General features: G+C 37.3%; 3 protein-coding genes and 1 long non-coding RNA gene across 5 annotated transcripts in view; 2 read left to right on the top strand and 2 right to left on the bottom strand.

Moving 5' to 3' along the window:
• Positions 1–717: 717 nt before the first annotated feature.
• LOC131429122 (uncharacterized) lies at positions 718–59063 on the top strand. The gene is made up of 13 exons (XM_058593169.1): positions 718–1075; positions 1174–1406; positions 1515–1645; positions 1759–2093; positions 21430–21644; positions 21715–21903; positions 21971–22204; positions 26620–26752; positions 49177–49409; positions 57600–58074; positions 58137–58552; positions 58617–58682; positions 58743–59063. Exons 1-13 carry the CDS (start codon positions 1012–1014, stop codon positions 58896–58898), a joined length of 2880 nt encoding a protein of 959 aa, XP_058449152.1. The 5' UTR covers positions 718–1011; the 3' UTR covers positions 58899–59063.
• On the bottom strand, positions 11450–11975 carry LOC131427490 (uncharacterized). The gene is made up of 3 exons (XR_009229276.1): positions 11872–11975; positions 11637–11763; positions 11450–11581 (listed from the first exon to the last, which is right to left on the bottom strand). It is a non-coding gene; the product is annotated as an uncharacterized LOC131427490 (long non-coding RNA).
• Positions 25046–42606, bottom strand: LOC131427489 (facilitated trehalose transporter Tret1-like). Of its 2 annotated transcripts, none has more exons than XM_058590723.1 (7): positions 42358–42606; positions 26553–26785; positions 26365–26495; positions 25973–26310; positions 25493–25908; positions 25365–25430; positions 25046–25304 (listed from the first exon to the last, which is right to left on the bottom strand). In XM_058590723.1, the coding sequence occupies exons 1-7, from the start codon at positions 42407–42409 to the stop codon at positions 25161–25163; spliced, it is 1380 nt and encodes a 459-aa protein (XP_058446706.1). In that variant the 5' UTR covers positions 42410–42606; the 3' UTR covers positions 25046–25160. The 2 variants fall into 2 exon arrangements, with proteins under 2 accessions (XP_058446706.1, XP_058446704.1); XM_058590721.1 differs by having other exon boundaries at positions 42494–42581.
• Positions 59064–108964: 49901 nt separating the features above from the next.
• Positions 108965–144179, top strand: part of LOC131427488 (facilitated trehalose transporter Tret1-like) — a 48464-nt gene continuing 13249 nt past the window's right edge. The window contains exon 1 of the mRNA XM_058590720.1: positions 108965–109723. Within this exon, the coding sequence (XP_058446703.1) occupies positions 109648–109723 (76 nt within the window). The 5' untranslated portion in view covers positions 108965–109647. The remainder of the gene's footprint in view (positions 109724–144179) is intronic.

The raw sequence follows: 144179 nt of genomic DNA on the forward strand, positions 1-144179 counted from the left end.
AAAGCGAAACACCGTAAAAAGTATTCTAAATCGACCTCAAATCTTCTCCAATTGATAGTTTTTATCAGTAGACGGTCAAACAAGCCAATTTCGGATATTCTTTCAAGAATTGAAGAAAATTATTTTGAAGAATATCACAGTATTATATATGATAGTATGATTGATATGAGACAGGCATCATTACACCACTAAGTGGATTAAAACAGGTTTTTTTCTGTTTGGCGGCAGTTTTGAAAGTATTAAAACCCGGTTACACCCTTTAAAGAAAACTTCCAAATGTTGTTAGGAATTATATGAGAGTTATCTGAGAAAATATAAGTAAATATAGCTGCGCTCTTATCGTGACTACAAAGTATAATAAAAGAGATAAAAAGAATTATTCTATATTAATGAGAAAAATATATTTGTCAGCTAGATTGACTCCCTTCCTTTACCCACACGAGAAAAAAAACTCTTGGGGAAAACTGATGATGAGGTGGTTGCCCTAGTCGCAATATAACATTATAAAAGAAGTAATAAATCAAGTTCATTCATACTGTGCTTCTAGAATTATCATCAACTGTCAGTCGTGAGGAGAAATGATGCTGTTATTATCAAGTCATTTTAACACATCATATCATACATTAATTATCCGAACACACAAGAAAGTCATCATTACGTTGATTATTGCATTTTATTAAAATCTAGGGAAAGGCTTTAGACTAATAGCGTAATGACTAAACATTTTCTTGCTAGAAAAACTATCGAATAGCTTACTGCCCCGCTGAAATAGCGTGCGATCTTGTGTGCAATTTCAATATTATTGATTAATGCATGCGCGAGTCGTTCATAGTTGGACAATCTTCGAGCGAGTATGCATCGGCACTAGCTGTAAAGTGTTAGATAACTGTTCTGTTCTTCCCGTAGATGTTGGTGAAAATTAAATACTTTATACCAGCAGGAGAAATACGATATTTTCCGAAGTGAAAACGTGAATTTAGTGCAACAGCAATCAAAACATCACATCTGTTGATGGCAAACGATGCCAAATTTTTCTCCCAAGAGTACCGTCATCAACTCAAGGCAATGCTTTCGGGTATAAAAATAACAAAGAAACAACAACCGCCTTGCAAATTTAGCCCAGACCGGAAAATATCTCTGATGAACTATTGACTTACTATTTCCTTCCATCAGTTCATCTAATAAGTATCGGGTACGGTGTCACGGTGGGATGGACGGCCCCAATTATCCCGCTCCTGCAGTCAACCGATACACCCCTCGCGAGCGGCTCCATCACAGTGGAACAGGCGTCGTGGGTGGGATCCTGTCTGTGCATCGGTGGAATGACGGGGACTATCCTATTCGCTCTGATTCATACGTATTTTGGCAAAAAAGTGGGACTACTATTGCTTGCCGTTCCTCATCTGGTACGTATTTTGTTGTGGTAGCAAAAAAAAAAAAAGACACGGAAATGAACCTCAATAACCTAATTGAATTGCTCATAGGATTTTAACCGTTTGTTGTTATTCCAACAGATTCTGTGGACTCTTCTGCTGGTGGGCGACAACGTGTACTACATTTACGTTGCGCGGGTCATGTCCGGACTTACCGGGGGTGGAATCTGTAGCATCCTACCGCTATTTGTGGCGGATATTGCCGATAGAAAGTACGTTGTCGGTCGCAGCTGCTCTCAGTAGTGGGCAATGTGAGCCAATTTCGTTTTTGATTTATCGCGTTTTTAAATTTTGCTTATTTCTGGTATTGCCTTTTCTTCCTCAGGATTCGAGGAACGCTCGGTTCGTTAACGATCCTGCACATAAACTTTGGCATTCTGGCCTCGTACACCACTGGAAACTACCTAGCGTACTACACGATACCGAAAGTTATGATCTGTCTGCCGGTCGCCTTCCTCGGACTAGTTGCTTTACTGCCGGAGACGCCATATTGTTTACTGCGGAAAGGAAAAATAGACGAAGCGGAAAAATCGCTTATGTTTTATCGGAACATTCCGGACAGGACGAGCAAGACGTTGGATTTCGAACATGAGTTCGAAAGTTTGAAAGCATTCACCAAGACTGAACAGGGCAAGCAGAGTTTGACATTCGCCGATTTTAGTAAGTATGCATTTTTACTGGTCATCAATTGTTGAAGAGTTTTGGAAAATATTCTAATGTACTTAAACTGGCGAAACAAAACACGTAAAAAAAAATTCTAAACTGTATATAAAATCGTTATTATCAATCTAAGTGTTAAATGAAAGGTCTTTTGGACCTATCAAAAATTACTGCATATTTTCGGATACAACAAAAATTTAAATAGTCGTTTAGAGTACGATGGTAAAATTGTATAAAATCTTCAAAATATGAATAAAAACTAGTAGAGTTTGTACGTCATGTTAGTTGGTACGTACGAATCGACATCGATTATGCCGGTTCTTGGATTCCGGTGCCGGAAGTGCAAATAATAGTGAACTCACTTCGTTTCCTTAAGGATGGCCTAAGCGAGCAAAGTACTGTTTCATTCTGTATGTTGTAATAGTTAATGCACAAACAATCCCTTGTGTGAATTGCTAAAACGGCCATTAGGAAATCACCCATCGCTGGCACTGCTTGTGAGTCGGATACGTCTTACCTGTTAAACACTCGGTTGGGTAATGATGGCGCTTCGTTGGCTTGCGCCCTGTACGAAGCTGTTAAGTCGACGATGAGAGTGTTCCCAGAAGTGTGGCGAATAGAATGTCGATTCGACCCACACATCCTCCTTCTTCTCCACAAAAAACAAAAAGAATGTTGGCATATAAGCTTGTAATGGGTACACAAGTAGTATAACAACATTATATCGCTATGAAAAAAAAAACAGGATGTCATGATCTTATCGTTTGACATACTATCCCAAACCGCGAGTAACAAATCATTTTCCATGTATAGCTCGAAGCAGGAAGGTGTATTTTCGATCAAGAAGTTCAACAAGAATTGAAAGAATTGTTATTCAGCAATAATTCAAGATCTGTTCTATTTCAAGTAAGCGACTTTGCTGTAGCCAACGATTTCCTCACAACTTTTGCGATAAACTAAGATTTTCTAACAAAATTCCTACGATTTTCTTATAAAATTTCCCGGCAGATTGTTCGAAGCTTGCTCGGTTACATGCACATATTCCGACAAATAGGATGGAGTTCTTTTTCTTCTCGTTGAGCGTTGGAGATTCTCACCATCGGGGGAAGAGTTCATATGTGACCTAGATTCCTGTTTGCTAGCCGATTCCTGCTTACTAGCTGACTCAAGCGGCCGCCATTCGTGGACCTTTTTTATCTGGGAAACGTGACGACGAAGTTGCTGCCCGTTGGAACCGCAAAGGACCAAACTCCCGTTCCTTTCTTCGGATACGACATATCGTTCAATGCCAAATCTACTGTCACCCTTGGCTCTCGATTGACGTTCGACGATCACCGTATCACCAGGTTTTATTTTGCAGACTTTAGCGCCACGCCGAATATCTTCTCGTTGCTTTGACTGTAATTTTGCTTCTCGATCTCGAGCTTCTAGATTTTTTTCGTTGTGATCAGACTTTCCCCGTTCTAGAAGTGGCAATCCACGCTTGATTTTCCGGCCTGTCATGGCTTCCTCGGGGGGCACCTTTGTTATAGTGTGATCTGCAGCGTTATAAGCTTGAACTGCAGCTTGCAATTCTTTCTGGTAGTTAGTGCCAGTAGATACTGCGGCACACATGGCCTTGTTTACGACTTTCATAAACCCTTCTACTAAGCCGTTTTGCTGTGGAAAAAATGGCGTAGAAACTAAAACTTGAATGCCTCGTTCAGAGCAACAGCGTGCGTAATCTTCGCCATTGAATGGAGGTCCATTGTCAGACTTTATAGCTCTTGGGAAACCTTCCCTTTCGAAAATTGTTTCAAGAACCGCTCTAGTGTGTTCAAATTTAATTGACTTTACAGGACGTGCTATAGCAAATCTAGATCTCAAGTCTATCAGCACTAGTATTGAAATGCTACCAAATTTTAAATAAGGCCCATTGAAATCAATTGCGACCGTATCCCAAACAGCTTTGGGCGCGAATGATCTATGCATAGGAGTTGGTCGTTCTGGCTTCCCGGTAATCGCACAAGCAGCGCATGATTTCACCCAATTCTCCGCATCTTTTGCCATTCCTGGCCACCATACTCGTCTTCTTAAAATGCTTTTAAGTTTGGCTTCCAATGGATGTCCAGAGTGAGCTATTTTTAGTGCCTTTTCTCGAAGCTCATGAGGTATCACTGCGCATCCATTTTTAATTAAAATTCCATCTTCATAACATAGATCATGTGCTATAGATTTAAACCTAAGGACAGCTTTCGGCCACTTCTTCATGTCAAGTGAGCAAATTACCAACTGGAGAATGTCGTCTTTCTTTGTTGACTCTCGTATTTCTTCTTCGGTTAGGAACTCGAAGAGCTGTGACTCCGATTGTCGTATTTCCCAAGGGCTTTCTTCTTCATTAAAAGCTTCGTCTTCTCCATCGTACAGCCGCGATGAAGGGTCCGCAATATTCTCATGACCTCTAATATATTCTATGTCATAATCATACGGACTTAGACGTAAAGCCCAACCATCTGCTCGTGTCAAAGCTCTTTTCGATTCCTCGCGTGCCCTTCTAAGAATGAACGCCATCCCTTGAGCGTCTGTGCGTAGTACGAAATGTCTCCCGAGCAGGAAGTAGGAGAAATGCTCAACTGCCCACACGGCACTCAATGCTTCTCGCTGGTTTTGAGCATATTTCCTCTCCGTAGTGGTCAGTGACTTTGAAGCGAAGCTGATTATACGATATGCACCATCTTTGTTCTGTTGAACCAACACGGCTCCTAAAGCACGCGGAGAAGCATCTGAATACAGATAGGTTCGGTCAAACTCTGAAAAATAGCCAAGAGACACCGTAGAGTGAATGATGCGATCTTTGATAAGCTCGAAGGCTCTTTCTTGTTCCTTTCCCCAATTCCACTTTTGTGTTGACGCTACAGCCCACAGTGGACTGGATATATCTGCGAAATTTTTTATGTAAGGACTTACAAACGAAGCAAGGCCTAAGAAACTTCTCAACTCAGATGCAGTGTTTGGTTGTCTGAATTTCCGAATATCTCCTATTTTCGATTCTTCAATATGAAAACCATGTTCATTCAACTTATGACCTAAAAATTTAATACTGGTTTGATCAAATTCGCATTTGGCACTATTTAATGAAAGATTATTTGTTCTTAGAATTTGCAACACTTGTGAAACTGTTTTCCTTAGGTCATCAATGTTATCAGAGAAAATCAACACGTCATCTATGTAGACTATTTTGTTTTTGATGTCTTTGAGAATGCGTGTCATCTCCCTCTGAAACACTTCTGGTACGCAATTCACTCCAAACATCAAGCGAGTGAAGCGGTACATTCCGTTTTCCGAAAGAAAGGTCGTTAGATCACGCGATTCCTCGCCTAGCTCGAGGTGATAGTATGCATTTGAGAGGTCCAGCTTGGAGAAAAACTTGGCACCGTGTAACTTGATTCTCATTTCGTCAATTGTTGGCATCCTAAAATATTCCCGTTTAATGGCTTTGTTTGGAGCCCTCATATTAACCACTAAACGGAAATCATTTTTTCCTTTTGGAACTGCGGACATACCACTAATCCATTGGGGTGCGGTTGTAACTTTTTCAATTATTCCTCGTATCTCCATCTCCTCAAGTCTTTGACGTGCGCCGTCACGATATGCAGCTGGAATATTATAATAGGCATTGCGCACTGGGGAGATTGAGTGGTCGATGCTGAACCTAACTTTGACACCGGGCATTTTAGGGAATATTGTTGATTCAAATGTATTGACTGTATCTCCTATCTTCAGAAGCTTCATGTCACTGGCAGTACTCCTTCCAAGCAAGGATCGTTTACCTGCTCTTACTACGAGAAAATCAGCAATGACTTTTGGTTTTGAGCAGTCAACTACTTCAATTGCTGCCGTAAAAGCATATTCGACACGCATTGGTTCATTCGATGCATAAGCTTGTAGATTCCGATTCATGGTTCCCACTAGAGGACCAAGTTCAACTTTCCCTTCTTGAAATTGTGCTTTCAAAATATCCCAGTCTGCGCCTCCCAATACATTTGCATCTGCTCCAGAATCTATTAAAAATTGTATCGGGGTAGACGAGTCAACTCTACAGTCAATTAAAACGTCTTGAAGCGAAAGAGCATTGATTTGCTATAAGGGACAGTTCGAAAAAGAAAAAAAGTCATGTATGTATGCATATATAATATCTTTCGTTATATTACATATTTATTTGTAGGTTAGTCTTTTACCTGTTCATGGTCGTTCTTTATGGGTATGTCACGTGGAGGACCATCGTCTTTTACGACGTTCACACGACGCTCGCGACAAGCTGCCGCGAAGTGACCCATTAACCCACACAAGTTGCAAGTCTTATGCTTTGCCGGACATTCAGTACCTCTATGTAATGCGCGAAAACATCTAGAACATCTATTGCGGCGACTTGTTTGATCTCGTCGTAGGATTCTGTTACCATAGAATGTCGTTCTGTCTGAATTGAACTTCTTAGCTGAGATTGCAAACCTTCGTTGGTCTTCCGCTTTACGATTGAATTGATTTCGTGTATTGTTATACCGACTATTGCTGGCAGATAACACATTGGACTCAATCACAGACGATGCCAACTCCGCTTGAAACGCTTCGGCCCGAGTTGCCGATTGCACGATGAAATTCGTGTCATGGCCATATGTTCGAGCAGTTTTCCTGATGTCTTGATTCCGCAGTCCTCTTAAAAGTTGAGTACGAACAAAGCGGTCCTGATCATCGGGACTATAGCCACACAGTTGAACCTTTCTTGTCAATCGAGCATGGAAATTAACAGCAGACTCTCCGTCTTCTTGATGCATGATTGAGAAACTTTCGTGTTCGGCTGCCGGATCAGTCATGGACTTTAGATACTGATCAATATTCCTGATGAAATTTTCATAAAAACATTCATCTTCTAGATGCGGTCGCAGTTTTGCAGCACGGACTATGCTTTTAAGCTCTTCACCCATGGATAACAACAATAAATCTACCCGACGCTTCGGGTTCTTGATGTTCGACAATGATGCTGCTATCTCGAAATCCTCGATGAAACAAGTCCACGTCTCCCACATCTTGGTGGCTGGGACGTTTTTCGGAAACGGTGTAATGCTATCCCAACGGATGGCACTTTCCGCATTAGCATCAGAAATGGTACGTGAAGAGACGACTTGAACGGGAGGTGAATTTGATACTCTCTGTGTGTTGTTGCATTTTGAGATTTCTCTGATTATATTCTCCAATTCCTTTACTCGATCTTCTAATACCAGTTGACAGTCAGGAGCAATGACCGAATAGTGTGCGAATTGGTGTTCAACATCGCCAAACTGCTCTTCTTCGACTTGATGAACGGAAGGAGCACGTACGTACGTTCCTTCATGGATAAGCTTATCCGAATCAACACCTGGAGTAGCAGATGGAGCACGCACATATCTTCCTGGAGATGACATTCTACCTTTTTCTGTATTTTTGAGACTGTTACATTAGTTATTAGTCGGGTTCTCACACACGCTAAATTTGTTCTCACCTATATTCAATACAATATTTCTCCCTCTCCAGTCAGTTGAATAAAGTCACTTGTATCGAACAGACACACTAGTCTTTTGCTCTGTACCATATCCGTAACATGGTGTCAGAAGCACTCGCGACATAAAGTTCGAAAAGTAAAACGTTCGTAATCGTCGGTCATTAAACATCCGAGATCGCGTTGTACGTAATAAAGAAAGCGATTTAAACTTTCTTCGCGAATCATCCAAAATGGAGGAGCTAGCAAAGCTGTTGGAACACCAAAATAAGCTATTCGAGAAGCTGATTCGCCAGCAGGGAGAGCCCCCGGCGGTAGCACCTGGGCCCCAAAATGTGCCGCTTCCTCCGCCATTGTGCCTTGAAGGTGACATGGATGAAAATTTTTCATTCTTCGAGGACAACTGGAAAAATTTTGCCACAGCAGTGGGCATGGACGCGTGGCCTCCGGCAGACAATGCGAAAAAGGTTAGCTTCTTATTGTCAGTCGTCGGCACGGAAGCACTGAAAAAGTTCTGCAATTTCGACCTTACCGAAGCGGACAGAAGAACACCGGAGGATGTGCTGGCAGCTATCAAGGCCAAAGTGACGCGTACCAGAAACATTATCGTAGATCGACTGGATTTCTTCACGGCCAGCCAAGCAGCTACGGAGAGCATTGACGATTACACGGCCCGTTTGAAGTCGTTGGCAAAGCCGGCGAAGTTTGGAGCACTACTAGCGGAGATGATCACCTACAAGCTGGCCACATCCAACAAATGGCCACATCTTCGTTCAAAAATGCTCACGATGGCCGATCTGACGTCACCGAAGGCGATAGATCTGTGCCGTGTGGAGGAGATTACGGCGAAGCACGTCCAGTCTCTCTCTCATCTGACAAAGTACCGGAAGTGAACAAGCTAAAAGCTTCATCCTCGAAGGCTCGTCTGTGCAAGTTCTGTGGGGAATGGCATTCGTTCATTAAAGGTTCTTGCCCAGCTTTCGGAAAAAAATGTAAGCTGTGCTCTGGGAAGAACCACTTCGAAAAAGTTTGCCGAAAGAATCCAGCGAATTCGTCGAAACGCAACCGTACGCGCCGAGTGAAGAAAGTAAATGACGACACATCCGAGGACAGCGACTCGAGCGATGAGGATAGTGACCAGTCGGAAGACTCGGAAGTCGGTGAAATTGGCAAAATTTTCGACAACTCGAAGAAAGGAGGAAACGTCCTGGCGGAAATATCTCTGAAGGTGAATAGCAAGTGGAGAAGAGTGAAATGCGAGCTGGACACAGGTGCCAATACCAGCTTGATCGGCTACGACTGGTTGTGCAAACTAACCGGAGAATCAGATCCAGAGTTGCTCCCGTCACCGTACAAACTCCAAGCATTCGGTGGGGGAACAATCACTGTCCTTGGCCAAGTTAAACTTCCCTGTAAACGCCAGAAGAAGAAGTACTTGCTGGTTTTGCAGGTCGTCGACGTCAACCACAGACCACTACTATCTCTGAAGGTTTGCACAACGTTTGGCCTGGTTAAGTTCTGCAACTCCGTCAACGTGGTACCAGCTCATCCGGCACTAGAAGACCCAAATGTGCTGCAGATATATCGCATCGAAGCCGAAAAAATCGTCGATAAGTTCAGTGACGTTTTCCGTGGCTATGGGATAATGAACGGAGAAGTCACTTTGGAAATCGACGAGAGTATTACGCCGGTGATACAGCAGCCCCGCCGAGTGCCGATTGCTCTGCGACCGAAGCTGAAAGCCGAACTTGACCAACTGCAGAAAGACGGAATCATTACGAGGGAATATCATCACACCGACTGGGTGAGTAATATTCTCCTTGTGAAACGTGGTATTCCAGGCTCCGAGTCGATTCGGATTTGCTTGGATCCTATTCCGTTAAATAAGGCGTTAAAAAGACCCAATCTACAATTCGTAACGCTGGATGAAATTCTGCCTGAGTTGGGCCAGGCGAAGGTATTCTCGACGGTGGATGCACGGAAAGGTTTCTGGCACGTAGTACTGGATGAACCAAGCAGCAAGCTGACGTCATTCTGGACCCCATTCGGCCGCTACAGGTGGCTGAGACTTCCATTTGGCATATCTTCAGCCCCCGAAATATTTCAATCCAAATTGCAAGAGATCATCCAGGGGTTGAATGGTGTGGAGTGCCTGGCCGACGATGTCCTGGTGTACGGTCGGGGCACAACTATTGAGGAAGCACTTCGGGACCACAACGTCAACCTCGAAAAGCTGCTCGAACGTCTAAAACAAAGCAATGTCAAATTAAACAAATCTAAGCTCAAACTTTGTAAGCCTTCCGTTAAATTTTACGGACATATTCTCTCGAACGAAGGATTGCAGCCAGACGTCACAAAGATTTCGACCATTAAGAACTACCCGGTCCCAGCGAATCGAACGGAACTGCATCGATTCATTGGGATGGTCACGTATCTCAGCCGGTTCATTCCAAACCTGAGTGCCACATTCTCGAAACTCCGTCGTTTGATCTCCGAAAAGGTGCCATGGCAATGGACTAAAGCTGAGGATGAAGAGTTCTCTATTGTAAAATCCCTAGTGTCCGATATCACGACCCTGCGGTATTACGATGTGCGTGAGCCGCTGACAATCGAGTGCGACGCAAGCTGCTTCGGACTCGGAGTGGCCATCTTCCAAAAGGATGGTATCGTCGGCTATGCATCGAGGACGCTGACAAACACGGAGAAGAATTACGCCCAAATAGAGAAGGAGTTACTGGCAATTCTTTTCGCGTGCGTGCGCTTCGATCAACTGATCGTGGGAAATCCCTGCACTACGGTAAAGACCGATCACAAGCCTCTGATCAACATATTCAACAAGCCACTGTTAACAGCTCCGAAGAGGTTGCAGCATATGCTCCTGAACTTGCAGCGCTACCAGTTAAAACTGAAGTTCGTCACCGGAAAAGAAAACATCGTGGCAGACGCGATCTCTCGCGCCCCTTATGATGACCCAGCTGCACGCAACGAATATCAAAAGTTGAACATCTACAAAGTCTTTCAGCAGCTGGAAGATTACAACGTGAGTGGCTACTTGAGTATCTCCGACAGCTGTTTGAGTGGTATCATGGAGGCCACCAAGCAAGATGCAGCTCTGCAAGCAGTGATGGATTACATCCGAAATGGTTGGCCCAATACCATTGACCGGGTGCCGACTGCCGTCAAAGTTTACTTCAAGTATCGGAGCGAGCTGTCTACACAAGATGGACTGGTGTTCAGGAACGATCGGATTCTGATCCCGTCAGTCCTGCAGCGGTCTATGATCGACAAAGTACACGTGAGCCACAACGGCATCGAAGCAACCCTAAAGCTCGCACGAGAAAACATTTTCTGTCCGGGAATGAGTGCGCAGATTACGGATGTGGTAAAGGAATGTACTATCTGCGCCAAATTTTCGCCAAGTCAGCAGAAACCATCGATGCAGAGTCACCCTGTTCCAGTCTACCCGTGGCAAATCGTTTCCATGGATGTGTTTTTCGCCTCCTACCGTGGCAAGAAACACCAGTTCCTTGTAACAGTGGATCATTACTCTGATTACATTGAGCTGGACATTCTCAAAGACATGTCCGCCAGAAGTCTAGTTGAAACCTGTAAAAAGAACTTTTCTCGACACGGAATTCCGCAGATCGTCGTCACGGACAATGGGACCAACTTCGTGAACGAGGAAATGAAGCAGATGGCGACCAAATGGGACTTCAAGCACTCGACTTCTTCCCCACACCATCAACAAGGGAACGGGAAAGCGGAAGCAGCCGTCAAAATCGCGAAGCGGTTGCTACAAAAGGCAGAAGAAACCAATCAAGACATTTGGTATGTTTTACTTCACTGGAGGAACATCCCGAACAAGATAGGCAGCAGCCCGGTGAGCAGATTGTTTTCACGCAACACAAGAAGCGGAGTTCCAGCCTCGATGAAAAAATACGGTCCTCGAATTGTGCAAAATGTCCCGGAAACAATCCTGGAAAACAAGAGGAAGGTGAAGTACTACTACGATCGAAAGTCTCGCAACCTACCTGCACTGCAAACTGGAACGCCTGTTTACGTACAAGCACATCCGGAAAGCAACAAGTTCTGGACACCAGGAACGATTAACGAGAAGCTGAGCGACCGATCGTATGTGGTGGACGTTGACGGTTCTTGCTACCGGAGAGATCTGGTGAACATCAAGCCGCGTAATGAACCAGAATCAAGCCCTCTCGTCTCGATTCCAGCTAGTTCACCACAAAACAGTGACAGCACAACACCTACCATTGACGCAACACCTGGACTGCAATTGATTCCGCCGCCGTCTACTGCGATTGAACCAAACGAGAAAACAACACCAGTGGCAACTCCCGTTGTCAACAAATCAGCTGATGCACCCGAGATGACACACGGCAGGGGCAGCAAGGGTGCTGCGGTCACCACCAACAAATCGAACAAGCAGACCACAGATGCGACGTACAGACCGAAACGTGAGAGAAAACTTCCGAGCAAGTATGAAGACTATGTTATAGATGATTAATTTTTATTTTTAAAATGAGAAGAGGATGTTACATTAGTTATTAGTCGGGTTCTCACACACGCTAAATTTGTTCTCACCTATATTCAATACAATATTTCTCCCTCTCCAGTCAGTTGAATAAAGTCACTTGTATCGAACAGACACACTAGTCTTTTGCTCTGTACCATATCCGTAACAGAGACCAATAATACAAAGACGCAATTTAGCTTAATAGAACTGTGGCAACAATCTGAAACATTAGAATCAAGCATTATGTATTGTGGATACGTTTTTTAAGTCGTTTCTCAGGACTGAGCATAATTGGTCTCTTTGGTCTACCGAACGAAAAATTTCCTATTTATCCTGATAATCGAAAATCATCTGCGAGATTGGACTGCGCATATCATTTAATCGCGGTCATCTCGACATGCATTTTATTCGCGGTCCTCTCAACACGCATTCTATTCGCGGTCCTCTCAACACGCATTTTATTCGCAGTCCTCTCAACACGCATTTTATTCGCGGTTCTCTCAACACGCATTTTATTCGCGGTCCTCTCAACACGCATTTTATTTGCGGTCCTCTCAACTCGCTTTGCACAAACGGTCCTCTCGACACATCCTTTCAAATTGCACATTCAATTTGCACTACAAAACTAACTGCGCAATTCCTTTCGTTCGGTAGCCATTTTGTATTAATCTTTAAATTGTGGAAATTTCTATATGATGGGTGATTTCCCAATGGTTCGTATTCAAATAAAATTCAATGATGACAGTGTATCATTATTATTTAGCAATTCTTGGAAAACTGCAAAAAGGCCTGTCACTGTCGCCAATGTGAATTGCTAAAACGGCCATTAGGAAATCACCCATCGCTGGCACTGCTTGTGAGTCGGATACGTCTTACCTGTTAAACACTCGGTTGGGTAATGATGGCGCTTCGTTGGCTTGCGCCCTGTACGAAGCTGTTAAGTCGACGATGGGAGTGTTCCCAGAAGTGTGGCGAATAGAATGTCGATTCGACCCACACACCTTGGTTTCTCTAAAAAATCGAACAGAAAAATTTTGAATAGAATACCACAATATTATATATGAGAAAGGCATCATTACTTCACTAAAGACTGTCCCAGAAAGTATGGACGCACTTTGATTTCGCTGTAAATAACTCACAAGTGTTAGATATTCAAATTTTATTCGATATACTGATAATATTAGACTACAACAACAGAATATTATTCTCAACATTTGCTACTTAGCCATAGTAGACTAGCTGGCGCACCTTCTTGCGAACGTTCCTCATTAAATTCCGTACAGACTTCTTGGTGACAAGTTTTGACACTTTTTTCCAATCTTTTTCGAACTGTTGAATGGTTTCTGCTGCCGAGACATGTTTCCTAAGATGTGCCTTCGTTAATGCCCAAAATTTCTAAATTGGTCCAAGTTGTGGGCAATTTGGTGATTTCATGTCTTTTGGGACGAAAGTGACATTTTTGGTAGTATACCATTCTACCGTTGATTTCGAGTAGTGGCAAGAAGCAAGATCGGGCCAGAAGTCAACAGGATCCTTCTGGCTTCGAATCATGGGTAGAAGTCGTTTTTGTAAACATTCCTTGATGTATATTTCGCTGTTCATTGAAGCAGTGGTGATGAAGGGTTTCGAAATCTTACCGCAGCTACAAATTGCTTGCCAGACCATAGCTTTCTTACCAAATTTTTCGACTTCAAACGATGTCTTGGACTGGTTTAACACTTGCCCTTCTCGTACCGTATAATATTGTGGTCCCGGCAAGGATTTGTAATCGAGTTTCACGTAGGTTTCGTCGTCCATGATTATGCAGTTCAAATTTCCAGCAAGAATCGTATTGTACAGCTTCCGAACCCTCGGCCTGATCGATGCTTCTTGTTTAGGACTACGTTTTGGTTGTTTCTGCTTCTTATAGGTTTGAAGATTCAAACGTTCTATAGCACGAAGAACATTTGACTTCGAAGTGCCCACTTTTTTTGGCCACATCTCTCCTTCTTTTGCTGAAACCTCCTTCTTTTGCTGAAACCTTCTTCTTTTGCTCGAACGCCTTCAGTATACGTTTATCCAACTGAAGGTTAGCAGGACCTTTTTTTTCGACCCGTTTTCTGTTTATCCCCACCGAACTTCCTGATTGCATTTTGCACGACTTTTTCACTTACTCCTTCCTTTGCAATCTTTCTCGGTGACAGTCCGCGTTCTGTGCACCATTTGTACACAATTTTTCGACGTTGTTCTGCTGAAAATTCACGCATTTTGAAACAAACTAATGAAAACGAATAAACAACTGTTCAAATGGTTAGAGAAAAGTGTAAACAACAGAACTCAGCCATAAAAATTGACAGATTCTGAACCATTGCGAAATGGCAGCAGTTTTTGGTTGCGTTCATACATTCTGGGACAGTCTTTAGGTGGATTAAAACAGTCGTTTCTGATTGGTCGTAGTATGATAGCTAAAATTGGGGACCTCACCTTTCCGAGTAAACTCCGGGGTAGCTCAAGGTACTCATCTCGGATCCTTCTAATTATTACTCTATTTAAACGTTTTAAACCTTTTGATACATTGCCTGGATGACACCAGATTCCTGCAAAAATGTTTTCTTTAAATGGTGCGACCTCAATAAAATATTAAACCCATGTATTGGACCCATAAAAAATTCCATAATTTCTTTTACTCGCAAACGCACAACCGTTGTAACATTGTAACTACGCTGTCTTCCAAACTGTCCTAAAGCGAGAATCGACCGTCAACAGTTTATAAGTCCAGATCGATTCTAAACTTAATTTCAAAGATCATGCCGAATACAAAATCTCTACGACTTTTAAGTCATTTCCTCCCATTTTCGTGTAACAAAGAACTTTAAAACATATATTACCTATAGGCACTAGATTGCGCACTTGTACGTTCTATTCTTGAAAACGTTTTTAACGTCTAGGCCCCCTTCTATCAACTCGACATTCAACGCATCGAAACTATAAAGCATAAATTTCTTCGCTTCGCTATTCTTGGAGCTATCCTTACAACCTCCCATGCTATACGGAACGCTTTTATTTTATCGATCTCGACTTGTTATTCGATCGCCGATTTTTCTCCCGTTCAAATTTGAGCCAAATCAAAAAAGTCTCGCTTTTTGTACCGCTGGGTCAGAATTCGGAAAATAACTACATTTATTGTTTGTTCAAATGTTGACATTTTGGTTCTATTTAATCATTAAAATAAAGTCACGGAGGAATGTGAATGTGTATTGCTTAGGAATTTCGGACCAAAATTTACATTGCTTTCATAATCGGGTTCCAGGGACCTACAAATTGGAAGTTTTGGCCCAAGTTAGTAGAATGTTTCCTTTTTTGTATCGTCTCTCACCCTTTAATTCCAATACTGGAATCCAGATCCGGATCAAATTCAGAAATTCTTTAAATGACCATAAGGGCTTTCATTTTAATCTAAGTTTGAAAAATTCGGTTGAGACGTTGCGGAGAAAAATTCCATTTTGGAATTTTCGAATATTATTTCCGATACTTTCGGAGCCAGATTCCGGGGACTGATAAAGCCGAAATCGATGGAGCTCCTTCCTACACCTACGTTAGTTTTAGGAGACTTCAACTCTCATGGTACGGGATGGGGCTGTCTTCAGGATGACAACAGATCAACTCTGATCTATGACCTTTGCGATAACTTCAATATGACAATTTTAAATACGGGAGAAATGACACGGAATCCACCAGCAAGACAAAGTGCGCTGGATCTTTCCATTTGCTCGACATCGCTACGGTTGGATTGCACGTGGAAGGTAATCCCTGATCCCCACGGTAGCGATCATTTGCCTATCGTCATCTCAATCGCCAGCGGATTAAGACCATCGAAGACAATCAATGTTTTGTATGACCTCACACGAAATATTGATTGGAAAAGCTATGCAAACTCTATATCTGAGAAATAGAATCAACACAAGAACTTCCTCCGGAGGAAGAGTACACGTTTTTGGCTGGCTTGATTCTCGGAACCGCGATTCAAGTTCAGACGAAACGTGTACCGGGCGCGAAAACTAACATCCGTCCTCCCAACCCGTGGTGGGACAAAGAGTGCTCAGAGTTAAACGCTAAAAAATCTGCAGCGTATATCATTTTCAGAAAAAACGGAACACCTGATAATTATCGGAATTACGCGGCGTTAGACATGCAAATGAAGAACCTAATTAAAGCAAAGAAATGCGGATACTGGCGCCGTTTCGTTGACGGATTAACAAAAGAAACATCGATGAGCACTCTTTGGAACACAGCCCGACGAATGCGCAATCGAAACACCACGAACGAAAGCGAGGAATATTCTAACCGCTGGATATTCGATTTCGCTAAAAAAGTGTGTCCCGACTCTGTTCCGGACCAGAAGATCTCCCGTGTCGCGACAGCGAATACAAACGAAACACTGTTTTCGATGGTAGAGTTTTCTCTTGCACTCTTCTCGTGTAACAATAAAGCCCCGGGGCTAGACAGAATCAAATTCAACTTGTTGAAAAATCTGCCTGACCCTGCCAAAAGGCGCTTGTTGAATCTATTCTACAAGTTTCTTGAGGGTAATATTGTCCCACATGACTGGAGACAAGTGAGGGTTATCGCCATTAAAAAACCAGAGAAACCAGCTTCCGACCACAATTCGTATCGGCCGATTGCTATGCTTTCCTGTATCCGGAAATTGTTTGAAAAAATGATTCTCTTCCGCCTAGACAATTGGGTCGAGACCAATGGCTTGCTTTCAGATACACAATTTGGTTTTCGCCGGGGCAAAGGAACGAACGATTGTCTTGCGTTGCTCTCAACCGAAATTCAAATGACATTTGCCCGTAAAGAACAAATGGCATCAGTCTTCCTAGATATCAAGGGGGCTTTCGACTCAGTTTCAATACATATCCTATCTGAGAAGTTGCATATGCATGGTCTTTCACCAGTTTTGAATAACTTTTTGTATAATCTATTGTCCGAGAAACATATGCATTTTGCGCAGGAGGATTTGTCGACAATACGATTCAGTTACATGGGTCTTCCTCAGGGCTCATGTTTAAGCCCCCTTTTATACAATTTTTACGTAAGCAATATTGATGAATGTATCAACACATCTTGCACGCTAAGACAACTTGCCGACGACAGCGTTGTGTCTATTATAGGACCCAAAGCTGCCGATCTCCAAGGACCATTGCAAGATACCCTCGACAACTTGTCGACATGGGCTTTTCAAATGGGTATCGAGTTCTCTACGGAGAAAACTGAGCTGGTTGTATTTTCAAGGAAGCGAGAACCAGCACAATTACAGCTTCAACTAAGGGGTGAAACCATAGCTCAGGCCTTCACATTTAAATATCTCGGGGTCTGGTTCGACTCCAAAGGCACGTGGGGATGTCACATTAGGTATCTGAAACAAAAATGCCAGCAGAGAATTAATTTTCTTCGCACAATAACCGGAACTTGGTGGGGTGCTCACCCAGGAGACTTGATCAGGCTTTACCAAACAACGATATTGTCCGTGATGGAATACGGATGATTTTGCTTCCGATCCGCGGCGAACACCCATTTCATCAAGCTGGAAAGAATTCAGTATCGTTGCTTGCGCATAGCCTTGGGTTGCATGCAGTCGACTCATACGATGAGTCTCGAAGTGCTGGCGGGCGTTATACCACTTAAAAACCGATTCTGGGATCTCTCATATCGATTGCTGATTCGATGCAATGTCTTGAATCCGACGGTGATTGAAAACTTCGAAAGGCTTGTCGAGCTCAATTCTCAGACCCGTTTTATGTCCTTGTATTTTGATTACATGGCTCAGAATATTAATCCTTCTTCGTTTGTTTCCAACCGTGCTCATTTCTTGGATACTTCTGATTCTACTGTGTTTTTCGACACATCCATGAGAGAAGAGATTCGTGGGATTCAGGATCACGTACGCCCTCAAGTGATCCCTAATATTTTTTATTATAAATTCAGAGCAGTTGACTGTGAAAGGATGTTTTACTCTGATGGGTCAAATCTCAACGGATCCACAGGCTTTGGTATCTTCGATAAAAACATCACCGCTTCGTACAAACTCAGTGATCCGGCTTCAGTCTACGTCGCAGAATTAGCTGCTATTCAGTATACTCTTGAGATCATTGAAAATTTACCCAAAGACCATTACTTCATTGTCACGGATAGTTTAAGTTCAATAGAAGCTCTCCGTTCAATGAAGCGAGGAAAGTCTCCCCCATATTATCTGGGGAAAATATGGGAACACTTGAGAACTTTATCTGGTCGGTCTTATTTAATATCCTTCAGAACAAATTGGCTCAAATGGCACGTTCCCAATCTGCTTCAATGAATTTTTTAGCATTTCTCGTCAGAGGACACTCGAAAGTTGGCAAACATCATGGAGCAATGACGAACTGGGACGATGGCTATACTCCATTGTTCCCAAAATATCGACGAAACCTTGGTTCAGGGGGATGAACGTGAGTCGCGATTTCATTCGTGTGATGTCTCGACTCATGTCAAGCCACTACACATTCAACGCACATCTCCGGCGTATTGGACTCACGGAGAGCGGTCTCTGCACCTGTGGCGAGGGTTATCAGGACATCGAGCATGTCGTGTGGTCGTGCGTAGAGTATCGCGACGCCAGGTCGAAGCTACTGGAATCCCTTAGGGCCCGAGGTAGACCACCTGAGGTTCCGGTCCGAGATGTGATGGCGAGTCGGGATAGTTCATATATGTTTCTCATATATCAGTACCTTAAACACATTAATATCCAAGTGTAATCTGATATACCTCGCTCTGAAAGTATAATCTTCACCTACAGGTTCGACACTAACATCCGCCCGATTCTCTCGATCCCCGTCCCTGTCTTCATTGGAACTAACAAGATCTTTTTTTTTGTCACTAACTATTCGTTCCCCCTTTCTCCGTCTCTTCTCCATCTCGATGGCAACTAATTAGACCTTTGTAGTTTTCAGACATTGTGTTTCCATACCCCCTTTTTACCTCGGTTTCCACAATATTTACTTCTTTTTTTTCATTCTCTTCCGTAACATCACCATCACCGCCTACGGTTCTACGCTCCAGTCGATGACCAGAATGCGGGCCACCCGCCGGGCCTTCGTAGCCTGGGGGTGTTTCCCGCGGACCCACACGAACCGAAAGGAAACGGCCATAGATAGCGCCATCTGGAAGACCCATGCAACATACAATGGATTCTAGAAAATCAAAGACGACATAATCTAATGATACTATTCTAGTTTTAAGTTAGTCGTTAATTAAGATTATAAAATACCCTTGGCATCTTAGAGCTTAAGCAGTGTGCCTAAAAATATATTATATTATTGAATAAAAAAAAGCCGAAATCGGTTCGTATGGTCAGTAACTTACTAGGCTTACAAATTGTAACAGTTTTAAGTCCAATTTGGAAGAATTTTTCCCTCTTTTGTCTCGTCGCACTATACGACGGCTTGAAATTTCGAACACTCATCACCCTCTAATTTCTGAACTAGAAGTTTGGTCCATAGCTAATTTAAAAAGATTCTATGGGACAGCAGTATCTTTCATTTGAGTCTAATTTTGTGAATATCGGTTCAGCCATCTCGGATCTCTCTCTCTCTCTCTCTCTCTCTCTCTCTCACACACACACACACACATATACAACGACGAACTGATCCGAATGGTATATGACAATCAGATTTCCGGACCTCGGTTCAAAAGTTGATTTTCACAGTGGTTACATATCCTTTCTATATGATTCTGGAAGTTATTTTAAAATGAAATTTTACGTCACTTTCACGACAAAACTAATCATTCTTTAATAAATAAACAGATTTGACTGAAACTATACAGAATATAGAAAATACAATATAATTAAACTTATTGTATGAAAATAACGAAAAAAAATATAAATTTACATGGTAATCCTTTGCAAAGTTTCGCTATTCAAATTATTATTATCCATCATTATCCACAACTTTTTGCCACCTGAAGAAGCAAAACTTGGTAAAGTCCTTTTTCTTTAGACTCGATTAATAATTCGATCAAATTTTCGAGTCATTCTGGAGATTTCGAAGTGCTGCTCGGATCAAATGGTAATCAGATGGAGCAATTTCCCGTAAACATGGCGGGTGGTGCCGAATTTCTAATTTCCGTGTTTATAAATATCCCGGGTTGGCAGTTCAATGCATAGGGCACTGGTTCAACAAACCAGTAGTTGTATGTTTGAGCCCTGACCTGTAAGGATTTTTAGTGTCAGTAGGATCGTAGCAACAGCCATGCAATGGTTCTGTATACTGTGAATCGGCTGCAAAGTCTGTTGCAACAGAAGGTCAAATTCCACTACTCGAGTATAATACCAAGACTTTACTTTGTGTTTTCAAATAAGTTCTTTCGACTTTCTCTTCAATGTTTCTTAACTTCAGCTCATGTGGTAACCCGTTTTTTGACAGTCTATAATTAAATATCACTATCAGAAGAACGTGCATAGCATAATGGGTAATGCTCAAGAGTACCTCCAATGGCTCATTTCTTACCAATTATTTCCAAATCTCTAGCGCTTATATTCAGCTAATTTATGGGGTCATTGCACACACCTGAATATCATTCCAATAGGCGGTTTTTAATATATAACACATAATTTGAATAGAAAGATTCTTTATAACCAGACTGATACATCCGATCCACGATTCTGAAGAGATTTTAGATGTTAAATCCTTTGAGGATGAGATAAAAATAATACCTGCTGGCACTCACTCTTATCTTCAATGAATAATATCAGTAATGTTATGGACACTTCTAATAAAAAATCAACTTAAACGCGAATAATCTGAATAAATGTGAACCAATTTGAAAGAAAAGCAGTTGTTTAATTCATAAAAATACGATACGAAAAAATCTCTTTGATCATAAAAAGAAACAAATTTCTTTATCAAGAATCTAAGTAACCGAATTGGTTAATGGTATCATTTTCAAAATTTAGGATGAGTTCATTAATCTACCTTGATATCTCCCCTATATAGCTGCATTGTTAGCCATTCAATTAGAATGTCAACTACAACTATCAGCTACTAGTAAAAAAGGATTAAATACTATGAAAGAAGCTTATGAAAAAAAAACATGTAACATTCCATGAACTTTAACCATTCTCACCGGTAAAATAGACACAATAATCCAACACTAACTCGATGCAAATTTTAATTAGAATTGGAAGTGAGATATGATTTCTCCAGAGAAATCAGTTAGTGAATGAATAAATAATCTACTATACATTGTAAAATCATGACGCATAAATCTATCTCCAGCAACACCAGCCGCAATTCGTGGTCTTTCCATTGGCATATTTGTGATGGCACTGAACCAATTCAGCGGCATTTTTGCCATACTAACCTACGCCGGAACCATCCTGCAGGCGTCAGGATCGTCCATGGAACCGAAGTACGTGCTAATTCTGCTTGCGTTGATAAACATCTGTGGCAACCTGACCTCATTTGCAATCATCGATAAGGCCGGTCGGAAAGTATTAACTGCAGATCAAAGCCAAATGTTAATCCGGTAAATGTACCGTGCTGTGTTTGCCTTATTTGCAGATCTTCCTGTTGATTTCGACTATCGGCGTCGGAGTATCTCTCGGCATTCTTGGACTGCACTCGTACTTTTCCGCCTCCAGTGACTGGGCCTGGGTACCGGTGCTATGTCTAACAACTACCATCTACACCGCCGCACTCGGCATCACGAATGTACCATTTTTCATTCTACCGGAAATCTTACCCCCCAAGGTGTGTGGCGCATCAGATAGAATAATTGGGCATCATTTGCACTCACGTTTCGGACTTGATTTTACAGCTGCGTAGCATCGGCAGTACCGTCAGTATGGTGTTGTTGTGCTTTTTTGCTTTCATAATGGTGAAAGCTTTTCCCATTCTACTGGAAAATGTACAAATCCATGGTACGGTTTGGATCTCGGCCGCCGTGTGTGGGATTGCTGTCCTGATAATAGTGTTCCTGGTTCCGGAGACGAAAGGCAAGAATTTGGTTGTGGTAGAAGATAAACAGACCGACAGTAAGCCCAGGGTGAATGTTTATTAGAAGTCACGTCACAATTTGAAACTGTACTAATAAATTCATTCTCATAATGAAGTGGTTTCTTCGGAAAATGTAGTTTTTTTTATAGATTGGTTATTCTGTATGATGACCTGCCTCATATGACCCCGACAATCTTAACAAGAATATCGAAGAATCCTTTCTCTCTGATCAGTTAGAATTTTTTTACCATGGGGAATTTCGAACCATTAGTCTTATCTGTCATCAAAAATCGATCTGTACTTCTGTCATCGTTCTTTATTTCAGTTTTATCTCATTCTTTCATTAACAGTCGAACCGATCAGACACATTTTTTGCAATAAAACCAAGCAGTTAAAGATCTTAAAAATCATCATTGTGATTTATGAGACTAAATTTTGTGCCATTTGTCAAGTAGATAATCTATTTTCATGCTCCTGAATGATTTTTCATGTGAAATAATTAATTTTCAACTAAAAACCGAGTATAAAGACTGTCCCAGAAAGTATGGACGCACTTTGATTTCGCTGTAAATAATAAAGTAAAGTGTTGGATATTCAAATTTTATTCGATATAGTGATAATATTAGACTACAACCAGTGTTGGTGATTGCCGAAATTTGACAGAAGCTGCTATATTGCTATCTATATTGTATACAACACTCGAGTCTCTCAATGCATGAACCGTGAGAGAATTTTGCTACATTTCTTCGCTCCACTTCATAATCTGAGTATTTCACGGCCCGTAAAAAAATTACAGTCAGATAATGATTGTTACTGTGTGGAATTTACCAAGAGAGAATTGCAAGTTGGCAATTATCGCAGAAAATCGAATCGATGATTCGACCTGATGATTCTCATAAGAGGTTGCAATATTTGAAAACCCTTGTGTGGAGAAATCACATACATTTTCATAGACAGAACTTATATAAAAGTTATATGCACATAGTTAGAACAAGCGGAAATAGTAAAATGATTCTATCGCAATTATCAACTGCCTGTATAAAATCGGATCGCGAAACGAGAATAAGCGACCGTTTGTTGCTTCAGAGAGGATCCCCACAGCAGCGTGCTAACCTTTGATTCTCAGAAATGTCATCGAGAGAAATTCGCTCTCGCTCTGGCGTCTATTCTATGTTAAATGCGCCATGCCGGGTTTTTGTTGTTGCGATGATATCCGTCTCTCTTTGATGGCACTGATTCAATCGTGTGAAGGGTTGCCAGTGAGCGTTCTTTGATACGATAAAGGCAAGAAGCAAGATCTGGCTAGATGACAACAGGATCCTTGTGGCTTCGAATCATGGGTAGAAGTCGTTTTTGTAGACATTCCTTGATGTATATTTCGCTGTTCATTGAAGCATTGGTGATGAAGGGTCTCGAAATCTTACCGCAGCTACAAATTGCTTGCCAGACCATAGCTTTCTTACCAAATTTTTCGACTTCAATCAATGTCTCGGACTAGTTTAACACTTGCCCTTCCCGCACCGTATAATATTGTGGTCCCGGCAAGGATTTGTAATCGAGTTTCACATAGGTTTCGTCGTCCATGATAATGCAGTTCAAATTTCCAGCAAGAATCGTATTGTACAGCTTTCGAACCCTCGGCCTGATCAATGCTTCTTGTTTCGGACTACGTTTTGGCTTCCTATAAGTTCGAAGATTTAAACATTTTTCTAGCACGAAAAACATTTATCTTCGAAGTGCCCACTTTTTTAGCCACATCCCGAACTGAAACCTCCTTCTTTTGCTCGAACGCCTTCAGTATACGTTTATCCAACTGAGGGTTAGCAGGCCCTTTTTTTCGATCCGTTTTCGGTTTATCTTCAAAGGTGTTATCCTCACCGAACTTCCTGATTGCATTTCGCACGGCTTTTTCACTTATTCCTTCCATTTTTGCTATCTTTCTCAGTGACAGTTCGCGTTCTGTGCACCTGTGTATACAATTTTTCGATGTTGTTCTGCTGAAAGTCCACGCGTTTTGAAACAAACTAATGAAAACGAATAAAAAAACTGCACAAGTGGTTAGAGAAAAGTGTAAACAACAGGATGCAGCCATAAAAATTGACAGATTCTGAGCCATTGCGAAATGGCAGCGGTTTTTTATTGAGTCCATACTTTCTGGGACAGTCTTTCAACGCATACTGAAGGTGTTCGAGCAGAAAGAAAAGATCTCAGTGCCGGATGTGACCACACAATTTGGTACTTTTTTTAAAGTCTAGAAGAAGCAAAAAGCAGTTCGAAAAAAGCCATTTGGATGTATCCGTCATTTTTCGGTCGGTTATGACAGATAAACACTATTTTGTAACAACATTCAGTGCCATTCCAGTTATGCCAATGAAATTATTAATACGTAATTGTCGTCTCTGTTATGGAAAGTTATTACAGTATTTTCAAAAACAGGGAAAACTGTTATTACGGAACAAAAATTATCAGTTTTTGCAAAAAAAAAAAAAGATGTAGCATCAATTGCCAAAATGGCGACTTCCGGTTCATTGATATTCCTTGAAAACCCTTACAATATGGGTATTTTTGGAACGGGTTCCATGGAATATAAATGAGCCGGAAATAATTTTCATTGTATGCGAAAACCTCTTTTTACGAAGTAGGTTCGTAAACAAAGTTTACGTTATTTGGGATTTTGTTCGTAAAAAAAATAATATAAAAATAGGTAACGTTAAAAAAACTTTACGTAAAAGGAAGTTTGGGTGTATAATAATATCGAAAATCGGGGCAATTCATGTGCTCCGACACGAGAATTGTATTATTAGTTGTACGGCTTCCGGCGAACGACTTTTATTACATTAAAGCTGGGGCTAAATAAACGATGTAATAATAATAATTAGCTGCTAACCTCCATTGCTCAATTTGATAGTTATCGTTGAAACAGAATAACACATTTTTATTCGAGAAAATATTAATACGTATACTGAGGTTAATAGACCAAAAATTCTACAGCTAGAGTTACGTATCACATATCATACACTTTCAGGAGCTATCAGATTTTTTCCTTTGGTTTCAGGAATGAATAAGGCAATTATGATGACACCTAGAAAACAGGTACTGGCAAATATGGCAACTGCTCCATAGAGATGAATGACTTCCAGCAATATCGGAAGAATCTGAAACATGAGTTACAATTGTAATCAGAGTGCAGTATTTCCTTTCAAATAATGACTGACCTTTAAACTGATGAATGCAAATATTGTAATAGAAATCATACTGATTACGTTTCCAGCATTGCAAATCTAGAAGTAACAGTTCGAAACGAGAATAGATTTTAAAACCTGTGCATACACATAAAACATACCTTAGCAGGTAAAATCTCCGGTAGCACGAAGAAAGGAATGTTGCACAGGCCCACACAAAACAATAACACGGTACCCGAGAGACTCACGATCGGTACCCAGTCGAACCCCTCGATGTCAGCGTTCTGAGTTCGCAACCACGAATACACACCCAAACAGGACAGCCCCAATCCGGTCCCAAAGGTTGACACCAGCAGCAACCGCTTTCGTCCAGCCAAATCAACCAGGACAAAGGAAGCCAGTATTCCAACGATTTGTATTGACCCCATGATGATGGCGGAAGCTCCTGGGCTTATCATAGATCCTGACTCACTGAATACCGACACAGCGTACGTTAGAATAGCGAAGACTCCGCAAAACTGGTTCAGGAACATGAGGAAAATACCGATGAAGATTGCTTTACGGGCGGTCGGCGTTGCTGGAATTTGAATCATTTGTTTAATAAATAGAATTTCCAGTGGAATCTTTGCTTGTTTGCTTACTGAAATCTGAAACGACTAATTTCTGAGTATTTTCTTTACTGTCGAGGATGAAGGCTTTCAATTTTTCGAATTCCTGTTGACTGGCGGCCATTTGTTTTTCGTCTCTTTTGATTCCATTATAAAACATAAAAGACTGTTTCGCTTGTGAAATGTTCTGTGCCTTCAGTAAAGATTGAGGAGTTTCCGGAATGAAACTCATCGAAATCATGAACAATACAGGAATGCACGATAGGACTATTGGTACTGTTCGATACGAAAGAAAATCCCCGACGATATACATCAGCAGTATTCCTAAATTTCCTGACAAACCCAAAAGCGATCCGATGGCTCCGCGTATTCTAAAATTATCAATGAAACTCGAGAATGTAAATGACAAAAAAATACCAACTTACTTGCTATCGGAGATATCTGCCACGTACAGTGGAAAAGTAACAATTATTCCACCACCGGCCATTCCGGCAAAAATCCTTGCCACATACAGATGGTAGACGGATGTTGAAAAGTACACCGTAATCCAGAAGCTCTGTAAAAGCGAAATCAGTTTACTTCTATCCGAACAGTTTCACATTTCAACAAATACCATGTTCGGAATGACGAGACAGAAGATGCTTTTTTTCACGCCAATCTTTTCGCATAAATATCCGTAGATAATTGCTCCGAACAGACCGCCCAGACACAGAATGGAACCTATCCATGATCCTTGTTCCGTCGTCACAGGTCCCGTGTGCAGCGGAGAATCCTCTGACTGCAACAGTGGCAAAAAAGGCGAAACCCAACCGAGTGCAGCTCCATGGGATAAATTGATGATGTTCACTTGAATGGGAGAAAAATGACGAAAATTTTATGCTGTTCTGTTCTCTAAGTTTACTTAAAATCATTGTAAATTAAGATTATAACTAACTAAATGCTGACAGAGAGACTTAAAACTGATTGTTTTCAAAAAGTATTCCGAACCACCCCGAAAATCGGTATGTACGATAAAATGAGAACTATCCCATATAATATATAAAATTCACCGCCAATTCATGACGTACAGAACCATTGCATGGCTTGTGCTACCGATCCTACGGACACTAAGAATTCTACCAAGTCGGAGCTCGAATATGATAACTTACGCTAATAAAGTGAGTTCCGCATAAAAAGCTATCACCTTTACGTAAAGTCAAAGTTCAGACTTTAAAGAATAAGGTGAGAATTACTTTCTAGCGAGAAAGGCTGATGAGTGGAATAGTAGGAATGAGAATATGCAAAAAAAAGCATTGGCGAGATTTGATAAGCCTTTTCTACCCTGGTAATGTTTTCTGGTTGCGTCCTGATTAAAGTAAATAAGTTTTCTGCTGGAGTGTATCGAAAATGAGCTATCCACAAATTTTTCTATAAAATTTTGATAAAAAAAAACGATATATTTATTCAAACTAAAAATTAATCCTTTATTGTACGAGGTTAAACTTGAGCATAATGAAAACCGGATAAAATTTAAGTTATTCCTTCACGAATTTTCGAACTTTTGATCAAACGCTCTTCATCAAGTTCCTGACAAGTGTTGCATCGCATTTTTCGGACGCTTGAGCCCAAATTTTTTGAACTCCTTCATGTTCCCAGCTGCATTACCAGTCTTCTTAAAGACCCCCTTCACGATTGCCCAGTAATGTTCGATGGGTCGAAGCTGAGGGCAATTTGGTTTATTGATATATTTCTCAACGAAATTTATACCCTTTTCCGCAAACCTATTGAGAGGGGTTTTAGCATAGTGAGCCGACGCAAAATCCGACCAAACCAGTAGAGGTGTACTATGCTTCTTATAAAAAGGCAACAATCTCTTCTGGAGATACTCCCCAGGTAACCAGTAAGCACTAATAATGGCATTAAATTAGCATTTTATGAGCACCAAAAATGCTTAAAGCTCTATATTTGCAATTTGAAAGCTTATCTGTTGTAAATCAATCAGAATTCAGCTTTCAGAATGCACACCAGCCATAAGTAAGCATTATTTAGGAATAGCCGTATATTTTGCCAAAGTCGGCCTTAATGCAGTCTCAAGTGCGATTGAAATGCCCATTAGCGATTATTTGCTGTCATAATGCGGCATTAGTATGTGCTTATTGGTTACCGGGGTCAGATCGATAGATTTCTGCATTTATAGTTCTGGTAGTGTAAAATATGGTTGACTTCAAACCACAGGAACATATTGCTTGCCATATCAGTACCTTTACTTTAGACTTTAGACTGAATTTCTCCACTTGAAACGAACTGTCCGCATCGCTCACATCCTCCCCAACGGTGACAGTAAAGTCTTGTGGATCTGGAAAGGTTTTAGAGTCCTCCTTTACATAAGTCTCATCGTCCATCAAAACGCATGCATCCGGACACTGCAAAAGACGCGAATACAATTTCCGGGGCCTAGTTGCTGCTCGCTTCTTCTGTTCTGCACTTTGTTTCGAGAGTTTCTGCTTCTTGTAGGTCTTCAGGTGATTTCGCTTCTTGATATGCTGGATCATTCCGACACTGGTTCCTGCTTTTTTGGGCAAATCACGCATTGACATTGATTTGTTCTTCATGTTTAGAGATGCCACTTTCTGGTCCAGTTTCGGGTTGGAAGAATCGGATTTTCTACCTCTTCCTGATAGCTCATCCAAAGAATAGTGTTCCCCAAACTTATTAACGATGGTTTTAACACTGGCATGATGAATTCCAAACCGCTTCGCCAATTTTCGTATAGTAATACCCTGCTCACTTAGCCATGTGTTCAGAACCTTAATTTTCACTTCCTTTTCAATACGCGACATTTTGAAAACGCAGAATCTCAACCGCACAAACAATTAAACAAACGAAAGCTGACAGTCAAACGCACAGCATTCTGTGATCTGAGCATAAAAAACCATCACAAATACATGCGTACAACACAAATGTATGTGGATAGCTTTTTTTCGATACACTCCTTATGGATTTGTAACGTTGCTTGCACTCTAGCAATTACGAAAATCATCGACATTGCCATCCATTTTGCAGCGACCGTCTTGTTTACAAACACCATTCAACAATTCTGTGAATTTCGCTGCGCGACTTCCCTAGAGTTGAGCCCTTCTTGTTTTTCATGTTTTCTCGAAATTTTCTGGAAGCGTAAGAAATAAAAGCTCCTTCATTCGAATAACAACTTATTCATTCAATAAACCATTGAGAACTAAAATGGCCTCTATAATTGAAAAAGAAATTGATCGCAATATAGATGAAATATGAATTTTATAGGCTATCCAATTATACGATGCAGTTCATATTAATCTATCTTGTCCTACTGGTTTTTATCAGAATTGTTTAAATCTGTGGTAAATGGCGTTATTTTTAATTCGCAGAATTTTATGTCGCATTTAAGTTTACAGGGTTTGATTGTAATTGAAACTACACTGAGGTCTTTTTGCGTGGTTCTGTATGCAGTTCTTTGCATGTTTTTTTTTACACGTATCTCCGAAGCTACGCGGTTTATTCTACGTGCATTTTCAAAGTTATCCGGTTTTCTAGTTTTGACTTAGAAATGCATGAAACAGATCTCGACGAATCAGATCACTTCGTGAAATATTGGTTTTGAGAGTTTTCTAGTGTCCGAAAGCCTACCCTCTAATGCGGTTACATAGAACAATATAAAAAAATACATGAAATTGTGTGAGGTAGCAGATATCACTAGACTTATGTGAAACCCAGAATAAAAACACGAACACAAGCGCACTACGGAAGCGTCTTTGGACATGCTGATGCGGAATCGGGCGCACTTTTGGGAGAATCAACGAATCTTGGATCCACTATAATAAGACAGGGAATGGAATGTACTGGAACCAGAACGAGTGCTTCGAAGGAGGAGCAAGACATGGCGGATCTCTTGGATCGTCGTAACATACTTTTTGGGGGTTGCCTCGAAAAAGAAAACACAATTACCAGCTAGTAATGCTTAGCATTATTCGAGTGATACGATGTCGTAGTCACTAGGAAACGGCCTCTCTTTAGGCAAAAGAAAACGTTTTTACAAGACAATAAACCGGTATTCGCAACAATGACTAAAGATAACTATTGCTTCCTCGTCCTCTTCTTTCGCCCGATTTGGTTCTCTTGGGCTATTATCGGTCCATTACTTCATCAATGAAAAACTCGACTCATGCGATGAGTTCATCGACGCCGCGGAGGAGTACTTGGCGGATCTTCCGGAGAATTACTCTTCGAACAGGATAGAACTTTGGCATATCGCTGGAATAATTGTACAGAAAAAAAAGGTGACTACAGTGAACAAAATTTCATGCAAAGACTCTCTTACAAATCCATCTGAAGGTCTGATAATGCCTTTCTTTGGTCATTCAAATAACATTTTTCTCATCTAAAGGGTGATTTTTGCTGTATCTTTTGGCAGCCCTGTTTTTGACAGATCACGCCTGAATTGTGTCTTGTGTCATTGTCAAATTTACAACGTTTGGTTAATGGGTGCTGGTGAAGTTGGAGGAAGATCCACATTTTTATCGAAAAATTGTGTTCAGCGACGAAGATCATTTCTGGTTGATTGATACATCAACAAGCAAAATTATGGTAACTGGAGTGAAGACCTGCCAGAAGCATTGTAAGAGCTACCAATGCATCCAAAAGACACTGTTTGGTGTGGATTATGGCCGATGGCATCGCCGGGCCGTACTTCTTCAAAGGCGAAGATGGGATAAACGTTACAGTGAATGGTGAGCGCTACTGCGTTATGATTGAGGATTTTTTGTGCCAAAATGGCATAATTGGACGGTGCCACATCCCACACGGTATGCGAAACAATGACAAAATTTAGAGCCGCCTTTAGTGAACAGTTTATTTCCCGTTTTGGGTATGTCAATTGGCCGCCTAGATAATGCGATTTACCGCCTTTGGACTATTTATTTTGAGCCAATTGACGCACTGGAAGCCAATATTTAAGCATTTATTCGTGAAATACCGGCCGATATGTTAGAGAGAGTGTGCCAAAATTGAACCTTACGCATCTATGCATCTTGGGCAATCTAAAGCGGAGCCGCGGTCAACGTTTGCAAGGAATCATCTTCAAACATTAAATTATATTGATAGTTCTATCGATTCCAATAAAGATTTCATCAATTTTCTCAACTTATTTTTTTGAAAATCAAATCCTATACCTCTTAAAAAATCACCCTTTACATACTGTATTATATTGCATTACAGTTCGTTGATTGAGTGTCAAGTAATCGACAATATAATATTGCGACTCTACTAATGAGAGAACTATTCGAACAATTGGCCTAGAATCAACAGGAACGAAACTATCAGCAATATCAGCATTTGAAGCTATTAATCCTTTAGCAACGTTCAAACAAGCCCAAGTTCGTTGAAATCGGAAGAGAAATCTGTAAAGCAGTGGATCGGACAGAAAAAAAGTGCGCTTTGTCAGTTACGTCACTTATTCGTTTATATATGTAGATTAGGAATTGCTCGAAATATTGATTTATCAAATAATTCAATAAGGCTTGCTATCGATAAAATGTGCATCGATTAAATTTGGAATAAAACAAATTTATATTTATTATTCATTTAATTGTGCATGATTAGTCATCCTAAAACTAATTAGTTAGTTAATTAGGCTGCATGAAGAAACTACAAACTTTATGGTTCATTCCAGCCATTAGGGTCTGTGCAACCGACTTAGCTGCTTTTCTATGAATGCGTAGGAACGGTAAAAATCACTTCTTTGGGCATTCTTCAAGCGAAATTTCTTCGTTTATTGTCACGATAGTGAGCAAACTTTTCTTGCTCGACCACAGCTGCATATTGTGTTCCAAACCAAATATTTTCTTGGGGAACTTGTCCTTTTTATTCGTCCCAAAATGCTCCTTAAGGTCTTTTCGCTGTTCGGTAGTATAAAAAGACGTAATAGTTTCATCGTGATACAACTTGTGAGCCCGGGGATTCGCCGTCACATTCTGTTTATCATTGCGATTCGGTACAATTACACCTTGAACGACTTCATACCTTGCCGAGAAGCTGAAGAACTTGAGATTTTGGCTGTTGTTAAGCTTGTATCGATGACTTAAGAACATTTTGGACAGTGCTTGCAGGAAAACCAAGCTTTTTTACAAGCTTGGTTACTGTCAGATTCGGATATTCAATGCGACCGCACACAATTGCTCTTTGTACTTGCTCTTATTTCGATCTAAAAGCTTGCAGTATTATCAAAAATAACAGACATAAGTATGCGAAATATTACACGCGTTAATTAAATATTTCCAGAGATACACGTAATTAGAGGTGTCCAGATTTTTTGTGAACAAACCTAAGTAGCATTAAAGCGAATTAGAAATCGGATCAGGTATTTCAGGTACTTGATGAAAAAAAACTTATATTCTTAGGTGTTTTAGTTGTCATGACATTATTTTAATTGTCGTCGTTTTAGACGGCAAATTGAGATTTTAATCACTAATTACCCTGTAATGTCGAAACTGCAAATCGTATCGAATTTAAATCTTAACGTGTGACAATCGATTGAACATTCCATAGGATGTCGAAGTAAGTTCCACTTTAGAGTTTTTCGTCATTATTTATGGTACTTCCAGAGCCGGTATTCAGGAACTAGCATAGCCCAAAATGATTCGAATGGCCATAAATTATTACGTCAAACAATTTATATCTTCTATATCGGTATGAATTTTAAAAACTCATCATCTGTTATTCCAGAATCGGATAAAATTCATTAATTTTGTATGGAACTTTAAGTCCTGTAATTTTTGTTTTTGAAGTTCAATTTGGGCTTTTTTGAGAAAATGGTTAAGCTTTGAGAAACGGTTCGATACTGGAACCGGAATTTTAAAATCGGTGTAGCCGAAATCAGTTCACCTGAGGAGCGTGTAGACAGCTTTGAGAAATTATAGTGCGAATTAAAATTTGAGGGTACATTCCGAATCCAAAAACGAATACCGCTCAAACTGAAATAAATTTATTTGGTAATCGACTATCCAAATCTGCAAACCCGATAAACCTGATTAATTTATGTGAAATGGAGATTTTTATACTAATCACCCTGTATCTCCCAAACCAGAAATCGGATATGACTAAAAAGTAAGATGTTTTATAGGGTTTTAAGACCTCTCATTTGAATCATAGATGATTCTTAGATTTCATTTGAATCTTAGATCGGTTCTACGAGAAAAATGAGTTGCATTATTTTAATTTCGTTTCACATATTATCCTGTAATTCCGTAATCAGAAGTCGAATCAAAACGTAATTCAGGAGCCTTATTTGGGAATATATTACTTTTCATATGAATCTGAGTTTGTACGAAACGGTTTAGCCATTTCCGAGAAAATTTAGTGAAATTATTTGTCACACACGCATTTGATGATCTCGACGAACTGAGTCGAATGGTATATGGGAGTTATGTTGTTCCAGAATTATTTACTGTAAGTAGTTTAAATCAATATAATTATGGAATTACTTTCAACTCGAAAATGCTGATATCATCTGGTTTACATATGCCATATTCGAACGATTATGTTGCCAAAAACGAACCGTGCTGAAATCGGTTCAAAGCAAATTGTCATGAAAAAAGATGCTGTACACAGTCTTTTTGGTATTTAGAAACAATTGTATATAACAGTATAAAAAATCGTGTTTTACGTTGCTCCCAAGCCTTTCTTTGCCATACAGCGCTCAGAACTTCTACTGCTGGAATAGGGGGAAAAGTCGTTTACACAAAAATTTCGATATCTCCGTTAAAAATGGACGGATTTTAACAATCTATGGCTTGTTGGATAGGTATTACCGTGTGGAATCTAAATATAGAAACATATTCTCTTACAAATCCATCTGAATCTCTTAGTTGACAACACACATACAGACACACACACATACACACACACACACACACACACACACACACACATACACACACACGGACATTTGCTCAGTTCGTCGAGCTGAATCGATTAATATATGACATTCGGCCCTCCGGGCTTCGGAAAATTTTTCGAAAGTTTGAGCGAATTCTATGCCTATTTTTTTTATATATAAAAAAAGGTAAAACTAACGTCAATCGTAATTTTGCGCGCACACCTTGAAATTCCAGATCACACTCACCGTGTCATCGGCAGGAAGCTGGAAATTGCACCATCTACGATATCTAGTGTTTTAAATCGGTACAATGAACGTTTGACTGTTGTTCGGAAGAAAAAAACGTAACCAAACTGGATTTTCGTATAGTGCAAAGGATCACAAGCGGGTAGTTGAAGTTTTCAAGAAGAATCCAGACAGTTCTGTATGAGATGTGGCGAAAAAAATGTGTTTGCAGTAATCGACGTTTGTTTTGCAAAAATCGACTTTGGACCTTAAACAGTTTTTAAATTTCCGAAATCGAAATTTTTTTGATTCCAAATTTGAAATATGAAACGTCTGGTGTAATCTAAAAAATATTGAAAATATTTTTTGAAAAAAATCGAAAATTGTCTAAATGTCAGAGGGTTGACTTAAACGAATTTGTGGTTGGCTTAAAAAAATTTGCTTAAAAAAAATTGTATAACATCCGCGCGCAAAAAAAACGCGTAACTTCGGAAATCCACGCAAAAAAGTCGTAAAAACCACATAAAAAACCGCGGACAAAGACCTCAGTGTATGTTGCATTCCGGCGTATTTTCATAGCTACTCCCGGAACTAAAACTCGGGACCAATATAGCCGTTGGGACTTTTTTTAGTCATCAATTACCAAGTTCAATGGATTTGAAAGATTTACTGTTCAATTCCAAGAGTTATCTTATTACCCTATTATAGCTATTAAAAAACTTTCCTGGAAATTGATGTTCTTATCAGTTATTACCTTAGAATTCTTAAACTGAATGTTGTAGATAAATTTTAATAGCAGTTCATGGAACCAAAAGGACTTTTATTTGAATCTAACTTTGTGAAAACCGGTTCTAAAGCTTGCTTCATTTAGAATTGGAACAACCTTTTGCTCATATTGTTGCGCTCCTGGTGGACGGATTTGGAATTTTCTTGGAGCCCACGTGTCGGGAATTATGTCAGCTTCACGTATGATTTTTGACATTCCGCAAATCGACTGTACTTTGTAAACAATCAACATGGAAGCCGAAAGAACGGAAATAATTGTGCACAGTTATTTGGAAAATCCATTGTGGTCTACATCTAGGCTAGCTAAACAGCTGAAATTGCCCAGAAATGCCGTATGGCGCGTTATCAAACGGTATAAGGAAACATTGACGACGATTCGGAAGCCTCGAGCCAATCGTCGGAGTGGAACTGTCGACCGGAAACGGCGTGGTAAGATTTTGAAGACGATTCCTAATCTGTCGGACCGTGATTTGGTCAGAAAATTCGGTGCTGCCCATAGTACCGTGAGGAGAACTCGACTCCGGGAAGGAATCAAGTCGTATCGAGCTAGCAAACAGCTAAATCGGACCATAAAACAGAATAGTGTGGTCGAAATTCGTGCTCGGAAACTATATGACTGGGTTCTGACTAGAGATGGTCGGGTATAGAAATTCTTATACCCGAACCCGACCCGTACCCGAGTGATCAGCAAAAAAATTTACCCGTACCCGACCCGTACCCGATCAAAAATTAAAAAAATTACCCGTACCCGATCAATAATTTAAAAAAATTACCCGTAACCGACCCGTACCCAAAAAAAAATAAAAAAATTTACCCGTACCCGACCCGTACCCGATTAAAAATTACCTGTACCCGTACCCGACCCGAATGAGTAGTAAAAATTTTACCAAAATTCAGTATGGAAAAATTAAAGTGTTTTAGATATCGAGCCGTATCAGGCTCTAGTTGGTAAGTAGAATACATTAAAATGCTTGTTTACATTTAAAAATATAAATACACTGTGAAGCATGAATACAGGGTCCGCCATGTAACTTTTTTTTTAAACATGCAATAAAACACAAACGGTTCATCCGATTTCAAAATTTATTTTTTTCATATTAAAGTACAATCCTTCCGCTTAATTGTGGAATATAATTTCATTCAAATGGCTGCCTCGGCTGGCCGTGCAGTACGCCATACGGTCGGTCCAGTTTTTTAGTACATTTTCGATTGTATGCAGCTTTATTTCAGTTATGGCTGCACGAATGTTGTCCTTCAAGGCTTGAATTGTCTCTGGCTTGTCCACATTCGAATTTCGACTGATAATTCGATCTTCGAGGACTGTGCGCAGAAGATCGATCGTAGCGTTGGCTGTGTGACTCGGAGCGCCGTCTTGTTGGAACCAAATGGTGTCCAAGTCTTCCTCTTCAAGTAACAGGAAGAACCAATCGCTAATCATGGTGCGGTAGCTCTCGCCATTGACCGTGGCGACAGCTTCTGTCTCATTTTCGAAGAAAAATTGCCCAATGATGCCGCCAGACCAAAATCCGCACCAAACCGTCACTCTCTGAGGATGCATCGGCTTCTCCACGATAACGTGCGGGTTTTCCGTCCCCCAGATGCGACAATTTTGCTTATTAACAGACCCGCCGAGATGAAAATGCGCCTCATCCGAGAAGATGATTTTATGCACACATTCCGCAACATTACCATGATTTTCAAAGTAAAACTGCACTATTTTCACGCGTTTCTCAAGCGTATACATAACCATTTTCGTTCAGCGGAAGGATACAACTAAGTTTCTGTCAAATCAGAAGTGACATTGAGGTTACTAATGTCGAAATAATCGCTAGTTCAAAAATAAATGTTAGATGGCGGACCATGTAGATTTCCAATGTCTTTGGTACTTTATACTCATTTACAAATGTCAACAAAAGCGAGTAATATCTACTCAAATTTTTCGAGAAGCATATTTACCCAATATGTCGTAATACCCGTTGTACTCAATTTGGGTAGGTATGGTTTTTACGAAACAGTGTGACTTTTGATTCGATTCTTTAGAGCCACAAGTAAGCGTGCTCATTATATTGACACACAAATAAAAATTCACATTCAAATCACTTGTAAAATCACGTAAAATGGTTCCAAATGTCTAATTGAATATTATACGTGACGAAAATGAATGTTATGCGAGCATCCCCTAAAATGAATAGAGTATCATCAGTTCGTTTACGTGTATTGACCAAACATCAAACAATGTACGTGTATTCCTGGTGTGAAAAAATCAATTTTGAAAATGGTGAACAGTGAGTCTTTCAAGTGTAAGTAGTTTGAACATTCGCAGGAAATTTTTTTGGTTACAATTTTTTAATACAAAGCAATGAATTATGATTTTGATTTAAATTAATTTGTCAACTATACCCGTTTTATAAGCCTCACAAACCCACACCCACGATGTTAACGGTAGCTGGTGGTTTTTACAGCAATTGAACTTCTTTGCCACCTCCGGTGAAACCCTCAACGAGTGAACACAGTGAAAATTTGAGTATTTCGCGAGAAAAGATTTTCACCCGTACTTTTGCGACTCCACGTTGTCACGTATCGAGATTTTCACTTGTAGTCCAGTGAAAAGAAACGAAAATTAACTGGCAATATAGCCCAACTTGCTGGGCCATCAATCGGTGTCATTTCAAGTGAGGTGACACCACCCAGAAGTGAAGAATAAGAAGAACTTCTATGCAGATTTTCTGAAATAAATGTTCATGTTTTTATGGTAAAAATCCTAATGATTTATATGAAAATTTTGAAAATCTCCAACCAATATTTAAAATAACAGTCTTCTTGTATCTGAATGTGATATGAGTACTACACTACATTTTATATATGAATCAAATAATTTTTACTGGATTGTGCATTAAACAGCTTTAAAATGGTAGTCCATTAAAACCTACGTGAAAAATAGATTCCGACCGCAACATCTTAGAGCTAAGGCAGTGTGTCTTATTAAATATGTTATAAACAAAGTAGGGCGGGAAATATTCACATAACTTTTCACGTAACTATGATTGATCGCTTTTAAATGAAGAAAAGAAATGTTTTTTTCTGGAAATGTCAAAACCCCTTGAATCAAATTGTTTTTTTTTTCGGAAGAACTGTTTTGCAATAAAAAATTCTCGTCAACGTGTAAACATATTTATGTGAAGTACAAATGGTCGGGTAATCGATCAGAAAAAAAAAATTTACCCGTACCCGAGTGAGCAGTAAATTTTTTTACCCGTACCCGACCCGTACCCGATTGAAAATAAAAATTTTTACCAACACCCGGCCAAAAACCCGTCGGGTACGGGTACGGGTCGGGTTTCGGGTAAAATACCCGATACCCGACCATCTCTAGTTCTGACCAAGTTCGACGGGTGTCTTCTGATGGACGATGAAACCTATGTCAAGGCTGACTTCGGCCAAACCCCAGGTCAAAAATTTTACTTGGCAACGGCTCGGGGGTATGTTCCAGCCTAATTTAAATTTGTTTTGGCAAGGCATTTGCAGCTGTGGCAAAAAACGAAAGTTTTCGTTACAAATAAGACAATGACATCGGAACTATACCAAAACGAGTGTCTCCAAAAACGAATTTTGCAGTTCATTCGATCCCACGACTATCCCGTAATGTTTTGGGCAGATTTGGCAAGCTGTCATTACAGCAAAGTCGTTCAAGAATGTTATGCAGAGAAAGGGGTCCAGTTTGTTCCGAAAAACCTTAACCCACCCAACTGCCCCCAGTTCCGCTTTATTGAGAAATACTGGGAAATCATGACGAGGAGACTCAAGGCAAAGGGAAAGGTTGTCAAAGACATCAATCAGATGACGACCTGGTGGAATAAGATAGCTAAAACGATGGACGAAGAAGGTTTGCGCCGACTAATGAGCCGTGTTACAGAAAAAAATCGAGAATTCCTTCGAAACCGCGACGAATAATTTTATCCGTATTTTTTCTTAAAAGTATGAAGAAAACGCTACATTTGTATAAAAAAAGCTCTTGAATTCAATAATGAATAACTAATATAACTAAAATACAGGCAATTGTCTTTGTTCAAATTCTATCTGAAGCAAGCTTTAACAGTTTCGAGGCTTATCAAACGCAAAACTAGGGACTGTTGCATTTCCAAAAGAAAGTCTATGTCGTCATACACGGTGAATATTCTCGGTTATTTAAAACAACATTACAATGCCGATACCTAACAAATTTAAAAAAAAACTACAAGGATCAGCAACATAGGGTTGTTCGAGACATTGATGTGGAACAAGGCATCCAAATTTCTAATGATCTACAATCAAAAAGTTCAATCAATCGTCACACTTTTGAATCCGCAATTGCACGAGAGTCTGCTTAGATTGATCTTGATTAGGAACCAACACCGAACATCGTTTGTCTTGATTTGTATTTGTTTCATAGCCGACGGAATTACACCAATATCCCGAATGTATGCAATTATATCTTTGTACATACTTGCGATTTCGATATTTAAGCTAATCTTCGCCAATCTTGTGTTCAAGTTTTGTATGCAAGCAGTTATTTTTATAGCGTTAAGTTTCTCTACCATTCTGCGATTTCGGTTGAAGCGATAAACTTTTTCTCATTATCAATTGAGTTCATCTTATATAAATTAGAAATTAATCTTAAGCACTCAAAATTTACCTTGGGTAGTTGTCAATTTCTCAGACTAAATGACATACCATGGAATTTCATACGAGCTTGCATGACACAAGATCAGAGCCAATTAAAGCTTTAAATCGTTTTATGGCCCTTTTTGTCTTGCTGTCTAGCAACAACCTACCTCTAGCATGCTACGCGTTGGATTGAAACATTAGCTATAATTTCGCTTCTATTTATAGATTCGCGTGCTTCCAACATTTTCGCTTTTGCATCGATTGACCAATCAGAGCTTTGGTTTCCCTCTGATATATCGATTACTCCTTCAAAACCGTCGTCTATGGCAGAGAAATCCGATATGCCGGAGATTTTTAGCAGACAAAATAGGACACTGCTCGCTACTTATCAAAATTTCAATAATTTATCATTGAAAATACGTGGCTTGATGCATTCAAATCGAATCGTAGAAATATTTCCAATCAAATGATGAAACAATATTAATAATTGATACAAACAGACTGAGCTGTAAGTGTTTAAAACCTGACCACATTTCTACGTGTATTTTTCCTTGAGATTCTGCTTTGCACCCCTATATAGAAAATAAAGATGTGTTCCACATCAATAATTGTTATTTCAAACCGAGATATCGTAGACGCAAACTGAATATGATTGTTTTAAGCCAGAATATGGTTGTATATTTTTACAATATTTTTTTCTGTGTGATGCAAGGATGGCTTTTATCGTATCAAAGAACGCTCACCACCAACTCTTCACACGATTCAATCAGTGCCATCAAAGAGAGAAGGATATCATCGCAGCAACAAAAAACCGGCATGGTTCATTTAACATAGAATAGACGCCAGTCCGAGAACGAATTTCTCTCGATGACCTTTCTGAGAATCAAAGGCTAGCACGCTGCTGTGGGGCAGTGGATAATTGCGATAGAATTATTTTACTATTACCGCTTATTCTAGCTATGTGCATATAACCTTTGTATAAGTTGTGTCTATGCAAATGTATGTGAATGCTCCACACAAGGGTTTTGAAATATGCAACCTAGTATGAGAATCATCAAGTCGAATCATCGATTAGATTTTCTCGCGATAATTGTCAACTTGCGATTCTCTCTTGGTAAATTCCACACAGCTCCAATTATTATCAGACTTTAACTTTTTTAAGGGCTGTGAAATGCTCAGAGTATGAAGTGGAGCGAAGAAATGTAGAAATATTCTCTCGCGGTTCATGCATTAAGAGACTCGAGTTCTTGTAGCATCTTCCAACGGATTGAAAATGTTGTATACACACTAAGAGTTAATTCCTTTGTTCGGTAATATTTTTGACGAGAACTTTCAGTAATCTTTAGAAATAACCGATATTTCTGTACATGGGTTTTATTTTACAACAATTATGCAAATTTTCACCGAACGATCAGTTTAACGTAAATTTTCATTACAGAATTCTGTATTAGATATACAATTGATACGGTAAACCTGAATAGTCGCCGAATACGGTAAAATCATACTGTCCATTTGGTAAAGTTATCTTCCAATAACCGAACTTCTGTGAAAACTGATTGTCATGAAACTAATTGTCAAACAATCATTAAAATATTCAGTGAGTGTCTTTTTATTAACCAAACGAAAACAATGTTGAAGGGTTCATCGAATGGATTAAGGTACAGGTTATTAAAATTTTTTTAAGACAACAAACAACTACTTTTTGTTTACTTATAGGCAGAAAATAATTTTGTTTCACTTGTCCACTTGCTGCCAACATAAATCGTTCAAGGGTAATTTTTGTTGGACTCGACGGATTGTGCAGTGTTTTGTAAGGCGTTCATAATTCCGGTCAGTCGCAACATCTGACACTTTTTAAATTCCTCGTAGAAAAAAAACCATTTTCTTCATTCGTTTTTGTGAATATGTGTTGTTTTTTGAAATCCGAAAATCCAGAATTTTAACAAAAGGAAAACAAAAATTACCGAACAATCTGTTAGATTCATTTGGTTAACAGTTACCGAACGATCGGTAATCAATTCAATTACCGAATTGATTACCGAACGTTCAGCTGTTGAAAATTCGGTAAAAAATTACCGAATACTGCGAAATTTTCTAAGTGTGTACAATATTGATAAATACCGAGCAGTTTCTGTCAAATTTTCGGCAATCGCCAACACTGGTATGAAGTACTAGCCAAAACGTCCACATCGATATTTCATCCGGTTTACGCTACGACGATTTCCTTGTCAATATTGTTTTCAATTACCAAACAACGGAAATTGCTGCACTCTGATTCATCTACCTACACTACAGAGGAGACGAATGCTTTGTAAGTGACTCTTTTGGTTTTTGACTTGCTTTCAAATAATATCGATGGTCCTACGTTTTTGAAGAGACTACATAACCGGGATGGTCATTGCGAGGAACGAATTTTCTTCGACGCTTAACTCATCACATACAGTAAGCCAATAAAAATCAAATTAATCTTTGTTGTTATCGCCTCAATAGTGTGCATCATAATTTCTATTTTACACTGAACAATAACCCATTTAAAATTGAAAAAAAAATTTGTTTGTGTAGTTTTAAGTCAATAGTCCCTGCAATTGTTTAAATTTGATCGAATGGAACTAAATTTCACATTTTTTTCAAACCAAAAAATTTCGAGTGCAGTTATTTTTTGCTCGGCGCTAACGAAAATATCTCTTTTTTTCACTATTAAATGAAATTGGAACAGTAACAAGTGAAGATTTATTTTGAAATTTTAAGTTACTTAGCAACAAAGTAAATCTTCACTTGTGACTGTTCCATTTCATATATATGTTTCTTCCGGTTAGCTTGTATCATGCAACAACAAATGAACAACATTCCTCCAACTAATTATAAAATTAAATACCTATGCACGCTGATAGCACCTGATTAGAGGTATTTTTTGAGAAACCAAACATAGCACACTTTTTCCACAGCACTGCTGTACGGTACGGTATTTCCAGCGAAACGATATGAATATTAGAACTTTCGTACGATCGTACAGAATTTCGTCCGTTGCTCGCTGCAGCTGCTGCTACTGATGCTCTGTCCGGCCGGGAACTGTGTTCGCTTCATGCGGATCGCGCAAATCAATGCCAAATCTTTGCTGAGATTGAAATTTCGCAAACAATAGCGCTTTCAAACAAACGACCAGAGCTTGAAGAGTTGATCGCAAAGTGTGCCGGATCATGGTAAACAACGTAAAATTCGTGCACTAGCCCCCAACGCCAGATGGTGCGAGTTCACACAGTTGGTTCATGATTTATTACTATGAAAAGATGATCCTGTTATCTTGAGTTCTGTCTTTGGTTCACGGCAAGGAAAACAAAATTTTGACAGGGAGCCAGCAGTAGTAATTGACACGCTACCATAGCCTTCCGACCAAAGTAGAGAACCTAGTGGTGTAGTGATGCCTTTCTCATATTATTACTATTTTCATAAACATCACAAGAACAGGCGTCGGGAACTTGCCTCTCGTGAGCCACATGTAGTTTTTTGAATGAAATACTACCACAAGGGAAAGCTACAAATCATTATTTTATTTATTATATTGAGTGAACTGAAAGATTTGAGACGACAATAAAATATTTGCGACTTCTCAAATATTTTGACATTTTATAAACTTTATTTCTTTTACTTTCTCGAGTTGAAAGGTTTACGACCTCTGCACTAAAAGGTTCATCAATTTATTTGAAACTTGAACTTTTCAAATTGTATACAGTTATGCGTTAAATTTGGAAGATTTTTTTCCGTTTTTGCATCGTCGCTCTAAATGACGGTATGAAATTTTAAACACACTTCACTCTATAGTTCCGGAACCGGAAGCTGGATCCAGAAAAAAATTCAATAACATCATATGGGATTATAAAACTTTTAATTTGAGCCTAAGAAAGAAAAAGAGAAATTTTGACCACTATTTTAAGTATTTCTGAAACCGGGAACTGAAAATCGATTCAGGTAAAATCGGTTCGTGTGGCCAGCAACTAAATTTGGTAGGTTAATTGGTATGGTTTTCAGCTCAATTTAGAAGAATTTTGCCTTATTTACATCGTCGCTTTTACTGTACTGTTAATGTACTAACGGTTTAAAATTTTCATGACACTTCTCCTTCTTACTTTGGAACTGAAAGTCGGATCCCGATGAAATCCAAATTCGGATGACTGTATATAACACTTTTTCACTAGTCTATTTTTCAAGTGATTGCATAACCTTTCCATAACAGGCAAAACAGCAGGTTATCGGCAGTTGTACAGTTCCAGAAAGTCGATGGTTAGACACGTGCAGTATTGCGTTATCAACAATGCGTTCCCGTTCAAACCACGATTGTTTGTGGTACAGTGTGCTAGTATTACGTTGAATGCATTCTAACTTAATATACACTGAAGTCTTTTTTTATGCGAGTTTACGTACCGCATAAAAAAAATCGCATAAATAAAACCGCACAACTCTGAAAATTCGCATAAAAAAAACCGCATAACTCTTAAAATTCGCATAAAAATGTCGCGTAAAAAAACGCATAAAAAATACCGCATAACAAAAGACCTTAGTGTTCTCGATTATAACGTAATGGTCTACTTATTATAGTAAACAGAACTTGGTCACGTAACAGAATGCGTATTGCAGGAGTGAAGTTCACGATGGTTTAAGTTTATAATAAACTCGAAGCCTTCGAGTCGATACTTCTTTGATACAATTAGCAATCAATTTAAACTGTGAATGTATTGCTGATATTGCGCACCGGATGATTTACACTGACTTTTAAAAGAATAGTTTGATTGGAGGGTGATGTCAGACATAACTGGATTGGCGTTCATGCGAATAATTTAGTCTATTTTCCAAAAATCGATACTTCTTGCTAAGTACACATTTTATTTGCACATCAAATGATCCTAAGTGGTTTTTTAAAGTGAAAGGGGTGGTGGAAAAGGAAAGGGTCTCAACCAAAGGGGGAGGGAAGGATGACCATAACTCTGGAACAACTCAAAGGATTGCCACACCTAACTTGGCACAAGTTATTATTGCGGGTCATTGGTTGATATAAGGATATTTTAAGGGGGCTGCTGTAAATCTTTGCTAACAGGGAGAATTTGAGGCAAAATTTTTTGAATTTTGAAAAAATCGATGTTTTTCAACTGCACGGACAGGCCCGTATCCAAGATTTCAGAAAAGCTTTCTGACCCTATGTGCGGGGTTGGGAATCGAACCCAGGTGGGCTGCGTGATAGGCATCGACTTACCCATCACGCTATACCTGTCCCCCATTACTGAAAATTGCTTTTGTACATAATTTTTATTTACACTTAAAGTTTACTGTCATGCCATTTCAGTCGGGCATGTCTAAGAGCTTCCGGGAGTAGCGATCTAAAACATATTTATACGCGTGAAAGGATAGTAAGTGTCGCTAATGAAGTAGCTGGAAGTACTTGGCACAAGTGATGAGCTTAGATATTCATTACAGAAGTGAACAAAAATTGGATTTTGTAGCAAGTGCATCTAAAAAGGGGTGTTTATTGTAAAATTATTTTATTCGTCGATGGGGGTCATTTAGACTAAGAAGAGGGGATCTTAAAAATCAATTTTCATCTCTGTTTTTTCAGTAAAATAATAGAGGGGCAAGAATTTCAATATCTTGCTAGATAGTACCGAGACATTCAAAGAACTAAAGGAAAATAATCTTTATCTACCTATGAACGAATGTATGTAAGTTTTAGCATAACTACGAAACAACTAAACGTATCGCTACCAAGTTTAGCAAATGTTCCAAAGGCGTGAATCGATACTTTTTGACAATCACAGATACTTCACAGACTTAATTTTGGAACTGGATTTAATTCCTAAATTTACGTTCGGAATTCTGATTTCAACTCTATAATTCTGAAACAAAACTCAGGATATTAATTTTAGATCTGGATTTAATTCCGTTTCATAGTTTAATTTCCTAATTCAGTTTCATTTTTTAATTCCTGACGTTTCAGTTTCAGACTATAATTTCTGAATTCAAGCTCACAATTCAGAACCTGCATGCTCTGAATAATTCTAGAACATATTTCGAATTAAGCTCTTGAATTCAGTTCCAGTTCCTGAATCCTGGTTCAAAATTTAGGTTCTGGTGTAGATAAATAAAAGATAGAGCGAAATAATATCATTGCAAACACCAGATAAATTCAGCAAATTGGTTCTTTTTAAAACCATTAAATATTTCCAAAGGATTAAGGGGGCTCAGAAACTGAATTCTGCAACTGAGGTTTGGACCTAAACCAACCGAAATGAGGTGCTTTTTATGAAGTTACTGTACACCAGAAAGGCAACTACCCGTCATGAGTTTTCCTCTTTGGTACTCGTTGATACCATATATTTCAGAAAACTCTATTTTTTATTATTTAGATAACTAAAAATTTCGTCATATATTGTAGATCATATTTTTGATACCATGTAGCAAAAATTTAATGATAATTAAGTAATGAGACTGTTATTCAACAGACGTTTGAAGCATTTTTATTTATTTGCAGGTACAGAAGCCTGTAATTTTACGCGGCTGAGTGAAAAGCAGAGTGTGTTTTAAAAATATTTAAGTCATTCTTGTAAATTTATGACACATGACAAATTACGTCTTGCATTTCTCATGTACAGGGTGTTCCACGAAAAATTTTGAATTTGAAAATGTAATAATGAAAAAAAATGATTTCAATGAATATACATTTATTTGAACAGTTGATTCAAGAAATTTTTATGAAAAAAAATATCGTTCTAGTGACCCCATCGGCTGGCTTTTCAGTAGTCAATCCGATCCACTCAATTACACTCAATTCCACATTTTCAATTGTTCCTGGATTTAACAATCAACGTAACATTTATCCTTAACCGCTTCCCGAAGAAAACGTTCCAGTGGCGTCAAATCGCAGCTTCTCGGAGGTCACATCACCATTTCTGCTGATTGTTCGATTCTCAAAGATTATTCGCAGATTGTTTCGTTGGCTGTGTGTGCCACACACAGTGTGTAGCGCCGTTCTGGTTAACCAAACTAGTAAGAATTGGTTTTTGCAATGACTGAGCGAAAATATATATAACCTGGCACCATTAAAGAAGGTGACAAGCGATTATAAATACACTCTCCTACTCAATGCTTGATCGTAGAAATAGGTATAAACCGAGAGGACTAGTGTTTGATGGACAGAGAAGATGTTTGGATGTAAGGTATCGGTCGGGTAACGGTCAGGATGTAGACCATGTTCGATGTACGTTGCTACTATGTCTGTTTCGCGTTTTAGAGTGACTAAAACAAGATCAGAGTGGCGAAATGGTAGCGCGTATGCACGGAATGCATAAGAACGCAGGTTCGAGTCCTGTCTCTGAGCGTATCTTTTTCCAAAAATTCATCGTTTCTGTTAGTTTCTCATTCATTTGGCTTCTCCAATATATGTCTCCGTTCAGTCATTGCAAAACTGAACTTAGTTATGGCGGCTTTACGTCAAACTGAAATTAATCAATCGTTAGTAAGAATTATTTTTTTGAGAAAAAACTTGAGTAATTGATTAGAAAACCGATCTATATTTGGCAAAACATCATTTGTCAGGATTCTTTTTTTATTACAGATGATAAAATAACAAAACACAGCCACTACATTCCGCGGCGGATCTCAACTACCTGTTTCCCAAACATCGCAACCGTTTTTTAGTGAACAGGACAATTGTATGGCTATTGATAGGATGTATCGATGCTAAATATTTATCCAGGACGCGTTCCGCATTTAAAACATCTAGCTTATATGTGTATGGAACAAACATTTTAAAGGGTGTACGGATGTAACTTGATCACAAGAAAATATTCGGAAAATTCACCCATTCAACCGATCATCTCCAAACTTTCAGGGAATCAAATCAAAGATATTGTTTAACCATTTTTCCATGTTTTCTTTATTCAATTTCAATACCATATTCAAATGCACGAACTCTCCCCTTAACACTAGTCGTAAGGTATTTGTACAATAATTTGACAAATATTTTTTTATGCGATTAAATCCATTTCTCTTAATATCTTGTTCCCATTTCTTTTTTTAGGATGTTTCCAAAGCAAATGCTTTATGATGGACCAGTAGTTGACCAATTGACCGCAGTTTCGGTGTGTTCGGGGGATTGAAGTCCTTCAGCATGAAGTCATTAGCCTAAACAATCGAAACAACTTTCGAGTAATGACACGAGGCTAAATTCAGCCAGAAAAGCGTTAGACCACTGTGTGACCTAAGAAGTGAAAGTAGACGCTTCCAGTAACATTCCTTTATAAATAGTATACCTATTGATCGTCCTGGTTGTCGCAAAAGAAGTATTCCGCTTTCCACATGAGGAAATCGATTGCCAAATCATGTAGTTTTAGGTAAGTTTTGACATCTTCTTCTTTCCAATGGCTTCAGGGACATCAGACTTATGATGGGCAGTGCAAAACAGGAGTCCCGAAAGCTGCCGAAATTCTGCTTCCACGTACGTCTCGTCATCCATAATGAGGCAATGCTGTGTTGTCAACATCGGTGACTTTTGAACTTCGTACGTGCTTTACGTTTTTTTGCATCTTGCACAAAAGTTTTACTCAAGTGCAATTTTTTAGCCACATCTTTCACAATATTGTTTGGATCCTCTTGAAAGCTTGAACTATCCGCTTGTGATCCTTTTCACTATAAGAAGATTCATTTTCCGGTCAATAGCCAAATGTTCACTGTACTGATTTGAAACACGAGATACCGTAGATGATGCAATTCCCAGCTTCCTGCCGATGCCACGAAGAGAGAGATCCGGATTTTCAGGGAACGTACGCAGAATTATTTTACGTCACCGACTCCATCTTCGCAACGTTTGCAAAACTTTTATTGTCACTTACACAGTGTAAACAAAACACAGTGACTTAATTCCATTCAAAATTTTAATTGAAAATAGTAAATTGAAGAAAAGTTTCAGCGCTTGCGCTTTGAAGGTTGTGCTTTACGAGTCCATACATTCTTGACATCCTTAACCGTCGATTCAGATTGAAAAGAGATACTCCTTCCTCTTTTCTTCGATTGAAATCCCCAACGATAAGCAGAAGTGACGGACACATTTCAAACTACTTGCTCGCACCGGATTTGCTAATTATAATGATGACGTCTATTTTAACGCTTCCAAATTTACTCGGTCTGCCATATCTACTGCCTCCCACAGGACAAACTTTTCCGGTTCGCCGGCCAGCCGCAATCCAAACAGATATCCACATGCACCAGACTAATTTCGCAACGAACTGGCAAGATTGCGATTTGCGATAAACTGATAAGCATTGTCCGGAGATGTGTTGTTTTCCGACCACCAAAGTTGGGTTTGTATCAGTTGTTGCGATGCTCGTCTCATCTTGGTTATTTGTCTATTATCATTGCACTAATCCACTGTGGCAAGACAGTGACAGACAGTTTTCTACATCGTTGGGTGATTACTATTTCATCGTCGATTAATTACATAAAAATTTTCGTTCTGAAAAAAAACAAACAAAGATTAATCAAACCGTGCAGCTTCGAACATGGTTAATCTTCCGACTCCGGCGGGAAATACTTCCTTCAAATCGGTGTGTAATCAGTTCTTCGCAGCAATTATCGGTTAGTCAGTGAGTGCAATTTAAGGATCGAGAATTTGTAGTGTAACTGTTTTTTTTCTATTTCATTTCGAAATCAGTGAACATCATCACACTTGGTCATGGCGCGATAATCGGATGGGTTTCACCGTTTTTACCGTATCTGCAATCCAACGGAACTCATCTGACAACGGGACCGGTGACTATTGAGCAGACTTCCTGGATTGGGTCGACGCTTTGCATCGGAGGATTAATCGGAGCCACAACGTTCGGGCTTCTGGCGGATCGACTGGGCAAGAAACTAGGTCTTCAGTTGATCGCCATCCCGCAGTTGGTTAGTATTACAAGCTAGCTCGGTGTTGTTCGTGCATGATTGTTATGTGACACGTGTTACGTTATTCGGTACACTGACAAGGTACACTGTCAGAGTGAAGCAACTCCAGAAATGTGATCCACACTCCGATTTAAATGAAGCTTTGATCAAATCTTCAATATGACAAACAATTTATTTTTCACGAATGGAAAGATCAATCCGACTCCTGACTGGCTTTTCAGAACGGACGAATAATTTTTTTTTAATTCTTTTTTCGGATTACGGATTCGGATAAAATTGTTCTGAAGAAGAAGTTGTAGAAAATCGGAACTTTTAAAAAAAAGTCTAATACTTTTTGAAGCATTGAAAAGCTAACCGGAAGAAATAAATTAAAATAAAAACGTGTCCTCATTTTTGTACTCAAAACTTTAAGCCCATATTTGTTGTTAATTTGATTAGTTTCATTAAACAGTAGCGATGTTATAGCTGATATAATTGATAGACAATTTTCCTTAGTTCCTGATGTAAAAAATCCATTTAAATAAAAGAATATCCTACAGATAAAAAATAATAAAATTACACTTGGTGCCCTTTCTCCAGCATGTAGTCGTTTTTGACATATTTAGACATGAACTCAGATTTTCGTTGAATTACGTCGATTCAACTGTTTGCGAATGTCTCGCTCATATTGAGCGCTGCCGGTAACGAATGAGTGATCGTTATCAATAGGATGGACTGCATATTGTTTTTGGTGTGAATTTCATTACTGGCAATAAACTTGCATGAAGAAATTTTGAACAACGTCTTTAATGACTGTTTTCATCTCGATACTGTTCCATGGAATAGTCAAATTTCACATCTGCTGTAGAATCGGTTAAAATCGCAATTTTATGCTTCTTTTAAGGTGTCTAGGGTTATCAACGAACGAAAAGAAAAAGAAAACTGACTGTTATTAAAACTGTTACTTTTCGAATATTGATGAAAAATATTGGTGAAAAAAAACTTTAGGCTTAGTAATCGTTATCCAATCATAAAACACACCTCTCGAACAAAAATTCTGCATGATTTAAATGAAAGGGGGCTTTCATATCAATAAAATTACTAGATTTTAACATGTTCCAAGAGCATGAAATTGCCAACGAACACAAATAGACAGTTCATTGCTCCCGGCTTGATTTCGTTTTAAAGAATACACTCAAAAAAACTCAAGAAAACAAACATCATATTGAGATTTTGCAAATACTTTTGTAATCAATCACGAAATTGTAATTGTTTTTAAATTACTTGAAAAATCGTATTATTTAAAATATTTAGGTAAATCGATACAACTTTTTGTTTCCATATCTATGAAAAAAATTAACTAGGTTGTTAAGCAAGGTAATTTTTTTTGGCTTTCATTAGATGACATCTGGAACACGATGTATGATCGAATTTATTTTTCGGTTTACACTAGCCCTTGGAATGCTATTCTAACAATAACAAAATTAAACATTTAGGAATACATCAAGATGTAACCATACCAAACATTACTTTTTTTTTTGCTAGGATCGTTTTTATCGTGTCAACATACACTCTTTGGCAATTCTTCACACGATTCAATCAATGCCATAAAAAAAGACGGGTATCATATCAGCAACAAAATACAGGCATGGTTCATCGAACATAGAATGAACACCAGTGCCAGTGAAAATATCTCTCGGTGGCTCATCTGTGCATCACGGGCTAGCATCCTGCTATGGGGATTCACCCTGAAGCAACAGACGGTCGTTCATTCTCGTTTTGCGATCTGATTCTATACGGGCAGCGGATAATTGCGAAAGAATTATTTTACTGTTGCCGCTTATTCTAGCTATGTGCATATAACCTTTGTATAAGTTGTGTCTATGAAAACGTCTGTGAAAGCTCCATACAAGGGTTTTGAAATATTGTAACCTAGTAGGAGAATCATCAAGTCGAATCATCGATTCCGTTTTCTGCGATAATTGTCAACTTTCGATTCATTGATAGTAAATTCCACACAGCGCCGATCATTGCAAAACTGTATATATTTTGGTAGCACCATCTACCAGATTGAAGATGTTGTATACAATGTAGAGAAATATCGAGCTGCTCTCTGTCAAATTATCGGTCATTACCACCACTGGACCTCGGAACACAATTTGCTCCGTATTCGGAATTCGATTGAGCCAATACCTCCCAAAGGCCAAGATTCAAATAATTTGCACACACACACACATGCACACACAGAATCAATCTACCGTTGTATGGTCAGGGCCGCCGAGATGAGGGAAGGAAGGAGTGAATCCCTCAGGGGGGCCGGAAATTAGAAGATTTAAAAATGTTTCTTATTGTTCATAATCAAACCATACCTTGGAAAAAAAAATTCTCGTTCAATCATCCAAGAAGTCATTTTTTTGCTCACTAAATGAAGTAGACCCGTTTTTTTATTTCTGTCGGTGGCACACCAGTCTAATGTAACGGGGTCGTACCAAACTTGGCTCAGGTAAAAAAAGATTCAAATAGCCTTATTCTACAATTAGACGATTGATATTTCCAAAATTCAAAATATGTTTTTTTCAAGAAATTTTGTTTAAAGATAGAAATTATTACAAAATAAGTTGGAGAAAACTATGCTTTTATATGCTGTATAAGGGGGACCGTTTTATAAGTTGTGTCTATGAATATGTCTGTAAATGTTCCGCACAAGAGTTTCGAAATGATTGAACATAGTATAAGAACCATTATCGATTCGATGTTCTGCGATAATTCTCAACCTGCGATTCTGTTTTGGTAAGTTCTGCACTGCCCCGATCATTGCAAAAATGTATCTATTTTAGCAAGGGTTATGACATACTCAGAATCAGTGGCGTCTCGTGGCAAAATTTACGGTTTGTGCACTGTTTTTATCAGATGTAAAAATCGTTGGAAGTGAAGAGTGAAGATTGAGTAATGGATTTAAAAAAAAACGTAAGCCGCTTTCGGTAAAATTATCAGCAATCACCAAAATTGTTTTTTTATCAAACATAAGGCTTAGCCCGTTAATTATCTTTTAAAATGTGAATTCTCATTTTAAGTAGCTCTCGTTTCTCAATGCCTGTTTTTCACCTTTCCAATAATCTATTACAAAATATATCTCATTATCACTTGATTCTGAAGGTTCAAAGTGACATCGGGTTAGAAAACTGAAGTTGTGAGTTTTAAATGCAATACATTTCTATAATAACGCATTTTCTGATCATGAATGATTGTCATGGGTGAAGACTTACTGATGTCGATTAGGATCCTTTTGATATTATAAAATCATGAACAATTATCGTGACTTCAAGAAAAGGTAAAATAATTGGCTTCATGATTTTTTTAATCGTGACAAAAGTGACAGATTTTTTTTCGTATAGGCACATTGATCCTTGTTACTCTAATATTTACCTGGCGCAGATTTACATTTTCAGACCATGTATGTGGATCTATATGAGTTTGTACATGTTAAACTACTTTCTTAAAACTATTCCGCTTCTACCCAGAAATACTTTTGCATCTGTAATATTTTTTTTACAACTGAAACAATTTGGAAAAACTGGCACAAAGTAACGGGAAATGTAGCAGACGACATTTACGGGAATGGAGATGGTAATCAGATACAATACATTAGTTTTTAAAATTAATGGAATATATAACCATCCCAAATGTTGTACAGTACAGGAATATGTAACCATCCCAAATGTTGTACAGTCCACAGTGACACTTTTTTTACTTCTTACCTTTCTCGCATAAAAAAGGCACAAATCTACAAATAACTAGGGGAACATACCACTTGAGACAATTAGTTCTGATTCGGATTCAAGTTAGTCGAGTAGAACAATGTGTTTGTGGCAAAAAATATTACTACGTTTTCTCGGAGATGGTTTCAGCAATTTGCACAAACTTAGGTTAAAATTAAAGGGCTTGTGGTTCCATACGGAATTTCTAAATTTCATCCGGATCCGAGTTCCAGCTCCTGAATTACATGATGATAAATGTTTAAAAATTCAACCCATCCTTCTAAGTACGATGTCAAAGTCATACAAAATCTTCTTGTTTTGACTAAAAACTGATAGAGTTTGTGAATAATATTAGTTTATGCCAGAGGAGAGTTGTCATCACTGGGAGTACGATGCGATGCCTAAGTACTGCTCTCAAAAAAGTCTAACTTCAATGTGTATCAAACAACTAAAAGTAGAAAAGTTGGTCGAAACCAAGTGGAGAGTCGCTTAACACAAACTATATTGTGCCTCTAAAAAACACGTGATATACTGTGAGGCTAAGTGTGCCACTCTGCGCCCCATAAAACAGCTGGAAACACTGTTTTGACACAGCTAGCTTATGTCAAAATATCGAAATTTAATTTGTTGGCAATATCTTCTTCATCTATTGTAAGCTTTGCAGTAAAAAAAAAACTGTTTTAATCCACCTAGTGGTGTAATGATGCCTTTCTTATATCAATCATATTATCATATATAATACTGTGGTATTCTTCAAAATAATTTTCTTCGATTCTTAAAAAAATAACCGAAATCGGTTTGTTTGACCGTCTACTGATAAAAATTATCAATTGGAGAAGATTTGAGGTCGATTTTGAAATTTTTTCAAGGGTTTTCCCCATTTTCAGTGATTAACATTTTTTAACAATTTTTAACTCACTTTACCCTATATTTCCGGATCCGGAAGTCGGATCCGCATGAAATTCAGGAATTACGTACCACAGGACCTTTGATTTGAGCATAAGTTTGTGAAAATCGGTTGCGCCATCTATGAGAAAAGTTAGAACACATATTTTCTTTTTTTTGCACATTTTACCCCACAACTCCCGAACCGGAGGTCGGATCCATAAGTGATTGCATAACCTTTCTATATGAGAGAGGCAAAAATAATTGACAGTGCAGCTGTGTGTTGTGAAATGTCTTAAAAGTGTTATTTATTTAATAATGCTAATTCGCGAAATTAAAAAAAAAATGTTCAAGCGACGAAAACTGCCAAATTTCCGCATAAAATTAAACGATGTTAACCGATCGAAGCGCCATCTGTATATCATTGTCGGTGTTTTCAGATTTATTTTATCACATTTACAAGACAATCGTGTGATTCAAGCTGAAAATCTAAAATTATTCAGCATCAAATCCATCCGCGAGTGTTTATTTCATTTAAATTTTTTTAGTCATCTCACGTTGTTTACAGCAATGCGAATAGTAGAAACAGGATACTGGTGAGATCATTCCTTAGAGACATTTCATATTTTTCTTATTTACAACATCTTATTATATTTCTGTATAAAATGTTCAAAACGACGCATGTAACAATGAGAGATTCTCTTTGTTTACTTTCTCTTTCGATTATTGCGAAATATCCCTGCTTTTTTCGGTAATTTCTCCAGAGCAGATTAAAAGATGATAGCTTGAGTTATTATTATCGGTAAATGATTGGAGAAAAGGATTGCTAAGAGTGCCGTAATAATCAAAAGAGAAAGTAAACAAAGAGAATCTCTCATTGTTACATACGTCGTTTTGAACATTTTATACAGATTTCTCCTTACTAAAAATCGGGCTAGAATAAACTCCGTCGATAGTTCGGGAACGTTTCCTCTCTTTTAGTAGGAAGCACGAATGTATAAAACGAACATGCACGATGTATACCAGCAGCAAAGAATGTATTAGTATATTTGGGTTCTCTACGATTATTTCTTATTCATTTTCACCCTTCTCTCTTTCGTGCTATACGAACCGACTTTGAATACAATAGTTCGACTTATTTCGTTTGATCAGAGATGGCTCAACCGATCTGAGAACTGTTTCATTTCGTTAGTAGATGAACCAGTAAACTTGTTTGTTTTTTTTTGTCAAGGATTAAGGAAAATTATTTTGAAGAATACTACCATATTATATATGAACATATGAGTGGTATAAGAAAGGCATTTTTACACCACTAGTTGTAGGGTTGAAACAAGTTTTTTAGTTAGTGTCGACTTTGGTTTTCATTAATTTTTCCAAAAATTTTCATTTTTCACCGATGCACATTAAAATGGCATAATTTAGTTTAGCATCAATCCTACTTCTCTGTTTATACAATTTATGTTTGACCTTTATTAAAAACAATATCAATTGTCCTTAGTCGACTATCGACTATTCTGCATTTCTCTACCTTAAAAATAATGCAGCAATATAGTAATTTTCGATTTGTTTTACTAACGTTTTCATTAAAAAAACATTTGAATATATTTCTAAAGTTGTAAGTTTTCGCTAGTTGACAACCCTATGCACATTGAAAATGCGTTGATCTTACAATTTTAAACCTATATTGTCTTTCCTTTTAAATCAGTTGGTGTTTTTTTTTTCAAATTGGCAATTTTACCCTGTGCGTTCAGAAAATACTTTACCTTAGTTTTTTTTTGTCACTATTAGCTTCCCTTTTCATCTCTAGAATTTGTTTCGTTTCTTTTTTGAAAAGTTGTTTATTTTCACTGGTTGACAACTCCATATACCTTTAAAGTAGAAAAATCTAACAGTTTTCTATTGTCTTGCTTTTTCATTCAATTTTTTTTGCCTTTCTCACACAGAAAGATTATACAATCACTGTGAAAACCGACTTTTGAACCGAGACCCGGAGAGCCGAATGTTATATACCATTCTACTCAGCTCGACGAACTGAACAAATGCTGTGTGTGTATGTGTGTGTGTGAATGTATGTATGTATGTATGTGTGTGTGTGTGACAAATAATGTCACTCGATTTTCTCAAAGATGGCTGAACCGATTTTCACAAACTTAGATTCAAATGATAGGTCTTACGGTCCCACAGATCACTGTTGAATTTTATCCCGATCCGACTTCCGGTTCCGGAATTACAAGACAATATGTGCAAATCTATGAGAAAATGCGCATCCAATTTTCTCAGAAATTTCTTAACCGATTCTTACAAACTAAGATGCAAATGAAAGGTCTTGAAATTGTTTAAAACAGTCCCCGGGAAGATGATCCAGATCCGATGTCCGGTTCCGAAATTACAGTGCGATTAGTAAAAATTTTCAATTTCATTTATCTTAAAAGACACTGTGCAATTTCATCCAGACTCGACTTCCGGGTCCGAGATTATAGGACAATAAGCATCAAAAACTTTCAAACTGTCATACCAAATTATGCAAAATCGGTACGCTTCGGTATGTGGTGGTACGGAAGAAGAAGAAAACGAACCCGCCTAGCACACAGTGTGCTTTGTTCAATTTTTAATAGTGTGCTGGGTTGCCACATTTAAATCTATATTAACTTGACATAGCTGTTTACAAATCGAAAAGGTGATGTTAGTTTTACCAAAGAAAGTTTTTAATTTTATTCAAGTTTGAAAAAAAAATCTTGTCAGAACATAAGTAAAAACGCCGTTATGAATTTCTTCATGAAAGAAAAAAAACAATCTCAGCCCATTCTGTTGATGACGATAATTCGTCCGTTGCATTTATCGCCCAGTACGAGCAAAACAGTCACCTCTACATTCATGTCGGCGCTAGTTCATGACTGTCATAGATGAAATTCGCGGGACATTTTTATATGACTGCCAACATGAAGGTTTCCAAAACACGGTATTCAATCAAAGCATTACTATTTCAGGTGCCAGCTTAGGAATTACGCTTAGAATTATCACGTGAGGGAACCGTTTCAAGCATTGCTCACAAACCATATGAATGCACAGTCTAAATTATTTGTGTTATTTCTCTGACAACACATTTAAAATCGTTCTTTATACATAGACTGTAAATAAGATCTGAAATATCTATTACGGTACTCATAAGTAGAAGCTGAAATATTTACAGCGGACGATTGAATGGAAATTGCTGCCTCGTGTGGAATTCCGCTACGTTTACAGATACGATAAGTCTTTACTTCCAAAGTGACAGTTCCTGCCGGATGACAATGCCGCTGAAGAAACTTTTCTTTATCGGTTTGAGTGAAGTGTACCTCGTTGGTAAACAGTACCGATTTCGCTCAGCGCACTAAAATACAATACATACGTATACATCTTCTATAACATTCACTATATAAAACTAAAGAATTTCGTATCGTATTGGATCACGTCACGTGTTTCGCTCACTGTGGTTTCGTCTTATGATCGAAACACGACAATTGTCCCCGTTTCTCGGCACCGTATTTTGATTCATTCTGCTAACCCTCAAGGTTTATCTTTTCCACAGGGATTTTGGCTATGCATTTTTTTCGGCACCAACGTCTATCATCTTTACCTGGGTCGCATTCTTGCCGGCTGTGGAGGAGGAGGAATTCTACGGGCTATTCCACTCTATATTGCGGATATTGCCGATTGCAATCTACGCGGAATGCTAGGATCTGTGCTGGTCATTACGCTTAACGTTGGGATCCTACTAGGATTCGTATTGGGAAACTTCCTATCCTACTTTACCGTACCGGTGGTTATGCTAAGCGCCCCGATGTTGTTCCTGGTCGCAACCTGCTTCCTGCCAGAAACACCGTACTGTCTACTGAAAAAGAATCGATACGACAAAGCCGAGCGATCACTGATGTTTTATCGAGGTATTCAGGGACATTTCCAAAAATCGATTGAATTTCACAACGAACTCGAACAGTTGCAACACTTTGTTCGCACTGAAAAGGAATCATTGCTTCAAAACCGACTAAACTGGAAAGATTTTTGTGAGTTTTGAAAAAAAAAATACTACTTTAATTCTATGATAGCTGGTTCTTTTTCTTTACAGGCACGAAGCAAGCCCGAAAGGGATTAGGAATAGGAGTTTTTCTAATGATATTGAATCAGTTTAGTGGAGCGCTGGCGATCATCACCTATGCGGCATCAATTTTCGAAGAGTCTGGATCAGATCTGTCTCCGAAAATGTCATCGATTATTGTCGCATTGATTCAACTGGTCGGAACAATTGTATCCTTTACTCTAGTAGACAATCTGGGTCGCAAAATTCTGCTACTCATCTCAACAGCAGGTACCGCAATAGGATTATTTTCTACGGGTCTTTTCTCTTATCTGCAGCACAGCGGTTATGATCTGAGTCAGCTGGGATCACTACCAATCATTAGTTTATCAGTCACGATTCTGCTTTCGTCGATTGGCATCCTTACGCTTCCGTTTGTGATACTAGCCGAGGTGTTGCCACAAAAAGTAATTACTGCATCACAACTGCTACATAAAGGACTGATTTTATTTTTGTTTTTATTTCCACCAGATCAGAAACGTTGGCAGCACTATCAGTATTTTAATGGTATCATCAAGTGCTTTTGTCGTACTTAAGGTAGATATTTTTACATTCGTGTATACTAATTTCATAATTGGTGTATGATTTCGATTGCAGCTTTTCCCTATTATGATGGATCGTATTCAATTGTACGGGACTATGTGGGTGCTGTCGTCAGTCTGCTTTCTAGCAGTTTTCTTCATACTTTTGGTGATACCAGAAACCAAGGGAAAAAATTTAATGATCATTGAAAACCGAAAAGATATTACATAAACACAGCTAAACAGCTGTTTTTGTTGTTCAGTGTGACTCTTTTTTTTTATTTTTTTTTAGTATTTATATTTTATCAGTAAATGCTGGACTTTTACAAAAAAAAATTGGTTCTACATAGGAAAGAATAATTTTTGCAATTAATTTGTGTTCAGGACACCTACAGCGTTTTATATCTGTGTGTTTTATAAATTTGCGTAAAATGTATTAACTGAAATATATGATTCTTGTCAAGGATTTAATCAATATATTCTAATCTGCCGCTCATTATTTTGTATTTTTTACTAAGTTCGGATAATTAAAAGTTCAATGGTAAATACCAAGTATCAGAAAGGGATTCGAATTAGCAAGTACAGCTCAAAACATTAATTAAGGTAGCTTTGAATAAGCACCTAACAAAAAAACCTGTTTTAATCCACCTAGTGGTGTAATGATGCCTTTCTCATGTACATATAATATTGTGGTATTCTATTCAAAAATTTTCTCTTCGATTTTTGAAAGAAACCAAGTGATTGTTTATGCATAACATACAGAATAAAACAGTGCTTTGATTGGGTAAGCCATCCTTAAGAGAACGAAATGGGTTCACTATTATATGCACTTCCGGCACCGGAACCCGAGAACCGGTATAATCGAAGTCGGTTCGTACGGCCACCAACTAACATGACACACAAACTCTTCTAGTACGCACCCTATAACTCCGGATTCGGAAGTCGGATCCGGATGAAATTCAGGAATTCCGTATGGGACCGGAAGACCTTTCATTTAAATATTAGTTTCTGGAAATCGGTCAAACCATCGCCGAGAAAAGTGAGTGAGATCCATTTTGGTATATATTACCACTATTTCCGGTACTTTCGGAACCGGATACCGGGAACAAGGATAGCCAGAATCGGTTTGTTTAGTTGCCTACTGATAATGACTATCGATTTGTGTAGTTTTGAGACCAGTTTTGAAAAATTTTCACGTTTTTTGCCTCGCCGGTTTAAGTGACGGTGTACAATATTGAACACACTTTACCTTATAATTCCGGAACCGGAAGTCGGATCCGGATGAAATTCAGGAATTCCTTATGGGACCACGAGACCTTTCATTTGAATCCTAGTTTGTCAAAATCGGTTCAGCCATCTCCGAGAAAACCTAGTGAGATTATTTGACACATACACACATGCACACACATACACACACATACATACACACACACACAGACATTGCTCAGCTCGATGAACTGAGTCGAATGGTATATGACATTGGGCCCTCCGGGCCAATTTTCACTAGTCGGTTTTTCAAGTGATTGCACAACCTTTCTATATGCGAAAGGCAAAAACAGACAAAAAGGGACTCACGAAAGATGTCATATACAATTGATGAGCTGCTTATAACATATTATGAGTAGATTATTAGCGAAAGCTGATTCCTAATAACTCTTTCAGAGATACCCACTTTAATTTTATAGCAGAAATCTGAAATTAGAATTGATGCAAGTATGCATGCACGAAAGATTTCACGTGAATTAGTCATACCAGTCTAGTTTCTTAAAACCTATAGTAAACTGGTTGTTTGAGACTTGGTTCCACGCATAATACCGAGCTATCAATTGTGACAGGACTTGAGGATCAAGAGTAAACCAAGTTGTTTAAAAGATATTTTTTATTTGCGTACAAGCTTTACGTGGCCGATTGAGCCGATTTTTTAAATAATTTTTTTTTAGTTGGATCTCGTTATCACCCTGTTTAAAGGGGGAGAGGAGCTTCCATTTCCCTCCTGCGAGGATTGAGGTGCACTTCGTTCGTGGTTCGTCTCGTCATCCATTGCCGCATCGATGGTATTGTTGTCTTCTTTTCGTTGCTAGTTGTTGTACATTGGTTGCAATCGCTGGTTGGTTGGAGGGTAAGTTGTTAACTGCAGCCGGTGTACTTTGTTCTATAGAGGATACTGATGATTTCGTTGGAGGGGATGCTTCATTGTTGTTGGCGGCTGTCACAGGTGTACTGGGGTTGCTTGGGGTTGGTGTGAAGGAAGCACTGTTATCCTTTGGTGTGGTTGTCTCCTTGTTCAGTTTATCACATGGTTTACCGTAGTGGACAGCTTTTTGGTAATATTGACATGTGGGCATCTGATTGTCATATGCAACAAGTTATTTGCACGAAATTCTTGTATCCTGACCGAAAGTCACATAAGAAGGTAGCGTAATGAACGTACGCCATTTAGAATACCGGGGAAAAAGTTCTTCCACTTTTCTTTTTCGATAGAGAGAATCTCTCCGTATTAGGACATAGTTTTGCGAATATAAGGATCGATGACGCTTGAGGGAAGATCATGTACACGCACTTCTATAGCACTATCTTTCATATATACTGGAATGTTGTACTTAATGTTCTTGTGCTCCACATAGTGGACATTGTTATTGTCTTTTGCGAATTGAATTGCATCCAACTCTAAAACAGGATGTAAACAACATTATTCGTCTTATTGCATTGACGTAAATGCACAAGTTTAATGTCAAGATGCATTTGCTCCTTAAGCAAACCTTCAAGTTCTCGTATCGAAGGTCGAATTTTGCACTGCCTGAAGTCAACAACAATTGTATTCTTTCGTGTCGGCGGCAGCTTTTGTTCGTTTGGTTCACTCATTTCGAGGTCGTTCTATTGTTCACTACACAATACTGTACTTGGTTTCTTCTGTCCCGAACGTAGGCGGTTTTGTTTTATGGACTGACTTGGATGAGATGTAAAACCGAACTGAGTAAACCAAGTTAACTTGTGTTGGTAATTTGTGTATTACGTACATTTTATATGGTACGTATGTCATAGATCTATGTATGCATATATACAGTGCAACCAGTTTATCAAAGTGACTTGCACGATTGTTTCAAACAATCTTTTTTAACAATAATATATTCTCGAATGAATGATAAGCCTAACTTTTTGGATAAAATATCAGTTTTAATCAATTTTTCACCAACGTTTGATGGAAAATTGTTTACATTTTATGAATGTAGATTTTATTTTCCCAATAACAAAGTTAGCAACACTGCTTCAATGCATTTGGGTTAGATTGCGCTACACAAAATAAACAAAAGTAAATATTTTCTGTTGCAAAAGCAGTTTTCCGGAAAAATAAATAGTGTCACGACAACCAGTGCTGTAGTTGCGGTTAGTCACAGTTAGTCAGTGACTAACCAGTTCATAAAACTTCAACTTCGTTAGGTATGATTCCAGGACGCGTTAGGTATGATTCCAGGGCGCAGAATCACGGTAAGAGAATTAAAAAGGGCTCCCATATCAATAATTCTAGGGTGCAGGGTGGAAGTATTTTTAAATACATTAAATGATTCTGCTGAGGGCGCGAATCATTATCTATTTTCAAACAAAAAATCTTGAAAGCCTGATTTGAAAGAGCGCCCTAGGAATGATTCAAGCGCGCCGAATCACGGTAGGAGAGTTGATAAGGGCGCCCTTAAAATTAATTCCAGGGCGTATGGTAGATAAATTTTCAAACACTTTACATTGTTTGTTTTGTTTGGATTATAGAGGTTTAAACCTTAAGGTCATTTGCCTCTTCGGGTAAGAAAAACTTTCTGACCCTATGTGCGGGTTTGGGAATGGAACCCAGGCGGGCTGCGTGAAAGGCATCGACTTACCCACAACACTATACCCGTTCCCACACCTTATATAATTCTACTGAGGGCGCGAATCATTATTTATTTTCAAGCTAAATAAAAAACATATGTAAGGAGTGCCTTAGGATTGATATCAGGGTGCAAAACGAATTTTGTTTACCTAATACTGCAAAGCTTTCGAAAGCATGCATGGAGCGCAAATTTTGTCGTGAATACGACTTACTTTATTATGGGGTGCTTTTTCAAAATTTACTCTCTGAGAGAGTGATAAGTTTTTGATCGTAAATATCTATTGTTGTATCTATCGGATCAACATAATTTTTGCTACACGCCATCGAAAATATGATCACAATTTTATGATAAAATTTTCAGTTGTTTGACATAATCTCAAATAATCCAAATGAAATTTTTTGAATGTTTGGTATAAACGAGTATCAAAGAGGATAATTCATAAGGCGCGTTTGCCGTGCTCGTATTTTTAAAGCTCATAGCTCAGTGATCTGTAACAGGATTTATATAATCTAACTACCAATAGAATCGAAATTTTTCAACTTAAGCGTGCATAGAAAAAGTATTGAAGTATTTCAATAGTACACTATTGAAAAAACCTGTCTCATTTGACCCATGTCAACACCAGCCAATCAGAACGCGTTATGAGGAAGAGAACAAAATATCTGCTGCTGTACAACAAATCGTTCGAGAAAAATGTTCCGAACAGTGTTTAATATCATAGTGAGTTCCACAATTTGGTCCTTCAGAAAGGCAGGAATGAATCATGTACAGCATCCTGATAGTTTCTTTCAATGAAATAAAATAATCTAAATTAAAATTCTATATGCTGCTATTTTCATAGCCGTTAGTACCGCCCATTATTGAAAAAGCTACAGACGAAATCACGTAAAAAGAAACCTCGTAACAAAAATTGGATTAGTTTGGATTCTATCGCCACTGTGAGCAGATGTGTTTTGTGTCGTTTGCAAAGCTAGTTTCGCTTCCGACAAGAGCGATTACAGCACAGCTGCCAGTCATTTACAACGGTGGAGAGCATTACACAAAATCAGCCGTTCTAATGACTCTAAAAGTTTTCTAAAGAACTATTAGGATTTGTTGTTCGCAAATCGAAGGTAGTTATCCTCAGTTAGTATAATTCATACAATTGATCAATTAATTGACATTCGGAAGTGTTAAGGAACATGTCAGTTGTTTTCGTATTCACGACATCCATTTATGTCTCTGACATTGCCCACCCGCCTTTTTTATTTTTGAGTTATATAAATAGATTCTCGGAAGGAAGCTTTGAGCAGTGCTGCCTTAACAACAATTTTTATAACATTTATTATATTCAAACATAAAATATACTACCATTTATAACTGTCTGTAATCTTCATCAACAGCTTTTGTTATAGTTTCAAATTAACTCTATTGAAAAATTGGACAATAATGAAGTTTTGAGCAAGAAATGATGAAGTTCAATAATTTTGAACAAGGTGAATTTTTTTGAATACTGGCATCTTTTCTTCAAACTCGGCCTTGTTTAGTGAAGATCGGTATAGTAGAATTAATTACCACATGAATTCAACTGTTGGCGATTCCATTAGTATTTTCCTATTTATTATATGCATCTGAGATAAGACTTTGTGAGATTTTTATTTTAATTGAATACCGACTCAATACATAGTGAGGTAGTTCACCTTTCGATAACACTCACAAAAGCATTAAATTCACTTGTGAAGAAGCAAATAACAGCAGACTTCTTAGACATTCTCATCACAAGGAATACGGGAAACCTATCCTTTTTAATATATAGAAAGCCAACCAATACAGAAAATATTATACGTTATACTTCTAATCATTCTCATTAGCTTGAAATGTCAGTTTTTCCTCATATGATTCATTGAATGCTTAAACTTGCCCATGGAGAAAATGCGGTAAGAAACGAGAAATAATTCATTCTCGATATTGGGAAGCTCAGTGGATATTTGGAGCAATCAATTCAAACAGTTTTTGATAAAAAGAAAAACTGTTGAAAAAAACAATCACTTACTACTTTAACCCAACCATCAGAATTCAAAAAGAGTTTCAGTAGGTGAAATTAGATAAGGTTTTCATTCCAAGTCCAAAATTGGGAAATATGTAGCTGAAAGTGTAAGAATATATGTAAATATATAAATATTCCAAGTTATTATTTATTTATATGTAACATAGAAAAATGAGTTATCTTGTAAGATGTAAAATAATTCACCTGTATTAGTACAACAGATATAGCACCGCACTTTCCTCCCACTACTAGCATCTATGTCTGTTACTATTTCATGACATCAGTGGCAAATGTTAAGAAATTTTTAATGTTGTGGAAATAAATGGAATTTATTTTCTTCAAAAGCTATCCACTAAGCGCTGAAATAAGCATTTTCTTCTGAATATGTCATATTCGTGTTTATCGATTACCCAATTTGCTTACACAGCTCGAAAAAATCTTGTGATTTTACGTCCCATAAGATGCATAGAAATGAAGCGTCGTACACTTCATACGTATTTATATTCAAGAGCATAGAAAATTGTGTGATTTGAAAATTACATAAATCGAAATCAAATCGGGATAAAAAACAAAAGATCGATAGAAACAGCGCGGACTTGAACCGTGAAACATTAGACTACAAGCACGCCATTTAATGGATTGAACCACAGATGCTCATATTTACATAGTAAATAATTGATACATATAAATCCATAATAGATCGGCTGAAAAGTTCGTATCGTTTCTATGAGAGGGCGCCACTAGAATTAAATCCATACCATTTTCAGTTAGTACCCACCTTCGAAAGATACGTGTATAAATTTGACAGCTGTCTGATTATTAGTTTGTGAGATATTGCATTTTTAGTGAAGCTTGTTATTGTTATTGTTATTGTGAAAAAATGGAAAAAAAGGAATTTCGTGTGTTGATGAAACACTACTTTTTGATGAAAAAAAGTGCCGCCGATTCCAAAAAATGGCTTGATGAGTGTTATCCAGATTCTGCACCGGGCGAAGCAACAATTCGTAAGTGGTTTGCAAAATTTCGTACTGGTCATATGAGCACCGAAGACAATGAACGCAGTGAACGTCCAAAAGAGGCTGTTACCGATGAAAACGTGAAAAAAATCCACAAAATGATTTTCAATGACCGTAAAGTGAAGTTGATCGAGATAGCTGACACCCTAAAGATATCAAAGGAACGTGTTGGACATATTATTCACGAATATTTGGATATGAGAAAGCTTTGTGCAAAATGGGTGCCGCGTGAGCTCACAATCGATCAAAAACAACAACGAATTGATGATTCTGAGCAGTGTTTGGAGCTGTTATATCGAAATAAAACCGATTTTTTTCGTCGATATATAACAATGGACGAAACATGGCTCCATCACTTCACTCCGGAGTCCAATCGACAGTCAGCTGAGTGGACTGCACGCGATGAACCGAACCCAAAGCGTGGAAATACTCAACAATCGGCCGGTAAGGTTATGGCGTCTGTATTTTGGTAGTGTCACAAGTCGATGAAAACCATGCTGAAATTGAACGAATTGGGCTTCGAATTGCTCCCTCATCCACCGTATTCTCCAGATTTGGCCCCCAGTGACTTTTTCCTGTTCTCAGACCTCAAGAGAATGCTCGCTGGTAAAAAAATTTAGAAGCAATGAAGAGGTAATCGCTGAAACTGAGGCCTATTTTGAGGCAAAGGACAAATCGTACTACAAAAATAGTATCGAAAAGTTGGAAGATCGCTATAATCGCTGTATCGCCTCTGATGGCAATTATGTTAAATAATAAAAACGAATTTTGGCAAAAAAATGCGTGTTTCTATTAAACGATACGAACTTTTCAGCCGAACTGTTACATCGGCACTTAGTAGCCGAATTTTATATTGCGTCATTGGACAAGTTAAGTATACTTAACTTGTCCAATGACGCAATTTTATATTTGTACCGAATTTTACAAGTTCCGAGTGTAATGTACACTCGGCTACCAAGTGCCCGTGTAATTTTCAAATCACACAATTTTCCATGTTCTTGAATATAAATTCGTGTGAAATACGACACTCCATTTATGTTCATCTTATGAGATGTAAAATCACAAGATTTAATAGAATATTTCGCAACTTTCACAGCAAGATGTTTTCAATACAATCAAAATCCTGGATGTATAACAAAACTCAGTTTTGAAAAAGTAGATTTTGCACTCTATCTCACAATCATACAATCGGAACTATTATTTGGAAGAATAATAAATCCAAAAATAAATATTGACACTTGGGTACATAGAAACATTCAGATTATGATAACACATTATGTCTGTTGCAAATGAGTCTTCATAGTTGATTTGTGTGGCAATTATAGAGCTTCAGGAAACTTAAAAAAGAGTTAAAATGGAGTTTTTGAGTAAAATACGGTGCCCCGCTCGCATCAAATAAGTCTGATACTATTCAACTGTTGTATACAAAAATACGAAGATGAAGAAACAACAAACCCCGTTATAGAAATCTATCTTCAGTCAATTGCAATGCGCCCCTGTACCATGGAAATCTAGGCGCCCCATCTATAAAGTCAGCGACTAACCAATGAAATTTGAACAACTACAGCACTGACGACAACATTCCATATCCATTGCCTTTCGCGTGTGAAATTAGAGGTTTCTTTTTTGCGGCTTTCCTTAAAGAAGATACGTAAATCTTTATATCACAATAATTTCTGTAAGAGGAAATCCGTATAGGAATGTGTTTGTTACTAATCAAATGTTTTAGCACAGACTAACAGACAGGACACTCAAATTAGATTCTTCCATCATTTTAACGGTCATTTCGAATATTCCTTTATTTGGGACAGTACTCACATGTGTCATGATGGCGCCACGTTACCCTATCAAAAACATCCTGTCTGTCATCTAGACTGTGTTTATTTTTTTCATTTACCAACAGAGTTGCCATTCATACAGAATTACCTGTAATGTATTGATTTGTATACGTCCATGCGAATTTCATGCAGAATACAAATTTAATACATATTGCCAAAACTTTATACATAATTGTGCCTACTTCTCATCCTCCAACGCAATACAAAATCGAACCCGTTTTGTTACAATATTTACTTGCTTCTGGTCTGCAGCCACTTAATTTCGGGTGAAAACTACCAACACAATAAAAAATAGTTTCGATGAACAACGTTGAGTCAAATAAATGGTTACCTTCCAACATCGCGAAAAAGTTAAATATTTTATCAACGTAATCCAATAATTTATTGTGGCGATTCATTTTCAAATATTTTGATGAAATCAGACATCCCTGCAAGCAGCTGATCGGTGTTGACAAAAGAGGGGAAACCGACTAGTAAAAAAACTTGTACATAACACAAGGGGTGTACAGATAGTAAATAGTTCGCGCAGTACAATATAGGTGGAGCTAGTGCATCACAAAAAAATATTTTTATAAAAATTTACTCATACTGTCATGTGTGTTAGTCTGTGGTTTTAGTGGAAGTAATCTGAAACTGAAATAATTTGTCTCGAGCAGTTTTAAGGAAAACGGAAGTGTTTTAGAACAAGATTTTCGCTCTTCTTAAATTGCAATTTTAAGCAGTATGAACTGATTGGTTTATTTTTCAACCATATGGATATGACTAAAATCAGGAATTTTTTTGACATTACTCATACGCTTGCAAAGAGTCTTGCTACTTAACGCAGTGGATTCTCGACTCACGACTAACTTCATTCAATCGAAATTCAATATTCGGTCGTAAGATTGACTTAGATGCATCTAATTTTGCGACCTTTTTCGATATGGAAACTGGAAACCAGTGGATCAACTCTTGGTTAATATAATTCTCCGGATGCTGCACGGATTACCTGTTTGGAGAACTGAAACCAGCCACTTGGGAATTATTACAATACCACATAGTTGTACATGTAGCTCGAAACCAATATGATATAAACAGGTGGTGTAGACCACATGGCTTGCTTGCGTTGGTAACCAAAACTTTTAAACAATTCGGTATGACGAAAGCAAGATTTTTAGTTTTACCTGGCTTGCAAAAGTAAAGCCGATTTCGCCAACACAAAAGAGCCATGTCTACCCCATTGACACGGAGCAATATCTGATTATGTCGAGATTTCAAAGTTTCCGATTTTTTTCTGGGGACTCGACTACGGTAAGAGTAACCTAAGTAGAGATCTGGTAACCAAGTCCAGTGGATGTTTGGTCAATTGCTAACAATGACGAAGCCCTTTCTTGCGAGAGGATTGAATGCATGGGCGTCCCACAGCGTGCGGCCGAATACAAAAAGCTATGTCACAGACTAACAGACATGACAGTATGAGTAAATTCTTTTAAAAATAATTTTTCGTGATGCACTAGTTCCACCTATATTGTACTGCGCGAACTATTTACTATCTGTACACCCCTTGTGTTATGTAAAAGTTTTTTTACTAGTTGGTTTCCCCTCGTTTGTCAACACCGATCAGCTGCTTGCAGGGATGCCTGATTTCATCAACATATTTGAGAATGAATCGACACAATAAATTATTGGATTACGTTGATAATACATTTAACTTTTTCGCGAAGATAACCATTTATTTGACTCAACGTTGTTCATAAAGACAATTTTTTATTGTGTTGGTAGTTTTCACCCGAAATTAAGTGGCGGCACACCAGAAGTAAGTAAATATTGTAACAAAACGGGTTCGATTTTGTATTCCGTTGGAGGATGAGAAGTAGGCACAATTATGTATATAGTTTTGGCAATATGTATTAAATCTGTATCCTGCATGAAATTCGCATGGACGTAAACAAATCAATACAATACAGGTAATTCTGTATGTATGGCAACTCTGTTGGTAAATGAAAAAATAAACACAGTCTAGATGACAGACAGGATGTTTTTGATAGGGTAGCGTGGCGCCATCATGACACATGTGAGTACTGTCCCAAATAAAGGAATATTCGAAATGACCGTTAAAATGATTGAAGAATCTAATTTGAGTGTCCTGTCTGTTAGTCTGTGGTTATGTCTTGCCTTAGGTAGTAGCCCCGTCACAAGACTACATATTACAGTATTAATCGTGTAAATTTACATCGACATGTTCGAGAGTCAACAATATGACATATTTTTAAAGTAAACTCAACACATGTTTTTCATACTCTGATATATTTCAAGTGTTAATGAATATGATGTTATGAACCTAAGGACTGCTAAGGACCTTTATTTGGTTGGGTAAAAATTGATGCCATTTTGGTGAATTATGCAAGCATTTTAGCTAAAAGCTTACGATTGAGGCAACACTGCATTTTGAGCGTATCTAAAATACTTTCTGCTATCACCCGCCAGAGTGCTGCTACAGACTTGTTTTCAACATTTCATGAAACTTTGCACACAAATGCGGTCGTGTAATTGATACCGTCAATCAACGTATTATGATTCTTTGTAACAATTTCATGCGGCCGATCTAACTGCTGAAATCTTTTCATTGATTACTATACATACCAACAGTTTTTTTGCGAACTTTCACTTTCGTTCGTAAATAGAGATTTGCGTACATGAGAAGCGCCACCGGTGATTTGTTTGCCATATTAGATGTTATTGGGTAACGTTGAACAATGGCCGTACGTTGAAGTCCACAACAGATTGATGATTTCGATAAGCCTTTATTAAAAATTTCCAACGCTGACGCATATCTGCTTCTTAGAACTTATGGATTTAGGTTTATTTCTTTAGAAAACATTGAGAACTATTCAATTATAAAAATTCAATTTTTAAATGCCAAATTAAACAAAAATATTTCTTCCTGTTAGTAGTAGTCAAAATGAAACTTCCGTAACGTTTCTTTTTGCCAAGTGACACCAAGTCATTTCATTCTATCTTTAAATTGCACAACTAACGGTGGGTAATGCCAGAAACAATAGTACGGGGTCGACGGGGATACACAATGGTTTGTATTGCTTACTACTACATTCTAATGGAGCTTGGAGATGCAGATTATTTGCAGCTTTGTAGTTAAAAACTAAAAGTAGATAATAATACACTATCAATATTGGGGCCAAACCTACTGTGAAATTTTTAAATACCAAGAAGCCAGAAATCGTCATCTTGGTTTTTATAATGACATAAAACATTAAGTTTTAAATCCTAAGTCCCCTAAGTCTTGGATTTGAAACTAGCTCAAAACATTACTAGAAACGTACTCATTGAATCCATTCCAAAAGATTCATATGTACAGATTTGAAACAGTATCGACAAACCGACGCCAAATATAGCACCATCTTAGTTTTTTAAATATCCCAAACGGTCATTTTTCGGCATCTGCTCTTAAAATCTATGTTCCTAGTAATGTTAAGTTACCCCAGTTCCGCCCTATTGAGAAATACTGGGCAATCATGAAGAGTAGACTCAAGGCAAAGGGAAAGGTTGTCAAAGACATCAATCAGATGACAACCTGGTGGAATAAGATAGCTAAAACGATGGACGAAGAAGGTGTGCGCCGCCTAATGAGCCGTGTTACAGGAAAAATTCGAAAATTCCTTCGAAACCGCGACGAATAATTTTATCCGTAGTTTTTCTTAAAAGTATTCTTCCAAAGCTCCAAAGTGTTGAAAGTGTTCTTTGGCGGGACGCGCTATAGAATTCGTTGAAAGCAAACGGTCTCTCATAAATTTCACCCTCAATAGCACCACGTTTGGCTAAAATATCGGCTCTTTCATTGCCTGGAATGGAGCAATGAGCCGGGAACCAAACTGTTTTATTTTGCCCAAGAAAAAAATTTTGTCCAGCAGCGTTTGAGCGAATGGCTTCAATTGCACTCAGACTATCTGTGAAAAGAAAATAATGGTTTGGAGATAATGTGACGATTACACTCAAATTATAATGAACTGCTGCTAACTCTGCTATATAAACAGATGCAGGTTCTTGAAGCCTAAATGAAGCCGAAACATTACTGTTGAATATACCGAACCCTGTAGCCTCTTCAATTCGTGATCCGTCCGTGTAAAATATTTTCTCAGAGTCAATATGCCTGAACTTACTTGAAAATATTTTTAGGATTTCCGTCGAGCGTAGATGATCCGGGATTCCACGCACTTCGCGCTGCATGGATGTGTCGAAAAATAAAGTTGAGTCAGGGACATTCAGGAGGCTGTCACGGATAGGAATATATCTTGAATGGTCGATTTCCTGTGACATATGGTTAAAATATACTGTCTTGAATCTTGTTTGAGATTGAAGCTCAACTAGCCTTTCGAAGTTATTAATAACCAGGGGATTCAGTACCTCACATCTTATTAGCAGTCGCGATGAAAGTTCCCAAAAACGATCTTTCAATGGAAGAACTCCCGCCAGAACTTCAAGACTCATTGTATGTGTCGAATGCATGCAGCCTAAAGAATTCGCTCCAGTTTGATAATATGAGAGTTTGCAGCGGAACGAAAGCAAACGCATCGTTGTCTGATACAATTTTATTGGATCTTCCGGATGAGCACCCCATCAAGATCCTGTTATTGTTCGAAGAAAATTTACTCTTTGTTGGCATTTTGTTATCAGATACCTAATGTGTCCTCCCCACGTGCATTTGGAATCAAACCACACCCCGAGGTATTTGAAAGTCAAACCTGTTGGATCATTCTTCCCATCATATGGAGCTGAAGCTGCGCGGGATCATGCTTTCTTGAAAAGACGACCAGCTCTGTTTTCTCCGCAGCGAATTCGATATCCAGATGAACAGCCCAAACGGGAAAGTTATCTAAGATATCTTGCAATTGTTTTTGCAGATCAATAGCTTAGGGTCAAGTAACTGAAACCACGCCATCATTGGCCAATTGTCTTAGTGTACATGGGGTTACTAGACAGCTGTCAATGTCATTCACGTAAAAATTATAAAGGAGCGGACTGAGGCATGAGCCTTGCGGGAGACCCATCTGAATGTTACAGTAATCATTTTTTTTTTTAAATGACTATTCATTGGAATATGAGTTAAAATTAAATTATTAAGATTTAAATTGGGTGTTCAGCCACAAGTGGTGACTTTTCAGCCCTGTTATATATATATGATTTGGTTATTACCATGAAGACATTATTTGCTTCCGCAATTCTGAGATTTTTGTGTAGGGAAAATTCTAAACCTACTTGTATTGTGTAATGGGAAAAAGGAACTTATATACTAACTTACTAACTAATACAGAGAGCGAATCGATTCAATTGAAGATTGCATCGATTTTTGTCGGAATTTGCTTATAATATTATGTGACATTACATCTAATGGTTCTATATTTGTGAGTCTGTGTAACTCATTTGTGCTAAACCAGGGAGGACACTTCAAAATCATTTTCAGAATTTTATTCTGAATCCTTTGAAGCATTTTCTTCCTGGTGGAACAACAACTTGACCAAATTGGTACCGCATAAAGCATGGCTGGTCTGAAAATTTGTTTATAAATTAACAGTTTGTTTTTTAGACAGAGCTTAGAATTTCTGTTTATAAGAGGATATAAACATTTAATATATTTATTACACTTTGCCTGGATTCCTTCAATGTGATCCTTGAAAGTGAGTTTTTTGTCATACGTTAAACCTAAGTATTTAGCTTGATCAGACCATGTCAATTCCAAGCCATTCAATTTAAGAATGTGATTATTGTTTGGTTTAAGAAAAGAAGCTCTTGGCTTGTGAGGAAAGATAATTAATTGCGTTTTTGCTGCATTTGGTTTAATTTTCCATTTTGACAGATAATCACTGAAAATATTTAAACTTCTTTGTAGGCGACTGCAGATCACTCTTAGATTTCTACCTGTGGCTAACAGACTTGTGTCGTCACAGAATAGCGATTTCTGACAACCAACGGGTAGATTTGGAAGATCAGAAGTGAAAATATTATACAAGATTGGAGCTACGCTCGAACCCTGCGGAACACCGGCTCGTACGGGTAGCAATTCAGATTTACAGTTCTGATAGCTAACCTGAAGAGTACGATCAGTTAAATAATTTTGAATCATTTTGATCAAATAAATAGGAAACTGGAAATCGGACATTTTTGCTATTAAACCTTTGTGCCAAACACTGTCGAATGCTTTTTCTATGTCTAGAAGAGCAACTCCAGTGGATAATCCAGATGATTTATTTGATTTTAGCATGTTCGTTACTCTGACAAGTTGATGAGTAGTTGAATGTTCATGACGAAATCCAAACTGCTCTGGTAAAACAATTGAATTCTCATTTATATGAGTCATCATTCTCAACAAGATAATTTTTTCAAAAAGTTTACTGATAGAAGAAAGTAAGCTAATTGGGCGATAACTTGATGTTTCTGCTGGGTTTTTATCAGGTTTTAGGATAGGAATTACTTTAGCGTGTTTCCATCTTTTTGGGAAGTAAGCTAATGAAAAACACTTGTTGAAAATTTTAACCAGGAGTCTCAAGGCAACATCGGGAAGATTTTTAATAAGAATATTAAAAATTCCATCATTACCAGGAGCCTTCATGTTTTTGAGTTTCCTAATAATTGATTTAATTTCATCAAAATTCGTCTCAATAATGTCATCGTGTGATAACACTTGGGTTGAAATATGATCATACTTCAGTGAGACTTCATTTTCAATAGGACTCACAACGTTTAAATTAAAATTGTGAACACTCTCGAACTGCTGAGCAAGTTTTTGAGCTTTTTCACCATTTGTAAGAAGTATTTGATTTCCTTCCTTGAGAGCAGGAATTGGTTTCTGAGGTTTCTTAAGAACCTTAGAAAGTTTCCAGAAAGGTTTAGAATATGGTTTAATTTGTTCAACTTCTTTAGCGAAATTTTCATTTCGCAAAAGAGTAAATCTATGTTTAATTTCTTTTTGTAAATCCTTAACTATGTTTTTCATAGCAGGATCACGAGAACGTTGATATTGTCGTCGACGAACATTCTTCAACCAAATGAGCAGTTGAAGATTGTCATCGATGATAGGAGAATTTAATTTAGTTTGAGCTTTGGGAACTGAAAGATTTCTAGCTTCGATAATATAATGATTCAAATTGTCAATTGCTGTGTCGATGTCCGCAGAATTTTCTAAAATAGTTTCATGATCCACATGATTTTCAATGTGAGATCTGTAATCCAACCAATTAGCTCTATGATAGTTGAAAATAGAACTAATTGGATTAATTATAGCTTCGTTGGAAAGTCTGAATGTTACTGGAAGATGATCTGAGTCAAAGTCAGCATGAGTAATCGGTTCACTACAAATGTGACTTTGATCTGTTAGAACCAGATCAATTGTAGACGGGTTTTTCACGGAAGAGAAACAAGTAGGATTACTGGGATGAAGAACTGTGAAGTAACCAGCTGAGAGTTGATTATGAAGTATTTTACCATTACTGTTATTTTGCCTACAATTCCACTGGACATGCTTAGCATTTAAGTCCCCTATTACGAAAAATTTCGATCGATATCTTGTAAGTTTTTGCAAATCGCCTTTAAAGAAATTTAATTGTTCGCCGGTGCATTGGAATGGCAAATATGCTCCAGCGATGAAATAAATTCCATGAATGGTTTCAACTTCGATTCCCAAGCTTTCAATAACTTTAGTATTGAAAGAAGGTAAAATTCGATGTTTAATTTGCCGTTGGACAAAAATGGCAACTCCACCACCAATTCCAGTAAACCTGTCAAATCGATGAACCACATAATGTGGATTACTTTTCAATTTTACATTTGGTTTAAGAAAAGTTTCTGTCACAATGGCAATATGAATTTTGTGAGCTTTGAGAAAATTATAAAATTCATCTTCACTCGATTTCAAAGATCGAGCATTCCAATTTAAAATATTCAAATAATTATTTAACATCACTGTTAAATTTTAAATTCATTATAATATTATTTGCAAATTTCCATCCGATTTGAAATGCTTCAAAAAGTGATGAAGTCGAATTCATTTGGATGATCATTTGAAAAAGTTGATCTTGTAGGTAGATCATTTTATTTTCAGTTATATCGCCTAAATCGACTTCATTTAAAGAAGCGAATGGCATTGAAGGAATATTTGTAGGTAGACTGCCATTAGAAGAAGATGATTTGGCCGGTCTTCCTATTAATAAATTGTTTTCGTTAGAAGAAGAACTGCAAGGCGGTCCTGTGTTTTGATTATTTACATTAGAAGAAATAGGTGATAGATTTCTACCTAATATACCAGCATAACTGACATTAGAAGAAGATGATGACGAGGTCGATCTACCTGTCAATAAATTGTTTTCGTTAGAAGACGAATTGGCAGGCGTACCTGTTTTTTGTTTCGAAGAAATCAGTGCCGAATTAGGCTTGGCATTTGTAACGGTTTTCTGATTTTCAGGTATGTTCTGTAAATTTAAGGTCGTTGATTTGACTTGTTGTCGAAGCGAACGAGCGTTTAAAATTTTTTCCCTGACAGGACATTTCAAATAATTGGATTTATGATTTCCATTGCAATTTGAACATGAAAATTTATCAGTGGTTTCATTCGTTGGACAATCGTCTTTCGAATGCGATTTACCACAATTCAAACACCGTATATCCATATGACAATTTTTGGTTCCATGACCGAAGCCTTGGCAACGACGACATTGCGTTAAGTTTGCAATACGATTATGCCGTTTATAATGTTCCCAATGAATTTTAATGTGGGAAATGAAACGTACTTTTTCTAAAGTTTTAAAAATGTTTACATCACTTCGATTGAAGTGTATTAGGTAAAGTTCATGGGAAATTCCAGAGCGTGGTTTAGAAGTACCATTCGCTCTTTTTTTCATAAGTATTACTTGGGAAGGGGCAAAACCAAGCAATTCTTTTAGTTCATTTTTAATTTCATCAATACTTTGATCATTTGATAATCCTTTCAAGACAGCCTTGAAGGGTCTGTCTGTTTTTATATCATATGAATAAAATTTATGAAGTTTCACGGACAAATATCGAATAAGACGTTCGTAATCTTCCAATCCATCCACCAAGACTCGACATTCTCCTCTTCGTCCGATTTGAAATGAGACTTTTATTTCCGGGAGAAAAGTAGAAAGCTCAGTACGGAATGCTTTGAAGTCGGAAATCATCACCGTCACTGGTGGCATAGATTGATGTTTCTTCCCAGAACGACAAGCGTCCATTTTGGGAATTTTTGAAGAATTTTCTTCTATGTCGCTACAATCGGATTCAGGAAGAATCTCGTAAATATTTTTAGACGGCATAGAATCAACGGAAGGGAAATCCGTCCGTTGTCTTTTATTTTTACATTCAGATTCTATAAGATAGTGAATGTTATTAGAAAAATGTTGAATAACGGATTGTGATTTATTCCGTATTGAATTATTTTTAGCCTTAGGCTTGTTGCCTTTCCGGTTGGACGCAGGCATTTTTGAAATTAATGAAATTTTAAATTAAATTAACTAGGCTAAATTAGTCTTCGATTAGACTCCTAGCTAGCCTTAAAAACGGCTGATTAATTTCTTAGTCACTCTAATATCACTCTTTGTATCACTTAGTCACTCTAATATCACTCTTTGTATCACTTAGTTAGTGATTCAGGTAGCCTTGAAAAAGACTGAAGCCTTGAATCAATGAAACTCTAGGTAGCCAGAAAAAAAATTCCAGGAGCCAAGAGCTATACGCGTGCGGTGCGAACGACTGTTCAACATCGACTGACAGTAATTATTTATAATCGCTGGAAGCCCATGTTGATGGAGCTTGTCTGAAAGAACATCATTGGAAACTGAATAAAATGCTCCTTTTATGTCCAAAAATACAGATGCCATTTGTTGTTTTTGAGCGAAGGCAATTTGGATGTCAGACGAAAGTAAAGCAAGGCAATCATTCGTCCTTTTATTTCTACGGAAGCCAAACTGAGTATCTGACAACAAACCTTTCCTTTTGACCCAAGTGTCGAGACGTCGTAGAATATTTTTTTCGAACAATTTTCTGATGCAGGACAACATTACAATGGGTCTATATGAGTTGTGATTGGAAGCTGATTTACCCGGCTTTTGAATGGCGATAACTTTCACTAGCCTCCAGTCAGGTGGGACAATATTTTGCTCAAGAAACTTGTTGAACAATTCCAACAAACGTCTTTTTGCGAGGTCGGGCAGATTCTTCACCAAGTTGAATTTAATTCTGTCCAACTCAGGAGCGTTATTGTTACAAGACAAGAGTGCTATAGAAAATTCCATCTTTGAAAACGGGCTATCAATGGTACCATTATTTGGAGAAGACTCCATAATAATGATATGCGTAGGAACAGAATCTGGACAAACTTTTCTCGCATAATCAAATATCCATCGGTTCGAGTATTCCTCACTCTCTTTTCCTACGTTACGAATCCTAATTCGTCTGGTCGTATTCTAAAGACTGCTCATTGAGGCATTTCTTGGCCCGAAGAATGCTCTTGTGCTTTCTAAAGTCAAGAATTTTTCAAAAGTTCCTGCTCGTTTAAAAAACGTCTTGAAAGCATTTTGTTTCGCGTGTTTAGCATCTGAGCACTCTTTGTCCCACCAAGGGTTTAGAGGCCTTCTGTTAGACGATGAGCCAAGAAATCGTTTGGTTTGGGCTTGTTCTGATATAACAATATATCAAAATATTTTTCAATGGTCAAAGCATAATTGTGGAAGGTTTTGTTACAGCAAATCGTATTGTTTTTCTACAATATCTTTTATTCGGGAAGGTTTATACTGTGAATGACATCTTAGTTACTTAGCTAAGAATTCATCCACTAAAAGTTAAAGCCGGGAGAATAAATGATAAAAAAAATCCACTAAATGGCACTAGTGGACTCGCAAGCTTATAAAGATAAATAATCTAGGCTATATCTTAAAAACCTGACTGTCGGTGTTTTCGAAAATAATATTCGGGAGCTCAAAACAATTAAAATAGTTGAAAATTTCCTCTCTCGGTGGCACAAGTTTGTAATTCAGGTTTTAAAATTCCTTTAACTCAAGACCATGATGACTAATAGGGATGGCTTCTTCCAGAAATTGTTTTAGGGTTTCAAAACCTATTAGATGATTGACAAATAGTTTCTATAATATATCCCAGGTGGCCCTACCGAGCATGTAGAGTTCTTTTCTTTAGTAAATTGAGATCGTTATGTTCAGTAGAGCGAATGTTTCGAACAATTTTTCAATAAACTGATTTGGGATAGACAACACCTGGTGGAGCAGGTCTTAACAGCTGTAAATTGTGGATCTACAACAAGTTTGCTTAATATTGTGTGGTGCTACCTGTTTATGGAAGCGGGATAATCATTCACAGCCCCAATCAGTCGAAATACAATATGATCTTAGCCTCCTATAAGGAGGATTCCTTTTTCACGCTCCCGGCCATCCGCGATGTAGGAAACCCCACTGTATTTACTTTTGTATGTGCGACTGAGAATAGTTGGCTAACGCCAACTTTCGTAAAACACTGCGAATTAATACCAACATCAGATAGCTTAGGCTAAATAAGCACATTTCGGGTATACCAGTGTCCAAGTTCTGTTTCCGAAAGCTCAGGAAGTTATAGTCAGAATACTTTGGAGTAGAACTCACATCGAGCTTTCAAAGATGGTTCGACCGATTCCTTATTGTCCCATCGACAGTTATTGAATTTCATGCAGGTTAGGCTTATGGTTCCGGAATTATAAGGAAGTGAGTTTTATTTAAGTGACGACACTAAAGATAACTTCTGATTCCGAATCAGCATACTGATAAATGAAAATTCACTTCACAGTGTTCAAACAACTTCAAAATGGAAAGTGAATGAGAAAGGCATTCTTACCCCATTCGTTAGATGTAAATTGCTTTTTATAATTATTCCTAACTCCACCACAGTATGGTTCTCAATATTGTAACACAGAAAAATTATACCTTGAAGCTAGAAAATTAATGTATTACATGAAACTTTACTATTTTCTTCAAACGACTAAAAAGTATGTTCCATAGATAATCATATCGTGATCTATCAATTATATTTTTAAATCGTATTGCACGATTTGTTGAATGCAAAAATCACCATTCGAACAGGTTTTTTTGCTAACACCGCTGAATGTATGGTAATTTTGAAGTTCCAGATCAATGAACGTCGGGGGAGTACCGCTGTCTGCTATCGCCATTTAATCATTCGTTAATAATTGACAAGCGACTTTTTCCTACATGTGTATTTCTATGCGATGAATTCCGGCTACACCGGAATACTAATCATATGCCTTCGAGCCAAACTCGGCACAACTAACAATCGCACAGTTTAATTTGAGTGACACATGAGTACGCAGGGTGGTCGACCTGCTTTCACACTTATGCCAATGCACGAGTCGTTCTACTGACGTCGACTTCAAAAGCAAAGCAATGTTTCGCGAGATTTGCTAGGTCATCTTTGAAATGGATATCTAAGATATACTACAATTTAGTGACATGCATTCCTAACATCGTCGCCACGAGGGCCCGTCACCGTGTAAATATGCACTGCACGCCACGTGCGACGAAATCTACCTGAATTGATCGCTCTTCCGGAATTTCAACTAGGCAAGCCCAAGGTCGCGTGAGGTAGTAGGCTTCTGCTAGCATTTCTGGGTATTGGATCGGTTCGCGCAAGTTTTCGCTATCATTTTGATCTCTACCGGAACGTACACGCGCCGGTTGGTAGCGGAATGGTAGATAGATGACGTAGCAATGCCCATTCGGGTTCCTGTACACCACTTCAAACGGCGCATCGAATAGCCGCTATTCAAACGTGACTGCGCTGGAAGCGGTTCAGACTGGTTGTGATTTGCATACGCTGCCGGCCGTTATCGGTTTTTGTTGTTGACATGATCGTTTTTTTGTGTAGAATATTCAGGGGTTACCGATTCGGTTAGAAATGAAGAATGATTTTTTTGCATATATTTATGTTGAAGTTCCGTGTACAAACTTCAATTGATTTATGAGATTGATCCTGTCTTGTTTGTTTAATTTTAGATCAGGAGGAGAAATGATGTGTCAAATCATTGAAAAAAGCTATTTTTATTATTGATGAACCTATTTTTGAAACAGTTTACGTTACCACTTAGAAAGTTTAGTTGAACTCTGGTCTAGGAACTCATAGATGTACATGCAGATGATTCCTTGTTAAGATTTGATCTCAGAAAATAAGAGATGTTTCAATGATCATTCATAAACATTACTTATTTATTTTTCAAAAAATCGCACAAAAAAAAAATATTTTTATTTCTTGTTCAGGTGTTGACAACTTGGTTCTATTTGATCATTTGAATAATTTTCTGGAAAAAATGTTCAAAAAGAAATTTTTATCCTAGAAGTTATATTAAAATGACATTTTTCGTCATTTTTTTTTATACAGTCATACCATTCTTTAACAAATAAGCATATTTTAATGAAACTTTTACAGATCTTAGTTAATACAATAAACTTAAGTTTATTGCTTAAAAGTAAAAAAAAAATTTCTTCATATATTTTCTAAACAACTTTTGAAAATTATTGATTTTTTTCAATGTTCTTTACATTCTAAAAATCTAAAAAAAATATATCGTAATATTTGTCAAAACTCATTTAATTTTCCAATGCACGTTGAAAAATTTGCATTGAAAAATTCCGTACGCGTTTAAAATGCGCGTTTCGCAGTACACGTTTCGTATGAAAACACCATACCGGGAGTCATACTTTTCGTCATAAGTTTTGAATTAATTGCTGGCCCACACGTTTCTCAACGGATTTAGATTCTACTATGTTATAAAAAAAGTATTATGATAAATTTTATTTGATTTTAAAATGTACAGAACATTGAAAAATAATCAATTGTTACAAAAAATTGTATAGAAAATATATGAAAAGAACATTATTTTGTTATTTTTATACTTAAGTTTAAGTTTATTGAATTATGTACGATCTGTGAACGTTTTATTCAAATATGTTTATTTCATTTAGGTTTTGGGTACTTCGTGGGTGTCGGTTTGTGCTAAAGTACACATGACTGTTTTGATTATTCTACGTTTCACCTTCAGCTCATCAGTGCATTAGCAGATTATGTTGAACTGCTAATGCCCCCTCGCGGATCAACATAATCCGCTAAGCAGACGTAAAGTCATTGGAATTTACAACACACTTTTTTGCACCGAAGTGCAATATCTATCCTGAAGTCTCAGATGAAAATGTTTATTTATTAAAGAATGACGTGACTTTATAAAAAAAACCTGTTTTAATCCACCTAGTGGTGTAATGATGCCTTTCTCATATCAATCGTACTATCATATATAATACTGTGGTATTGTTTAAAATAATTTTCTTCGAAATCGGTTTGTTTGAAAGTCTACTGATAAAAACTATCAATTGCAGAATTTAAACAATTTTAAACACACTTTACCTTATATTTCCGGATCCGGAAGTCGGATCCGAATGAAATTCAGGAACTACTTATGGGACTACAGGACCTTTCATTTGCACCTAAGTTTGTAAAAATCGATCGCGCCATCTATGAGAAAAGTTAGAATACATACTTTCAGATTTTTTTGCAGACTTTAACCCATAACTCCAAATAATATTCAGGAATTTTGTATGGGACCACAAGACCTTTCATTTGAATCTAAGTTTGTGAAAATCGGTTCAGTAATCTCCAAGAAAAGTTAGTGCAAAAAAACGTTACATACACACATACGCACAGACATTTTGCGTACTCGACGAACTGAGTCGAATAGTATATGATACTCGGCCATCCGGTCCTCGATTCAAAAGTCGGTTTCCACAGTGATTGCATAACCTTTCTATATGAGAAAGGCAAAAATTTAAGCCAAATTTCATTTTACTAAAACTTTATTTTATTTCAGAAAGCCATTTGAATGATCAAATAGAACCAAATTATCAACAATTGAACGAAATCTGACCCTGCTTAATTTTACTATACTTTAACAAACGTTCAACAAACAGTTTTGCCTTTCTCATATAGAAAGGTTATGCAATCACTTTGAAATCCCACCTTTGAACCGAGGCCCGGAGGGCCGAGTATCATAAGGAGTATCATAAGGAGTAGTTATCAACATTCAAACAGTTATTACTCTGAAATGGCTTAATTATTTTGCAGCGTGTTTTGCGGTGACATGTTTGTTTACATGTCAATAACAGCTGCGTAATCAATTAGTTTCGGTACGGTTTATCGTTTCAATGATGAGTCGAATTGATCCGGAAACGCGAAAGAACGCTTGGTGCTCAAAAAATGGTGTCACGTACAACGAAATTGCAAAAAGGGTGAAAGTGCACCACACCAGTGTCAAAAATATTATCGAGAAGTTCGGTAAGACCCTTTCCATGAAGGATTTGCCCCGATCCGGTAAGAAAACGGGTCCCAGCCAGCCCGGCCGGGACTTAAAAGTGGTTGAGTACATCAGGAAAAACCCATCGGCGTCGACGCGGGATTTGGCCAAGCAGTTCAACACCCCAGCATCGGGATGATTCAACGGATCAAAGTTCGGAACTCCCTGAAAACGTACAAGAAACAGAAGGTGCCGAAAAAGTCCCTGGTACAGCCGATTCAGGCCAAAACAAGAGCGCGAAAACTGTATAACCGGATTCTACAGAATAAAGACGGATGCATTCTGATCGACGACGAAACCTACGCCAAGGAAGACTCTCGAGCGTTGCCCGGACCGCAATATTATACGAAATCGGTGTACCAGGACCTGGACGACGCTGACACCACGGTGGCGATGGAAAAGTTTGGGCAGAAGGTGTTGGTCTGGCAAGCAATTTGTACCTGTGGTTTGCGGTCGTCGATTTTCTTCACGAAGTTTGAAGAAGAGAATGCTGCCACTGTACAGAAAGCATAAGGCTACTCCTCTCATCTGGCCGGATTTGGCTTCAGCCCACTAGGCCAACTCCGTTCTACAATGGTTGTCAAAAAAATGTACAATTCGTGGAAAAGGACATCAACCCACCGAACTGCCCGATCTTCGGCCAATTGAAAGGTATTGGGCAATTGTCAAGCGGCACTTTCGGAAGGAAGGTACAGTGTGTATGTGTGTGTATGTGGGTGTGGCTGAACCGATTTTCACAAACTTAAGTTCAAATGAAAGGTCCTGTGGTCCCATTATTAATTCCTGAATTGCATCCGGATCTGACTTCCGGATCCGGAAACGTAGGGTAAAGTGTGTTGAAAATTTTATACCACCACTGAAAAGGGCGAAGTTTTCTAGATCGACCTCAAATCTTGTCCAATTGATAGTTTTATCAGTAGACGGTCAAACAAACCGATTTCGGTTATTCTTTTAAAAATCGAAGAAAATTACTTTGAAGAATACTACAGTATTATGTATGATAGTATGATTGATATGAGAAAGGCATCATTACACCACTAGGCGGATTAAAACAGTTTTTCTTAATATTCATTCAGAGATCTTTCTTATCTAATTTTTAAGCTTTAAAGAATTGCTTAATATGACAAAATTCTTTTTCCATCTTCATGTTCTTTCTCATTCACAAGATTTTTGTTCGAATAATAAAAATTCACTCTTGCAGAGGCAAGTTATTATTCTTCTAGGAGTTATCCAAATTCAATACTTAGACACATAACCGGTTTTAATATTCCGGAGGTTCGTACTGCTTTTCGATTTTACTGACGACGCCGGTATTGTAACACGTAACCTTGAGAAGATAACTTAAACATGCATCGGACTGAAAGCCGATGCGTATCGGACTAGCTTTGAATGCGTCGAAAACAAAATGAAAGGAAGAAAGACTATGAAGAAAGAGAACTACGCCTCCGCCTACGAATATTGATGGACGGTGACTATATCGAGGTGGTGACCACCGATATTAACACCAGCAGAAAAAATTGCGATCTAGTAAAGTACGCTACCGGAGGGCGATCTACAAAGTTTTCATACCTTGAGTGGCTGACGACGAGCAGCCATAGACCAATTAAATAGAGACGTATGCTTGATACAGCAAAGGACACTCCAGGACTATAGATGTTTGGTAAGGTATTTCTATTTGTTAAGTAGAGCCTTCGGATGTATCAACCGGTTAGGCATAAATCGTGTTCACTTGTTTCTATTGTAGAAGTCGATTGCTTTTAGAAAAGGTTCTGGAAGTCCCTGTTCGTTTCGCTATAGCATTTAACAGTTTCCTTTTAGACTGCGTTTAGTACTTGTGAGCTCAATTTTAATAGATGAGAACTGTGGTTCGAGAATCTCCGCTTCTTGCGCTTCTTTTTGAAACAGCCAAGTCAATGAGCTCTTTGGTGTATACACTGAGAAAAAATCGCATAAATTCAGGTCTCTTTACATTCACATTTCAAAGCAGGTAAAAATGAGCCATATCATTAACTTCACAACTAATTTAGCAGAAGTTGACATCAAAACAAACGCAATATTAATTTTTACATGTTAAATGATATAATACTCTGCCATCACCCAAGAAGTAACGACATACTTGAGTTTACATCAAGGGTAGGTTTAATTTTTCACACCAAAAATGAATGTTACAGGTGACTTAATCTCTCATACGATGTAATTCATAAAGACCTAATTCATCGAATGGCGGAAAATTTCATTTTTAATGACTTAATCTTAGATTAGCATGAATTTTACTGGTTGCGACTCTAACTTGCATTGTACTAGCAGGTGCGACTGTATTAATTTAAATGCACTTTTTACCAACCAAGCAGAAGTGTGTTTCTGTGAATCAGACAATTGCTTTGTGACCCACTGATTCTCGGTTCCAGTCGCGGCGGCCGCTATCAGTATTCACTTTTTTTTATTGCAATGAATTCATATCATGGAATTTTAGACACAATATTGAATGTTCTTCAACGTAAATTTGGGTGAACTGCAAATCTCCATTTAGTTCCATTTGGTTCTTAGAGTGTTTCCTAACACAACAATACCTAAAAATAATGGTGTAAATTTACATTTTCCGGGACCGATATATTCGAGCGTCAAAAATGACACATTCCTACAGTGTATCTAACACAGGTTTTATTCCTTTTTGACATATTTTTCGGTGCTGCAACGCTTCTTTGAAAGGCTGGGTATGTTTCGTGTGAAATTCAGTCATTTTACGAATTACACTCTTATGAATCATGCCATGCGTGAATTTGCGTCACATGTAAAATTTCTCATTTTTTGCTTTGTAGTTCCTGAAACATACTAAATCACACTCGAGTTCTACCGTTACTGAAGTTTTCAATATCTAATGCCCTTCTACCACGACACTTGTGCAGTACACTGATTTGCACGAAAAGTCGGATGTACTTAAATTAATAAAAACCTCGCGTTATTTCTAAATTTTTCGCTTAAAAAATATTTTTCAATTCCATTCGATTTTGGTATATATAACTACGTCCATACGCAAAAGTACCTGAGTATATTCTGAGACTATGGAAATCCGTAAGAGATATTTCAAAATCAAACAACTACTTGGAATAATGTCCTTAGGAACTATACTGTGGCCACAGTAAGAGCTACAACGGCTAATGTCGATTTTTTGTTTGCTGTTTATAATTTTAGAGCTACTTGTCTATTTATAGCTGGTCCAGATATGTTCCCAGTAGTTCAATAATTTCTGTCAAAACTGGTCTTGAGATCTACACGAGCAATCAGCAGCTTACAAGCTTAAATAAATTTTCAGTGCTTCTCATAGTCATAGAGCTACATACTGCTTATTTGACTAATTTGATCAGAAATGTTTTCAGTCATTTAAATACTTCAGTGAATCACGAGTATGGAACATGAAGATTAAGTTTGTTAGTGTATTTCGTTATTCTGGTAGATCTAAAGGCCTGAACTTCAGGTAGTTTTTGAATGGCGTAGATTATTAACAATTAGTATTAATTGTATCCATTAATTTTCCACGTATCACGAGTATGGACCGCGGACAACTAGTTAATACACTTTGTTATGCTAGTAGATCTTAAGGTCTGAACTCCAGGGAGTTTTTGGATGAACAGATTCCTCGTTATAATTCATCACAATGATACCATGAATTGAATGTGATGCCACGAGTATGGACCACAAAAAAGAATTTCACTATTGTCATCGGTAACGTTGGTAGACATTATGGCTTATATTTCAAGAAGGTTTTGGATGGACAAGAACTTTCACAGACATTATCGCAGTATGCCAATTTGCTAAATATAGTACTACGAGCACATACCGCACTCAAAAGTCTTACAAAAGTCACCAGTCATGCGTTTATATGCTGATTTATTTTTCCTAGACAATTCTCGGATACCCACGATCCTAACTAGATTATATAAAACCAAAAAATTGCTCAATGTACATCTAATAATGTTCCATACACTGAAGCATTTTGGATTGTTTTGAAGCCGTATAAATAAAAATTTACTTCAATATGCAAAACAAAAACTAAAAAAAAAATAAATAAAACATCGCGTTATTTCAAATAAAACGCATAAACAAAGACGCGTAATTTAAATTCGTGTAAATTAAATTCGCGTGAATTGAGATTTTAGTGTAGTATATATGGTCTCCAGTAACAACAAGTGTTTGAATAACAAACCTTCCTATTCCTCAACTAATTAACATTCGGGTCTGGCCGGCGCCGATACTGATCAATGGATTTCGGGGGTACCAGAAAATGTACATCAAATGATATTTTGACAATTTGTACAATTTCAGCTGAGCTCAATCTTAAGCGTAATGAAAAGTTGTATACACTTCTACAGACATCGTGCAGTTACATGTAGTGGGCCAGTCCGCATCATGAGGATTGCTGAGCTGATGGTTAGAATGAATTGAAGGCTTTTTTTATCCTCCGCAATCCTCTTCTACGCATCTACTACCATTCGGAATAAGAACAACGAGCGACCAAATTTTGAACTAGTTCGGCTGAGCACGCACGGAGCTCTGTTTAATCGGATAGCCTTATGAACTTCGTTTCATTACATCCAAAAAAGTTCAATTGGCAGAACTATTTCCACGGTTTGAGAAGGTTACAAGTTCGATTCCTGCCTCTGAAGAAATTTGATTTTTTAGGCTATACTTTTTGATATTTTCATTCCATTTCATTTTTCAGTCTGTCGCTCGTTGGGTACTGATAAAAAAACTTAGTTGTGATTCCGGTGTTCATACGTTATATCAAACAAAAAGAAAAATATATTATTTGGTTTTAATTGTCGCATAATGTCTACTACATCGATTATGATTGTTTTTTCCTGTAAGCATTGAAGATATGATATGAAAAGACGGATATCATAAATTTAGAACGGAAAAGCTAGCCTAGGCAGGCTCATATAAGCATGATCAGAAGGTAGAAATGAATTCTATTTTACTCCTCAAGTAGAAGGTAGTAGAAATTTTAAACTGTCAATGACGTCAATAAATGACGACTCTAAAAATACGTCAATAAATGACGACTCTAAAAAGGAAAAAAAAACTTTTTCAATTTCATTGTCATGTCATTATGTTTTTGATATAAATGTTACTTTATTTCATCCTGATTCTAATCGTTATGGTCATTCATCGATGAGGTTATATTAGTTGACGCGCAATAATTTGTAAAAGGTGATTTTTTTGAGGTTAGGATTTTCATGCATTAGTATTTGCTCAGATTTTTTGAGGTTATGATTTTCATGCATTATTATTTGCTCAGTATGCTCTGACATTTCATCATGAATAGACTTACTAACGAGCAACGCTTGCAAATCATTGAATTTTATTACCAAAAAGTTGGCAGAAAATCCGCTTTTTTATCGACAAATTTTGTTCAGCGATGAGGCTCATTTCTGGTTGAATGGCTACGTAAATAAGCAAAATTGCCGCATTTGGAGTGAAGAGCAACCAGAAGCCGTTCAAGAACTGCCCATGCATCCCGAAAAATGCACTGTTTGGTGTGGTTTGTACGCTGGTGGAATCATTGGACCGTATTTTTTCAAAGATGCTGTTGGACGCAACGTTACAGTGAATGGCGATCGCTATCGTTCGATGCTAACAAACTTTTTGTTGCCAAAAATGGAAGAACTGAACTTGGTTGACATGTGGTTTCAACAAGATGGCGCTACATGCCACACAGCTCGCGATTCTATGGCCATTTTGAGGGAAAACTTCGGAGAACAATTCATCTCAAGAAATGGACCGGTAAGTTGGCCACCAAGATCATGCGATTTGACGCCTTTAGACTATTTTTTGTGGGGCTACGTCAAGTCTAAAGTCTACAGAAATAAGCCAGTAACTATTCCAGCTTTGGAAGACAACATTTCCGAAGAAATTCGGGCTATTCCGGCCGAAATGCTCGAAAAAGTTGCCCAAAATTGGACTTTCCGAATGGACCACCTAAGACGCAGCCGCGGTCAACATTTAAATGAAATTATCTTCAAAAAGTAAATGTCATGTACCAATCTAACGTTTAAAATAAAGAACCGATGAGATTTTGCAAATTTTATGCGTTTTATTGTTTAAAAAAGTTCTCAAGCTCTTAAAAAATCACCCTGTACTTGTGTTCATTCAAAGGACAACATTTCAGCCACTGCAATAGGAAAATATTAACGAACAAAAAACAGTCCGTCCAGATATTAAGTGAATTAATTACAAACTCTATCTGCTCTTCACTCAAGTCTGCTTTCCCCACACGGAGAGACCGAAATTAGCATTTTGGCGAAAAAATTAGTTGATTTTCTGATTTTAGTTAGTTATTTTTTGAGACAACTAAAAAAATCTTACTTTTGCTGATTTAGATTTTTTAATTCTAATTCTCTTAATAATAATAAAATATTTGTTGAAATGGCTATTTTTTTTAGTTGAATTCACCAATTAAACGTGCTGTCATTTCTTAGCTAAGGCACGCTTCATATCCATTCAACTAATTTTTTAGTTGAATTAGAGAAATAAAACGTTGTTTTCAACCAACATAAATGGTTGAATTGGGTTCTGCAATCAGCAGCTATATGGCGCTCGTTAACACCGTAATGACTACTAGCAACTAGATGGCACACTACTACCGAAAAAAATTTCAGTCGCGGTTATCTTTTCTATATTTGCAGGTATAAATACGATGTTGTATTGGAGAAAAAGACATAAGCGAAACATAAACTTCTTTTTGAAAAATTTTACTTCTAAATCGCTGTTTTCTTCATTCGACTTCGCGAAATCGACTCTCTCACTGAAAACTTTGAGCACTCGGAAAACAAAAACCGAATACAAGTAGTACACAGTACAGTAGTACGGCGTAGCCCGGAATGAGAATATACAAAAAAACATCATTTGACGTGTACAATTAGAGTGCAACATTTGAAACTCACTTCACTGTTTCGCGTAAAAACATTATTACCCACAATCGCTTCAACTGCGCACAAATTCTGAATAAATACATTTTCCACTAACAGTTTACGTCATTTTTACATATCGGTTTAGAAATTTATATAGGGATATATCGTAACACATGCGAAAAACATCTAAACAATTTGCGAGCAGTTTCAACAAGACTGTCACTTTGAGCTTTTTAATGGAATGTTTCGCTTTGACACTGCTGTCCTTCAGTAATGACGGTGATAGATAAATAGAATCAAAGTTTCTGATTTTAATAACGAAATTAGTTGTCAATGAGAATTTCGTGTTGGATTGAAATATTGCTGGTTTGTGTCCAGAATATTCGCCAACTAAACACATTTTCTAAAAATAAGAGTTTTTTTCAGCGCAGTAAATTCTAAATTTTAACTAATTTTATAGTTATTTTTGAAATTTTGTTGTTAAAATCAACTAATTCAAAAACAGTAATACGAATTAGGCGCAGAGCTAATCTCGGTCGTTCCGGCAGTTTCAACATCCATGTATAGTGTAAATAATCTCGAGATTTGGAGCAAAATCAAATGAAATTCTGTGCATCCACCCACCTGATATGTAGTAGAATAATGTTTTAAACCTACCGCATGTGTACTTGATTGTGTCTTCCATTGTTATCTGTGATCATCATCATATCATCATTAGTTTGCGCTTTAACCGAAAGTGACAGATTATTTAGCACATTACGGGGACCATCGGTAAGCTATTGGAATATAAATGCGTTGATCAAAAAAGAGATTCGGATATTGGGAACCGCGGTCATCGGGTAATCCTCCTTCGAGAAGTGATAATTAAGCTCTATTCACCTATCTGTTTATGACCTGCTGTTTGGCGATACGGAGCTTGTAATACCGGAGATTGGTGTCGTCAATTTGTCATCCTTACTCGATCATAAAACTCGCACGTTATCTAGTTATTTCTGCTCGCAATGGACGAAATTGTTTTCGAATTTCGCATGATTATTACACGGAACGACCGAAATTAGCTCTGCGCCTAATTCGTATTACTGTTTTTGAATTAGTTGACTTTAACAACAAAATTGCCAAAATAACTATAAAATTAGTTAAAATTGAGAATTTACTTTGCTGAAAAAACTCTTATTTTTAGAGAATGTGTCTAGTTGGTGAATATCCTGGACACAAACCAGCAATATTTCAATCCAACACGAAATTCTCATTGACAACTAATTTTATTATTAAAATCAGAAAATTTATTTCTATTTATCTATCACCATCATTACTGAAGGACAGCACAAAGAAAACAAAACTGAAATGGGTATTATTAACAAGTTTATTAGCCAAAAACTCATGAGAAGTGTCAAAGCCCGCGCAGCTTCAGCTCCATATGATGGGAAGAATGATCCAACAGGTTTTAACTTTTAAATACCTCGGGGTGTGGTTCGATTCCAAATGCACGTGGGGAGGACACATTAGGTTTCTGATAACAAAATGCCTACAAAGAGTAAATTTTCTTCGAACAATAACAGGATCTTGGTGGGGTGCTCATCCGGAAGATCTAATAAAATTGTATCAGACAACGATACTTTCAGTGATGGAATATGGATGCGTTTGCTTTCGTTCCGCTGCAAACTCTCATATTATCAAACTGGAGCGAATTCAGTATCGTTGTTTGTGAATTGCTTTAGGGTGCATGCATTCGACACATACAATGAGTCTTGAAGTTCTGGCGGGAGTTTTTCCATTAAAAGATCGATTTTGGGAGCTTTCATCACGCCTGCTAATAAGATGTGAGGTGCTGAATCCCATGGTAATTAATAATTTCGAACGACTAGTCGAGCTTCGATCTCAAACAAAATTCATGACAGTATATTTTAACTATATGTCACAGGAAATCAACCCTTCAAGATATATTCCTATCCGTGTCAGCCTCCTAAATGTCCCTGACTCAACTTTATTTTTCGATACATCAATGCAGCGCGAAGTGCGTGGAATCCCGGATCATCTACGTTCGACGGAAATCCCAAAAATATTTTCAAGTAAGTTCAGGCATATTGACTCTGAGAAAATGTTTTACACGGACGGATCGCGAATTGAAGAAGCGACAGGGTTTGGTATGTTCAACAATAATGTTTCGGCCTCATTTAGGCTTCAAGAACCTGCATCTGTTTATATAGCAGAGCTAGCAGCAGTTCAATATAGTTTGAGTGTAATCGTCACATTAATTCCAAACCATTATTTCCTCTTCACAGATAGTCTGAGTGCAATTGAAGCCATTCGCTCAAACATGACTGGCAAGACTGAACCGTTTTTCCTGGGCAAAATAAAACAGTGCCTGAACGACATATTGAACAATAATTATCTAATCACTATAGTCTGGGTCCCGGCTCATTGCTCCATTCCTGGCAATGAAAGAGCCGATATTTTAGCCAAACGTGGTGCTATTGAGGGTGAAATTTATGAGAGACCAATTGCTTTCAACGAATTCTATAGCTCGTCTCGCCAAAGAACACTTGCCAGCTGACAAGCTTCTTGGGATAAAGATGATCTGGGTCGGTGGATGCACTCAATTATTCCGAAAATATCGACAAAGGCATGGTTCAGGGGACTGGATGTGAGTAGAGATTTCATTCGTGTGATGTCTAGACTCATGTCCAATCACTACACGTTAGATGCACATCTCCTTCGAATTGGGCTCTCCGAGACTAATCATTGTGCTTGTGGCGAAGGTTATCGAGATATTGATCATGTCGTTTGGACATGCGTGGAGTATCGTGATGTCAGATCTCAACTAATAAATTCTTTGCGTACCCAAGGTAGACTATCCAATATCCCAGTTCGAGACATTCTTGCTTGTCGTGACCTTTCATACATGAAACTTATTTATCATTTCATAAAGAAAACTGGAGTTTCAATTTAATAAAGGCCCCTTTCAAGACTTAGTTCTGATCCCAGCTGCGTCCATGAGTTCAACCAATAGCTAAATTAGAATAAAAATGATGTAATGATACAAACAAACTCGAAACAGTTTATGAAATTATTAACAAAATGTCTGAAAATAACAGCTTATTTTATAATTTATAGAAGTTAATCGTTTGGTTCAAATAATATTTCCGAGTAGATTTCATAATTAATGACGAGTTACCTAAGATGATATTTAAGTAATAAGAGAATATGTTTTAATAAATGCAAAACGTTGTGACTATGTTAGAATTAAATTAGGATAAGAATATTATGTAAAAGTGATGCTACGGCGAAGAAAAACTTATGTAAACTGCCTTAAGAAATAAACGTATTTATGAAAAAAAAAAAGTGTCAAAGCAAAACAATTCATTAAATAGCTAAAAAGGACAGCCTTATTGCCTGAAAATTGTTTTGATGTTTTTCGCATGTGTTCGATATATCTTTATTTAAATTTCTAAACCGATATGTAAAAATGTCGTAAACTGTTAGTGGAAATCGTATTTATTCAGAATTTGTGCGCACTTGAAGCGATTGTGCGTAATATTTTTACTCGGAACAGTTTTTTGTATCGGAAGCGGAAGTTTTTTTGTATCTTCAAACCTTCCGAGCTGCGCCGTCCGGTGTACTACTTGTATTCGGTTTTTGTTTTCCGAGTGCTAAAAGTTTTCAGTGAGAATGAAGAAAACAGTGATTTAGAAGAAAAAAATTCAAAAAGATGTTTATGTTTCGTTTATGTCTTTTTCTTAAATACAACATCGTATTTATACCTGCCAATATAGAAAAGACAACCGCGTCTGAAATTTTTTCGGCAGTAGTGTGCCATCTAGTGGCTAGTAGTCATTACGGTTTTACCGTTTCGGTGACAGGGCGCCATATAGCTGCAGATTGCAGAAGCCAATTCAACCATTCATGTTGGTTGAAAACAATATTTTATTTCTTTAATTCAACTAAAAAATTAGTTGAATGGAAATGAAATGTGCCTTAGCTAAGAAATGACAGCACGTTTAATTTGTAAATTCAACTAAAAAAAATAGTCATTTCAACAAATATTTTATTATTATTAAGGGAATGAGAATAAAAAATCTAAATTAGCCAAAGTAAGATTTTTTTAGTTGTCTCAAAAAATAACTAACTAAAATCAGCAAATCAACTAAATTTTTCGCGAAAATGCTGATTTCGGTCGTTCCGTGTGTTGTTATTATTAATATCATTTAATATAACCGGGTTTAAACCTTTCCGCATGATTGGAAGCTATCAGATTACTTTCTTGCTAGTCTTCCACGGCAAGTGATTTTTTTTAATAACTATTTATTGGAGTATGAGTTAACATTAAATTAATAAGATTTAAATAGGGTGTTCAGCGGTGACTTTTCAGCCCTATTATATATATATATATATATATATATATATATATATATACATATATATATATATATATATATATATATATATATATATATATATATATATATATATATATATATATATATATATATATATATATTAGTTATTACCATGAGGACATCATTTGCTTCCGCAATTCTGAGATTTTTGTATAGGGAAAATTCTAAACCTACTTGTATTCTGTTATGGGGAAGAGAAATTTATATACTAACTTACTAAATAATACAGAGAACCAATCGATTCAATTGAAGATTGCATCGATTTTTGTCGGAATTTGCTTATAATATTATGTGACATTACATCTAATGGTTCTTTACTTGTGAGTCTGTGTAACTCATTTGTACTAAACCAGGGAGGACGCTTCAAAATCATTTTCAGAATTTTATTCTGAATCCTTTGAAGCGTTTTCTTCCTGGTGGAACAACAACTTGACCAAATTGGTACTGCATAAAGCATGGCTGGTCTGAAAATTTGTTTATAAATTAACAATTTGTTTTTATACAGACCTTAGAATTTCTGTTATAAGAGGATATAAACATTTAATATATTTATTACACTTTGCCTGGATTCCTTCAATGTGATTCTTGAAAGTGAGTTTTTGTCATACGTTAAACCTAAGTATTTTGCTTGATCAGACCATGTCAATTCCAAGCCATTCAATTTGAGAATGTTATTATTGTTTGGTTTAAGAAAAGAAACTCTTGGTTTATGAGGAAAGATTATCAATTGCGTTTTAGCTGCATTTGGTTGAATCGATTAGTTAAATAATTTTGAATCATTTTGATCGAATAAATAGGAAACTGGAACCTTTGTGCCAAACACTGTCGAATCCTGTCACTGTCTAGAAGAGCAACTCTTGTGGATAACCCAGAAAATTTATTTGCTTTTATCATGTTCGTTACTCTGACTAGTTGATGAGTAGTTGAATGTTCATGACGAAATCCAAACTGCTCTGGTAAAAAATTGAATTCTCATTTATATGAGACATTATTCTCAACAAAATATTTTTTTCAAAAAGTTTACTGATAGAAGAAAGTAAGCTAATTGGTCGATAATTCCGTATTGAATTATTTTCAGCCTTAGGCTTGTTGCCTTTCCTGTTGGACGCAGGCATTTTTGAAATGAATGAAATTTGAAATTAATTTAACTAGGCTAAATTAATCTTCGATTAGACTCCTAGTTTGGAAAAGTCTTGATAAAGACTGATTTTATGGTAGTCCTAATAAAGACTGATTAGTTCGAAGAAAAGTTCTTTGAATAGCTAGCCTTAAAAAAGCTGATTAATTTCTTAGTCTTGAAAAAGACTGATTATATTAGAATATCACTCTTTGTACAGCCTTGAGAAAGGCTGACTAATTGTTAGTCTTTAAAAAGACTGTTACTGATTCAGGTAGCCTTGAAAAAGACTAAAGCCTTGAATCAATGAAACTCTAGGTAGCCAGAAAAAATTTCCAGGAACCAAAAGCTATACACCGACTGCCATGGCAAGTGATAATTATTCGTATCCCTTTGTTTAATTTTTCTGGTTAGCGCTGCAGATATTTTTAGAGTTTACTTATTATCAAATGTTAAACATACATATCATTATCAGAATATCATTTAGATCCGAGTTCTGGTTCCGCAATTACAGGATGATATGCACCAAAAATGTGAAATTAATGTCACCTAATTTCCTCGAAGATGGTTGAACCGAGTTTCTCAAACTAAGATTCAAATAAAAAGTCTCATGGTTCCAAACAATGTTCCGGAATTTCATATGTATCCAACTTCCGGTTCCGGAATTACATAGTGCTTTGCACCAAAAATATGGAAATAGTGCATTAAAATGTGAAAATAATGTCACTCACTTTTCTCGGAGATGGCAGAACCGATTTTCACAAACTTAGAATCATAAAAAAGGTCTTATGGTCCCATAGAGAGTTCTAGAATTTTATTTGGATCTAACTTCCGGTTCCGGAATTACATTTGCATAACAAATGTGAAAATAATGTCACTCACTTTTCACGGAGATGGAAGTTCTTAAGATGTCATAAGAATATCCCAATTTTCATTCGGATCAAACCCCTTGTTAAAGAGATAGGGTGCTCAGTATGAAATTATCAATTTCAGGAATACTTTGTTTATAAGCTACCTCTTTATATTGGCTAGTGATTTTCTTTAATTTGCAGACCATGAGACTCTGTGACCAAATAAACTATTGATAGTCTCATAAATGATTTGCTGAATTTTATCCAAGTCCGGTAATTTTTTTTCCAAAATTCAAATCGTCATAGAGAATCGTAATAAAATTGGTAGGTCATATTAGTGCATGGTTGAATGAACCGAATGTCACTATGCCAATATTCAGCTTTCGGTTCCAGAAGTACCGACAATAATAATCAAATATTTTAAAATTGAGCTCACTTCACTTTCTCACATATGATTGAATAGATTTTTACTAACTTAAATTCAAATGTAGTGACCGTCTACTAATAATGATTTTAAGGGCTGAGGCCAGTGTGTTTTAGGGTTATTTAAAGGGCTATTTTCACGCTTCAAATCCGATTTTCTCAGAAACGGTGACGAATAGCAAAAAACCCAACTACAATCTCTTAGAAAATTAGTTTAGAATATTCTGTGTAAATTTCAGAATGATTCTTTGACTTTTGCGGTCGGAAAATCATTTTTCTGAAGGAATAATTGCATAGCTGAAAACGCCGAATATCTCGCCTTCAAAAGCATGGATCAAAAATCTATCCCGACAATGTCTAGATAATTTAATTTAGATGCGATTAGTGCATAAAAACATATATGTTGTCGCGATAAAAATGAAGTGAATGTTATTTTTGGGAAGGTAAGTCGATTTCTATAGACGCACCATTTTTTCTGCTCTTGTTTGTTAGTAACGTAACGCAACATGAGAGAGAAAAAAAATCGGCTCAGAAAGGCGGCCAAACAAGCGGTAGCTCTGTTGGATTTTATGTGATGTAGTCAAACTTGTAACCGAAAATATCAAAACTTTCTTGCCATCCGTCCCCTCGTTTTGTACAAATGCAAGAGAGCAATGTGATACGCAGAGCGAGACACGTGGTTATACGCGACCTAATGGCCTCAGCCCTTAACAAAGAATTTACCAATCAGTTTTATGGGATATGTATTTGAGTTTGCCATCGTTTTACACATGACATTGAAAATATTTAATATGTAATTAATTTGGTAGGATTGTATGGGTTTGTGAGACCTTTCATTTGTGAGACCATTCATTTTGCACATAATTCCACGTAACTCCTGCATCGGAAGTCGGATTTAGATGAAATTTATCAGGAACCCATGGGACTATAAGACCTTGAATTTGAATCTTAATTAAAGGGAATCGGTTTAGCGGTCTTCGAAAAGTGTGATTTTTTTTCTTTTTTTGCGCATTTCACCCCGTTACTCGCGTACTGGAAGTTCGATCCGGGTAAAATTCAATCGCAACCTGAGGCACCAACAGATCTTTCTTTTGAATCTAAGTTCGTGAAAATCGATCCAGTCATCTCCGAAAAAATCTAGTGCACGTTTTTGTTACATACACACATACATACATACATACATACATACACAAACAGACATTTGCTCAGTTCGTCGAGCTGAGTCGAATGGTACATGCCTTTACTCAAATGGCTCTACTCAAATAAAGGATTCAGGAATATGATAAAAGTAACTTACATGTTTAAATTGGAATTGAATTTTTTTGCTATAATACAAAATACAATTTAAGGCTCTAATTTTTCTCGGGGAAGCATACAGATTTCCAGAACAACGAAAGAACAGTTTAACAGAGCTAGTTCTTTTTATAGAACTTTCAAGAACGGAGAGGTTCTTTAAAACGAGCGATTTCTAGTCTACAGTGATTTACGATACCAGTTCAGAAAAGCCGTCAACGAAAGCCCTGGAGATGTGCGATAATACATTCAATCGTACCCGACCAATAGGTTGCTCGAATCGATGGTTCGTTACCGTTCGTGTGCGACTAGTAGTTTCGTAGCACGAAACTCTAACTGTCGTGGGAACTTCGAGCACCCAGTGCGGCCCAGTTTTAAACGGCAGTTTCCATACATGTAGCCTGAGCTTGTTTGTTTCGGTGGGTAGCCCATGGGTAGTGAGTCGGTAAATATTGAAATAAGTGATAAAAGGCGGTAGACTTTATCTACTGACCTAGGCAGCGAGTGCAGTTCGAGTGCGAGGATGGCCATTCGGAAGTATCTAAATATAAAACCCTTGTATAGGGACAATAAACTTGTCACTACGAATAGAGTATGGCCATTGTTATCACCGGTTATAATTACCACACAGCCAAGGGATACAGATTCTGAAGATTAGCTTCCTGCAATAGGGAATAGAGGAATATTTTCTTCAATGAAATATTGCAGCTTACTGGTTTAGTAAAGGTTTTAGGATGGATTGGTCTTATCTTGATTTACTGCCACCTCTATGATATCTCCGGAGACCTTCTGCAGTGGTGATCAACGCTGGTACTCTCTGAATAGTGAAACGTTACTTTAAAAAACAAGTTTCTTCCCTGATATCAGCGTTCGGAAAATTCCCAACGTTGGATAGAAGTTCAATAACAATCAACAGTAATTAGCATTCATTATATTAACAGTTCAAAAACGCTGAATAATATGTCACAATTCGATGAATCAGCTTACTACAGTTTTTGAATAAGTTTTTCAAGTAGTAGTTCTGATCTATGAATAAAATGCTACATAGGTTATCACAGACTTGTATCATAAAGAATAAAAATGCCATTTGATTAGTTTATGTAATTGTTTGATAGTAATCAATGCTCCTTTCCAATAATGACAAAAACAACAGTTCATTATAAGATTAGATTATTTATCGAACACTAAATAGGCGATCAATTGTCTTTGAGCCATGTAAAATACGACACTTGACATTTGAATAAGTTTATCGATTTTCCGCTTAAAATTGCATAATAGCTTGAACCGCAGTAAGTCGTTACGCTTCTAGGTAAAAGGTAAAAGGTAAAAGGTAAAAGGTAAAAGGTAAAAGGTAAAAGGTAAAAGGTAAAAGGTAAAAGGTAAAAGGTAACAGGTAAAAGGTAAAAGGTAAAAGGTAAAAGGTAAAAGGTTAATCATTATATAACATGAGTATATTTAATTGACTCATATGAGGGAGACGTTTTACCTTTTTTATAAATATAAAAAATAGGTATAGAATTCGCTTAAACTCTTGAAAAAAATTCCAAGGCCCGGAGTACCGAATGTCATATACCAATCGATTCAGCTCGACGAACTGAGCAAATGTCCGTGTGTGTGTCAACTAAGAGGTCAAGATCTCAGAGATGGCTGGACCGATTTTTATCAAACTAGTCGCAAATGAAAAGTCTTCTCGTCTCCCAGAACGCTATTAAATGGTTTTGAGATCGGATGTTTACTTTTTGAGTTATACTAAGTTTTATATTTTTTTACAGTATCTGTCACAATTGACCTTGAAAATAGAATATATTTTCAGACATACAGGTAAAAAAGGTAAAAGGTAAAAGGTAAAAGGTAAAAGGTAAAAGGTAAAAGGTAAAAGGTAAAAGGTAAAAGGTAAAAGGTAAAAGGTAACAGGTAAAAGGTAAAAGGTAAAAGGTAAAAGGTAAAAGGTAAAAGGTTAATCATTATATAACATGAGTATATTTAATTGACTCATATGAGGGAGACGTTTTACCTTTTTTATAAATATAAAAAATAGGTATAGAATTCGCTTAAACTCTTGAAAAAAATTCCAAGGCCCGGAGTACCGAATGTCATATACCAATCGATTCAGCTCGACGAACTGAGCAAATGTCCGTGTGTGTGTCAACTAAGAGGTCAAGATCTCAGAGATGGCTGGACCGATTTTTATCAAACTAGTCGCAAATGAAAAGTCTTCTCGTCTCCCAGAACGCTATTAAATGGTTTTGAGATCGGATGTTTACTTTTTGAGTTATACTAAGTTTTATATTTTTTTACAGTATCTGTCACAATTGACCTTGAAAATAGAATATATTTTCAGACATACCATAGATTGTTAAAATCTGTCATACTTAACGGAGATATCGAAATTTTTGTGTAAGCGATTTTTCCCCTATTCCAGCAGGTACAAGTTTTGATCGCTGTCTGGCAAAGAAATGCTTGGGAGCAACATAAAACACGATTTTTTATCCTTAACTTTTCGTTTGAGTGTTTGAACAGAATGATTTTACAAGGATAAATTTTTTAATATTACCATTTAATTCTGTTATAAGTATATCACGTCACTATACAAATTCACTATGTATCTCACGACACTATAAATCTTGTATAATAAACGTCACATCGCATATACGCATTTCGAATACAATTTATCTTCTTCTTCGGTGTGATAGTTTTGTTTAGTTATTGAAATAATGCTGCAATGTTGTTCCTTTTATATGAAACGGAAGTAGGTAGATTTCTACAACAGGTATAAATACCTCGAAAAAAAAATTTGTTTAGGGTAGGGAGAGGTTAAGTGTTTTCTATGTTTGTCTGACCCCTGTGTGTAGGTAGTAACTTAAAGAGCCAGGAAGACCTATTTCCTTGGTCTCTGTATAGTAAAGAAGTGGAATTATGTTTGAAAATTTCTAGACTTTCTGCCGAATCTAATTTCCATGGGTTGGAAATTTGTCTTAAAAATTTTATGTCATTTGAAGTGAAATCATGGTTTTCGGAAAAGGCATGCTCAGCTACTTTCGACTTGAAATGGTGTGATAAACCCCGTTCCAAATCCTTGGATGCTTTCCCTATTTCCGTTATGTGTTCCTTGAAACGGATATCTAATGATCTCTTTGTTTGTCCAATGTATAATTTATCATAATGAGAACATGAAATTTTGTATACCCCCGATTTTTTCAATTTGTCAGTAGGATCTTTAGTAGATCCTAGTAAAGTTTTCAACTGGTTGCTAGTACTACTGAACACTAAATCCAAGCCAAAGGGTTTTAATTTTGATTTAAGTGGATATGCCATGTTAGAGTTGAAGTCCACCGATATTCTTTTCAAGTTTTCTGATAGGGGGGTCAAAGTTGTAAGTGATAATTTTTTCAATGATCTTAATTTCTTATCGAGGATTGTTTGGATTGAGCGCTCCGGATATCCATTGAGCTTTCCAATTCGAAGATAAAATTTTTCTCTTTCACTACCGCATCATCTCTGAGGGGTAATGTTAGCATTCTGTGAAACATATGGTGAAATGCTGCCATTTTGTGTTGGTGAGAATGGTTAGAAATATTAGGTATAACTCGCTCTGTATTGGTTGGCTTCCTATATATTTCGAAAGATAAAGTTTTTGTCTCCCGTATAATAAGAATATCTAAGAAAGGTAAACTGTTGTTTGTCTTCCTCTCGCAGGTGAATTATATGTTTCTATGTAAATTGTTGATTGTATCCAAAAAAAATTTTATACTATTACATACATTTGTTTCTAAGTACCCAAAAGACTGTGTATAGCATGATATTTTGCCTCGGACCGATTTTAGCATGGTTCGTTTTTGGCAACATAATCGTACGAATATTCCATATGTAAAATAGATGATAGCAGAATGCGTGTGTAACAAATAATTTCACTCAATTTTTTTCGGAGATGACTCAACCGTTTTCTACAAACTCAGATTCATATGAAAAGTCGTATACTCCCACACAAGGTTCCTGAATTATGTTTGGTTCCGACCTCTGGTTCCGGAACTACGGGATGATATGTGAAACGAAATTAAAACCAGGGTTGCTGAACTTCGCCTCACGCAACTCATTAACGTTCATCGCCTGCGAACGATTCAAGAACGGAGACAGCGAAGCATGTAATGCCGGACGAGGCAAAAGCTATGCTCAATATGTGACTGCCTGAGCGACTCGCAAGAGAGAAGAGATCTTGCTTTTTCATGCTGGTTGCTATTCCGCCGTGAGCCATTCTCTACCATTTCAAGAGCAGGTATCATCAGGCACGAATAGCGCTTACATTGAGTCAATTTTTGATGCCAGCAATCATTAATGCAAGTGTACGAAAAAAATTGAAGACAAAAATTAGCGATGCGATGGAAGCAATTTTTTATTTTGCTTAGTTTAATTGTCTCGTAGATATTGCCCTGATAAAAATTGTGCGTTGAACATCACAAATTAGCTTGGAAAACTTTAAACGTAATATCATTACTTATCATTGGAAGATGGCGAAACGATTCGGTTGGATAAAAATTAAACTGATAAATAAAACTGATAGTCTAGTTCAAAACGTCGTTTAAAATCGTATGCTAATGTACATATAATGTACTTCCTACTGCAATAAAACTAATGAAAACAGTTTATTCAGATTTCACCGAATACTATTCTCACGTTCGTACTCCGTGCTGTTGAAATTTTGCGGCAAGTAATGGCAGATAGATTTTAAAAAAAGCTGGAGTTGAATCACCTGAGGACAATCACTTTTGTAAAGTGAAAATTTTGCAGTTTATATGGCAATTATTTTTAAAATCACATATGATTATTAATGATCAAGTCCAATACGCAATATCAATATGCAATGCAAATAAAGTGACAAAAATACATTCTGATTATTGATTATAGAGGCAAGTCTAATCTTTAATTCCAGGGATGATTTATTTTCTCATGTTTTTATTATATTAAACACAATTTAACGCTTCTTCGCATAGATTTGATTTATAGAAGTAATAGGACTGCAGGGTTTTCCACAACGTTTGAACCTACTGAGAAGCCATGTTACTGCTTGCTTCTGCAAAAATCAAAGCAATTAAGAAGAATGGCTAACAAAGAAATAGTCATTACTAACTAAATACTCATTCAGCATCTTTTACCATACATCTACACAAATTATCGATTAGAATAACTGTACTACGATCAGGAAATTAAGACTTTTAATTTAAGAATCACGGTTGTGGTTCCGGCCAACTGCCACAGGATGTCGAAGCATTTTGTAAAACGTAACATAAAATTGGAGGAATAGATGTTCCATTGAAATTTATTTTTGCATTTCTGTAACGCCTTATTAACTTAGTCCTATTTTAATGCATTCATCAAATTTTTGCCTTTAATATTATCATTTTTGGAGTTTCACAAAACTTCTGCCTGGTAAGTTTTTTTTCCAAAAGCAAACAGCAAAATAATAACGTAATGCGATATCAGTTGAGAAATTGATGAGCTGAAATCAAATTAAGATTACAATCTGATATTGCTGTCAAAAATGTATTGAAAATAAAATGTTCTACAATTGACTCCCGAAGTGATCGGTTTAGCTTTTTTGTAAAAAAGAACCTCCGCTAGAAGAAATTGTAAATTCAATTTCATAACATTTTACAATATTCATATTACAGAGGAAACGATTTCAATTTAAAAAATAACACAATCCGCGTGGTTTATCGATTTGTCAGATAGTGCGATTTAAAATTTTTGTTACTCATATCACACATTCAGTTTTAAAACTACTCACTAATTCTGTTATCACAAAATCAGGAGATAGCAGGAGAATATACGATCAAGAAAAAAAAAATTATGCATTTTATTCCACTTTATTTAACGTCACGAGATAATTTTGTTATGTTTGATTGGATGAAACTTGATTTTTAGAAATATTAGCTATCATTCATTTCGTTATTAGAAACTGCGGAAGGTCTTAATTGCACGATTATCCATGGCACAGTTTCCAACAAGTAACTGTAGAGTTTGTTTGTTTTTGATAATAATAGAAATATCATTCTTCAGTAAAATCTTATGTTGGCCTCCAAATTAGTGCCTTATACAAAATTATAGAAGTTCTATTTCGGTTTTAGTTTCTATTTTATTGTAGCTCTAACGCCCTGTACATTTAATGTGACGGAATTATTTGGTGTTTATGGTTCTTCTTGTATTTGTAAGAACTAATAGTGTGTATCATCAAAGTTGGTCTAAATCTTTTTGGTAGTTGACTTGGTTCGACACAACTTGTCTCGAAGTCTATACAAATACTATTAGTTTATTAAGAATGATTAACATGAAATTAAAAGCAATTATTAGTGTCATCACATATGTTTATAATTATTAAGGTGACGATCGTCGAATGGCTTTGTATTCGGTATATAAATAGTTTCACGATCATGAGAAACAATAATAATTGACAAAAACTTGGGACTATTACTTCTCAAGCATAATAAACAACCCTACATTCGACCGAATGAAAAATACCAATTTGGCATTTCGAATGAGGTATAATTTGTTTGGAAAAGTCGAACTCGATCGAAACACAAAATGAATTTATTATAGAACTACGGAATAGGAGTGAAAGTTACATATTTACGACACACAAAAACGCTCCATTAATAACCCTTTATAGTTTGATGGTTAATCAATAACATATCCTGGCAGGTATCAAAGTTGTCCCTAACGCTACAAATCACGATTGAAGTATAGCAAACACCGAAGAAATGTGCAGTGAAGACAATTCAAAAAGATTCGATATCTTTCTTATAAGCTTTATACAGGAATAAAATTTTATCCTGGGCGGTCATTCAGTTGTACCGCCATACGTCACAGAGAACGAATCACCGTGAGTAGAAAATTCGACTCAACGCGAGTCATCATCACCACCGAATAGCTTTCTACCTAAATGCTTCGAAACGAACTCACTGTGAGTCAACAGAGTGCATATAAGATGCTTGCTTGCTTTGCCAAGCGGTTCAATTCTCTGAGTGGAAGGAAAGAATGAATAAAGCAGACACGGAATTTATAAAAACTGCTCGCCGCACGGGTAGAGCATCACCGGTGAAAAGAATAGTTCACGAATATTGCTTCATTGATAGGATCAGCAACCTTGATTAAAACTGTTTAACTCATTTTTCTCGTAGATGGCTGTACCGATCTAAGATTTAAATGAAATCTAAGAATGATCTAAGATTCAAATGAAAAGTTTTAAGATTCTATAAAACATCTTGTTTTTCAGTAAGATCCAACTTCCGGTTTCTGTGATACAGGCTGATTAGTATAAAAATGTCTATTTCACATAAATTAATCAGGTTTGTCGGGTTAGCAGATTTTGATAGTCGATAACCAAATAAACTTATTTTAGTTTTAGTGATTCGTTCAGTTTTCGATTCAGATTGTACCCAAAAATTCAATTCGCACTGCGATTTCTCAAAGATGTCTACATTGATTTTCAAACATTTTGAAACAAACGTAAACTATACAGCTACTCAGGTGAATTTGTCTGAGTTTGGCTACACCGAATATCGGTTCCAGTTTCGAATAGTTTCTAAAAGCTCAATCATTTTCTCAAAAAATGCCAAATCGAATTTCAGAAACAAAAGTTCAAATTAAAATAAATCCAATTCTGACTTCCGATTCTGGAATTGTAGGACGATGAGTTTTTAAAATTCAAAGCGATATAGAAGATGACAATCCCGAAAAGCTTTAAAGTTGGACTCAAACATATTGCAATTTATCCGTCATATGGCCATAAGAATTGGTTTGGGTTATGCTGGTTCCTGAATACCGGCGCTGGAAGTAATTTAAATTACACTTAACTCTAAAGTGGAACCTACTCCGACATATCATGGAATGTTTAATCGATTGTTACACTTTTAGATTCAAATTCGATTCGATTTACAGTTTCGACATTACAGAGTAATGAGTGATTAAAATCTCAAATTGCCACTTAAAACGACAGACATTAGAATAATGTCATGAAAACTGAAACACCGAAGAATATTCATGCAAAAAACACATGCGGATTGATAAAAAAAAGGTATCATCTCACTGCTAGGTGGATTAAGCACGTTTTTTTATATCGTTTATTTGTACCTTTCTTTTACATAATTTTAGTCGTTCGCCGGATTAAGACAGTCAATTTAATCATTCAATTCATAACCAAAGTGTTCTCACAGCTGATTTTCTCACCTATTGCAAAATTGTTCTTTTATCAAATTATTTGGCATGATGAAAATACTTGATTCTAACTGTGTAGTATTTTATAGAAAAATTGAATAAAATTTTAGCAAGATCTTTTCATACGGAAAAAGCTTGTGGTGGCTTGTGATTTTACAATTTCTCATGAATTTTTGAAGGAATTATAGTTTTATTTTTGTACACGCTAGGGGCGTGGATATACATGAATTTTAGATTTGGAATTTCTAGAATCGAATATGGTGGCTTCAGTTTGAGAATATTCTTTCAATACGCTTTATAATTTATATTTTCGAAACGGATTTAACTTAAATTTAGAAATCCTAGACGATTTGTCGTGGGTTTTTCAATTGTTGAATAAATTTTAAAATTGTATTTTTGATATCATCGTAATCGGTTTTTCCCCCACACAATTACATTTATGCAAGTGAAGCATCGAAAACTTGCAAAACTCACACAATCAATCAACCAGCACGTGTGATTATCGATATTTGGAAGTGTGGAAAAAGCATGTCAGTTTTATTTATATTCACGTCATCCAGTTATTTCTCTGACATTACTCACCCGCCTTTTTTTTTTTTTTGTTTCAATTATAGAGGCTTTAACATCTTAGGTCATTCGCCTCTTCGGACCAGAAAATCTTTCTGACCCTATGTGCGGGTTTGGGAATCGAACCCAGGCGGGATGCGTGAAAGGCATCGACTATCCCATCACGCTATACCCGTCCCCACTCACCCGCCTTCTGTGTCTCTGAGAAACTAGTTTCTATGTTCAAACACTACAAGGAGCTTTATATATCATTCGATCAACATGGATTTATGCCAGGAAGATCAGTTGCAACAAATCTGCAAATCTGCTAACATTCACATCAAAGTGTATTGCCAGCATGGAAGCTAAAAAGCTCAGATGGATGTCGTTTACACGGATCTAAAAGCTGCGTTCGACAAAACTGACCACACAATACTTCTCGGCAAATTATCTTGTTTTGGAATTTTCGTCCATCTTGTGTCCTGGTTGAGCTCATATCTCTCCGGGAGAGTTTTACGAGTTAAATTGAGCAGCAGTTCATTATCATTTTTCTCTAATAAATCAGGACTTCCCCAAGGCAGTAATTTAGGACCTTTGCTTTTCGTGCTATATTTCCATAATGTTTCATTTGCTTTGGGAACTGGTTGAAAACTGACTGCGAACTGGTCTGTTAAATTCGACTATCACATCGATGTCTCAGTTTTGACTAGAGTTACCCAGGTTTGCGATTCGGGAATACTGCTAGATGAAAAATTATCATTTCATTTACAACGATCACAGATCATTTCAATAGCATCACGTCAATTGGGCTTTATCAGTAAAATCGCTAAGGATTTTAGAGGTCCTCACTGTTTGACAGCTCTGTATTGTTCACTTGTTCGGCCTATTCTAGAGAATGTTTCAGTAGTTTGCATTCTTTATCAACTTTCGTGGAGCATACGTATTGAAAGAGATCAAAAACGATTCTTTTGTCTGGCATTATGAAACTTACCTTGGCAAAACCTTGCAAATCTGCCGCCATATCAGGACAGATACTACTAGGAATCGATACGCTTCATCGGCGACGAAAAATCCAACAAGCATTATTAATTGCAAAACTGATCAATGGGGAAATTGATGCTCCTGAATTACGCTCTGAAGTCAATTTTTGGATACCGAATAGGACACTGCGGAATGCAACACTGCTTCAGCAGAGATTTCACAGGACTCGTTTTGGCTTTAATGAACCGATTACTGCTTCCATTCGAACTTTCACCGCTGTTGAGGATCTTTTCGAGTTTGGTAAAACATCTAGTCATTTCGCGAGAAAACTGAAAGGATCTACTGTGATTTGAATTTTTAAGATATTATTTTATTAGCCACATTAGTGATCCTAGCTTTAAGTCTCATTGTAGTTTATTACTTTCGTTTATGTTTTTGAAAAGATAATGGTTTTTGCGCCTCTTTTGAGAATGACAAACGAACAGTTCAACTCAAATGGGATTTTTCCCACTCTAATTGTCCATTTAGATATTGTATCCGATGGACATAAGAATAGTAAATAAATAAATAAATAATTCAATAAATAAATAAATAAATGAAAATCCAAACACCGGGTCTAAAGATCCCTAAGGAACTTGGTTAAAAATGTTTTGCATGAATCTATTCCTTACATCGCTGAATAGATTGAAAGTTTTTAAAAAGCTGTTTGTTCCACCTATGACAAAAAGTTGAGACTAAATAGAACTTGACAATAATTTATTTATCTATCCTGAAATTTTAACTTTATCGAATATCGAGGAAATTAGAGTCTTGAAGCGAGCAATAAATCTTGCTTTGTTGATATTTTTAGTAATCTCTATAAACCTGGATCATACTGAATTAGACAATACTCGAATAGAAGAACTTCGTGTTAGATTTAAAAAATCTTTACCAAAGCCTTGAAATCTGTACCAAAACATTTCTAGCGTGCAATTTAGAAACTCAGCTTAATATATCACTTAGTGTAATATAAATTTCAATATGATTACAACGAGTAAACTATTGAAAATTTCATCAAATCCACCTTGAAACCTAACAATAATGTCGTTAAAAAATTGCAAAAGAATTTTTCCAGTGGGGTTTTACTATTTTCTAAATAAAGAAATAATCGTTATGCCGCATTTCCCCTATTTCAGCCTCCGCTTCAATAAAAATAACGTACTTAATTCATTTCTCCGACAAGTAAATTGTGCTCGCAAATTCTCAAAATAGAATACAAAGCCTTGTGATAGTACCTCATAAGCGCGATTACCTCTAAGAATCACACTGCATCAAGCACGGAACTGGCAGAAACCTAGCGTAATAAATTTGTACTGCCGTTCTACAATAGTCGAAACTAGCATTATCACGGCACACCGAGGCTGCCAAGTGGGCAATGACGACGAACGAGACGGGCGATCGGTAATACTCAGTTGGTGAAGTTAGCATTTTGGGAGCTCACCTTTGTATTTCGCACTAGCCGGTTAAGCTACCTTCCAGCAGCGCCTAGTGGCACCGCAGACAGTAGTGCGCGTTGTGAGGCATATTTTTTTTTGTTGTTGTTGTTGCGCTGACCGATTAGGCACTGCTTACTATACCAGCTGGTGGGAGACCGATCATCATCATTCGACTGAAGCCCGGTGTCCGAGAAACATCACGCGCGTAAACTCGAAACAAGAACCCCGGGATAGGAAGCAGCAGCAGTTCTGTAAACGAATTTGGAAACATTCTGTCAAAGGTGGTAATCGGTTGTGCATACAAATTGGATATCATTTCCTGAAGTGGAGCGAATAATTTTCGGTTTTGTAAGAAAGTGTCAATTTCTTGAGTACTGTGATTTATTTGTCCAAGACGATCATAGACGGAAGTGGGAGCGATCGATGAATGTTATTTGGTTGAACTAGGATCGCGAACGAATCACGTGAAGTGGAAGATTGTGTACAACCACCGATATTGAAGTGAACGAAAAAATAAGAAAGCTCGAAACGGTGTTTGCCCACGGAAGTAGCAGTGATTCTGTGGCTTCCCATCGCGGCTTCGAATCCCATCAGCCTAGTGACTAAAGGCTAAGGCGGAAAAACAATCCCACAACAATGCCAGAAACTAAGTTGCCAATTGAGATCAAAGCCGATCGAAGGGTAGTAAATCAGTACTTGGCGGCCATTTGCGGTAAGCTTCCGTGGTTAGATGTACAATTTAATGTGATTTTCTCGTGATAAGTGATCGGAAAGTGTTACAATGACGAATAAGCTAAGTTTGTTTTCCATCGTTATTTTAGCGTTAGAAACTGAGTGATAAATTTGTTACTCCTAATGCTTGAAAAGTTCCTCCGGGTTTCAAAAGATTTTGATTATTTTCTCGTTACCAAATTACCAAATTTTACGATGGTAGAAAATAATTTCGACTGGGCTTATTCCGGAGAGAAGCGGATCGATACCGCTCTATACCGACTCTATGTGACCTGTATTTATATGTTCGCAACGACATCATAGTGATTTTTTTTTTGGCCAACGTTGACGATTCCTCAATGTCTTATATCAATAAACCAATATTTTCCTTCATCCTTTGTTGTTGTTGAGAAAACATCTACGCTCCATTCAACAAACGTGTTGATAGGAAACTTTTAATAAATTGAAAGTGATTGTTTTACGTGCTTTTATCTTGGGAATTTGAGTTAAATTTCTTTACGTTTCGTCTCCGACATGTCAGTGCACAACAGTTTATGTTATACTGTTAGGTTACCTTGTATAACCCAACATAAACCGTTGAGCAGACGTAACGTTTCTTCTATTTCCAGAAATCAGTTTTCGATATATTGTAGAAAAATTACATTTTTATGCATTTCACTGATTATATTGAAGAAAATCCTAGTTTCTGTGAAACGCTCGCACTTTGGACTTGACATTCTTCATTAAATTCTGCACAGTTATTTTTGTGACTTTCCTGGTGGCAGCTGTCCAGTTTTTTTTTAACTCCTGCATGTTTTGGGACACTGTACCTTCCTTCCGAAAGTGCCGCTTGACAATTGCCCAATACCTTTCAATTGGCCGAAGATCCGGGCAGTTCGGTGGGTTGATGTCCTTTTCCACGAATTGTACATTATTTTTTGACAACCACTGTAGAACGGAGTTGACGTAGTGGGCTGAAGCCAAATCCGATCAGAAGAGAGGAGGTTCCTTATACTTTCTGTACAGTGGCAGCATTCTCTTCTTCAAACATTCTTCCTCGTACACCTTGGCGTTAATTGTGCCCTTCGTGAAGAAAATCGACGACCGCAAACCACAGGTACAAATGGTCTTCCTTGGCGTAGGTTTCTTCGTCGATCAGGATACATCCGTCTTTATTCTGTAGAATCCGGTTATGCAGTTTTCGCGCTCTCGTTTTGGCCTGAACTTTCTGTACCAGGGTCTTTTTCGGCACCTTCTGTTTCTTGTATGTTTTCAGGGAGTTCCGAACTTTGATCCGTTGAATCATCCCGATGCTGGTGTTGAACTGCTTGGCCAAATCCCGCGTCGACGCCAATGGGTTTTTCCTGATGTACTCTACCACTTTTAAGTCCCGGCCGGGCTGGCTGGGACCCGTTTTCCTACCGGATCGGGGCAAATCCTTCATGGAAAGGGTCTTACCGAACTTCTCGATAATATTTTTGACACTGGTGTGGTGCACTTTCACCCGTTTTGCAATTTCGTTGTACGTGACACCACTTTCTGAGCACCAAGTGTGCAGAATTTTCTTTCGCGTTTCTGGATCAATTCGACTCATCATTGAAACGATAAACCGTATCGAAACCAATCGATTTCGCAGCTGTTATGGACATGTAAACAAACATGTCACCGCAAAACACACTGCAAAAAGTTGAGCCATTTCATAGTAATAACTTTTTGAATGTTGCTAACTACTTATCGATACACTCATTGGAAAGCTTTAACCTACACTGTTTGGTACGATGATGCCTTTCTCATAGTACTCATACTCTCAAAAAAATTACTGCGGTGTTTTTGAAAAATATTTTTCATGGAATAGAAACACGAACATTTGGTCTGGTGTAAACTAGCATAATGCACAAATCGAAAAAAATAGAAATGACTAAAATGACGGTTTGAAATTTTAAACATCACTGAGAAAAGTGAGTTAATTCCGGTATCGAAATTTTGATTCCTACTTCTAATACACTAAAACCTCAATTTACGCGAACTTAATTTATACAAATTTAATTTATGCGACTTTTTTCAATCGGTATATTTGAAATAACGAGAATTTTTATTGAATTTTTTGCGATTATCGTATATTTTTGCATAATGAAAAAAAATTTAATCATGCGTAATGCGTATACCAAACAACCCAATACAAAAACTGTTTTTTGTTTTTGTTTCATGAATCACATTCAAGTTACGGGAATAGTACTTTCTGCAAATTAGTTTGAAATGACTTTCTGAACAACTTTGCCGAAGTAACTTAGCCCCTATGTTGGCCCTGAAATAAAAAAATATATTTATTTCACTTTTAGGAGGATTAATCATATAAATAAAATTTCCCAAAAGATGGCGTCTATCATTCTGAGCAACTTTGCTGAAGATACTGTACCTCAAAAACCATGTTTCTATGAGTTATCAATTAAGAGCGCAAAATTGCGCTTTTGAACCACTGTGCAATGCTTCAGTGAATTGAATATTATGAAATGTACATCTCGGAATTGTTTGGTTCCATAGAATCTAGTTAAGAACATGTATATTTCAGAATTCTCCGGAAAAAATCAGTGTATAAACACGTTACTGGTGACTTTTGTATGACCTTTGAGTGCGATATGTGTACTAACCTATACAGCGATACAGCGATTATAGCGATCTTCCAACTTTTCGATACCATTTTTGTAGTACGATTTGTCCTTTGCCTCAAAATAGGCCTCAGTTTCAGCGATTACCTCTTCATTGCTTCTAAATTTTTTACCAGCGAGCATTCTATTGAGGTCTGAGAACAGGAAAAAGTCACTGGGGGCCAAATCTGGAGAATACGGTGGATGAGGGAGCGATTCGAAGCCCAATTCGTTCAATTTCAGCATGGTTTTCATCGACTTGTGACACGGTGCATTGTCTTGATGAAACAAACCTTTTTTCTTCTTCAAATGAGGCCGTTTTAAATGAAATTTCGCCCTTCAAACGCTCTAATAACGCTATATAATAGTCACTGTTGATGGTTTTTTCCCTTTTCAAGGTAGTCGATGAAAATTATACCATGCGAATCCCAAAATACAGACGCCATAACCTTACCGGCCGATTGTTGAGTCTTTTCACGCTTTGGGTTCGGTTCATCGCGTGCAGTCCACTCAGCTGACTGTCGATTGGACTCCGGAGTGAAGTGATGGAGCCATGTTTCGTCCATTGTTATATATCGACGAAAAAAATCGGTTTTATTTCGATATAACAGCTCCAAACACTGCTCAGAATCATCAATTCGTTGTTGTTTTTGATCGATTGTGAGCTGACGCGGCACCCATTTTGCACAAAGCTTTCTCATATTTTTAAATATTCGTGAATAATATGTCCAAAAAGTTCCTTTGATATCTTAAGGGTGTCAGCTATCTCGATCAACTTCACTTTACGGTCATTGAAAATCATTTTGTGGATTTTTTCACGTTTTCATCGGTAACAGCCTCTTTTGGACGTCCACTGCGTTCATCGTCTTCGGTGCTCATATGACCAGTACGAAATTTTGCAAACCACTTACGAATTGTTGCTTCGCCCGGTGCAGAGTCTGGATAACACTCATCAAGCCATTTTTTGGTATCGGCGGCACTTTTTTTCATCAAAAAGTAGTGTTTCATCAACACACGAAATTCCTTTTTCTACATTTTTTTCACAATAACAAAAGTAGCTTCACTCAAAATGCAATATCTCACAAACTAATACTCCGACAGCTGTCAAATTTATACACGTATCTTTTGAAGGTTGGTACTAACTGAAAATGGTATGGATTTAATTCTGGTGGCGCTCATAGAAACGATACGAACTTTTTAGCCGATGTTTTATTCAGCAAATTGACATACTGTAATAATGCGTGTGGAAGTTCTTGTCCATCCAAAACCTACTTGGAATACAGGCCTTGAGGTCTACTAACGTAATCGATGACATTACTGAGTGTCTTTTTGTGGTCCTCGAGGTATCACATTCAATTAATGGTATCATTGTGATGAGTTATGAAAAAGCGCTTGTTCATCCAAAAACTACCTGAATTCAGACCTTAAAATCTAGCAGCATAACGAAGTGCATTAACGAACTTATTGTTCACGGTCTATATCACTTCCAATTAATAGGCTTACTGTGGATGCTCTGGATCACCCAAATACTACTGGGAGCTCAGGCCTTAAGATCTACCAGAATAACAAAGTACACTAACGAACTTAATCTTCACACTCAAAGCCTTGGTATTACATTCCTGTAGTGGAATTTGACCTTCTGTTTCAACAGACTTCGCAACCGATTCAGAGTGTACAGAACCAGTGGATGGCTGGTGCTACGATTCTACTGACACTACGACTCCTTCCAGGTCGGGACTCGAACATACGACAACTGGTTTGTAAGACCAGCGCCTTATGCATTGAATCGCTAACCCGGGGCAAATCTTCACACTCCATCCTCGTGATTCACTGAAGTCCTTGTACGACTGAAACAGATCAGAATAAATAAGTAAGCAATATGTAGCTCCACGACTATGAACAGTATTGAAAGTTTATTCATAGGCTGCTGATTGCTAGTGCAGATCTTAGGACTTATTTTCACTGAAGTTCTTAGATGAATGAAAACATTCCAGAATCAAATCGGATTAGAGAAGTAAGCAGTATGTAGCGCCATGACTACGAACAGCATTGATATGATATTCATATGTTGCGGATTGCTCGTATAGATCCTAAGACTTGTTCTTACTGTAGTTTTTGGATGAATGGAAACGTTCCTGAATCAGCCATTATACAAAAGTTGCTGAATGCTCGTGTAAATCCTAAAATTTTTTTTTTCCATAAATACGTTTATTTCTTAAGGCAGTTTACATAAGTTTTTCTTCGCCGTAGCATCACTTTTACATAATATTCTTATCCTAATTTAATTCTAACATAGTCACAACGTTTTGAATTTATTAAAACATATTCTCTTATAGCTTAAATATCATCTTAAGTAACTCGTCATTAATTATGAAATCTACTCGGAAATATTATTTGAACCAAACGATTACCTTCTATAAATTATAAAATAAGCTGATTTTTTTGACATTTTGTTGATAATTTCATAAACTGTTTCGAGTTTGTTTGTATCATTACATAATTTTTATTCTAATTTAGCTATTGGTTGAACTCATGGACGCAGCTGGGATCAGAGCTAAGTCTTAAAAGGGGCCTTTATTAAATTGAAACTCCAATTTTCTTTATGAAATGATAAATAAATTTCATGTATGAAAGGTCACGACAAGCAAGAATGTCTCGAACTGGGATATTGGATAGTCTACCTTGGGAACGCAAAGAATTTATTAGTTGAGATCTGACATCACGATACTCCACGCATGTCCAAACGACATGATCAATATCCCGATAACCTTCTCCGCAAGCACAATGATTAGTCTCGGAGAGCCCAATTCGAAGGAGATGTGCATCTAACGTGTAGTGATTGGACATGAGTCTGGACATCACACGAATGAAATCCCTACTCACATCCAGTCCCCTGAACCATGACTTTGTCGATATATTCGGAATAATTGAGTGCATCCACCGACCCAGATCATCTCTATCCCAAGAAGCTTGCCAGCTGGCAAGTGTTCTTTGGCGAGACGAGCTATAGAATTCGTTGAAAGCAATCGGTCGCTCATAAATTTCACCCTCAATAGCACCACCTTTGGCTAAAATATCGGCTCTTTCATTGCCAGGAATGGAGCAATGAGCCGGGACCCAGACTATAGTGATTAGATAATTATTGTTCAATATGTCGTTCAGGCACTGTTTTATTTTGCCCAGGAAAAACGGTTCAGTCTTGCCAGTCATGTTTGAGCGAATGGCTTCAATTGCACTCAGACTATCTGTGAAGAGGAAATAATGGTTTGGAGATAATGTGACGATTACACTCAAACTATAATGAACTGCTGCTAGCTCTGCTATATAAACAGATGCAGGTTCTTGAAGCCTAAATGAGGCCGAAACATTATTGTTGAACATACCAAACCCTGTCGCTTCTTCAATTCGCGATCCGTCCGTGTAAAACATTTTCTCAGAGTCAATATGCCTGAACTTACTTGAAAATATTTTTGGGATTTCCGTCGAGCGTAGATGATCCGGGATTCCACGCACTTCGCGCTGCATGGATGTGTCGAAAAATAAAGTTGAGTCAGGGACATTTAGGAGGCTGACATGGATAGGAATATATCTTGAAGGGTTGATTTCCTGTGACATATGGTTAAAATATACTGTCATGAATTTTGTTTGAGATCGAAGCTCGACTAGTCGTTCGAAATTATTAATTACCATGGGATTCAGCACCTCACATCTTATTAGCAGGCGTGATGAAAGCTCCCAAAATCGATCTTTTAATGGAAGAACTCCCGCCAGAACTTCAAGACTCATTGTATGTGTTGAATGCATGCAGCCTAAGGCAATTCGCAAACAACGGTACTGAATTCGCTCAAGTTTGATAATATGAGAGTTTGCAGCGGAACGAAAACAAACGCATCCATATTCCATCACTGAAAGTATCGTTGTTTGATACAATTTTATCAGATCTTGCGGATGAGCACCCCACCAAGATCCTGTTATTGTTCGAAGAAAATTTACTCTTTGTTGGCATTTCGTTATCAGATACCTAATGTGTCCTCCCCACTTGCATTTGGAATCGAACCACACCCCGAGGTATTTAAAAGTTAAAACCTGTTGGATCATTCTTCCCATCATATGGAGCTGAAGCTGCGCGGGATCATGCTTTCTTGAAAAGACGACTAACTCTGTTTTCTCCGCAGAGAATTCGATACCAAGATGAACAGCCCAAACGGACAAGTTATCTAAGGTATCTTGCAATGGTTTATGCAGATCAATAGCTTTGGGTCCAGTAACTGAAACCACGCCATCATCTGCCAATTGTCTTAGTGTACATGGGGTTACAAGACAGCTGTTAATGTCATTCACGTAAAAATTATAAAGGAGCGGACTGAGGCATGAGCCTTGCGGTAGACCCATGTAGCTAATTCTGAATGTTGTCAAATCGCCATATGAAAAATGCATGCGTTTCTCTGACAAAAGGTTGTGCAAATAATTATTTATAACCGCTGGGAGTCCATGTTGGTGGAGCTTGTCTGAAAGAACATCAATGGAAACTGAATCAAATGCTCCTTTAATGTCTAAAAATACAGATGCCATTTGTTGCTTTTGAGCGAAGGCAATTTGGATGTCAGACGAAAGTAATGCAAGGCAATCATTCGTCCCTTTATTTCTACGGAAGCCAAACTGAGTATCTGACAACAAACCGTTCGTCTCGACCCAAGTGTCGAGACGTCGTAGAATAATTTTTTCGAACAATTTTCTGATGCAGGACAACATCGCAATGGGTCTATATGAGTTGTGATTGGAAGCTGGTTTCCCCGGCTTTTGAATGGCGATAACTTTCACTTGTCTCCAGTCAGGTGGAACAATATTTTGCTCAAGAAACTTGTTGAACAATTCCAACAAACGTCTTTTTGCGAGGTCGGGCAGATTCTTCACCAAGTTGAATTTAATTCTGTCCAACCCAGGAGCGTTATTGTTACAAGACAAGAGTACTATAGAAAATTCCATCATTGAAAATGGGTTATTAATAAACCCATTATTTGGAGGAGATTCCCTTATAATACTCTGCGTAGGAACAGAATCTGGGCAAACTTTCCTAGCAAAGTCAAATATCCATCGGTTCGAGTATTCATCACTCTCATTGCCCACGTTACGATTCCTCATTCGTCTGGCCGTGTTCCAAAGAGTGCTCATTGAGGTTTCTCTTGACAAACCTTCGACAAAATGTCTCCAATAGCTACATTTTTTGGCTCGAAGTATGCTCTTGTACTTGGTTTCTAAAGCCATAAGTTTTTCAAAATTCTGAGGAGTTCCTCCTCCCCGTTTTAGAAACGTCTTGCAAGCATTTTGTTTTGCGAGTTTAGCCTCTGAGCACTCTTTGTCCCACCAGGGGTTGGGAGGCCTTCTGTTAGTCGTTGGCCCAGGAAAGCGTTTAGTTTGGGATTGTTCTGCTGCCTCCAGAATCGAACAAATGAGGAAGTCATATTCTTCAAGTGGAGGGAGCTCTTCCATTGAATTCAAAATACTAGAGATACTACTTTGGTATTTAATCCAGTCGATATTTTTTGTCAAATCATATGGAATACTAGCTGAAGTAGCAATGCAATTGCTATTGCTAATTGAGATGATGATTGGTAAATGATCGCTACCGTGTAAATCAGGCAATATTTTCCAGGTGCAATCTAGTCGAATTGATGTTGAGCAAAGAGATAGATCTAATGCACTTGGGCGTGCAGGAGGTCTTGAGATCCGTGTCATGCTACCCATATTTAATACCGTCATGCTAAAATTGTCACAAATGTTTTGTATTAAAGATGATCTGCTATCATTGTAAACGGAACCCCACATCATTCCGTGCGAATTTAAATCCCCCAGAATCAATCGTGGAGCAGGAAGGGCTTCAACCATTTCATTAAGCTGTCGCTGTCCAACTTGTGCTTTTGGAGGAATATAAACCGAAGCTATGCAAATATCTTTGCCTTTAATGTTTATTTGGCAAGCAACAACTTCTATACTAGAAGTTGAAGGGATGTTTAATCTATAAAAGGAATAGCATTTCTTAATTCCCAAAAGCACTCCACCATACGGAGAGTCTCTATCGAGACGTATAATGTTAAAATCATTAAAATTTAAAGCTATGTTTGAAGTAAGCCATGTTTCGCATAAAGCAAATACATCACATTTTTGGCTATGCAATAAAATTTTAAATGAATCAAGTTTTGGCATGATACTTCGACAATTCCACTGCAGGACAGTGATTGTATCATTTGCGGCGGGTGATAAATTATCCATCAAAAGATACAAAACCTGAGACAATTGGCCATTGAGCTGATAACTGCTTCAAAAAATTTCTAGCTATTGGAAGGAATGCCATTATGAGGGTCTTTAAGGGTTCAGATATATTGAATGCTGAGAAAATCCATTCAACAATTTCCGAAAACTTCAGTAATCCTGTTGGTGGCTGTGAAATAGAGCCCACAGGATTATTACCTTTTTCTGTGCTAGATCCTGGATTGGTTTGTGAATTTGACAAACCAGGAGGCACAGTCTTTGGTTTTGACTTTTTTTGTTTAACACGGGGATCTTTTTTTGAAGATGAAATTTTAGGTGCCTTTTTTGGTAATTTGGAAGAAGACTTCTTTCTCTTAACTGACCCTTGGGTAGTGATAAACGAATTACCTTCACTATTTTCGTCAGAGTCAGAGTCCTCTGGTTCCTCTAGATTTGAAAACCCGTTTTCGGTTTCCAAAGGGGGGACATCAATGACCGTTTTAAGCATTTCTGCATATGTGCGCTTAGACCGTGCTTTTAAAGAAAGCTTAATTTTGTCTTTGTGTACTTTAAATGCAGTGCATACTGAAATATCCTCATGAGGACTTTCTCCACAATAAATACATTTTTCAATTTCCTTGTTGCAATCATTATCTTTATGAGGCCCTTCACACTTAATACATTTTGGTTTATTACTACAGTAAGTAGCTGTGTGGCCGAATTTTTTGCAGTTCGTACAATTCATTACATTTGGAACAAAAAGCCGAACAGGGAGGCGAATTTTATCGACATAGACATGGGACGGCAACGCAGACCCGGCAAATGTCACTCGAAACGAGTCTGATGGGCGATAAACTTTCTTTCCCTCTTCATGAACTACTGAGTACAGTTGTTTGCACTCCAGTATTTTCACACCCTCAAGCATAGAGTTCTTGAAACGACCAACACCATGCTTGAGTAAATCATCTACCGAAAGACTCGCTTCGGTAACAACACCGTCAATTTCGACATCTTTGGAGGGTATGTAAACTTTATACTCTTTATTGAAATGTTCCGAAGAGACAATATCATTCGCTTGTTTCAAATTATTTACTACACGAATTTTATCATTATTTACTTTTATGATCTCTTTGATTGAAGAGTATCGTGATGTCAAACCTTTATTAATTTGTAAAATGTTTAATGGCTTTGATATACGTCTAAAAAAGACTATCCAAGGCCCAGAAGAGCTCTCCTGATATTTTTTCGTTCGTGGGGGTATAGGATTCATGCTAGGATTTACGTCCATGGATTCATCCATCACATTAAAATTTTTAATCAAACTTTAAAATAAAAAATGAAACCAACACTACACAGTACTCAATCAAAAGGAAAAGAAAAAACTTCTACCTTGAAATTGTTGTCTATCTCCGTTGCACTGCCGTGTAGATCCTCGTTGCTCTAGATGTTCTTGTTGGTTGCTGATTGTTGGATGTGATGCTACTGCTACCTGACATCAAGCACCACTCGATTTTCGATTTACTTTTGTCTTCGCCAGCTGTAACCAGCGCAGGTCACCGGTGTATACCTGCGTGTTGTATGGCAGTGGAAAGACCGAGTTGTCTTGTTTCCTTCTTCCTTGTGCTCCGCACCGATATGCTTCTGCACCGAAGTGCCTTCGCACCGGTGTGCCTTTGCACTCTCCTGCTTCTATGTGCCTTTGCACTCTCCTTCTTCGATGTGCCTTTGAACTCTCTTGCTCAGCACTTGTGGCTGTGTATTGTGGCCTGGGTAGAGCTTGGGAAACGCCCTTTGTTGTTTCCTTCACCAGCTTGGCCCAGCACTAGGGCTCTCTTATGCAGCACGACTATACTTTTTAACGGCTGCTGCCAACAGGTCTCTACCTGTAGTTCAACCGTTGTCGTATTTAACGCGTGTAAACTAACCAGCGTTGTTAAACTGTACGCTTCTATACACAACCTTCTCGGTTGAACGGCTATTACTGAATGAAATCCTAAAATTTGTTTTCACTGAGGTTGTTGGACTACTGAGAATATACCTGAAACAGCTATAAATAGACAAGTAAGCAATGTGTAGCTGTAAAAATATGAACAACAAACAAAAAATAGACACTAGCCGTTGTCATTCCGGCTATAGCGCAGTGTAGTCTCCAAGGATAATATTCCAAATAGCTCTTGAATTTTGGAATATCTCTTACGGATTTCCATAGTCTCAAAATAAACTCAGATGGTCCTTGATGCTGTTGCGTACGAACGGAGTCTGTTATTTATACTAAAATGGAATGGAATTGAAAAAACCTTTTTCACGCGAAAAAAAAAATTCCAGTCACGCGAAATTTAATTTACGCAGTCCCGACTTTGCGCATAAGTTGAGGTTCCAGTGTATTTCCAGAACCGAGTAATGGGGCTGGTATAGCTGAAGTCGGTTCAGATTGGCAGTAACTTGCATGGCCTATACATTGAACCAATTTAAGGCCACTTTAGAAGATTTGGTTTCCTCTTTTGCTAAGAAAGCCGGAACCGGAGGACAGATACGGACGAAGCTCTGGAATTTTGTATCACACCGTAAGACCTTTCATTTGAATCGAAGTTCAAGGAAATTTGTTGAGGCATCTCTTATTTATTCAAATTTTTAATCAACAGACAAACTAAAGTCCTAATGATTATTTCTAAGAATAACCATGATTCGAATGGTATATGAAACTCGGCCCTTCAAGCCTTGCCTCTTAAGCCGGTTTTCATAGTGATTGCACAGACTTTCTTTATGTGAAAGACAAACATGTAAAATCTAATGTATATTTGAATTTCGATGGAAAGTTATTCCTAAAAGTATGTGTAGGAGATTGTCACCAACTACTTGATAGGTGGTTCGAATTTCGCCAACGTATGGTATTTTCGTTTTTACCGGTGGCACTACACCGGTGTTGAGAAGAAAAGGATGCCTCGATTACACCCAAATTGGAGCGAATATTGTCACTGCTACACTACACCGGTGTAGCGCTAAAATCAAAAACGGCATTATTTTCTAATAGAAAGTTGTATGCTCGTATAATTCAAGATATATCATATGAAATATCAATTACGAGTTATAATACGAAATGCTTCGACAAATTTTCAAGGCACATTTTACTAACTGCGGTACACTGTCAGGATATATTGGCACAATGACGCTGTACTTTAACAAATTTCCTATAAAACTGGCAACTTTGGAGGTTGAAAACCAGAACACCATGGATACTGTATTTATTTTGATAAATTACGATTTCATCAGATAAATTGTGGTATTTGGAACTACGTGTAAGATATGTTACAGTATTTTATGTATGAAATTAAATAAGGGGCTGGGATCCACTAGGAGACTGATAGTACCTATTAGCTCTCTCCGGACAGTACCAGCCTAGATGCCGTGTGGAATCCGGCGGATAAAATTAACCTAGAATAGATCCACTGGGTTTCTGCTTCCATGTCGTAAAAAGGCGACAATTGCAAGAGTTTCTATTTCCTTTCAGTTATCAGATATTTTCAACGTTTCACTTCTGATTACTCTATTTTACTAAATTATCTCTTCATTCAACCTATCAATTTCCGTCTAGCTTCCGAGAAAAGCTGAACAATGTCCGTGTGTGTGTGTGTGTGTGTGTGTGTGTGTGTGTGTGTGTGTGTGTGTGTGTGTGTGTGTGTGTGTGTGTGTGTGTGTGTGTGTGTGTGTGTGTGTGTGTGTGTGTGTGTGTGTGTGTGTGTGTGTGTGTGTGTGTGTGTGTGTGTGTGTGTGTGTGTGTGGGTGTGTGTGTGTGTTCGAATGTTTGTGTGTGTGTGTGTGTGTGTGTGTGTTCGTATGTTTGTGTGTGCGTGTTTGTTTGTATGTTTGATTCAAATGAAAGGTCTTCCGATCTCATACGGAATTCCTGAATTTCATCTGGATCTGACTTCCGGTTCCGGAATTAAATCCGGAAATCGTATAAAATCTTCAAAATTTGAATAAAAACTAGTAGAGTTTGTACGTCATGTTAGTTGGTGGCTGTACGAACCGACATTGATTATACCGGTTCTCGTGTTCCGGTGCCGGAAGTGCATATAATAGTGAACCCATTTCGTTTTCTTAAGGATGACTTACGCAATCAAAGCACTGTTTTATTCTGTATGTTATGCATAAACAATCTCTTGGTTTCTTTCAAAAATCGAAGAGAAAAATTTTGAATAGAACACCACAATATTATATGTACATGAAAAAGGCATCATTACACCACTAGGTGGATTAAAACAGATTTTTTATTTTTATTAATTAGCATTGCAGTATTCTCTTTTTGAAGTGAAGTTGAAAAATTTTGGCCCACTGATCTCGAGACTGTTGTTTATTAATTTATTTATTTATTTCTTATTCCTTCGTGTGACCTGTTATAGTCTCCATGAAGCATTGGAAAGGGAAAAGCCCAATTGAGTATAATTCAATCGTCAAGTTTGGCGTAAAAACCCCTTCATCTTTTCTGACGGTTGACAATAATACAGTTATACATACATTTTCATATTACATTATGGGCTTACACTTATACATTACATTAATCTTCTTAGTCTATCTTTAAAAACATCACATGAAATGGATAAAATCAAAACAGTCATAGGCACTATTAAAACTATTACACATTCCCCTAATGGGTTCGTTTTGTCCGAAGTCAGTACGTTGATAGTCAAGTCTTAAAAAGTTCCGCGATCTTAAAGTTCTAGGTGGTACATTGATATTTACTTGAGAAAGGATATTAGGAGCGTCAATTTGTCCCATCCATAGTTTCCCTAGCTCTGGAAATATTTCTCCTTTTCAAAAGTGTGTCCATACCCAGTAATCGACCACGATCAATATAAGGTGGTAACTCTGTCGGGTTGCGCCAAGGTAAAGATCTGAGGGCGCAGCGGAGGAATTTAGCTTGTATTGATTCAATTCGGTTAATCCAAACGTCCGCATAAGGACACCATATTACCGATGAAGCTTCAAGGACAGATAGGACAAGGGTGAAATACGATGATCTGAGATAGTAAGGGTCACTGAATTCTTTTGCTATTGTAAAGATAAATCCAAGATTTCGGTTAGCTTGGGCAATGATATGGAAGTAGTGGTCTCTGAACGACAGCTGAGAATCAAGTACTACACCTAAGTTCCTTACAATTGATACTTTCTCAAGGAATTCTCCAAAAATAGTGTATCTCCAGAGAATAGGTTCTTTCTTGCGTGTGAATGAAATAACGGAGCATTTCGATATACTAAGCGTCAATCGGTTACGCGTACACCAGTCGCTGAAGACATCAACTTGTCGTTGTAAGGCCCTGCTGTCTTCTTCGGATCTAATGATATGAAATAGCTTGAGATCGTCTGTATAAACAAGCCTACAAGCCTAGGTGGCAAGACAAAACAGATGTCGTTGTAGAACAAAGAAAATAGCATTGGTCCGAGATTGCTACCTTGAGGCATACCCGACAGATTCGAGATTTGATTCAACATACGATTTAATTTATTATTATTTTTACGTTTCGTTTTTGACTCATCAGTGCAGAGTAGTTCAATTTGAACTGCTTAGTGCTAAACTCGGCAGTTCAATTTGATACGATACGCCAATCGGTGAATGTTTCCCATGCACCTAGTTTTCGAATTTTCGCAAGTAGCAGAGTATGGTCAACACGATCGAACGCTGCTTCAAGGTCTGTATAAACTGTATCAACCTGTGCTCCATCTTCAATGTTTCTGATGCAGTGTGACGTAAACTGATCTAAATTCGTAGCTGTTGATCTACCGGGGGAAAACCATGTTGATCGGCCGATATGTATGATTTGGTTTTTTTTTAAACAGAACATTGCTAACGAGAATTTCGAATGACTTAGAACCAGCACAAAGAGAAGTGATACCGCGGTCAGTGGTTTGCCGAGCGATTTTCACTTTTTTTCGCTCGTTCCGTCGCTGCGATAAGGACCGGAAAGAGCTTTGACTAGTAGTTTTGCAGAATAGCAACGTCGATCTTAATTTTGCGGAGTATAATTACAGGAAACTGAAAAAAACGTATATTGAAAAAAAACGTGTTAAATCCACCTAGCAGTGAGATGATACCTATTTTTATCAATCCGCATGTGTTTTTTGCATAAATATTCTTCGGTGTTTAAGTTTTCATGTCATTATTTTAATGACCGTCGTTTTAAGCGACAATTTGAGATTTTAATCACTCATTACTCTGTAATGTCGAAACTGCAAATCGGATCGAATTTGAATCTAGACGTGTGATAATCGATTAAACATGCCATGATATGTAAGTTCCACTCTAGAGTTTACGGTAATTTAAGGTACTTCCAGAGCCGGTATTCAGGAACCAGCATAACCCAAACCGATTCGTATGGCCATATGACGAATAAATTACAACAGTTTTGAGTCCAAGCATTTCGGGATTGTCATCTTCTATATCGGTTTGAATTTTAAAAATTCGTCATCATGTAATTCGAGAACCGGAAGTCATAATTGGATAAAATTAATTAATGGAAGTTTGTTTACATTTGAATTTTTGTTTCTGAAATTTGATTAGGCTTTTTTTGAGAAAACGATTTTACACTGGAACCGGAATTCTAAAAGCGGTATGGCCAAAGTCAGATAAATTCACCTGAGTAGCTGTACAGTTTACATTTGTTTCAAAATATTTGAAATTAAGACATCTTTGAGAGATCATAGCACGAATTAAATTTTTAGGTGCCTTCTGATCGACAACTGAATAGCACTAAAACTGAAAAAAGTTAATTTTTTTATCGACTATCCAAATCTGCTAACCCGATAAACCTGATTAATTTATGTGAAATAGACATTTTTTTACTATCCCCGAAACCGGAAGTTGGATCTGACTGAAAAGCAAGATGTTTTATAGAATCTTGAAACTTTTCATTTGAATCTTAGATCGGTTCAGCCATCTACGAGAAAAATGAGTTACACAATTTTGATTTCGTTTCACATATCATCCTGTAGTTCCAGAACCAGAGGTCGGAACCAAACATAATGCATGATCTCTGTTTGGGAGCATACGACTTTTCGTATGAATCTGAATTTGTAGAAAAGAAATTTTCCGAGAAAATTAAGTGAAATTATTTGTCACACACGCATTTGCTGATCTCGACGAACTGATTCGAATGGTATATGGATGTTATGTTGTTCCAGCATTTATTGCTGTAAGTAGTTTAAAACAAAATAATTAAAAAAAAATCTGCCATCATCTGGTTTATATATGTCATATTCGAACGATTATGTTGCCAAAAACGAGCCGTGCTAAAATCGGTCCGAGGCTAAATGTCATGAAAAAGGATGCTGTTCACAATCCTTTTGGTACTTAGAAACAATTGTATGTAACAGTATAAAAAATCGTGTTTTCCGTTGCTCCCAAGCATTTCTTTGTCAGACAGCGCTCAAAACTCCTACTGCTGGAATAGGGAAAAAAGTCGCTTACAGAAAAATTTCGATATCTCCGTTAAAAATGGACGGATGTTAACAATCTATGGGTTGTTGGATAGGTATTACTGTGTGGAATCTAAGTCTGAAAACATATTCTGTTTTCAAGGTCAATTGTGACAGATACTGTCAAAAAACTGAAAATTTTGACATAAAACTTTGTGTAACTCAAAAACTAAACATACGATCTCAAAACCATTCAATAGCGTTTTGGGTGACGGGGAGACCTTTCATTTGCGACTAGTTTGATCAAAATCGGTTCAGCCATCTCTGAGATCTCGACCTCTTAGTTGACAACACACATACAGACACACACACACACACATACACACACACACAGACATTTGCTCAGTTCGTCGAGCTGAATCGATTGGTATATGTCATTCGGCCCTCCAGGCCTCGGAAAAATTTTCTAAAGTTTGAGCGAATTCTATACCTATTTTTTATATATATAAAAATAGGTAAAAATTGAGCTTTTAATAGAAGTAAATTAAACTTAGAACTGATTTATTACTTACTTCTGTCATTGTCCCGGGTTGGCGGTTCAATGCATAGGGCACTGGACTTACAAACCAGTTGTCGTATGGTCGAGCCCCGACCTAGAAGGATTCGTAGTGTCGGTAGAATCGTAGCACCAGCCATGCAATACACACTGAATCGGCTGCGAATTTTGTTTAAACAGAAGATCAAATTAAACTATGCTCAAATACTTTTTTCTGGCATTTAACATTTCAATATGATGCTTTTGTTCTGCCATATCATAAGGGTACTAGACATTAAAGTATCATTAAATACTCCTGCATGTTCTTAGGTCACACGATTTCAAAACATAGACACATAATGAAAAAAAAACAACAAATGAACTGTTGCGTTCCCAGACATGCTTTCTATCAACCGTTCTAAATTGTCAATTTGAAACTAAGAAATGGACCAGACCAACTTGTTGCTTTTATGAACCAAAAATATTTGATGCATTTGTTGATTCATTATTTATCTATCAATTCATTTATTTACTTATAAGAGACGAATGATTGCCTTGCATTGCTTTCGTCTGACATCCAAATTGCCTTCGCTCAAAAACAACAAATGGCCTCTATATTTTTAGACATTAAAGGAGCATTTGATTCAGTTTCCATTGATGTTCTTTCAGACAAGCTTCACCAAAATGGACTCCCAGCGGTTATAAATAATTATTTGCACAACCTTTTGTCAGAGAAGTGCATGTATTTTTCACATGGCGATTTGGCAACATTCAGAATTAGCTACATGGGTCTCCCGCAAGGCTCATGCCTCAGTCCGCTCTTGTATAATTTCTATGTAAACGACATTTACAGCTGTCTCGTAACCCCATGTACACTAAGGCAATTGGCAGATGATGGCGTGGTTTCAGTTACTGGATCCAAAGCTATTGATCTGCAAAAACCATTGCAAGATACCTTAGATAAATTGTCCGTTTGGGCTGTTCATCTGGGTATCGAATTCTCTGCGGAGAAAACAGAGTTGGTCGTCTTTTCAAGAAAGCATGATCCCGCGCAACTTCAGCTTCATATGATGGGAAGAATGATCCAACAGGTTTTGACTTTCAAATACCTCGGGGTTTGGTTTGATTCCAAATGCACGTGGGGAGGACACATTAGGTATCTGATAAAAAAATGCCAACAAAGAGTAAATTTTCTTCGAACGATAACAGGGTCTTGGTGAGGTGCTCATCCGGAAGATCCAATAAAATTGTATCAGACAACGATACTTTCAGTGATGGAATATGGATGCGTTTGCTTTCGTTCCGCTGCAAACTCTCATATTATCAAACTGGAGCGAATTCAGTATCGTTGTTTGCAAATTGCTTTAGGCTGCATGCATTCGACACATACTATACAAGTCTTGAAGTTCTGGCGGGAGTTCTTCCATTGAAGGATCGTTTTTGGGAGCTTTCGTCGCGACTGCTAATAAGATGCGAGGTACTGAATCCCCTAGTTATTAATAACTTCGAAAGGTTAGTTGAGCTTCAATCTCAAAAAAGATTCATGACTGTATATTTTAACCATATGTCACAGGAAATCAACCCTTCAAGATATATTCCTATCCGTGTCAGCCTCCTAAATGTCCCTGACTCAACTTTATTTTTCGACACATTCATGCAGCGCGAAGTGCGTGGAATCCCGGATCACCTACGCTGTATGGAAATCCCAAAAATATTTTCACGTAAGTTCAGGCATATTGACTCTGAGAAAATGTTTTACACGGACGGATCGCGAATTGAAGAAGCGAAAGGGTTTGGTATGTTCAACAATAATGTTTCGGTCTTCTTTAGGCTTCAAGAACCTGCATCTGTTTATATATCAGAGTTAGCAGCAGTTCATTATAGCTTGAATGTAATCGTCACATTATCTCCAAACCATTATTTCCTCTTCACAGATAGTCTGAGTGCAATTGAAGCCATTCGCTCAAACGCTTGGCAAAAATGAAACGTTTTTCTTGGGCAAAATAAAACAGTGTCTGAACGACATATTGAATAATAATTATCAAATCACAATAGTCTGGGTCCCGGCTCATTGCTCCATTCCAGGCAATGAAAGAGCCGATAGTTTTGCCAAACGTGGTGCTATTGAAGGTGAAATTTATGAGCGACCGATTGCTTTCAAAAAATTTTATAGCGCGACTCGCCAAAGAACACTTGCCAGCTGGCAAGCTTCTTGGGATAGAGATGATCTAGGTCGGTGGATGCACTCAATTATTCCTAAAATATCGACAAAGGCATGGTTCAAGGGGCTGGATGTGAGTAGGGACTTCATTCGTTTGATGTCCAGACTCATGTCCAATCACTACACGTTAGATGCACATCTCCTTCGAATTGGACTTTCCGAAACTAATCATTGTGCTTGTGGCAAAGGCTATCGCGATATTGATCATGTCGTTTGGACATGCGTGGAGTATAGTGATGCCAGATCTCAACTAATAAATTCCCTGCGTACCCAGGGTAGACTATCCAATGTCCCAGTTCGAGACATTCTTGCTTGTCGTGACCTTTCATACATGAAACTTATTTATCATTTCATAAAGAAAATTGGAGTTTCAATTTAATAAAGGCCCCTTTTAAGACTTAGTTCTGATCCCAGCTGCGTCCATGAGTTCAACCAGTAGCTAAATTAGAATAAAAATTATGTAATGATACAAACAAACTCGAAACAGTTTATGAAATTATCAACAAAATGTCTGAAAATAACAGCTTATTTTATAATTTATAGAAGTTAATCGTTTGGTTCAAATAATGTTCTTAAGTAGATTTAATAATAAATAACGAAATAGCTAATATGATATTTAAAATATAAGAGGAATATGTTTTATTAAACTCAAATCGCTGTGACTATATTAGTATTATATTAGGTTAAGAATTCTATGTAAAAGTGATGATACGGCGAAGAAAAACTTATGTAAATTGCCTTAAGAAATAAACGTAATTATGAAAAAAAAATTTATTTATTTATTTATTTATTCATTGATCATTCATTTATTTATTTAGTTCTTTATGAATTTCATTTTTTTTAAATATAATTAACATATTTCAAAATGTCATGACGATTGATCAAATATTGCGCTTTTTTCATTTAATTATATAATTTATAAGGCACACTGCTTAAACTCTCAGATGCCGAGAGAATATTGCGCTTTTTTTTTCAAAGATATATTTATTAAGGCATAATCCATTAAGGTTTACGATGCCAAGGGCTTGTCTATGTGGGCCCTCAGGAAACACTCTTGAGTCTTCGATCCGGCGGGTTGCCCTCATCGATGGTAGTGGTTCTTCGTGGCGGTGGTGTTGAAATATGACGTGGAAACGTTTCAAAAGTTGTCGCATCCTTCTGTGGGTCCGCGGGAATATTGCGCTTTGATGAGCTTCGACCATTTAGTCCAATCGGCGCTGACGGACCTTTCCATCTTTCTTGTACAAGACTTTCAAAAAAATTATGTATTATCAATAAACCTTTTCTAACAACTATTCAAAATTTCAATTGAGAACCTGTCACAAAACAGCTAAGAAATATCTAAAAGAAGTTATATGATTTCGACCCACGAGGTAACACATGGGCTGAAAAGTCCTGGGCCAAACAAACAGAATACGATTTTTTGGTTCAAAACTAACTTTATTCATCGACGTAATTTCTATCAAGAGCAACGCAATCATTCCAGCGCCGCTTTAACATTTCAATACCACTTTTGTAGAACGATTTAGCTTTTGCCTTAGTTTCAGCGAAAACTTCTTCATTCGTGCGAAATTTCTTACCGGCGAGCATTTTTTTCAGATCTGCGAACAGCCAGTAGTCAGTGGGAGCCAAATCTGGCGAATACAGTGGATGTGGGAGCAATTTGAAGTTCAATTCATGCAGCTTTGCAATTGTTTTGATTGACAGTGACACGGTGCGTTGTTTGGATGAAACAAAAAAAAATTCTTAGGCATATGCAGTCGTTTCTTTGTAATTTCAGCCTTCAAACACTTCAAGGCCGGCACACTCACTTTTAACACTTTTAACTATTTAAATCTGGAAAGTAATCCATCCGAAATGCAAATAATCAAGATAATCCTTCCGAGACTGCAATGTAATCCATGCTGTTGGAAACCCTTGCTTAGGACCGCCAACTCGGGACGGTTTCGAGATGAAATAGATTGTGTAATAACGATTTTTCATATTGTGGTGCGGGATGGATTTTCAACGTTCTTCAGATAGTGTTCTGATACCGGTATAAATAATAATAGATATAAAACAGTTTTCAGATGTCAGTATAAATCACCATTCTTGTCCATCAAAGTGACTTCATTATTCAGTTGATTTCAATAAAGCTCATGGTTGCTATAAAGAAAAACGATTCCTGCACCGTGAATAAGTGCTTCCAACTCACCCGGTTATGTTATCATTTTTATGATGCAAACAAACTATCGGAAATTAAATTTGCATTCGGCAATCAACCGTTGCAAATGCCAATGCCTAATGCCAAATATCGGTAGCAATTACGTGACGAACAAAAACAGCTTTTTATTCTATGCAACGATGATAGACAAGTAATAGACAAGTTTTGTGAACGCACGTCAAACGGCGACCATGACTTGTGCTACTAATTTGATTTCGGTATCATTCTACAAAAAAAATTAACCTTATTTACGATCATAAAATATATTCAAAGATAAGTTGGAAGCCTTAAAACCGAACGAAGTTTCATTACTAAGTGATTAAACGGTTTTATTAGCTAAACGGTAGCACCTGCACTAGGAATTCGTAATGTCAGTTCCACAAACCTATTGGGAGAAACTGATATCAAGGACAGCAGTTATTGTGCAACTTAGGAATGTTTGCTTAAATAACTATCAAATGCAAAATTTATCCGGAAAATTCTGGAACATCTGTTCTACAGATGCAAAATCACAGCACAAAACCCCCCGTCATCATTTCGTTGAACTCACAACAGTGCTATAGTGATACTAAATTCTTGTTTCCCCTCAGTCTCTCCGCGTCTCTCCCAACCTCAGCTACACCATTCTAACAATTTGTTTAGCTAGTGCGAATATGTTCTAACAATGATCGCAGCGAAGCACACGCCACCACAGAGCGATGATTTGCTGAAATTAGACTGCAAGTTCAATGTTGAGAAGGAGAGAAGACGACGCGCTGAAACACGCCGTCATCAGCGATTGGGGGGTAATTGAATCAACACATAACAATGAAGCTACTAATGCAATGGTTTTGGATAATGGTACGGATATACAGGGTGACTGCAGAACTGAAGACTAGATTCCATGAAATTTTTTTGTCTGAATAATTAATTTGCTAGTATTTTATGTAAGCATTATTCAGTATCGAGTATTTTCTAACAAACATACAGCTTCAACTTAATCTTGGATACTCTTATGTAATTTCCTGATATAACGATTCTCATAACTCACCCTGTACTCGCATACTTCAAATGCCGATAAATCAAAAGAGATTCTATTGTGGTTAAAATTAGAAACGGGTTCACGCAAATTAGACGTTTGAGTGGTCAGAGTGGAGTTGAGGACGACTTTTAGCGCTAGATATTAGGAGAAATGTCGTGGAGACATTATTCAAATTGATATTTATTGTTGCAGATTTAGCGAAACTGGACGTGACGATGTTAGACCACTGCTGAAAATTGATTCAATTTCGAAATGTTTACGAAGGATAACCACTGTGGAGTTATTCATAGGATAGTTTATTATAATTGAATAATATTTTATTGAGATATTTAGCTGCATTAAATGTCAGGATTTGGTGTATTAGCATGATTTAGCTATGAGTTGCACAAAATAAAAATATGACCCAGAAATATTATTGAAACCGATCATAGGAGCATAACTGAATGGAGATGTATTGATTTTTTTTAAAAAGACTTACAAAATGAACGTTTAAAGTTGTTCGTGAAAAAATTTAACTGTATAGAATTGTGATTATAAAATGCTATTTCATTGAGCAATTTAACATTTTAAATCTGGCTCCAAATATGTACATGAAAACACAAAACATTTTATAGAGTTTCAGTACTGGTATAGGATACCAAGGTTCCCTTAGCATTTGTTTTGAGATATCTGAGAGAGAAAAAATCTATTAGATGCGCAAAACCAATACTACATACTTCATATACAATACCTTGGCGTGACTTACTAACGAGAAATCAAGTTCACTTATTGTCCATTAGTGGTGTTCGCTATTTTTTGCTTGGGAATGGGTTAACATGTTTTTATCGAATTTCAATGCCAATTAGTGCCCATTAGCATACCGAATATCGCCTGCCGGTGAAATGGTATCCCGATGGATATTTTTGGCTTTATTTGAGCGCTCGTGTCTTTTCTACATCTAGTTCAAACAGAAGGATCGTGATACTATACTAGTGTGCTAACCTGCACAGCATCGTAAAACATCTAAATTGTAAAGACCCACATGTTTAGAGTAAGTGTAAATAGTGATGTCACAAATTCGTGATTTGCTAGTGCATATAATATGTCCTAATTAAATCGGAAACAGTTCGAGTCATAAAACTGAAATGATTCACATTTTTCATTATTGATTCTTTTTTTTTGGTGACTCAATTATTCCAATGAATAATTTTTTGTATAGGATTTTCAACTAGTGATTGGAAGATGTTGCTGTAAAGCTCGATTCACGTCCTATCTGGACTGTTAATGGCTCACATCACTTCAAGTGGTGCGTTCACTTTATTTTTCTATGAGAGGAACATCTTGCCGAAATAAGAAACCAGAACAAAAAAAAAGTTTGATGAATATTATGGGTTTTTAATCCTGCTCTTTACACCATGAAATAGTGGTTTTAAAAGTTTCATGATGGTCAAAACTCCACTACCACTGACAGTAACCATGCATAAAATGAAGGTTAAAACAGGAGACAAATAAACGAGTATGATAATAATACATAAAATTTTGACTGGATGACCGAAAAGAGAAAGTTCGCGAGGCTGTCCTAGTTGGGCAAGATGCGGCAGATGAGAAAGATATCCTGCCATACTAATTTTGGACTAAAAAAAAGAGCGCAAGGGCAAATCGAAAACATGTTTGGCTGGATCTAGAGAATAGAATGATAACCCGAAATGGACTAGAGTCAGAACGAGTGCTTTCAAGCGGCACGAGTGCCTCAAAGGAGGCTCAATGGGTCGGTAATATCACGATGTCGGTATAATGGAATTGTCATTGTATACTTTTGGAGGAGTACTTCCAAACAATGCAAGTAGTAGCATGCAATTATGGATCGATTGAAGAACAAAATCGCTGTGAAACGGTTTTACCTAAAACATATGAGTTTCGCTACTATGGTCAAAATCAACGGTTTAGGGTTCCAATTACTTGCCCATCCATCTTGCTCAGCAGATTTGGCTCCCTCGAACTACTATCTGTTCCCAAACCTCATATCATATCTGAGAAATAGATGTGATTTTCGTTCTCGAATTTTATACAACTATCTCCGGAACCTAAAACCAAAACCAGCACACCGAGGTTTATTTTTACGCGGAGTATACGCACCGCGTTAAAAAACCGCGCAAAAATTGTGAAAATTGTCAGAGAGTTGACTTGAAGAAAATTAGAAACTACACCAGATCTTGCCGTTGCATGCATTTCTAAGACAAAAAAAAACTGGATAGTTCGAACAACATCTTAAAATTTATTGTACATCACAGGCCTTGTGATTTGTTGTGCTCTGTAAATTGCCACTTAGACATGCACACTGGTGTGCAATAAAATAGATGTGAATCACATATACAGTTTCAAATAACGTCACTTCGCAACCAACACAACCTATATATTATAGCAGCTCACTTTTATGGCACAGCAGTGATGTAAATAATTCTGGCCGTTCTCTTTTATTTTCAGAGAATCATCGATTGTTTCAGAAACAGTTTGTTGTGGGCTGTGCAATAAAATAGGTTTGTTTTGTTTGGAGCTATGATCGTTGTGAATGTTAACTGAATTTTATTTTTAATATTATTGTGTTGCTAGTTGAATGAGAAATTTCAGTGGAAAGAAATAAATTAACATCATGTAATTATTGTTTACAGTTACGATGGGAAGAGGTAAACATTGCTCAACAGAATTAAGAAATCTAATCGTCAGACTCCGGAATGAAGGAAAAACTTATAAAAACATTTATCAGCTACTAATGTGTAAAGCACAATAACAAATGCCCTTAAATGGCGTCCGCGCGTTGAAACACGTGGTAAACCGCGAAAAAACGACTATACGGCAGGACCGACAAATAGTAAGGCACTCAAAAAAACATTCATTTGCTTCATCAACGGACATTAAAAACGAACTTGGATTGAAAGTTGATACCAGTACGATTCGAAGACGCGTGCAAGACGTCCTAGAAAAGTTCCATTACTTTCCTCGAAGAACAGAAAAAATAGAGTGAAATTTGCTAAGGAACACATTCATTGGCCAGTTTCAAAATGGTGAAACATTTTATGGAGTGATGAGACTAAAATCATCCTTTTTGGGTCTGACAGCGCTTCGAAACCTGTAAGACGACCTAAGAATAAGGCATTTCATCCGGAGTACACTTTGAAAACCGTTAAGCATGGTGGAGGTTGTATAATGGTTTGGGAGTGTTTTTCATGGTATGGTTTGGGCCCAATTCATTGGATACAACAAATCATGACACAAACGGTGTACACAGGAATTTTAGAGAAAGTCATGTTACAGCACGCTGAATAAGAAATGCCTCTATTATGGACAGTTCAACAGGATAATGACCCAAAACACACTTCAAAAGCAGCCAAAGAGTTTTTTATGATAAACGTTTTGAACTGGCCATCTCAGTCACCGGATCTCAACTCCAGAGAACCTATGGGGAATGGTAAAAAGTGAATTAAATAAAACTACACCGAAACCAAAAACCAAATCAGAATTGTGGATTGGAGTTAAAAAGGCTTGGGAGAGCATTCCAACTGATAATTTGCAGAAGCTTGTGGACTCTATGCCTCATCGGTGTTAAGAAATCATAAAAAATAAAGGAAACAGCATTAATTATTAATATTTAATATTGCAAAATATCTATAATAACATTTTAATTTGATTTCGTTGTTATTTGTGAATTCATTCTTACTCTCTAATTACTTTTTAAATACACCTATTATTTTGCACAACCACTTCGATTGTTTTTTACCTTTTTTTATATATATAAAAATAGGTATAGAATTCGCTCAAACTTTCGAAAAATTTTCCGAGGCCCGGAGGGCCGAATGTCATATACCAATCGATTCAGCTCGACGAACTGAGCAAATGTCTGTGTGTGTGTGTCGGATCAGGGTCATGTCGCCGAAAGCCATTTCGCCGAAAGCCGTTTCGCCGAAAGCCATTTCACCGAAAGGGTCATTTCGCCGATTCCTGCAAATGTCTTAAAATCGTAATGGGAATCGATTTAAAATAAAAACAAATTAAAGATGATAACGTTCACGCCCGTTTTGTCGACCTACAATTGTACTTCTTGAATAAAGATTGATTCATGAACCTCAGAACGGAGTTCCCAAAGCAACTTGTTGACTACTAATCATCAAAGCAATTCCATCTACCAAGCAAATGTATGTGGTATTTTCCGTTTACTAAATAAAAAATATCTAATGCGGCTTCGCCACATCGATTTGATTCGTGTGCTGTCCAACCTCGCTACCACTCGTTCGGACCTAACTAAAGCAAAGAAACCTAGCTTTGAGCAGACCGAGCAAACGAGGCGGTTACAGGTTTGTATGCAAGAGGCCGCCGCTTCCGACGGCGGGTCGGCGGCCAACTCAGCCGGCGTCGACTCGGCGGCTTTATGCCGCCGAGCCATCTTGGCTTCGGTTATGTGGCTGCGTCACATCAGTTATACAGGAGGCATAATAACACAAAAAAAATATTTGTTGTATTCAAAATAACCCTTTCGGCGAAAGGACCCTTTCGGCGAAATGACCCTTTCGGCGAAACGACTTTCGGCGAAATGACCCTTTCGGCGAAACGACTTTCGGCGAAATGGCTTTCGGCGCAATGACCCGCTCCCGTGTTTGTCTGTATGTGTGTTGTCAACTAAGAGGTCGAAATCTCAGAGATGGCTGGACCGATTTTGATCAAACTAGTCGCAAATGAAAGGTCTCCCCGTCACCCAGAACGCTATTGAATGGTTTTGAGATCGGATGTTTACTTTTTGAGTTATACGAAGTTTTATGTCAAAATTTTCAGTTTTTTGACAGTATCTGTCACAATTGACCTTGAAAACAGAATATGTTTTCAGACTTAGATTCCGTACGGTAATAGCTCTTCAACAAGCCATAGATTGTTAAAATCCGTCCATTTTTAACGGAGATATCGAATTTTTTGTGTAAGCGACTTTTCCCCCATATTCCAGCAGTAGAAGTTCTGAGCGCTGTATGGCAAAGAAAGGCTTGGGAGCAACGTAAACCACGATTTTTTATACTGTTACATACAATAGTTTCTAAGTACCAAAAAGCCTGTGAACAGCATCATTTTTCATGACATTTCGCCTCGGACCAATTTTAGCACGGTTCGTTTTTGGCAACATAATCGTTCGAATATGACATATTGGAAAGATGGCAGTACTTCCGAATTCTGAACAATTTCATAATTATATTGATTTAAACTGCTTACAGCAATAAATGCTGGAAGAACAAAACACCCATATACCATTTGAATCAGTTCGTCGAGATCTGCAAATGCGTATGTGACAAATAATTTCACTTAATTTTTTACCTTATTTTCGAAGATGACTCAACCGTTATCTACAAACTCAGATTCATATGAAAATTCGTATGCTCCTAAACAAGGTTCCTGAATTATGTTTGGATCCGACTTCTGGTTCCGGAGCTACAGAATGATATGTGAAACGAAATTAAAATTGTGTAACTTATTTTCCTCGTAGATGGCTGAACCGATCTAAGATTCAAATGATATCTAAGAATCATCTAAGATTTGCTGATTTGAATAGTCGACAACCAAATAAACTTATTTCAGTTTTAGTGGTATTCAGTTTTCGATTCGGAAGGCACCCAACAATTTAACTCGTACTACGATTTCTCAAAGATGTCTATACTGATTTTTAAACATATTGAAACAAATGTAAACTAATCAGGTGAATTTGTCTGACTTCGGCTACACCGATTTTCGAATTCCGGCTTCTCAAATAAAGCCAAATCGAATTTCAGAAAAAAATTCAAATTAAAATAAACTTATAGTCCCACACAAAATTAATTAATTTTATTCAATGCTGACTTCCGATTCTGGAATTACAGGAGGATGAATTTTTAAAATTCAAACCGATATAGAAGATGATAATCCCGAAAAGCTTGAAAGTTGGACTCAAAACTATTGCAATTTATTCGTCATATGGCCATACGAATCGGTTTGGTTTATGCTGGTTCCTGAATACCGGCTCTGGAAGTACCTTAAATTACCGTAAATTCTAAAGTGGAACTCACTTCGACATATCATGAAAAGTTTAATCGATTGTAACCTTTTTAGATAGAGTAATGAGTGATTAAAATGTCAAATTGCAAAAAAAAACGACGGTCATTAAAATAATGTCATGAAAACCGAAGAATATTCATGAAAAAAACACATGTGGATTGATAAAAAATAGTTACAGCACTAGGTGGATTAAAACAAGATTTTTATGGTACAGTTCATTTGCAATATGAAACAGATTTAGGATTTAAGTTGGGTGTTTTTGTGACTTTCAAGCACTATTAGCACATGGATCAATAAGTCCCGAGACTAACAATGGAAACAACATTTTTTCTGCAAATTTTTTTTTATTCATCAACATAATCACCTTTTAGGGTGATACAATGGTTCCAATTTTTCAACACCATGTTTATAAAAAAAATTATCTTTCGCTTCAAAATAAGCTTCAGTTTCAGCGATGACCTCCTCATTTTATCTAAATCTTTTTCCCTGGAGCATTTTTTTTAAGATCAGCAAAGAGCCAGTAGCCACTGGGGGCTAAATCTGGCGAGTATGGGGGTGGGGAAGCAGATCGAAGCCCAATTCGTTCAATTTCGCCATTGTTTTCATCGACTTGTGGCAGGGTGCATTGTCTTGATGAAAAGTGATTCACTGTTGATCGATTTACCTTTTTCGAGGTAGTCAATGAAAATCACGCCATGCGTATCCCAAAAAACTGACGCCATGACTTTGCCAGCTGACTGCTGCGTTTTCGGACGCTTCGGACGGCTTTCGCCAGCTGTGCGCCACTTGGATGACTGCCGCTTTGATTCTGGAGTGTAGTGATGTATCCATGTTTCGTCCATGGTCACGTAACGACGCAAGAAATTTTTTTTGTTGCGAGTAAATAGCGATAAACTGCTTTCTGAATCATCGACTCGTTGCTGTTTTTGTTCCATCGAAAGCATTCGCGGCACCCACTAGGAAAAAAACTTTTTCATGCTCAATTTTTCATAAGGGATAGTAAATACACTTCCATATGATATTTGTGTCATCTCAACAATCTCACAGAGTTTCACTTTACGATCTTTCATTATAATTTTTGTCACTTCACTTACATTTTCCGGTGTAACGGCTTCCACAGGTCTACCCGAGCATTCCGCGTCATTTGTGTCGGTACGACCAAGTTTAAACTCGGCGAACCACCGACAAATCGTTGCTTTTGATTGACAAGAGTCCGGATAACATTTTTCAATCCATTGTTTCGCTTGCACGGTGTTTTTATCCATTAAAAAACATTGTTTATCAAAACACGAAACTCGGTTTTTTCCATTTTTTAAACAAACTACAAAACGACTTTACTCCAACCTCGATAACTCAGCTGTTTCTGGTCGGATCGACTTAAAATTTTGACCCGTTTCAAGCAAAGGTTAGTACTCTAGAAAGACGTGGTTACTGGTTTACTACGAGCGCCATCTCTGCTTTAGTCTCGGGACTTATTGATCCATGTGTTATCAGACGTGTCCCCAGAAAATCTCTGCTACTATACGTGGCCGGGTCTCAATTTAAAATTAGAACACTCGCCGCGTTAGATTTTTTGTCATTATTTTGAATGTTAATAACTCAGTGAAGTGTGGAAGGATTTATATATTTTAACTACCAACTGATTCGGAAACATTTAACTTAAACATGTATGGCAACGTCGTTTCAGTATTTCCAATAGCATACTATTGAAAAACTGGTTAGAATCGACCTATCACAGCAGGGCAAATTATGTCATCCTATCTATTTTTCGGGATAGTAGCAGATCTGATTTGTTATATGAATATGATATAGTAGCAGATCTGATTTGTTCGGTGTAGGGAGGATTTAGATCATGCAAGAAAAAGTATGCTTGCTTTTTGCTGTTTGTCATTTTCTTCCATCTGCTGCACACCGTGTTCGCTTGAGTATATTGAATCTGTTGACTCTAAGGGAACTAGCAGACTAATCAGAACTGTTGGCGATAGATTTTTTGGAAATAATTTGAAGCGTTTGAATCTCGGTAATTATGCAGTGTGTGTTCGTTTGTGTGGGTGCTCACTATATTTGACTCACCGGTGAGCGATTGCATTGCTAGGATCAGTGCTGTAAAACTTCATTCAATTCAATTGAAATCAAATGTGTGCTGAAACTGACGATCACTCTACTGCGTTAAACCTCACATTCTAAAACGCAACCTTCGCTGTCGCACCGAATGGGTGTCATCCCGTCCTTCATTAGTTTCTCTTTCTACTGAAGCTCAGTTTAACCACCGCCAGTTTATCTCTTGAAGTAACAAAATATCTCTTACAATTCAGTTCATGTTCGTGGTTCATGTAAACATTCGAATTGTTTCAAAATAATGGATGAAAGGTAAATAAGTCATGATAACTGAAATATCAATTACAAAATAAACATAAAATGTTCCCTCTTTCAGTTCTCATTTTTAATATTTCGAAACTCATCTCAATATATTTCAAACGGTCGAAATTATCGATTTTAACTTGCTGGTGATAATTGAAAACTCAAAGGAGAACCTCCCTCCACTATTTATCATTATGGTTGGAGAGAATTTTGGTTATCGAGCTGATGTTTATGCTCACTACCCTCAGTGAAAACAATGAAACAGATAGACTACTTGGCACTACAAACTGAGCAAGCAAAACTTCAAGTGACTAGGTACGGTTATTTAATAGTCGATGAATTCTGGAAGCTTCGACAACAAGAGTAAAATGAATGAGAAGGAATATGTTGACAGTCAATTAATGTAATTTGAGTCTTGTTTGTATGTTTCGTCTTCGACTTTGATTTGAGTGCGTTTGCAGTTTAGGTGAAACTGCTAACGCTACCTAACGGTTCAACATAAACCACTAAGTAGACGCTTTTTGAAAAACATCTTGTGATATTCAAAAATCACTAGTGATTTGTGTAAGCACGGACTACTTAAATATAAATATCTCAAAATTTCAATAGACCAAACATTGTACAGTAGCCTTAAACCTGGTCCACCTGGTTTCACTGGACAGAAAAAGTACTACAGCTAACGCTTGTTGCCTTCGAGCAAATATGCTGTCTAAAGGGGTTACTCTATCGAACGATCATCTCTTTCGATTATCTGAAACTTAAAATGTCGTCAACCGAAGCTCTGATCATTGAATGAACGCAAAATCAAGATCGTGTTCTTTCAACAAGCATTATTAGAATAATTTCTCACAATTGTTCCAGTCAAGGTACAACCAGAAAACTGCACTGATAGTGTGATCATATCTAAGAATACTTACAGTCATTACACAGTTAGCACTTGCACTTGCAAAGATGTTGACCCTTTCTTGGTGTAAAAGCGATCGTTTGTATCGAGCATTATTTTTTCCAACCGAACAAGCAAAATAAGAAACTAATAAATGTCGGACTGAGTTAGCTCATAACCCGTCATGACCGAAGGATTACTGTGTGTTCTCACATGCCGGATTTACCCCTGATTATCATTAAGAAAGTTAATTAATTCTAGCGTAGTTTGCGTAATAAGGTCAGCATAGCTACATTTTTTGCGGGGTAGGAACTATTTGCCCAGACATGCTGTCAAACTCATAATATTAACATTTTGAAGGAAATAGCTTTGTTCGTGTTAACATTTTCATAAATATAGTATAATTATATTAACGTTTAGCTGTAAGTAGTTGAACTTTTTGTTATTATTTGAAAACTAATCGATGTACACAAATAAAAATATTTTGTGAATTTCAACAGTTTTCATGTACATATTTGGAGCATGCTATTGAATCGAAACTTACTTCACAGCTCTTCATTTTTCAATAAACTTTGAAAGCAAAACTATGTATTTTTTTTTAAATATTTAGTTTTGTTAGTTGAAGAATCAATGCATTCCAATTTAATTTTACATCGAGCATGGCTTAATATCATATTTTCGATTCAATTGATATCTGTTCCAAAGTACTATTGAATTACATGTAGTGTAAATTTCATTATATTTTTCTGAGTAGTATGTTCTAACTGTACACAATGTTTGAAAAATAAACACTGTTAGGCAAAATAATATGCCCACCTAATTAGTTTTTCAACTTATTTCATTAATTTGGTTCAAATTAATTTTTAATAATCGTTCTAATAATGAAAAATTGGCATTACTTTATATTGAATTAGTACACAAAAACAGCGACAAGAACATATGTAAATGTTTATCTTATAATTTAGTTAGAGTAAGAGAAAAAACAGGAGTTGGGCTTCGGGACCCGCTGCACGCACAGAAAGAAATAATGAAATTTACGCGAGATGTAAATCAATAGTAACATGGAATAGACATGAGTTGAATCGAAATTTTGATTGAAAACCTTCATCGATGCAAAACTAAATTGAATTGCATTGAATTTTCAATGAATATAACTGTATCTTTCAATTAACGCTTATTTTGCGATTAAATTGTATTGAAACGTACAGAATTGTAAAGTAATTTAATGTTTAATTGCCTGCTCCAAATATGTGCATGAAAACAGATGTAAATTCACAAAATATTTTCATCTGTGCGGGATTCAGTATGTTTTCCACCAGGTACTTCAAGTGCTATGGATGAACCTCTTCCAAGATGCGTTTCAAGGCTTCAATATAGTTGTTTTTTAATTGGTTTTCATCAAATTTCATACCGTGTAATTTTCAAATTTCCAAATTCTTTTATATTATTTGTTACAATTTGTTACAATTTACAATTTTTTCAGTGCAGGAATAAGAAGGATGTGTGAAGAGTGGGATGCATGATAAGATGTAGTTTTTAGTAGCTTCCATGGCTCTACCTACGTAGGTATAGTTCAATTCATTCTAATTTTTTTTATGCAATGTTAATTTTGTCGTGAATACTACTTACTTTACTATGGGGTGCCTTTTCAAAATTAGCCATATGGAAGAATGGGCAGAACTTAATCGTGAATATCTCGACTTGTATTAACGGTAGCAACATAATTCTTTTTTTTTGAGTTTCAATAGTCATCAGGAAACATACACAGAAAAAAATAAAAAAAAATTACACGACATGTAATTCCACGATACTTTGAAATAGACATCAATTGAATCAAAAATTTGATTGAAAACCATCATCGATGTAAAAATAAATTAGAATACCTTGATTTTTCAATTCAATATTTTATTTTACGCTTAGTTTTGCTTTCAAAGTATATTGAAAAGTAAAGATCTAAGGAGTAACTTTATAGTCAATTTCCTGCTCCAAATATGTGCATGAAAAAGGATGAAAATATTTTTATCAGTGTACACTCTTAAAAAAAATGAAACTTACATTTGACGTAAATTCAAGCATGCCATAATTTCTTCCTTTATGACAGAGTATTACATCTTCTAACATGTAAAAATGAAGCAAAACTAGCTGTGAAGGCCTTGTTATGATTCGTTTTTATTAGGTTTGAGATGTGAATTTAAGTGAATTGAGACACTTCTTTTATGTGCATCTACAGAGACTTAAATTTAAACGATTTTTGTGTTTAGTTCACAAATACGTCAATCGAGTTCTAAGAGTGAATACTGTGGTGAAAAGTAGCATTCTTTGGAAGGATTTTTTTTGTTTTATTCGTTGTAAGTCGGTACACTTATTGCAGCGATTTTCAAATTTTTTATCCCTTTCGAAAGATCAGCAAAATGCATCTCCACAGCGTTATTGATCTCCAAGCGTGATACTTTTTTTTATGTGACATCTTTTGAGATATGGAAGCAGATAACAGTCAGAGGGAGCCGAATCGGGTGAATTCGATGGATTTTAGCCATGGTTGCAATATTGTCTTGTCTTGAAAAAAGATCTGTGTTTTGGCTTTTTATGTAGCTTTTTGATCGGAGCCCTGGAGACCCCTAGTGTTATACACCATTTGACTCAGCTCAAATTCCCGTGTGTATGTGTGTACATGTATATATTTTTTCATGTTTTAAATATCCGTTCAAAATTTCTCGAATGTGTCTAAAATGTTTTATCCATTAGACTTCAAAGCTACTATTGTGTGTGTGCGTGTATATGTGTGTGTATGTATGTGCTTCTTTTCACGTTTCATCTATCGTTTAAACGGTTAAATTGATTTCTACAAACTTAGGCTCGATCAAAAGCTTCTATTGGATCAAGT

The sequence above is a fragment of the Malaya genurostris genome, chromosome 2 (assembly GCF_030247185.1).
Source record: "Malaya genurostris strain Urasoe2022 chromosome 2, Malgen_1.1, whole genome shotgun sequence".
NCBI classification, from domain to species: domain Eukaryota; kingdom Metazoa; phylum Arthropoda; class Insecta; order Diptera; family Culicidae; genus Malaya; species Malaya genurostris.

What these genes read in the sequence shown, in the direction of transcription:
- LOC131429122 (XM_058593169.1), top strand. Translation starts at nt 1,012, where the DNA reads ATGGCAAACGATGCCAAATTTTTCTCCCAAGAGTACCGTCATCAACTC. An exon ending in ACTCAAGGCAATGCTTTCGG is followed by an intron (nt 1,076 to 1,173) that starts GTATAAAAATAA and finishes TCCTTCCATCAG; the next exon opens with TTCATCTAATAAGTATCGGG. An exon ending in ACAGTAAGCCCAGGGTGAAT is followed by an intron (nt 22,205 to 26,619) that starts GTTTATTAGAAG and finishes AAATATCCGTAG; the next exon opens with ATAATTGCTCCGAACAGACC.
- LOC131427489 (XM_058590721.1), bottom strand. Translation starts at nt 42,566, where the DNA reads ATGAAGCGAACACAGTTCCCGGCCGGACAGAGCATCAGTAGCAGCAGC. An exon ending in CGAGCAACGGACGAAATTCT is followed by an intron (nt 26,786 to 42,493) that starts GTACGATCGTAC and finishes CTCCCATTCAAG; the next exon opens with TGAACATCATCAATTTATCC. An exon ending in GTCTCGTCATTCCGAACATG is followed by an intron (nt 26,496 to 26,552) that starts GTATTTGTTGAA and finishes TCGCTTTTACAG; the next exon opens with AGCTTCTGGATTACGGTGTA.